General features: G+C 47.6%; 4 protein-coding genes, 1 long non-coding RNA gene and 5 other non-coding genes across 13 annotated transcripts; 4 read left to right on the top strand and 6 right to left on the bottom strand.

The window, feature by feature from the left end:
• Window positions 1–13,751: 13,751 nt before the first annotated feature.
• Window positions 13,752–18,764, top strand: LOC146355865 (uncharacterized). Its single transcript, XM_084830744.1, is given in 4 exon segments — window positions 13,752–13,815; window positions 14,360–14,573; window positions 15,956–18,490; window positions 18,492–18,764. Coding segments are annotated over 2 exon segments (2,259 nt in total). The 5' UTR covers window positions 13,752–13,815; window positions 14,360–14,573; window positions 15,956–16,415; the 3' UTR covers window positions 18,676–18,764.
• A 4,545-nt stretch (window positions 18,765–23,309) lies between these two features.
• On the bottom strand, window positions 23,310–57,300 carry LOC146355864 (uncharacterized). 3 transcript variants are annotated; one of them, XM_084830843.1, is made up of 4 exons: window positions 46,246–47,569; window positions 43,871–45,945; window positions 36,674–36,868; window positions 23,310–31,768 (listed from the first exon to the last, which is right to left on the bottom strand). In XM_084830843.1, the coding sequence occupies exons 1-2, from the start codon at window positions 46,646–46,648 to the stop codon at window positions 44,420–44,422; spliced, it is 1,929 nt and encodes a 642-aa protein (XP_084686969.1). In that variant the 5' UTR covers window positions 46,649–47,569; the 3' UTR covers window positions 23,310–31,768; window positions 36,674–36,868; window positions 43,871–44,419. The 3 variants fall into 3 exon arrangements, with proteins under 3 accessions (XP_084686969.1, XP_084686970.1, XP_084686971.1); XM_084830844.1 differs by lacking the exon at window positions 23,310–31,768 and adding an exon at window positions 57,216–57,300 and having other exon boundaries at window positions 35,818–36,868; window positions 47,483–47,995; XM_084830845.1 differs by lacking the exon at window positions 23,310–31,768 and having other exon boundaries at window positions 35,818–36,868; window positions 45,542–45,945.
• LOC146355860 (uncharacterized) lies at window positions 56,079–107,354 on the bottom strand. Its single transcript, XM_084831149.1, is given in 5 exon segments — window positions 56,079–58,730; window positions 58,732–60,059; window positions 81,363–81,384; window positions 90,126–91,080; window positions 106,980–107,354. Coding segments are annotated over 5 exon segments (2,448 nt in total). The 5' UTR covers window positions 107,002–107,354; the 3' UTR covers window positions 56,079–58,609.
• LOC146355863 (uncharacterized) lies at window positions 70,416–77,247 on the bottom strand. Its single transcript, XR_014787237.1, has 3 exons — window positions 75,302–77,247; window positions 73,539–73,615; window positions 70,416–72,382 (listed from the first exon to the last, which is right to left on the bottom strand). It is a non-coding gene; the product is annotated as an uncharacterized LOC146355863 (long non-coding RNA).
• TRNAF-GAA (transfer RNA phenylalanine (anticodon GAA)) lies at window positions 99,392–99,464 on the bottom strand. Its single transcript has one exon. It is a non-coding gene; the product is annotated as a tRNA-Phe (tRNA).
• Window positions 103,892–103,965, top strand: TRNAN-GUU (transfer RNA asparagine (anticodon GUU)). The gene has a single exon. It is a non-coding gene; the product is annotated as a tRNA-Asn (tRNA).
• A 6,469-nt stretch (window positions 107,355–113,823) lies between the features above and the next one.
• TRNAF-GAA (transfer RNA phenylalanine (anticodon GAA)) lies at window positions 113,824–113,896 on the bottom strand. The gene has a single exon. It is a non-coding gene; the product is annotated as a tRNA-Phe (tRNA).
• Window positions 113,897–114,328: 432 nt separating this feature from the next.
• On the bottom strand, window positions 114,329–114,400 carry TRNAE-CUC (transfer RNA glutamic acid (anticodon CUC)). Its single transcript has one exon. It is a non-coding gene; the product is annotated as a tRNA-Glu (tRNA).
• Window positions 114,401–117,557: 3,157 nt separating this feature from the next.
• On the top strand, window positions 117,558–117,629 carry TRNAE-UUC (transfer RNA glutamic acid (anticodon UUC)). The gene has a single exon. It is a non-coding gene; the product is annotated as a tRNA-Glu (tRNA).
• Window positions 117,630–118,945: 1,316 nt separating this feature from the next.
• On the top strand, window positions 118,946–131,669 carry LOC146355856 (uncharacterized). Of its 2 annotated transcripts, none has more exons than XM_084831035.1 (2): window positions 118,946–119,452; window positions 126,973–131,669. In XM_084831035.1, the coding sequence occupies exon 2, from the start codon at window positions 127,099–127,101 to the stop codon at window positions 128,458–128,460; it is 1,362 nt and encodes a 453-aa protein (XP_084687161.1). In that variant the 5' UTR covers window positions 118,946–119,452; window positions 126,973–127,098; the 3' UTR covers window positions 128,461–131,669. The 2 variants fall into 2 exon arrangements, with proteins under 2 accessions (XP_084687161.1, XP_084687162.1); XM_084831036.1 differs by having other exon boundaries at window positions 118,946–119,021; window positions 126,973–131,663.
• The last annotated feature ends 293 nt before the right edge of the window (window positions 131,670–131,962 follow it).

Genomic DNA, 131,962 nt, shown 5'->3' with positions numbered 1-131,962 from the left:
TTTCAAACAACATTTACTGAAAAAGTATTACTATTTAGAAAATGGTATTAACTTAAAATAACATAAGAACATTAGAATAGCCATGCTGGATTAGACCAGGGGTCCATCTAGTCCAGCATTCTGTTCACACGGGATCCAGCCAGCTGTCAACCAGGAACCCACAAGCTCATAGGGGAGATGCTGCAGCCCCTTGATCATTTCAGGGTGCAATCCTATGCATGTTAGGCAGAAAGAAGACCTACAACTCCCAGCATGCTGGGAGTTGTAGGCTTTTTTTCTGTCTAAACTTGCAAAGGATTGCACCCTTAGTTGTGCTTTTCTGCACTTTTCCCAGCTCTGCAATATCTTTTTTTAGGGGTGGTGGCCAGAACTGTACCCAGTTTTCCACGTGTGGTCGCACTGTAGATTTCTTTAAGGGCAGTATGATATGAGCAGTTTTGTTCTCCAGTCCTTTTCTAATCATGCCTAACATGGAATTTACCTTTTTTACAGCGGCCACACGCTAGGGTGACATTTTTATCGAGCTGTCCATCACAACCCCAAGATCTCTTTCTTGGTCGGTCAATGCTACCTCAGATCCCATCAGGTTATGCTTGAAGTTGGGATTTTTTTGCCCCAACATGCATCACTTTACACTTGCTTACCTTGAACCTCATTTGCCGTTTAGACGCCCATTCTCCAGTTTGGAGAGATCCTTTTGGAGCTCTTCGCAATCTCTTTTTGTTCTAACCACCCTAAATAATTTGGTGCCATCGGCAACCTTGGCCACTTCTCTGCTCACTCCTGATGCCAGATCACTTATGAACAGGTCGAGAAGCACTGGCCTTAATACAGATCCCTGTGGTTCCCCACCATTTTCTTCCCTGCATTGGGAGAATTTACCAATGATTCCTACTCTCTGCTTTCCGTTGTTTAACCAGTTGCTGACCCAAGAGAGGACCTGTCCTCCTATTCCATGACTGCTAAGGTTGCTCAGGAGTCTTTCGTGAGGCGGCAGAGGCAGGAGCAGCTGCCTGCTCCTCCTCCACTTGCCTGCTCCCTCCACGCATTCTTGCCCTTCCTCACTGGGGTCCTCGGTGTTTACCGCTTTGCCTCTGCAAAGAGAGGAGCAGCAGCTGCCCCCTCCAGCCACTGCTTCCTTGCCTGCTTTGTGCCGCGTGCTGCCTACGCTCCGAGTGGGACATAGAGGCAGTGGCGGCAGAAGCACCACCACTACCACCGAAAGCCCTCCACAAGCAGTTATGGCTGCCACCGCTTAGCAGCCACTGGCCAGGGCATCTGGGCCCATGAGGCCTCCCAAGGCACGAGAGCCTCTGCAGCGGCCCGGGGCAGTGGCAGACCCCTGAGGTCAGGGCCGGCCCAAGACAGTTTGCTGCCTGAGGCAAAAAACAAGAGGGCGCCCTCTCCCACCCCTTGTACAAAAGCCACCTGGACCGTTTCTTCAACACTGGCGCTGGGACAGCATCCTCCAGTGCCCCCGACGGCAGCAGGCCAGCTCAGGGCAGAGGGCAGGCTGCCCGGCACACGGCTCCCTCCTTCGACGCCTGGTGGCTGCCTACCAGCATCTGCTGCCTGAAGCGGCCGCTTCGCTCTGCCTCATGGTAGGGCCAGCCCTGCCTGATGCCAGCCCCATTTCTGAGCTTCCACTGCTATCCCCACAATATGAGAACAGATGAGCAACCTCTCCAGCTCAGCCCTATGCATGTTTCCTCAGAAGCACATATTGCTGAGTTAGGGCATTAAAGGGGACGAAAGAGCAACGTGAATGCTGACCTTTCAGCTGTTCAAGGATATCAAGGAACATGTAAACATTTCTTTGAAATGGTCATGGACTAGAAGCCATTCATGTTAATAGACATTTCTGGCAATGCTTAAACCAAAAGAGCCAGGATGCAAAAACTTAACAAAGGCTTCAGGAACGGGGGGTTTTCATATGTGCCCACTAGGGTGGCCTACACATCACCATAAAAGAGGAAATGTATCATCCAAAAAGAGTACAAAAGAGGACATAGATTCATTTCACATGGCTTCATTAAAATGACTGAAACTGGATTTGTTAATGCAGCTACTGGACCTGATAAAAGCAACTGATAGAAATGCCCCATCACATGCTGTCAAATGGCATCGGACCATCTAAACCTGGTGCCATAAAGATGGCAATGTTGATGCCAGGTGGACCTCAGTGGGACAGCATTCCACAATCGGGGCCACTACCGAGAAGGCCCTCTCCCTGGTTGCCTTGTTATAAAAACCCCTCAGAGCAGGCACTTGGAGGAAGGCCTCAGATGTTTATTGTAGTGTCAGGGTCTCTTCACGTCAGGAGAGGCGCTCCGTCAGACATCACAGTTTCCTGTATGGGAGCATCTTTCTTTGCTGGCAATGAAGATTACATAGGAGATTACGTAAGATAAGGGCAGTGAATACAGCAAGGTTTTTATTTTTTTATTTTATTTATTATTAAATTTATTAATCGCCCATCTGGCTGGTCACCCAGCCACTCTGGGCGATGTACAACATACCATAAAACAATTTAAAACAATAAAATTCTACCATAAATTTTTTTAAAATACCCTAACCCACCCCAAATGCCTGCCTGAACAACCACGTTTTTAATGCACGATGGAAGCTCATTAAAGAGGGGGCATGACGGAGTTCCCTAGGGAGAGAGTTCCACAGAGTGGGGGCCACCACAGAAAAGGCCCTCTCCCTCGTCCCCACCAGTCTAGCTGTCCTGGCTGATGGGGCAGAGAGAAGGCCATCCGAGGCTGATCTTGTTAAGCGGCCTGTCTGGTGTTGCTGGAGGCGCTCCTTAAGATAGGCTGGGCCGGAACCATATAGGGTTTTAAAGGTCAAAACCAACACCTTGAATTTGGCCCGGAAAACAACTGGTAACCAGTGCAACTCCTTCAGCACTGGAGTGTTGTGATCTCACCAGCAGCTGCCTTTAATCAGGCGAGCTGCCGCGTTCTGTACCAGCTGAAGCTTCCGAACCGTCTTCAAGGGTAACCCCACGTAGAGCGCATTACAGTAGTCTAAACGAGAGGAGACCAGGGCATGTACTACCAATGGGAGCAGATGGTCGGGAAGGAAGGGGCGCAGCCGCCGTATCAGATGGAGTTGATACAGCGCTGTCCGGCTCACAGCTGACACCTGAGCCTCCATGGGCAGCTGGGAGTCCAAAATGACCCCCAGGCTGCGGACCTGGTCTTTCAAGGGTAGCCGTACCCCATTCAACACCAGGTCAACATCCCCCAGCCTCCTCTTGTCTCCCACCAAAAGTACCTCGGTCTTGTCAGGGTTCAGCTTCAGCCTATTCCTCCCCATCCAGCCACTCACTGTCTCCAGACATTTGGACAGGGATTCTACGGCCAACCTTGGTGAAGATTTAAACAAGAGGTAGAGCTGCGTGTCATCCGCATATTGATGACACCGCACCCCAAACCTCCTGATGATAGTCCCCAGTGGCTTCACATAGATGTTAAATAGCATCGGGGAGAGGATGGAGCCCTGTGGCACCCCACAAGTAAGTGGCCACGGGTCTGAAACCTCCTCTCCCAGTGCTACCCTCTGGTACCTGCTGGAGAGGAAGGACCGGAACCACCGCAATACGGTGTCCCCAATGCCCAACCCCTCCAGGCAGTCCAGGAGGATACCATGGTCAACGGTATCAAAAGCTGCTGAGAGGTCAAGGAGAGCAAGGAAGGAGCTTTCGCCCATATCCAGAGCCCTCCTCATATCATCCACCAAGGCGACCAAGGCCATTTCTGTCCCATGCCCAAGCCTGAAGCCCGACTGAAATGGGTCTAGATAATCAGTTTCTTCCAAGTGTGCCTTCAACTGCACCGCCACCACCCGCTCAATCACCTTGCCCCAAAATGGCAGATTTGAGACTGGGCGAAAGTTGTTTTTTAACAACTTTTTAACAGAAAGGTTAGTATTAGAGCGGGTTTTTATGACTCCAATTCACCCCCCACCCCCAAATCACTCTCTGATGTGGCAGGCCAGCATATGGGGGAAATATTTAATTTGTTTCCTCCTTTTAAAAAAGGAGCGACTGCGTAGAAAAGGGAGGGGGGTGAGCAGTGGCCGGTCAGTGCTCCCAGCCTTTGTCTTTAGCCCTGGAAACAGCTGAGAAAAAGAAAGGAGAAATGTCTTCTTTTTAAAAAATCTATTTTAATTTTATTTTTACAAGTGAAATAATACCAACAACATAGTCAAAATCTTCCGTTTCCAACATTACAGTATTCTGGGGAGGAAAAAAAGGAGGAAAGCAAAAGAAGGGGGGGAGGATTATATCTAAACTTCAATAAAAGCAAACCAAATATCCAAATGTAAGTCCAATTGCAAATTAAAGCTATACAGCACTCTTCCAAACATTGCAGATATTATTAAATCTTCAATCCGCTGCTCTATAAATGGTGAGCCTTGTCTTTCAATGTCATAACCTCAGTCTTATAGCAAATAAACGAGAGCAAACAATCCATTTCCATTAACCCTGTATTACCATTCCATTGACACATATTAGTAAACATTAAGATTAACCAATGAGAAACAATAATAATCGTAATCACATAATAATGATAGTAATAATAATACTAATGATAATTTTAAAAAGAAAGAAATTTAAGAAAAGAAAAAGTAAAAACAAACCATTTATTTATTTTAAGTAATATCACATCTAAAAATATATTTATATGTGTACATAGACATACACACACAAACAGGAATTTATACAATATAACACACACACACACACAAGGAGAGAGAAAACAAATATGCAAACAGCATACTGCCCAGACATCTTATCAGCTAAACCCCAAACAGCACTTCAGAGCAACAGTAAAAATGGTTAAATTCCAACTCAGAAGGCTAAGAAAGCTGGCTCCCTTGTTTTAATTTTAATACCAGTGAGGAATGACTCCGCAGCATCAGGATTTAAAAACTTTGTCATCTGGCCTTCAAAATGAATTCAAAATGTAGCAGGATATTTAATATGATATTGCAGGTTAATTTGCTTTGCCACACTTCTCGCTTTGGTGAATTGCCTTCTTCTGTCAGCAATTTCTTTAGTATAACCAGGAAAGAGCATAATCCTGTCATTGCTGGTCCCCACCAAGGCTCACCTTGTTCTCTTGCCAGACACATAAGATAATTTTTTTTAGAAACTTGTGAAAATTGAACAATAACAGTCTCTAAAGTCCCTTTAGTGCCACGTATTAAGCCAGGAACACGGTATGCATGCTCAATATCCAATAGAAAATCAGATGGCGAAACCAATAACTCATGCAAAAGTTTATCCATAAATTCAGCCAGACACACAGTGCTGTGCAAAAGTCTTAGGCCACCACCAGCTTTGTTGTTTTAGCAAAGTTTTAATGACCATCCATAATTATTTTTTGGTCTCTATATTAAGATACAAACAGAAAATACAGGAAATATGTACAGGCAAAAGTCAGTATTTAGTGTGACCTCCCTTGGCTCTAAGCACATCTTGAACTCTTTTGGGGAGACTGTCCTGAAGTTTTCTGAAGTAATCTTCTGGTATATTATACCAGGCTTCTTTCAGAACTTCCCAGAGTTCTTTAGATGTAGGTTGTCTTTTATTTATTTCTCTGTCCCATACTGCCTCTATAATATTCAGGTCCGGACTCTGTGGAGGCCAGTCCATGACTGTCAGTGTTTTATCAGCTGTTTTTCTCACTAAATATGATTTCACTGCATTAGCAGTGTGCTTGGGATCGTTATCATGCTGAAAAATGAAACCATTCCCAATCAGGCGCTTTCCAGAAGGAATGGCATGATGAATTAAAACCCGTCCGTACTTTTCAGCATTCATGAGCCCATCAATACGGACAAGATCACCAATGCCACTGGCAGAAATGCAGCCCCAAACCAGGACAGACCCTCCACCATGTTTCACTGAAGGTCGCAAGCACTCATTCGTCCATCTCTGTCCAACTCTTCTCATGTTTTGTCGATGATTGGACCCCAAAATTTCAAACTTGGATTCATCGCTCCATAATACTCTTTTCCACTGATTCTCATTCCAATCTTTGTGAGCTTTAGCATTATCTTAGCCTTTTCACCCTGTTCCCCTTCTGCAAAAGTGGTTTCTTGGCATCTACCCTTCCACAAAGACCATTCCTGGCCAGGCGCCTGCTGTTACTCTACTGTTAGAGGAGGTCACACTAAATACTTGCCACTTTAGCCTATGGAAGCTGTTTTTTCTGATTTTTTTTCTATTGTTGAATACTGCATACAAATTTCCTGTATTTTCTGGTTGTATTCTAATGAAGAGACTGAGAAATAATTATATATGGTCATTATACCATTGCTAAAACAACGAATCTAATGGTGGCCTAAGACTTTTGCACAGTACTGTATATCAGTAGCCAAGTCTTTAATACCAAGAATACGAAGGTTCACTCTGCATGTAAAAGCCTCCAATTGGGAAATACGAGCAGACAAAATATTATGAGAAACTTCCATAGCGGTTTCATGAGCAGTAATCTGATCTTTGAGAGCATTAAACTTCAATTTCATCTTTTGAAGAGGGATATTAATTAAGTCCACAGCCCCTTCAAGGGCAGTGATTGAATCCTGAATTGTTTCAAGCTTCTTTGACTGCACTGATAGCTGAGACGACATGGTTTTTATCAAAGCAAGCCTCCATCTCCAGCATTTCTAAAAACCTTTGCCGGGGAAGCAATTGGGGGGGTCAGTGGTGTTCCCAGACCTTTCTTTTTTTCCTTTTGATACTGCCATCCCCCACTTTCAAAAGCACAAGCAAGTATAATTGCAGAAACAGAAAAACAAATGCTTAAGCAGATTTAATTGCCAGTCCCCAGATATTGCTGGTAGTTTAAATTCACAAATACTTTTGGAGCTCTGTACTGTAATTAGGGTTGTCAGAGAATTCCGCATTTATGCAATTTACATAAATATTTACGGCCACCATTTGTGTTCCCTATTTTTCGCTGTTTTATCCTACGTAAATATTTACGTAGGATAAAACAGCCAAAAAAAGGGGGAATGCAAATAGCGCCCACTACGCTATTTGCGTTCACCTTTTTTTTTGCCGTAACAGCCTACGTAAATATGTACGTAGGATAAAATGGCAAATAGGGAACGCAAATGGCGGCCGCCGTAGCCGCTGCCATTTGCGTATACAGTGGTTTTTTTGGCTTGTCATGATAGGCTACGTAAATATTTACGTAGCCTATCACGGCAGCCTCGTAGGACGCAAATGGCGGCCGCTATGGAGGCTGCCATTTGCATCCGCAGCAGCCCATCCGCAGCCGGAACTCCAGCTGCGGAAGGCCCTGGCCGGCTGCTCCGCGGAGCCGCCGCAGAGTGGAGCCAGCCAGGGAGGATTCTGGGGGGAGGGACGGAGCACCTCCCCCCCACCGCAGATCAGATCTGTGAAAAGGTAAGTGACTTTCGTACATCTCTAACTGTAATCTCCTAATTGCTTAGGAGTTTCAAACAGCGTTCAGTAGATGATACTCCGGCAACTGATCTTCGATTCCAGCCCTTCTGCTGCCCCGCAAAAGCAGCTGTTCTTCCAAGATTTCAACTGGATGGTACTGTAAGATTCCCCTTTAATTCCAGGGGAATTTGAAAAGGTTTCTCAACCTTTTCATAGCTGTTTGAGATAAGCAACCTGCGGAACTCTGCAAGTCACTGCCAGGACGACGTGGCTCCAGCCGGAAGCTGAGTTCTTAGGAGAAATGTCTTGAAAGTAAGGCACAACCATGTAACTCAAGTGCAGTGTAACTCAATGGGGTAACTCAAGTGTTGTGGTAAAAATCCAAAACTGGACTTGGAGGTCCATGCCCAGCTGCCCTCCAATTAAGCCCTGGACACGTGCGTAAGATCCAACTCGAGTTTATTCGTGTACAACGAAGCTCTGTCAACACAGAGGCAGCCCAGATCAACACTCACCAGTTACATTTATAATCATAGTGTGGCTAAATAAGTGACATCAGCCAAGTACTGCATGGGGTACCCAGAGTTGCAAAGGGTGACCAAGTACAACGTCTTGGGACTTTTTCCACACTGAGTGTCACGGCTGCAACACTGCGCAACAAGAGGCATAGCCTTTCGCAGCGCTGTCTAATTGCCCAGAGTAATACCCCAATGGCCTCCTATGAGGTCCAAAATTTTGACAGAGAACCCCAGAAGCTACACCACGTTTCTCATGTAGAAATAGAATAAAAGGTTTAGTATAATCTGGGAGACCTAAAGCTGGAGCAGATACAAGGAGAGTCTTTACCCGTTCCCAAGCCTGGGAGTCAAGCTTTGTCCATTCACACTCTTCTGGGGCTGCAGCCTTTGTTTTCTCTAACCATGGCTTCACAATTTCAGAGAAGCTAGGGATCCAAGCTCCGCAATACCCCAGCATGCCCAACAGGGCTCTGACCTGGGTTTTAGTAGACGCATTCATTTTTGTAATGGCATGCACACGTTTACAACATAATTTCCTAGTTCCACAAGACAGAATGTGTTCCAGATATTCAACCTCAGACTTCTACCACTGCAACTTCCCCTTTGCAATTTTATGTCCACTTTCACCTAAGGCATTAACCAATACGACCAAATCAATTTTGCAATCTTCCTCTGAGCGTGCACAGAGTAAAATATCAGGTCTAATACTGTATACACACGTACACTTGCAGGGATGCTGCATATTATGATGGCGGGATTTGGGACAACCTTATGTCTTGGGATCACAAATTTATTGATTAGCCTGAGGTCTTGCACCATGTGGTAACTGGGGGGCTGTCCTGGCTCCATCCTCTTTTTGACAGCCAGAATTGGTGTGTTACATGGCGAAAAACATTGTACTAAGACACCTTGTTTTAAGAGTTTTTCAGTTACTTTTCTAATGCATTCTCTGGCTTCCAATTGCATGGGATATTGCTTCACCTGTGGGCGGAGGGCATGTCAGTATGGACGGTAATTTTTTTACAGGAGCTGCAGATTTTAGCAAGCCAACTTTACCCGAATCTTCCGCCCAGTACTCAGATGGCAGCCCTCTGAGCGCTTCCAGCAGATCTGTGTCTGTCAGGGGACTGGCCTCCTCTAAAAAAGCCATGACATTGGAGGAAGGCAGGGTGACATAAAGCCCATCTTGGCTGCAACTGATAGAAGCATTTAACTTTGCTAGCAGGTCTCTTCCCAAGAGGTTTACTGGGCTTTTTGACATCATCAGGAAGGAATGATCTGCTGCAAAAGGGCCAGTTTTAACCGTAACTGTTTGACTCAAGGGAACAGTGGATAATTTTCTATCAATTCCTATGACACTTTTTCCAGAATCAGAAAGGGGTAAGGTGATTTTATTCAGCATGCCTTTTGCGGCGCCAGTGTCAAGAAGACAGTCATAAGGTTTCCCATTTATGTTAAGGGCCAGAAAAGGTTTTGCCATTTTCAATTTCCAGCTGTTTGGGGTTTGACTCTCGCTCTCCCCACCAACCAACTCTAGACCTCCATCTACCCGTCATTCCGACGTTCCAACACTTCCTGCTCCCTGGTGAGTGGCGGGCCCTTGCCCCTGCCCAGTCCACTGCCCTTCTTGCCTTTGATTCCCCCTCTGGGGACACTCATTTTTCCAATGACCAGGTTGCTTGCAATAATGGCACACATCCCGGTCATAACCACTTCCCTGTCCTCCCTCATTTGCCCCCGCACTTGCTCCTCTACCATGTCCTCCCTGACCACGTCCACGACCAAACTCTCGTCTTCTCCCTCGGCCACGCCCTGGGAACCTTGTTCCCGTAATGGCTGCCACCAACAACTTTGCCTCTAACTCTTTCTCCTTCTTCCGTTCCTTCTGCGCCTTCTCCTCCCTACCATCAAACACATGCTTTGCTATTGCCAACATCTTCACCACACTATTTTCCTGCCACCCTGGCTGGTGCTCCCTGAAATATTTTTGAATATCGGGAGCGGCCTGCTCCACAAACATACCTACTATCAGGGCAGCATGCCTTGCCTCATCAGGGCCAATGCCCTCATGCATGCGCAGAGCGCGAGTCAAACGAACCAGGGAATCAGCGGGGGATTCTGATTTTTCTGGAGTCACAGCCCGCACCTTAGACCAGCTTACAGTTTTCTGACCCATTTGTTGTAGAATGGTGCGCATCCGTTCTTGGTACTGAGTTATGACTGTCCAATCGGCTGCATCATTCAGATTTAACGGGGGGCAGGGGTCGGGGTAGGCGTTTAAAACCCCTATCTGACCCATTTGTGTGCAGACACTTTGAATTTGCTTTATAGCTGGATATATCCCTTGGAATGGTGCCAGATCTTGGCTCTCTGGGTAGGGGGGCGGTGCACAAGGCGGCGGAGGCAGCATGGATGGTACACTCGCGAAGGACACTGCTTTACTTCTTGCCTGCCTTTTCTCAGCCACGTCAGCCCAGAGAAACCAATAATCCATGTTTTCGGGCACCCTGTCCTCTAGAACAAGGGGAGATCTCTTAAGATGTTTTAGTTGAAGGATCCTTCAGGTGGCCATGAGTGACTAAGAACTGGCCAGCGCTTCTTACTCAAACCAGCCATGCTTGGCAGAGTATTCCATTGCTTAAGCATAGTATTGAGAGATGAGCCCGTTGGGACACTCAAACCCCAAACTCCCAGTTTTATTAAAGCTTTCTGTTCATAGGAACATAGGAAGCTGCCCTATACTTAGTCAGACCCAGGGTCCATCTGGCCCAGTACTGTGGACACTGACTGGCAGCAGCGGCCCTCCAGGGCTTCAGGCAGCATTCTTTCCTAGCCCTACCTTCTGCATGCCAAGCGTGTGCTCTGCCACTGAGCTGCAGCCCTTCCTATTGCTGGGTAATGGCAGCTGACAAACAAAACAGCCCCAGATTTGTTTCTCTGCAACCACGTGAACCCACTTTTCTCCAAGGCTTGAGTGAGGAGAAAAACCAACCCTCTTGTCTGTTTGTATGAAGTCAAATACCGTTCAGAACTTCTCTTGCCCACCAAAGAGAATTCTCTTGAATTCCTCCAGATATGCTCTGGATGGACTAAGGAAGAAAAAGAAAGGAGAGGGGAGGGGAGGGGAGGGGAGGGAAGAAGAAAAAAGGAATGGTGATTGGAAATGCGGGGGGGGGGGGGTTAGAGAGAATTCCCTAACCCAAGTGGCTCCTTTCAGAGAGGGGGTACTTCAGGGGAAGGTTCTACTTTGGGGCAGTGAAATCAGATGCTGTGTGAAATACCAGTATTTCACATGGAGCTCTTTCATCCCTTCCTTCTCCCTCTTCAAAATGTCATTGAAAGCAAGCTCCCAACAGTGGGCATGTAAAAGCAGAAAAATGGGGAGAAACAACAATGAGCAGACTGTGGAAGGAAAGGTGGTGGTCTCCCCTCTAGTTCGAAAGGCTGGTGCATTGACACTAGAGTCCCTATCGGTCTGCCAAGAAAGCAAGCCCTAAGGCATCTAGTAACAGCAAGGCTACTGTGCTCAGAGGGAAAAAGCAGGCTTGTATTACGCAATCCAGATCCTGAACTGAAGGAGAGTGTTTCGGGCCAAATCAGTCCAGATCTGAAACGGGTCCAGATTGATCAGATCAGTCCAAATAGCTGTGGCCAAGGTTGCCGATGACACTAAATTATTCAGAGTGGTTAAAACAAAAAGGGATTGTGAAGAGCTCCAAAAGGATCTCTAAAGGCAAACGCCATTCAAGGCAAGCAAGTGTAAAGTGATGCATGTTGGGGCAAAAAAACCCAACTTCAAGCATAACCTGATGGGTTTTGAGCTAGCAGAGACTGCCCAAGAAAGAGATCTTGGGGTTGTCGTGGACAGCTCGATAAAAATGTCACCCTAGTGTGCGGCCGCTGTAAAAAAGGTAAATTCCATGTTAGGCATAATTAGAAAAGGACTGGAGAACAAAACTGCTCATATCATACTGCCCTTAAAGAAATCTACAGTGCGACCACACGTGGAAAACTGGGTACAGTTCTGGCCACCACCCCTAAAAAAAGATATTGCAGAGCTGGGAAAAGTGCAGAAAAGCACAACTAAGGGTGCAATCCTTTGCAAGTTTAGACAGAAAAAAAAGCCTACAACTCCCAGCATGCTGGGAGTTGTAGGACTTCTTTCTGCCTAACATGCACAGGATTGCACCCTGAAATGATGAAGGGGCTGGAGCATCTCCCCTATGAGCTTGTGGGTTCCTGGTTGACAGCTGGTTGGACAGCTGTGTGAAAAGAATGCTGGACTAGATGGACCCTTGGTCTAATCCAGCATGGCTCTTCTTATGTATTTTATTTTAAGTTAATACCATTTTCTTAATAGTAATACATTTTCAGTAAATGTTGTTTGAACTGTTGTTGCTTAAATGGTGTGATCTTTTTTGTTGTTGTGTTACTCACCCTACGCCTAGAAGCCAAACTCCAGACTATCTAGAAGAGTGTTTCCCAGAGACGCAGAAGGTCCCTTGGCTGTCTGGTGGAGGCAGGAGGGGGAAATAAAAAATTCCACCTGGTAAGCTCAGAAAGGTCTTTGGAAGGGAAGGGCAAACAGGACCAGGGAACCTATTTTTCCTGGCCTCCCTGCCAGTCCCATGACACCCCCAGGTCCACGTGTCACTCTTCGCCCCCGCAGCCCACCCACCAGGTCCACGTGTCACCCACCCACATCAAACAGACTGATGTTTTTTCAGACTGCCCCCGTCTTCCCGTTACTAGACATCCCTTCCTGCAGTGAAAAGTGGCACCAGCGTTCCAGTAGCAGGGAGGCACAGAGCTTAGAAGCCAACCACAGCAGCAATGTGGAAGAGAGAACGTGCGCCGTTTTGCAGCTTGGAACACACACAGGCGCACAGAGCAAGAGCTGCGTGTAGGCTGATGGACCCGGGTGGTGCAGGGGCCTTGACTCAGGACCCCACTTGCCAGCGTCTCATAAGACTACAGTGCTCCGGTTGTTTGGGGGCATCTCTCTGGATGCGGGACGAGCCATAGGTGAAACCCAGCACGGTTCTCCCTGTGTTCCGAGCATAACAAACCTGGCAATGGGAACAGGAGGTCTGTCCTTTAGGGTTCTCCTGAACTGGACTGGGGTTCGTGGCACAACAGCCGACTGGGGACTGAAAAAAGGAAGACTCTAGAGCAGAGTTTCCTATGAGATCCTGCTGCTGGGAGCCCTCTCGAAGCACCCCTGAGCTGCCTGTTCACGGCCTGTGAGCCCTGGCTCCTGCCCGCCTGCCCGGAGAGATGTCCGGGCTCCCCATTTCAACCAGCCGCGACCGTTGTGTGCGTTTCTGCTGCCTGTTCATACGTTCGCATGTGAACGGCGTTCATATTAAGCACGGTGCTGTCTTTGCAAGGGGTTCCATCTTGCGCGCGCTGCAGAGAGCCTTCCCTACTGGGGGGGGGGGGGGTTAGAAAGGTAAGAAATGGAACCCCCAACCCAGTGACTGGGGGTCCGTCTTCTTCCGTGCTGCTGATACGGAGTCAGCCATGCACCGTGTCTGGACCTGAAGAGGCAGCTCGGCGCATCTGGCAAGGGGCCGTTGCGTCGCCCGTCCCGCTCCCCAAGGCGGCCTGCAGCGCTGTCCCGGAGAGGGGCCTCGGCTGCCGGCGACCGACAGCGAGACTGTTCCGGGGCACGAAGCGCGCCTCGCAAAGGGCTGCTGGGCGCGCTTCCTCCGCGCGGTCCTCCGCGGGTGGGGGGAAGTGCGCGCTGCTTCCCGGAGAGGCGGGGAGGTTTCGAAAGTGGGCGGGGAGGGCGGTCGCGCCACGCTCCTCTTCCGGGGAGGGAAGAGGCCCAGAGCCCCTGGGCAGGAGGGGGCGACGCGTGGAGAGGTGAGGGGGCGGGGGGCAGGAGGGGGGCGCCGTGGAGGAGCGGGAGGGAGGGAGGGAGGAACCCCCCCCGCGGGACCAGAGCTCTGGGCCGATCCGTGCAATCCGGCTGCCGAACGGGACCCGGAGATCTGCGGGGCTTCCCTGGCACGACCTTGCAGCCTCCCAGGCTCCCTATAACAACCCAGGCCCCGGGATGTGGGGCGGCGGGGCGCAGGGGGGTCGCCTTGCTCTGGGGCGAGGGGGGGAGGAGCGAAGGGCGCCGGATCATCCGCGCAGCTGCAACGCTCCCGCGCGCCAGAAGCGGCTTTGTTCCGACTGCAGGGTCTTTCTGCTGTCCGCCCCAGAGCTGCGTCCAGTTGCCCGGATGCGGAGCCAGCACCCGGGGAGAAGGTGGCTGGGGCGAAGCTGTGCTGCTTTGGGGGGTCAGAGCAGCGGAGGAGTCTTTTTTTTATCGGCTTGACCTGACAAGAGCCTGGTCAGAAGGAGAGTGGGATTATAAAACATGATTAGCCATAATGTTTTGCCCATGTTACATTTTTGCCAGCCGTGTATTTTCATGAGAAGATTTCCCACCACCTAGAGATTTTCCACCTCCCAGCTGAGCAGAGCAAAGCAGAGGACGCTGGTTCAGCTGGTGTTGGGACCATAGAAGCAAGCAAGCTCACAAAGGGAGAGCAATCGGAGCAAGCGAGCAAACAGGGGAGCAAACAGGAGTTGGCCAGGGCAGCTGCAGTGGCAGAGGAGACACAGGCAAAGAGGTAAGTGGGCTGGAGGAAGCCCAGAGGGCTGTCCATGCCCTGCTGCGTGGCCGTGGGCTCACCAGGGGCCCCTGTGGGCTTCCGTTACTTGGGGGCGTGTGGCCTGAGTACTCCCAGCAGCTGTGTGGGCAGGAAGCTTCAGGCTGTTTCCCGCCTCCCCGCTGAGCAGAGCAGAGCAGAGCAGAGCAGGGGAAGCTGCTCCAGCTGGTCTTGCGACTACAGAAACAAGCGAGCTCCCAGAGAGCGAGTGAACAGGGGGGGGCAAACAGGAGGTGGCCAGGGGAGGTCAAGGGGGAGGCCCCTAACATTTTAAGAACATTGTTGGTCTTGCTACACACCCTTCCATACCAGTGGGACTCTGTTTTTAACCCCCAGTGAGCAGAGGACCAGGCACAGGCTACTCTAGAACAACCAGGAAGCTAGACTCAAAAAGGGGAAAGAGGCTATGGAAGGACAAGACTCGGGTGGTGGTGACCTGCAAGGTGCGTGCCATGTTCGTTTCCTTGCCTGAGAACAGCATGGCCTACACCTGCAACAACTGCGAGTTGATCACGCTGCTGGAAGAAAAAGTAAGAGGCCTGGAGCGGGGAGTGTCGACCCTCCGGGGAATAAAAGAATATGAAGAGTTCTTGGACAGAACGGTGGAACTACAGCAGCAAAGTGAAGACCAGAAGCTAGAAGAGCAACAGCAAGCTGAGGCAGAAGAAGAAAGTGCTGAGGCGAGGAAAAATGAAGAGGACACTCCTTGGAAAAGGGTGACAGTTTGGAGCAGAAGAACTAGAAGACACTCTGCACCAGTAGAGGCAGTGGAACTAGGGAACCGTTTCCAGGTTCTTGAGGATGACACTGGAGGACAGCTTGCAGAGGAAGAATTACAGGGGAACCTGCATGAGAGCGAGCAAGAGGCTGTAGGTCAGCCAAGACCACTTCAGGTCTCCCGCAGCAACTGGGAAATATAAGGAGTAGAAGAGCGCTATGATGAAATGGGAAACGAATGGAGAGTAAAGTGTCTTAAGGGGCAATCCTATGTCCCCTAGACAGTGTCTGGGGGACATAGGATTGCTCAATTTCCTGGCCCCGAATTCAGGGACTGGGCTCCAAGAACAGAGCCGGGAGCCTGCGCTTCCCACACCCTCCCCCTCGTAGCTGGTGTGGAGAGAACCGCGCCGGCTGCCCCTCCACACTAGTAAAAAGGAGTGTGGGGATGGGGAGAAAGGGGCGTTCCTGGGGGAGGGAAGGAGACCGGGGCAGCATTCCTATGATCTTCCCTATTGCCGCCCCAGCCTCTTTCCATCCTCAGCCCCGAAGCCTCCGCTTATCTATCATTAGTCTAGAAAATAGGACCCTGTTAACAACTGACCATCCTTTTTCTGTCCAAACAGGTGATGAGCAGGACAGTGGGAATAATAAGAAGCCACCTGTAGGGTCCTTGGAAGCCATCCGGCATGAAGCAGAACAAGGGACCTGCATGAATAAAGGAGGACCAAAGTGGCACAAAGGAAATCCATCAAGCAACGGGAGGAAGAAGTCACCTGCGCCTCAGAGTCCTGATTTCTGTGAAGCCCTGATCCTATGAGATGACGCAGGAAACAGGAGAAAGTGTCAGGTGTGGGGGGAAATATTGAAGATCAATTAAACTTAGAAAGATATTGCAGAACCCAAGCTGGGAAGAAGCCATATCAATGCATGCTGTTTCAAAAAAGGTCACCCCCTAAAGGCACGCTGAAGAACCCAAATAGCGGAGAAAACATATAAATGTATAGAATGTGAAAGAGCTGAAATCAAGGTCAGCACCTTAAGACACATCAAAGAACCCACCCAGGGGAGAAAGAATATACATGTATGGAGTGTGGAAAGAGCTTCGGAAGAAGCAGCGGACTTAGGATGCATCAACGAACCCACACAGGAGAGAAACCATATAAATGCATGGAGTGTGGAAAGAGTTTTAGTTGGAGCAGTGCTCTTCTTGTGCATCAAAGAACCCACACAGGGGAGAAACCATATGAATGCATGGAGTGTGGAAAGAGTTTTAGTCGGAGCAATGCTCTAATTGAGCATCAAAGAATGCACACAGGGGAGAAACCTTATGAATGCATGGCGTGTGGAAAGAGTTTTAGTCAGAGGAGTACTCTTATTGTGCATCAAAGAGTACACACAGGGGAGAAACCTTATGCATGTACGGAGTGTGGAAAGGGCTTCAGCAGAAGCAGCGTACTTAGGATACATCAAAGAACACACACAGGGGAGAAACCTTATGAATGCATGGAATGTGGAAAGAGTTTTAGTGACAACAGTACTCTTACTGCACATCATAGGATGCACACAGGGGAGAAACCTTATGAATGCATGGAGTGTGGAAAGAGTTATAGTTGGCGCAATGCTCTTATTGTGCATCAAAGAACCCACACAGGGGAGAAACCCTATGAATGCATGGAGTGTGGAAAGAGTTTTCGTGTCAGCAGTACACTTACTGCGCATCAAAGAATGCACACAGGGGAGAAACCATATGAATGCATGGAGTGTGGAAAGAGTTTTAGTTGGAGCAGTACACTTGCTGCACATCAAAGAATGCACACAGGGGAGAAACCCTATGAATGCATGGAGTGTGGAAAGAGTTTTAGTGAGAGCAGTACACTTACTGCGCATCAAAGAATGCACACAGGGGAGAAACCATATGAATGCATGGAGTGTGGAAAGAGTTTTAGTCGGAGCAGTACTTTTATTGTGCATCACAGAATGCACAAAGGGGAGAAACCATATGAATGCATGGAGTGTGGAAAGAGTTTTAGTGACAGCAGTGCACTTACTGCACATCAAAGAATGCACACAGGGGAGAAACCATATGAATGCATGGAGTGTGGAAAGAGTTTCAGTTGGAGCAGTGCTCTTACTGCGCATCAAAGAACGCACACAGGGGAGAAACCATATGAATGCATGGAGTGTGGAAAGAGTTTCAGTTGGAGCAGTGCTCTTACTGCGCATCAAAGAATGCACACAGGGGAGAAACCTTATGAATGCATGGAGTGTGGAAAGGGCTTCAGCAGAAACAGCGGACTTAGGATACATCAAAGAACACACACAGGGGAGAAACCTTATGAATGCATGGAGTGTGGAAAGAGTTTTAGTGACAGCAGTACACTTACTGCACATCAAAGAATGCACACAGGGGAGAAACCATATGAATGCATGGAGTGTGGAAAGAGTTTTAGTGACAGCAGTACACTTACTGCACATCAAAGAATGCACACAGGGGAGAAACCATATGAATGCATGGAGTGTGGAAAGAGTTTCAGTTGGAGCAGTGCTCTTACTGCGCATCAAAGAATGCACACAGGGGAGAAACCATATAATTGCATGAAGTGTGGAAACAGTTTCAGTCAGAGGAGTAAGCTTAGGATACATCAAAGAAAACACACACAGGAGAAACCTTATGAATGCATGGAGTGTGGAAAGAGTTTTTGTCAGAGCGGTAATCTTACTGCACATCAAAGAACCCATACAGGGGAGAAACCATATGAGTGCGTGGAGTGTGGAAAGAGTTTTAGTGAGAGCAGTAAACTTACTGCGCATCAAAGAACCCATACAGGGGAGAAACCATATGAATGCATGGAGTGTGGAAAGAGTTTTAGTTGGAGCAGTGCTCTTCTAGTGCATCAAAGGACCCACACAGGGGAGAAACCATATGAGTGCATGGAGTGTGGAAAGAGTTTTAGTCGAAGCAGTGCTCTTATTGTGCATCACAGAATACACACAGGGGAGAAACCATATAATTGCATGAAGTGTGGAAACGGTTTCAGTCAGAGGAGTAAGCTTAGGATACATCAAAGAAAACACACACAGGAGAAACCTTATGAATGCATGGAGTGTGGAAAGAGGTTTAATCGGAGCTGTGCTCTTACTGCACATCAAAAAATGCACATGCGAGAAACCTTATGAATGCATGGAGTGTGGAAAGAGTTTTAGGCACAGATGTGGTCTTAGTACACATCAAAGAACCCACAGAGGGGAGACACCATATAACTGCATGGAGTGTGGAAAGAGTTTCAGTCAGAGCAGTAAGCTTAGGATACATCAAAGAATGCATAAGGGAGAAACTACGTAAATGCATGAAGTGTGGAAAGAGTGTTAGTGAGAGCAGTGAACTTCCTATGCATCAAAAAATGCACACAGGGGAGCAGCCTTATGAATGCATGGAGTGGAAGGAGGTTCAGTTTTAGCAGTAGTATTAGCCAACATCAAAGAAACTGCAGAGGGGAGAAACCATATAAATGTACGGAGTGTAGAAAGAGTTTTAGTCGGAGCAGTCACATCAAAGAATGCACACATCTTCGTTGAAGGACAGATGATAAAAGTTAAATCATTAAATTGATTTAAAAAGCTTGGCTTGTTGGTAAAGCACGGGAGACATATTTTTCAGTCCCATGAGCTGGGAATGCACAAACAATTGTTGCCTGTCGGTTTGTTTGGGTTATAAGATCCGGGCAGTATCCCAGAGATGGTTGTTTACATATATCTGTTTTTTTCTCCTTCCACTTTCTCTTAACTCATGTATGTATGTATATATTAGACGTGATATACAGTATATAAGATTTTAGTTTGTGGGTGTGAGACTGTATTACTTGGGTTTCATCAGTTGCAACTCATGTTGTTGTTGTTCAGTCGTGTCCGACTCTTCGTGACCCCATGGACCATAGCACGCCAGGCCTTCCTGTCCTGCGCTCTCTCCCGGAGTGTGCTCAAGTTCATATTCATTGCATCCGTGATGCTATCTAGCCATCTCATCCTCTGCCGTCCCCTTCTCCTTTTGCCTTCAGTCTTTCCCAGCATCAGGGTCTTTTCCAGGGAGTTTTCTCTTCGCATTAGGTGGCCAAAATATTGGAGCTTCAGCTTCATTATCTGTCCTTCCAATGAGCACTCAGGGTTGATTTCCTTTAGGATGGACTGATTTGACCTCCTTGCAGTCCAGGGGACTCGTAAGAGTCTTCTCCAGCACCACAGTTCGAAAGCATCAATTCTTCGGCGCTCAGCCTTCCTTATAGTCCAGCTCTCACAGCCATACATTACTACTGGGAAAACCATAGCTTTGATTAGACGGACCTTTGTCGGCAAGGTGATGTCTCTGCTTCTTACTATGCTGTCTAGGTTGGCCATAGCTTTCCTCCCAAGGAGCAAGCGTCTTTTAATTTCATGGCTACAGTCACCATCTGCGGTGATCTTGGAGCCCAAGAAAGTAAAATCTGTCACTGCTTCCATTTCTTCCCCTTCTATATGCCAGGAAGTGATAGGGCCAGATGACATGATCTTAGTTTTTTTAATGTTGAGTTTCAAACCAGCTTTTGCACTCTCCTCTTTCACCCTCAACAAGAGGCTCTTTAGATCCTCTTCGCTTTCTGCCATTAGGGTGGTATCGTCTGCATATCGGAGGTTGTGCATTTCTGCAGCCGGGATAGTGATAATAATGCCCCCCCCCCTATAATTCACTGACGCCTACAAAGAGGTGTTTCTATTTCAAGCAATAATAGAAAACATTCCCTGCTTTGTTCAGGCCTCACCTTCTGTTTCCGTGATGGCCATCTGATCTTCTGTGGGAGATGGAGGAGAAACGGGCTTCACGCTGTTGGCGGTTAACTCCGTGTTGGGTTAGGCGCTATTTGCAGCGGTGAGCATTACACGTCCCCGAGAACGGTAGCAATTTAGATGACGTTCGCACCCATGGAAATGCCAGACACGCGCGCCAGAGAAGGTGCGCGCCAAGCGCGATTGCTGGGAACGGGGCAACCTGGCTCCACGCGTCGGGCGCAGGCGCTGCGGGGGCTCGCGCGCCTTCCGCGCGGGCAACAGCTGTCCGGTTGCGCGCGCGTTCGCCCTGGTTTGGGGAGCGAGAGCGAGGAAGCGCCGCCCGCCCGGCGGGACACGGCGCTGCGGGGGCGCCGTGCTCCTCGCCCGCTGGAGGAGGGTGGGGAGGCGGGACTGGTGGGCGCCGCAGTCCCCGGGCGGCTCCCCCGGGCGAGGGCTCGCGGGCCGCCGCCCCACGCCCGCCGCCCTGGGAGCGCGCCTCGGCGGGCTCGCGGGGCGCCTGGGCTGCGCCGGGAGAGCGTCGCCGCGGAGTCCCACCTCCGGGAGGCCCGGAGGCGAGATGCGAGGGCCTTTGCAGAGAGGGGGCCTCGGAGGAGGGCGGGCGGGGCGGCGGGGCGCCGGGGCTGGTCCCCGCCGGGCCGCGGGAGCTCCCTGGGCGACTTGGGCCTGTCACAGGCCCTCGCCAGCCTGCCTCACGGGGGCTGTGCGCGTAGAGCGGAGCGGGAGGAGGAGGCGTCGCCGCCTCGGGTTCCCTAGGAGGGAGATGGCGGGATTTCAACGTAAAACAGCTAAGAGAGCAGAATCCCTCGGGGGCTTCGTACGCGGGGCTCCGCCAACCCCTATTCGCGCCTCGGCTCCAGCACGGCAGCCACTGCTGCTGCCGCCCGAAGTCATCCGGCGGCGCCGGCGGCGCGACGGGCGGCTACGCGCACGGGAACGCGCCTCGGCCGCCCCGGGGGCTGTGCGCGGGTTCAGCGCGGCGAGTCCTTGAGTTCGCCTGCAGCGCGCGCAGAGGGCCCTGCGCCAGCGAAGCGAGGACTGGGGTTCGAGGGAGGGCAGCGGCGCTTCTGGGACTCCCCGGGCACGGCGGGTGGTGCATCTCGTTCTCGGCGGCACCGCGTTTACATCCCGCCCTTGGCTCAAGGCTGGTGCACACGGGGTCAGACTGGAGCGCTTGTGATTGAATTAGTCTTGCTGCTCCATCTTCATGCTCTTCGTGCTGCTCTTACTGCAATTGGAATAATTCTGTACACAGATTTATAGAGAGCTTCATTCATCTAAGAACCTTTACTCAACATCAAAGGACTTACCAGCAGCGAAGCCATGTAAATCTGGATTGTGGAGAAAGTTTCAGTCAGAGCAAAGTTCTGCTTTACATGAAACAGCCCATACAAGAGAGAACTTCCTTAAATTCATGGAGTGCAAAAAGCCCCCACCAATCTGCAAGATTCTGTTCAAGAGTGAAGGGGGACTACTTGTTCCTTGCCAAAACGAAATTTTTGTTCCTTTTATTTCATTGATAATGATTGCTTGGCTTATTCTCTAGGAAATCAAAATGTAACTATGAACAAATATGTACCAAAACATGGGAGACATAGGCAGAGTCTTGCTGCTCTCAGCTGAATTCTACCAATTTTTGATCATCTAAAATCTTATCCAAATCACTCCAGGAGACCAAAAGGGGTGCTCTGGTATGTGCTGAAGATTGCCAAAGTATCGGTTGCAGAAGATGGAAATGGGCCAATAAGGAGAGGTATCTGCAGATGTTTTCATAACAAAGGACGGTATTTTATGACCACAGAAACAACCTTGAGAGATGTTGGGGAGTTGGAAGGATGTGTCAGTCTGTCAGTCACAACCATCAATCTTGGAATTCAGGACATGATGTATTATCAACAAAGAACATGCCAACCCCTCCCCCTTTGATGCCATAGGCCCCAGCGAAGGAAAAGAGGTATAAAACCCCTGAATCTGCCATTGTTCAGGAGGGGTGTGGTTGCATCTGGATCATTGTGTCTGCACATACCAACAGTACCCTTGATCTACAGGATACATATGAAGTGCTCTGGCCAACTGCTTGGCTGTGTGTGGTATGTGTTGGGTAGAATTCAGGGAAAGGATTTTACTGTGCAGGGCATAGATAAGGCGCAATTATCTTTGTCCTGTCATACTGTCTGGAGGTTTGTGGACAAAACAGCAGGATCTGGATAGAGCCTGGCTGACACCATTTACCTATTGCACAGTGGGCTGGCTGTGGCATGGACTGAGCAGGGAGTTGTGTAACAGAGACTAACTGTATGCTTAGTCCTTTAACGCACCACATTTGGGTAACTTAAGTTTGTAACTAGGAGGCGTGCAACCTCTTAAGCCTCAGCATGCAACTCTCCGAGGGAGTTCTACTTTTGCTTATTTCTTTTATTTCAATAAATCTTCTTTTCTTTCATCTACATTGGTCTGTGCGTGCATCCTATTTCCACCTCGTAAGATCCCAAACCTCTCAGCCTGATCAACTGAGTGGTCCTGGGTAAATTAAAATGCATATTTCACAACGTTTCAGTCAAAGCAGCTCAAACAGTTGAAATCGATTCAGGATTCCATCAATACTCTTCAAGGGTCTGTAGATTCGATAGATGTTTGTCTTCAAAAGATGGAGACAAAAGTTGATGCACTTGAAGACTGGATCACTGCTCATGAAACTGCAAAGGATGCCTCTCACAGTGTATTTCAGATTTCTCAATTAGAAGCCCGCACTCAGAGAGCTAATCTGCGTATTCTTGGCCTTAGAGAATTGGCGACAGACTTTTGTCTTGCTGAGTTTATGGATGAATTTCTGCGTGAGTTATTGGCACTGTCTTCTGGTTTTCCACTTGATATTGAGCTTGCTTATCGTGTTCCTGGTTCTATCTGAAGTTCTAGAGCAGGACTGGTTATTGTTCAATTTCTACGGGCCTCCAGGAAAGAATATCTGCTGCGTACAGCGAGACAGAGAGGAGAGCTTCGGTGGGGGCCAGCCAATGATAAGATTATGCTCTTCCCTAATTATACTAAAGAAATCACTCATAGAAGAAGACAGTTTACCAAGGTGAGAAATCTTGCAAAGCAAATCACTTTGCAATATATCAAATATCCTGCCACATTTTGCATTTTTTCCCCAAAGGCCAGATGAAGATGTTTTTAAGTTCTGATGCTGCAGAATCATTTCTCACTGGCATCAAAATTAAAGCCAAGGATCTGTCTTCTTCTTTTTTGCTTTTTCTAGTCTCCCCCCCGCTTTCTCCCCCCCCACATAAGTATAACCACACATATATAATTTGTGTCTCTGTGTGTGAATATCTACATATGTTGATTAAACATAGGTTATATGTAATTATCACATTAAACACAGTTTTGTAAGTTTTATAAAGTTATTTCCAGATAGAATATTACCTTAAATACCCATTTGGTCGTCTTCCTTACTGGTTACATCTGTTTGTAATCTTGCTCTGTGTATGCATTCAATATGTGGGAGGGGCCTAGCTGAGTACTGCGGTTGCACGTCAGTCCAAACCAAGGGCAAAAACTTTTAATTTTTGTTTTTGTTCAGTCCAGCTGCTTTTACTGCCTCAGAGTCTCCTTTGCTATTGGAAACACTTACTGACGCTAACCAGGTATATCGGCCCACAATTGATGTTTATAAATCCTTATTATCAGTGCATAAATACCTTATTGAACCTTTATCGTTCAAAGCCATGGGCCATCACAATTTAAAAACACACTGGATAAAATACAATAAAAACCAATTTAAAAACCATACACAAATAATGGGTAAAATGACATGTTTACACCTCACTTCCCCTCCAAAGTACCAGCCACAGTCCTCCCCACTAGATTTATAAGAGGGTGCAGTATGACAATGTAAATAAGTAATACGTTTATGACTCAATCCAAAGATCATTGCAAAAGAAGCAAGATTAAAATTTAATGATTTTAAATTTTAATCTTTTTGCAGCTATCTATGATAGCTGCAAAAAGCTGTCCACCCTTAATGGAATACTTGCATAAGAGATTGTGTAAAATATAACAGTTATCCATGGCAGATAGTCCTTTCCTAAAACCAGACTGCTCTTCTGCAAAAATTGCATTTTCTTCCGCCTACCACTCTAGTTTGTCTAAGAGGTGCTTAGCATAAATTTTTGCTGGAATATCAATCAGACTAATTGGCCTGTACTTACTAGGGTCCTGTTGGTTACCTTTTTTAAATAGCGGTATAACTATACTAAGATTCTAACCCTTTGGGATACAGCCTGTGCTGTTTATATGAGTGAACAATCTCACCAGTAGTGATGCCCACCAACCTACTTTATTTCTTTATTAATTAAATGTATTAATCGCCCATCTGGCCAGTCACCCAGCCACTCTGGGCGATGTACAACAATAAAAACAGTTTATACAATAAAATTCAACATTAAAAACATCACATTTCTAAAATTACCCTAGCCCACCCCAAATGCCTGCCTGGACAACCACGTTTTTAATGCATTGCAGAAGCTCATTAAAGAGGGGGCATGGCGGAGTTCCCTAGGGAGGGAGTTCCACAGCGTGGGGGCCACCACAGAGAAGGCTCTCTCCCTCGTCCTCACCAGCCTAGCTGTCCTGGCTGATGGGGCAGAGAGAAGGCCATCCGAGGCTGATCTTGTTGAGTGGCCTATCTGGTGTTGCTGGAGGCGCTCCTTGAGATAGGCTGGGCCGGAACCGTATAGGGTTTTAAAGGTCAAAACCAACACCTTGAATTTGGCCTGGAAAACAACTGGTAACCAGTGCAGCTCCTTCAGCACTGGAGTGATGTGATCTCGCTGGCAGCTGCCTTTAATCAGGCGAGCCGCCGCGTTCTGTACCAGCTGCAGCTTCCGAACCGTCTTCAAGGGTAACCCCACGGAGAGCGCATTACAGTAGTCTAAACGAGAGGAGACCAGGGCATGTACTACTGATGGGAGCAGATGGTCGGGAAGGTAGGTGCGCAGCTGCCGTATCAGATGGAGTTGGTACAGCGCTGTCCGGCTCACAGCTGACACCTGAGCCTCCATGGACAACTGGGAGTCTAAGATGAACCCCAAGCTGCGGACCTGGTCTTTCAACGGTAGCCATACTCCATTCAACACCAGGTCAACATCCCCCAACCTCCTCTTGTCTCCCACCAAAAGTACCTCAGTCTTGTCAGGGTTCAGCTTCAGCTTGTCAGGGTTCAGCTTCCGCCCCATCCAGCCACTCACCGTCTCCAGACATTTGGACAGGGATTCTACGGCCAACCTTGGTGAAGATTTGAACGAGAGGTAGCACTGCATGTCATCCACATACTGATGACACCACACCCCAAGCCTCCTGATGATAGCCCCCAGCGGCTTCACATAGATGTTAAATAGCATCGGGGAGAGGATGGAACCCTGTGGCACCCCACAAGTGAGCGGCCACGAAACCCCCTCTCCCAGTGCTACCCTCTGGTACCAGCCAGAGAAGAAGGACCGGAACCACCATAATATGGTGTCTCCAATGCCCCAACCCCTCCAGGCGGTCCAGGAGGATACCGTGGCCAACGGTATCAAAAGCCGCTGAGAGGTCGAGGAGAACAAGGAAGGAGCATTCATCCCTATCCAGAGACCTCCTCATATCATCCACCAAGGCGACCAAGGCAGTTTTTGTCTCATGCCCAGGCCTGAAGCCCGACTGAAATGGATCATTACTCTTGAATAATTCAGGAGGTAAAAAAAATCCTCACCTGGCTGGGGCTGGCCGCAGCCGGATTTCGGGCCGCTGCCGGGCCGCTGCGGCCACAAATGGCGGACATCGTAGCATCCGCCATTTGCATCCTTGCATTAGGCCGTGATAGGCTACGTAAATACTTACACAGCCTATCACAGCAAAGAGCAGGGGCGCAAATGGCGGCCACTACGCCATTTGCGTCCTTGCATTAGGCCGTGATAGGCTACGTAAGTATTTACATAGTTTATCATGGCAAAAGGCAGGGTCGCAAATGGCATAGCGGCCACCATTTGCGTCCCTGCCTTTTAGATAGAAATGAAGTAACATTCTTATCATGCTCTCTAGCCATCCATGACATGAGACCTACGAGCTTATCATCAGGCTCATGGGTTTCAAGTAACCTCTTTAAAGAATTTACAGTTGATACAATTGCTGATTGATCAGACACAACTACCTGCTGTTTATACCTTGGCGTGTGCCAAGGTGCTGCCTCTGGCAGCCCCACCTTAAGTACCTAGTTGGGCAGGGATAATAAATGCCTCAGACATGCCAACGTTGAGGCCTGGCATACTTTGGAGGGGAGCTCGTTCCTCAAGGCGAGCACCACAGCATGGAAGGCCCATCTCTGGGTCATCGCCAAATGGAAAAATGTTCGATAATGAGGCACCACTATCTTGTGGAAGCTGAAAAATTATCAAATGCAGTAGGCAACCTGCAGATTGCTGTCTTGTGGCAACCCAGAAATGGGCCTCCTCTGTGGTGACGCCCTCCTTATGCAATGTCCTCTCCCTTGGTATTTGGGAGGTACCAACTGTGGCATGCTTTAAGCCTGAAGTAAAGAACCATGTCTTCACCCAGGCCTTCGCTGACTGGTTGTATTGTCCAATTTGTTACTCACACACACTCCGCAGTTCTCCCACTCCCACTCACACCCACACAACACACACATACAAGCATCCTAGTCCATCTGTCATTCCCAGTCCATCTTGCCAGCCTGCTGCCAGCCTCTTGCTGGAACCCCGTTTCGCCTCGTCCTCAGCCAGCCAGCCAGAGCTGTGGAAAATTCTCCATGTCTCTCTCACTCTTTTGGCCAGTTCGCACAACTGAGGTCCCCCTCCCCACAAGCCATGCCACCTGGGTTCACAGGACATGCAAGCCGTGCCCAAGCAGGTAATTAGGGAAATGGCAGCAGCATGCAACTGGCATGTACAACGGATTAAACAAGCCACCGTGGCTTGTTTAGCCCCCTGGGATCATCTGAACCCAAGTTTTTGGCTGTGTTTGGATTATCAGTGGGCAAAATAACCCAGTATGGGTTGCTTCCTCTGCCCGTGCCACTTGTGTGACCAGCGTTTCCCTAATTACCCACGCTACATCATGGGTTGCTGTGTCGTCCGAACCCAGTGTGCGTGGCTTTTAACCCACCCCACAGCCCCTACTATGAGCCATGGGTGGTAGGGTGGGTTAGACACACACACCCATGCCACGTGCCAGGTTCAGACAACACAGGAACCTGCAACATGGCGTGGGTAATTAAGGAAACGCGAGGCATGCATGGGGGCAGAGGAAACAACCCATATTCCGCAGCCCCCTCTGATCGTGCAATCCCAAGTCTTTGCTTCAGGCAAGATTTCCAGCAACTGTTTGCTTTTTTTAAAAAAAAAACATGCTCTGAGGCTCATCCATGTCTTGTGCTTTGTATTGGTGCTCTAGAATTTTGTGTTCCCCATTTGCCTTTCTTGCTTTGTAAGGCCCCAGGCCTGAACCAAGCTATTAGTAGTTTTAGAGTGGCTTAGATCCACAATGCTCTCTGCCTTTGGTCAGAGGGCTGCTGTTTTCCCTTAACCAGCCTCCTGATGTAGCCGGATGAGTCAAGAGGGGGAGAAGCAGCTCCAAGAACATTCCTCGCTAATGAGGAGAGTGTCTTATCACTGAGGTGCCTGAGAAGCAGAGTTTGTTTACCGTAAAGCTACAGGTGGCTGTGCTGAGAACTAGTGCTGTTAGCCCATGCTGGGAATGCCCACTAGGGGTGCTTGCTGTGGTTATGCTGCTTGTTGCTAACATGTAGAGTATAAGACCCATTGTACCCAATGGCTTGGGGTTCAGAGAAGCTGTCTGATCCAGCCACTGGGTACGCCTGTGTGCTGTAAGTTAGCCAATAAAGTACTCCTTGTAAGTAAACCTTTGAATCTGATTTATCACTATCCTGGCACCTCTAACCTAAAAGTTCAACGCCCACGGCCAAGGCGATACAGGTACTTAGAACTGGACACAGTACTCAAAATGAAGCCTGGGAGCTGAGAGCTCAAATATCTTCCTAAACAGCCCTCCTCCACTCTCGCTTGTTTCCCATGGAAGATCTCTCTGGCAATAACTCAGAAATAAGCTCAAGTCCGAAATGGAGCCGATTCATAAGGTGTACTTACTCTTTGGATTTGATCCCTCCTTTCGCCATAACTAGCTGAGAAACTGAACAGTGATATGCTGCCATGGCAGTGACCTTCCCAGGCGTACTGGACTCGACATTATGCTTCCTAAAACCTGAAGCAGACTTGGGTTCAGAGGCCACAAGACCTACTGAAACGGGACAAATCCTGACATCAGTCAATAGTTACAAATCCAACAGTTACCAAGTATGGTATTAGGTAAAGCTGGCATAGGACTAAGGGGTATTAAAGGCCGTTTTACCTTGCGGGAGAGGCCCTGCCTTCTATCCTGGCTCCAAGAATACTTCTTCTCAGAGGAAGGGGGGGGTGGATAGAGCTTCTGCTGGCATATTTAATGCAAATCTAACTCTTTTCTTTCTGTTTCTGTAAAGTATGAAAGTATGTGTGTAAATGAAATTTTACCACAAAAGTCCTTCATTTCATTGTGAGCTGTTGTCAGTGTGACTATTGCCTAGCAATGTGTGAAATCAGCACTTTTCAGAGTCAAGGCAGCCACTTCTCCTTGCCTGGCCAAATTTTAGTAGACGGGAAACGGGAGCCTGTCATAAATGTAAGCAGGAGGTTTAAGATAAAACCATTGATACATTCTAATTTTCCAATACGACCCAGAGACTCTTAGCAGAGAACATCCTTTTTGCCTTTAGCCCTGGAAATAGCAGGGAAGGGCTCCTGTCAGGGCTGGTGAAATCGCTCTCCCCACTTGCCCAGGGAAGGTGAACTGTCCTGAAAAGAAAGGGCCATATTGGCATCTCTCAGCAGAGAATAGGCCTATCCTACTGCAGACACATGAGTTACACTGTTCAAGCTGCCCATTACGGTCTAAACATTTCCCCTTCCCTGGGGCGGGGGGCAGGTTTCACCAGCCGGGAGAGACGCCCTTCCCAGCCTTTCCGAGGCCTAAGGATAAAAAGGGCAGGGGCACAGGGCAGCCACTGCTCTCCCTCCCTCGCTGCTCCGTGCAGTCACCCTTTTCTTCACAATGTAAAAAAGATTTCCCCCTATGCTGGCACACCATGTGCGATGGTGACTTCGGGTGTCTGTGTGAGATCTGACGGTCCCCCAAGGGAAGGAGAAATGGTTTGCAAATGAAGTGTCTGAGGTAGATCAGGCCCAGAGACGAGGCCTAGGTGGGGAACAGGCCTAATGTGCCTCAGACACTTGAGTTACCCCACTGAGTTACACCACGCTTGAGTTGCATGGTTGCCCTTTACTTGCAAGACATTTCTCCTTTCTTTTTCTCAGTTGTTTCCAGGGCTAAAGACAAAGGCTGGGAGCACTGACCGGCCACTGCTCACCCCCCTCCCTTTTCTACGCAGTCGCTCCTTTTTTAAAAGGAGGAAACAACTATTTCCCCCATATGCTGGCCTGCCACATCAGAGGGTGATTTGGGGGTGGGGGGTGAATTGGAGTCATAAAAACCCGCTCTAATACTAACCTTGCTGTCTTCACTGCCCTTATCTCCACTCCTATGTAATCTTCATTGCCAGCAAAGAAAGATGCTCCCATACAGGAAACTGCGATGCCTTCACCTTGCTCTTTTGTCCCCTTTAATGCCCTAACTCAGCAATGTGTGCCTCTGAGTAAACATGCATAGGGCTGAGCTGGAGAGGTTGCTCAGCTGTTTTGATATTGTGCAGATAGAACTGGTTGGTTAGAATGGGGCTGGCATCAGGCAGTGGCCAACCAGCTGTTGATGGGAAACCCACAAGCAGGACATGAGTGCAACAGCACCCTCCCACCCAGGTTCCCCAGCAACTGGGGTACATAGGCTTACTGCCTCTGATACTGGAGGAAGCATAGAGACTTACTGCCTCTGATACTGGAGGTAGCAGAGCCGTTAGGACTACTAACCATTGTAGCCCTCTTCTCCAGGAATTTGTCTAACCCCCTTTTAAAGCCATCCAAATTGGAGCCCATCACTACATCCTGCGGTAGCAAACTCCATAGTTGGACTATGTGCTGTGTGAAGACTTCTGTCTTTGATCTATCCTGAGCCTCCCACCCTTCAGCTTTATGAGAAGACCCCTTTGGGTTCTAGCTTGAGGAGAGAGGGAGAAAAATGTCTGCCTATCCACCTTCTCCACACTGGGCATAATTTTGTACACCTCTGATCATGTCTCTCCTTACTTGGCTTTTTCCCAAGCTCAACAATCCCAGCTGTTGTGACCTTCCCTCACAGGGGAGTTGCTCCAGCCCCTTGGTCATTTTAGGTGCCCTTTCCTGAGATGTCTCTAGCCCCCAGGTCAGAGCAGGACCTAGCTACATGGACCGAGTGATCTCAGCTGCATTCTTGTGGGAACCCCTACCCCCCCCCCCCCGATACTTCCTTGAAGTGTCATTTACAAACGTACTCTGGTTGTTGTGTAACCTTTATTCCCCTTCCCCAGTAAACTTGCTGCCTCTTCTGGCTGGCTGGCTGTGTGCGCCACTCTAAATTGCCTCCGTGCTAAATCCAGAGTCTTCCTCTCGGTTAATGCTACTGTTTAAGGTTTCAGGCCTAAGCCTTGGAAACAAGGGTGCTCTTTTGGCCCCCCATTTCATAAGCCTGAGGGGTGTCCTGTAGGATTTGAGCATCCCCTGGCTCAGGCCGACTTGGACGTAAGGGGTGGTGGCAGCCTGCCTTGCTGGGTTGGTGTTCAGCCTGAGCAACGTCCTTCCCCTGCCTACACTGCTGCGAGGTGGGGCAGCCCCCTTCCTCCTTTTGCACACACTATGCTGGCATGTTTGGGATTTTGCCCCACCCCTTTTTCATTTGGACCCACCCAACACTGGGATGTGGCCCACAAAACCTTCTCCAAAATTGAATTTGGCTCTTGGGGCTCAAGAGGTTCAACGCCCCTGCTGCAGCATATGCCACTTTAAAAAGTCCGGTCTCACTAAAGAGTTCTTTGAGAGGGTCAATCAACATGTAGACAGGGGTATCCGGTAGATATTGTTTGCTTGGATTTCCAAAAGGCTTTTCACAAAGTCCCTCACCAAAGAGTCCTGAGCAACTTTAGCAGCCATGGAATAAGAGGTCCTCTCATGGGTCAGCAACTGGTTAAAGAACAGAACACAGAGAGTAGGAAGAATTGGTAAATTCTCCCAGTGGAGGGAAGTAAATAGTGGGGAACCACGGGGGTCTGTATTAAGACCGGTGCTTTTCAACCTGTTCATAAGTGATCTGGAATGAGGAGTGAGAGGCGAAGTGGCCAAGGTTGCTGATGACACCTAATTATTTAGGGTGGTTAAAACAAAAAGGGATTGTGAAGAGAATGGGCATCTAAATGGCAAATGCGGTTCAAGGTAAGCAAGTGTAAAGTGATGCACATTACGGCAAAAAAACCCAACTTCAAGCATAACCTGATGGGATCTGAGCTAGCAGAGACTGCCCAAGAAAGAGATCTTGGGGTTGTGGTGAACAGCTCGATAAAATGTCACCCCAGCATGCAGCCGCTGTAAAAAAAGGTAAATTCCATGTTAGGCATAATTAGAAAAGGACTGGAGAACAAAACTGCTCATATCATACTGCCCTTATACAAATCTACAGTGCGACCACACTTGGAAAACTCTGTACAGTTCTGGCCACCACCCCTAAAAAAAGATATTGCAGAGCTGGAAAAAGTGCAGAAAAGGGCAACTAAGGGTGCAATCCTTTGCAAGTTTAGACAGAAAAAAAGCCTACAAGTCCCAACATGCTGGGAGTTGTAGGACTTTCTTTTGTCTAAACATGCACAGGATTGCATCCTGAAATGATCAAGGGGCTGGAGCATCTCCCCTATGAGCTTGTGGGTTCCTGGTCGACAGCTGGTTGGACGGCTGTGTGAACAGAACGCTGGACTAGATGGACCTTTGGTCTGATCCAGCATGGCTCTTCTTATGTTCTTATGTTATTTTATTTTAAGTTAATACCATTTTCTTAATAATGATACTTTTTCAGTACATGTTGTTTGAAATGTTGTGGCTTAAATGGTGTGATCTCTTTTTCTGTTGTGTTACTCGCCCCACGCCTAGAAGCCAAACTCCAGACTATCTAGAAGAGTGTTTCCCAGAGACGCAGAAGGTTTATCGGCTGTCTGGTGGAGGCAGGAGGGGAAAATAAAAAATTCCACCTGGTAACCTCGGAAAGGTTTTTGGAAGGGAAGGGAAGGGCAAACAGGACCAGGGAGCCCATTTTTCCTGGCCTCCCTGCCAGTCCCATGACACCCCCAGGTCCACGTGTCACTCTTCGCCCCCGCAGCCCACCCACCTTTCAGACTGATGTTTTTTCAGACTGCCCCCGTCTCCCCGTTACCAGACATCCCTTCCTGCAGTGAAAAGTGGCACCAGCATTCCAGTAGCAGGGAGGCACAGAGCTTAGAAGCCAACCACAGAGCACAGCAGCAATGTGGAAGAGAGAACGCGCGCCATTTTGCAGCTTGGAACACACACACAGGCGCACAGAGCAAGAGCTGCGTGTAGGCTGATGGACCCGGGTGGTGCAGGGGCCTTGACTGAGGACCCCACTTGCCAGCGTCTCATAAGACTCCAGTGCTCCGGTTGTTTTGGGACATCTCTCTGGATGCGGGACGAGCCATAGGTGAAACCAAGCACGGTTCTCTCTGTGTTCTGACAACAAATCCGGCAATGGGAACGGGAGGCCTGTCCTTTAAGGTTCTCCTGAACTGGACTGGGGTTCGTGGCACAACAGCCGACTGGGGGCTGAGAAAAGGAAGACTCCAGAGCAGAGTTCCCCGTGACTTTCCTATGAGATCCTGCTGCTAGGAGCCCTCTCAAAGCACCCCTGAGCTGCCTGTTCAAGGCCTGTGAGCCCTGGCTTTTGCCCACCTGCCCGGAGGGATGCCAATGCTCCCCATTTCAACCAGCGGTGACCGTTGTGTGAGTTTTTGCTGCCTGTTCATACGTTTGCATGTAAACAGCGTTCATATTAAGCACGATGCTGTATTTGCAAGGGGTTCCATATTTGTGCGCGCTGCAGAGAGCCTTCCCTGTTGGGTGGTATAGAAAGATAAGAAATGGAACCCCCAACCCAGTGCCTGAGGGCCCCTCTTGTTCCGCTATTTGGGCTCTTCAGTGTGAATTTAGGGGGTGACCTTTTTCGACACAGCATGCATTGATATGGCTTCTTCCCTGTGTGGGTTCTGCAATATCTTTCTAATTTCAATTGATCCTCAATAATTCCCCCTACCCGCTTCATGGATCACTGCCTTGTTGTGGCGAAGGGGCTTGCGTAACTCAGTGAAGCCATAAGCTATGCCGTGCAGGGCCACCCAGGACAGACAGGTCATGGCAGAGAGTTCTGACAAAATGTGGTCCACTGGAGAAGGAAATGGCAACCCACTCCAGGATTCTTGCCAAGAAAACCCCATGGAACGTATCACAAGGCTAAAAGATATGACACTGGAAGATGAGCCCCTCAGGTCAGAAGGTGTCCAATATACTACTGGGGAAGAGCAGAGGGAATTTCCAAGTAGCGCCAGAAAGAGTGAAGCGGCTGGGCCAAACCCGAAAGGACACTCAGCTGTGGATGTGTCTGGTGGTGAAAAGAAAGTCCGATGCTGTAAAGAACAATATTGTTTAGGAACCTGGAATGTCAGATCAATGAATCAAGGTAAGCTGGAGGTGGTCAAACATGAGATGGCAAGATTGAACATCGACATCTTGGGAATCAGCGAACTAAAATGGACAGGCATGGGCGAATTTAATTCAGGTGACCATCATATCTACTACCGTGGGCAAGAATCCCTTAGAAGAAATGGAGTAGCACTCATAGTCATTCAGCATCACAGTAATTCAAGTCTATGCCCCAGCCACTGAGGCTGAAGATACAGAGGTTGATCGGTTCTATGAAGACCTACAACACCTTCTAGAACTAACACCAAAAAAAGATGTCCATCATAGGGGATTGGAATGCTAAAGCAGGCAGTCAAGAAATAACCAGGATAACAGGCAAGCATGGCCTTGGTGTACAAAATGAAGCAGGACAAAGGCTAATAGAGTTTTGCCGAGAGAACACGCTGATCATAGCAAACACGCTTTTCCAACAGCACAAGAGGTGACTCTACACATGGACATCACCAGATGGTCAATATCGAAATCAGATTGATTATGTCCTTTGCAGCCAAAGATGGAGAAGCTCCATACAGTCAGTAAGAACAAGACCTGGAGCTGACTGTGGCTCAGATCATGAGCTTCTTGTTGCAAAATTTCAGCTTAAATTGAAGAACGTAGGGAAAACCACTAAACTATTCAGGTATGACCTAAATCATATCCCTTACAAATATACAGAGGAGGTGAGGAATAGATTTAAGGGATTAGACCTGATATACAGAGTGCCTGAGGAACTATGGACGGAGGTCCGTAACATTGTCCTGGAGGCAGCAACTCAATCCATCCCAAAGAAAAAGAAATGCAGGAAAGCAAAGTGGCTGTCTGATGGGGCTTTACAAGTAGCTGAGGAAAGAAGGGAAGCGAAAAGCAAGGGAGAAAGGGGAAGATATATCCAACTGAATGCAGAGTTCCAGAGAATAGCAAGGAGAGACAAGAAGGCCTTCTTAAATGAACAATGCAAAGAAATCGAGGAAAACAACAGAATGGGAAAGACTAGAGATCTCTTCAAGAAAATTGGAGATCTCAAGGGAACGTTTTGTGCAAAGACGGGCATGATAAAGGACAAAGAAGGCAGGGACCTAACAGAAGCAGATGAGATTAAGAAGAGGTGGAAAGAATACACAGAAGAACTATACAGGAAAGATCTGAATGTCCCTGATAGCCATGATAGTGCGGTCACTAAACTTGAGCCGGACATCCTAGAGAGTGAAGTCAAGTGGGCCTTAGGAAGCATTACTAACAACAAAGCTAGCGGAGATGACAGTATTCCAGCTGAGCTATTTAAAATCCTAAAAGATGTTGCTGTTAAAGTGCTGCACTCAATATGCCAACAAATTTGGAACACTCAACAGTGGCCACAAGACTGGAAAACGTCAGTTTACATTCCAGTTCCAAAGAAGGGCAATGCCAAAGAGTGTTCAAACTACGGTATAATTGTGCTCATTTCACATGCCAGCAAGGTGATGCTCAAAATCCTACAAGCTAGGCTTCAGCAGCATGTGAACAGAGAACTACCGGAAGTACAAGCTGAGTTTCGAAGAGGCAGAGGAACTAGAGATCAAATTGCCAACATTTGCTGGATCATGGAGAAAGCAAGAGAATTCCAGAAGAACGTCTGTTTCTGATTCATTTACTATGCTAAAGCCTTTGATGGTGTGGATCACAACAAACTGTGGCAAATTCTTAAAGAGATGGGAGTACCAGACCACCTTACCTGTCTCCTGAGAAACCTGTACGAGGGACAAGAAGCAACAGTAAGAACCGGACATGGAACAACCGATTGGTTCCAAATTGGGAAAGGAGTATGACAAGGCTGTATATTGTCGCCCTGCTTATTTAACTTATATGCAGAGTACATCATGAGAAACGCCAGGTTGGATGAATCACAGGTCGGAATTAAGATTGCTGGGAGAATGATCAACAACCTCAGATATGCAGACGATACCACCCTAATGGCAGAAAGCAAAGAGGATCTAAAGAGCCTCTTGTTGAGGGTGACACAGGGGAGTGCAAAAGCTGGTTTGAAACTCAACATTAAAAAAACCTAAGATCATGGCATCTGGCCCCATCACTTCCTGGCACATAGAAGGGGAAGAAATGGAAGCAGTGACAGATTTTATTTTCTTGGGCTCCAAGATCACCGCAGACGGTGTCTGTAGCCATGAAATGCAAATACGCTTGCTCCTTGGGAGGAAAGCTATGGCCAACCTAGACAGCATAGTAAGAAGCAGAAACATCACCTTGCCGACAAAGATTCCTATAATCAAAGCTATGCTTTTCCCAGTAGTAATGTATGGCTGTGAGAGCTAGACAATAAGGAAGGCGAGCACCGAAGAATTGATGCCTTCGAACTGTGGTGCTGGTGAAGACTCTTACGAGTCCCCTGGACTGCAAGGACAACAAATCAGTCAATCCTAAAGGAAATCAACCTTGACTGCTCATTGGAAGGACAGATACCGAAGCTGAAGCTCAAATATTTTGGCCACCGAATGCAAAGAGAAAACTCCCTGGAAAAGACCCTGATGCTGGGAAAGATTGAAGGCAAAAGGAGAAGGGGACAGCAGAGGATGAGATGGCTAGATAGCATCACCGATGCAATGAATATGAACTTGAGCATACTCCAGGAGAGAGCGGAAGATAGGAAGGCCTGGCGTGCTATGGTCCATGGGGTCACGAAGAGTCGGACATGACTTAACGACTGAACAACAACAACATTTCCCCCCACACTTGACACTTTCTCCTGCTTCCTACATGATCTCATAGGATCAGGGCTTCATGGAAACCAGGACTCTGAGAAGCAGGTGACTTCTTCCTCCCGTTGCTTGACGGATTTGTGCCACTTTGCTGCGCCTTTATTCATGCAGGTCCCTTGTTCTGCTTCATGCCGGATGGCTTCCAAGGACCCTACGGGTGGCTTCTTATTACTCCCACTGTCCTGCTCATCACCTGTTTGGAAAGAAAAAGAATGGTCAGTTGTTAACAGGGTCCTATTTTCTAGACTTTGGAGTACTTTGCGGTGGAAAGGATCTGTAAATGATCAGCCAAGGAACAGAAAAGCTTTCGTCAAGAAACTCTGGTCCAGAACTGTGGACCTTAATTTAATTCACTGAGCAGACCTGACTGTTTTTCTGGAGTATGAAAAATTCTCTCCGGACCCTGAAAGATCAGAAACGATAGATAAGCAGAGGCTTCAGGGCCAGGGAAGGAGGCTGGGGCGGCAATAGGGAAGATCATAGGAATGCCGCCCCCGTCTCCTTCCCTCCTCCAGCATCACCCCTTTCTCCCCATTCAATAGTTTTAGTAGTTTTATTTACCCTGGAAGACAGAAAAAAAATTCAAAGTGATCTTGATAGGCTGGAGTGCTGGGCAGAGAACAACAGAATGACATGTAATAGGGATAAATGCCAAGTTCCTCCACTAGGAAAAAGAAACCAAAGGCACAGTTACAAGATGGGGGATACTTGGCTTCTATGATTTATATCCCCAATTCCCTCCAAGGTCCTTCTTGCTTGTAGTATTGTTGAACCAAGTATCCCCCGTCTTATTTTATTTATTTTATTTATTTCATTTCTATACCGCCCAATAGCCGAAGCTCTCTGGGCGGTTCACAAAAACTAAAACCAAACAACACACAATAAAACAATTTAAAATATATAGAACATTAAAACCACAATATAACAATACAACCACAATAAAACCTAGCAGCAGTACAGGAGTTTAAAATACAGATTTAAAACAGCAAAGATAAAAATTTAGAAAGCTAAAATGCCTGGGAAAATAAAAAGGTCTTCACCTGGCGCCGAAAGGAGTACAATGTAGGCGCCAGGCGAACCTCACTAGGGAGCTCATTCCAGAGCCGGGGTGCCACAACAGAAAAAGCCCTCCTCCTAGTAGCCACCCGCCTCACTTCCTTTGGCAGGGGCTCACGGAGAAGGGCCGCTGATGATGATCTTAAGGTCCGGGCAGGCACATATGGGAGGAGGCGATTCTTCAGGTAACCTGGCCCCAAGCCGTTAAGGGCTTTGAATGTTAACACCAGCACTTTGAATCGGGCCCGGAAATGGACTGGCAGCCAGTGCAGCTGGAAAAGTACTGGCGTAATATGAGCTCGCAGGCCAGTCCCTGTTAACAATCTTGCTGCCCTATTTTGGACCAGCTGAAGTTTCCGGACCGTTTTCAAAGGCAGCCCCACGTATAACGCATTGCAGTAATCCAGACGAGAAGTTATCAGAGCATGGATAACTGTAGCTAGGCTATCTCTGTCCAGATAAGGGCGTAGTTGGTATACCAGCCTAAGCTGATAAAAAGTGCTCCGTGCCACTGAGTTCACCTGTGCCTCAAGTGACAGTTCTGGATCCAAGAGCACCCCCAAACTACGAACCTGATCCTTTAGGGGGAGTGCAACCCCCTCCAGAACAGGTTGAATATCACCTAGCCGGGCAGACGAACCACCCACTAACAGTACCTCCGTCTTGTCTGGATTGAGTTTCAGTTTATTAGCCCTCATCCAGTCCATTACCGTGCCCAGGCACTGGTTCAGAACAGCCACTGCCTCACCTGGGTTTGATGAGAAAGAGAGGTAGAGCTGGGTGTCATCCGCATATTGATGGCACCTCAGCCCACACCTCCGGATAACATCCCCCAGCGGTTTCATGTAGATGTTAAACAGCATGGGGGATAAAATAGAGCCCTGTGGAACCCCATGGCACAATTGCCATGGCACAGAGCAATAATCCCCCAGCACCACCTTCTGGAATCGGCCAACCAAGTAGGAGCGGAACCACTGTAGTGCAGTGCCTCCAACTCCCAACCCAGACAACCTATCCAGAAGGATACCATGGTCGATGGTATCGAAAGCCGCTGAGAGGTCCAGGAGAATCAACAGGGTCGCACTCCCCCTGTCCCTCTCCCGGCAGAGGTCATCCCACAGGGCGACCAAGGCAGTTTCCGTTCCAAAACCAGGCCTGAAGCCCGATTGAAATGGATCTAGATAATCCGTTTCATTCAAGAGTGCCTGGAGCTGTCCTACAACCACCCGCTCAAGCACCTTGCCCAGGAAGGGGATGTTGGCCACTGGCCTATAATTGTTAACATCCTCTGGGTCCAGGTTAGGCTTTTTCAGGAGTGGTCTAATTACCGCCTCTTTTAAAGCGGCAGGCACCACTCCCTCTCTCAAGGAGGAATTTACAACCTTCTGGACCCAGCCGCACATCCCTTCTTTGTTTGATTTAATAAGCCATGAAGGGCAAGGGTCAAGCACACAAGTGGTCGATCGGACTTGGCCAAGCACCTTGTCCGCATCCTCAGGCCTCAGTAACTGAAACTCATCCAATAAAACTGGACCAGACGGTGCTCTGAACGCCTCTACCAATGGAACTGCATTAATGGTGGTGTCCAATTCATGACGAATCTGAGCGACTTTATCCTCAAAGTTCCGCGCAAACTCGTCACAGCGTGCTACCGAGTGTTCCACCGTCTCTCTCCCTGGCCCAGAATGTAACAGGCCGCGAACCACTCGGAAAAGCTCCGCCGGACGACACTGAGAAGATGCAATGCTGGTGGAAAAGAACTGCCTCTTTGCCACCCTCACCGCCACAGAGTAGGCTTGATAGTGGGCTCTTACCTGTGTTCGGTCAGACTCAGCACAAGTTTTCCTCCACCTGCGTTCTAGCCATCTCCCCTCTTGCTTCATTGCCCTCAGCTCAGGTGTATACCAAGGAGCTGGCCGGGCTCTGCTCAGAGGGAGAGGGCGCTTGGGCGCGATCGTGTCAACCGCCCGAGTCATCTCTGCATTCCACAGAGCGACCTGGGCTTCGACAGGAGCACCAGCCATACCAGCAGGAAAATCCCCCAGAGCCCTCTGGAATCCATCGGAATCCATTAATCTCCGGGGGCGGACCATTTTAATAGGTCCCCCACCCTTGCAGATGGGAAAGGCTGCCAGAAGTCTAAACCTCAGCAGGAAGTGATCTGACCATGACAAAGGGACAGATGTTAAGTCCTCCACTTTCAGATCACCATCCTCCTGCCCAGTTGAGAAAACCAGTTCAAGCGTGTGTCCCTTTATATGCGTTGGGCCGATGACATGTTGGGACAGCCCCATGGTTGTCATGGCGGCCATGAAGTCCTGAGCCGCCCCGGATACAGCGGCCTCGGCATGGAAGTTGAGATCCCCCAGGACCATCATCCTGGGGGTCCTCAACACCAAGTCCGAGACCACCTCCGTCAGCTCAGGCAGGGAGTCCGATGGGCAGCGGGGTGGGCGGTACACCAACAGAATCCCTAATCTGTCCCGGGTACCCAACACAAGGTACAGACACTAAAGATCTGCACTCGAATGAGCAGGAAGCCTGGAGAGGGAGATTGAATTCCTATATACCACGACAACACCAAAACCCCTTCCCCGACCCTCAAGTCGGTGTTGGTGCTGCACCAAGTACCCAGGAGGGCACAGCTGGGAGAGAGTGACCCCTCCCAGTTCCCCCACCCAGGTCTCAGTAATACATGCCAGGTCAGCCCCCTCATCCACAATCAAATCATGGATGAGGGAGGTCTTATTTTGGGCCGACCTGGCATTCAGCAGCAGCACCACCACCCAGTCTTGTAACTGTGCATTTGGTTTCTTTTTCCCAGCTGAGGAACGTGGCATTTATCCCTATTAGATTTCATTCTGTTGTTTTCTGCCCAGCGCTCCAGCCTATCAAGATCACTTTGAATTTTGTTTCTGTCTTCCAAAGTATTAGCTATCCCGCCCAATTTTGTGTCATCTGCAAATTTCATCAGCAGTCCCCGCACCTCCTCCTCCAAGTCATTAATAAAAATGTTGAACAGCACTGGGTCCAGGACTGAGCCCTGCGGTATCCTGCTTGTCACCTCTCCCCAGTTTCAGAAGATCCCATTGATAAGTACTCTTTGAGTCCGATCCTGTAGCCAACTGTGGATCCACCTGATGGTTGTTTCGTCTAGCCCACTTTGACCTAGTTTGCTCATCAGGATATCATGGGGCACTTTGTGGAAAGCTTTGCTGAAGTCGAGGTATATTATATCCACAGCATTCCCACAGTCCACAAGGAAGGCGACCTGATCCAAAAATGAGATCAGATTTGTCTGGCAGGATTTGTTCTTGACAAATCCATGTTGGCTTCGAGTAAGCACTGCATTGATTTCAAGCTGCTTAAAGACTGATCGCATTATAATCTGCTCCATTGATGTCAGACTGACTGGTCTGTAGTTCCCAGGGTCCTCCTTTTTGCCCTTTTTGAAGATAGGGACCACATTAGCCCTCCTCCAGTCATCTGGCACATCCCCCGTCCTCCATGATTTCTCAAAGAGAATAGACAGCAGTTCTGAGAGTTCTTCTGCCAGTTCCTTTATTATTCTAGGATGCAGTTCATCTGGCCCTGGAGATTTGAATTCATTCAAAGGAATTAGGTGTTCCTTGACCATATATGCCTATCGATCTCAAGCTGCAATCCTGCCCCTTCAGCCTGCACTTCACCTTTGCCGGGGGGCGGGGTCATAGACGGGTCTTCTTGGACGGGCGGGACAGGTGTGCTTCAAAACCAAGGCCAACTCCAAGTAGGGTAAGATTCACTGGTAAAAAAAGGTGAGACCCCCTGGTTGGTTTCCTTTGTTTCAGGTGATGTCCATTAAGTATTGAAAGGTATATACAGGACAGCCTTAACTGGTTGAAGGAGAAAAAATGGGTGGGGGTCGGAGTGTCCCGACGGGCTCATCTCTCAATGTTATACTTAAGCAATGGAATACTCTGCCAAGCATGGCTGGTTTGAGTAAGAAGCACTTGGTTCTGTTGTGCACAGAAAAATGGCCACTCTTAGTCACTCATGGCCACCCGAAGGATCCTTCAACCAAAACATCTTAAGAGATCTCCCCTTGTTCTAGAGGACAGGGTGCCTGAAGACATGGATTATTGGTTTCTCTAGGCCGACGTGGCTGAGAAAAGGCAGGCAAGAAGTAAAGCAGTGTCCTTCGCGAGCGTACCATCCACACTGCCTCTGCCGCCTTGTCCACCGTCTCCCTACCCAGAGAACCAAGATCTGGTGCCATCCCAAGGGATATATCCAGCTATAAACCAAATCCAAAGTGTCTGCACACAAATGGGTCAGATAGAGGTCTTAAACGCCTACCCCGACCCCGTTAAATCTGAATGATGCAGCCGATTGGACAGTCGTAACTCAGTACCAAGAACGGATGTGCACCGTTCTACAACAAATGGGTCAGAAAACTGTAAACTGGTCTAAGGTGTGGGCTGTGACTCCAGAAAAATCAGAAACCCCCGCTGATTCCCTGGTTCGTTTGACTCGCACTCTGCACATGCATGAGGGCACTGGCCCTGATGAGGCAAGGCATGCTGCCCTGATAGTAGGTATGTTTGTGGAGCAGGCCGCTCCCGATATTCAAAAAAAGTTAGGGAGCATCCGCCAGGGTGGCAGGAAAATAGTGTGGTGAAGATGTGGGCTCAAGTTACTGGAAGCCAGATTCCGGCTGAACATCAGCTGAAACGTCCTGACTGTTAGAGCAATACGACAATGGAGCCAATGACCTAGGGAGGTGGTGGGCTCTCCCACACTGGAGGCGTTCAAGACGAGGCTGGACAGCCATTTGTCAGGGATGCTTTGACTTGGATTCCTGTGCTGAGCAGGGCGTTGGACTCGATGGTCTTGTAGGCCCCTTCCAACCCTACTATTCTATGATTCTATGATAATGTGTTAAGCGCTTAGTCAGATCCACTTGTCAGAAATAAGTAATTGATAATGGAGCTAAGAAACCACTCCCGTTTATATGCTGGTACACCAGCAGAAAAGCTTTGACAGCCAGTGTGGTGTAGAGGCTAGAGTGTTGGACTGGGAGTTGGGAGATCTGGGACTCTAGTCCCCACTTGGCCATAAAGCTCACTGGGTGACTTTGCGTCAGTCGCAGACTCTCAGCCCAACCTACCTCACAGGGTTGTTGTTGTGAGGAGAAAATGGAGAGGAGGCGGATTATGTACACCACCTTGGGTTCCGTAGGAGGAAAAAAGATGGGATATAAATGTAATAAATAAATAAAAGCTTTGCTGGTACCAACATCTTTCATGGCCTAGAACTCTTCCTCACCTGCACTGCTTTTTCTTGCCAAACACTTTCTGCCTGGTCTTGCATGTGGAACAGGTACCATTTCAGACAAAGCCACCTTGGTGGTCCTGGATTTCAACCTCCTACCTAGCAACCTAATGTGGCTTCCAGGACCTCACAACTACATTTCCCCACGTCACTGGTATCAAAATGGACCACGACCACTGACCTTGTCCCAGCACTAACTACAAAGCTATCTAGATGGCACGTGATCTCTGCAACCAGGCAGGCAATTTTCCATGCAGTCAACACGCCCATCACAGTCCAGCTGTCTATGTGTCTAATGATTGACTCTCCCAGTACCACAAGTCTCCCGCCCCCTGGAGGCACATCTTCAGCCTGAGGGGATATGTTTTTCATTTTCCAAGGAATGGATCTCTTCTAAAGGATCATTTCTCTCCCTCAGAATGACTTGCTCCTTTCCCAAGATCCCAATTCTCTGTGTCAACAGAGGAGCTCTCATTCAGGGATTGGGACACCACTTTCAGGTCCCCAAAAGTCTCATCCAGCAACCTCCCTGCCTCTCTCAGCTTCTCCAGGTCAGCAATCTTGGCTTCAAGGGAACAACCTTGTTCCCTGAGAGCCAGGAGCTATTACACCAAGCACAAACCTACAACATCTATCCAGCTGGCAGAGAACCATACACGTGACACTCAGTGCAACACAGTGGAATGCTCCCACGACCCTACTAGCTTCCTACCATCATAAGTGTTGCTTAACTTCTGGTTGTTGGGTTTGTCTACCTGGAAAACTAAGTTCTTTACCAGGAGAAGGTGGGGGGTTTCTGTAAAGTCCCTTCCTTAAAGTCACTTACTAGCAGGAGGCACCAACAAGTTGATTGGCCTGGCCTCCTCATCCTGTTGCGACACTCACGGGCGCGTCATCGCTCATGTACTGACGCTTCGCCACTGGGGCTGCGAGGCCTTGTCTTCAGCCACTCAAGGATCTTCTCCGTTAAACAGGTCTTTAGACTTTGGAAGTCGCGGTTCTGGCTTTGCAGCACCTCCCTCATTGTGCTATCCTGGAACCGCGGTTCAAGGAACAAGGCAGCCATGTATTTCATGTCCCCCCTCGTCAAAGTCATGTGTTGGTGCCAATCTCCTGCAGAAGGAATTCAGCGAACCTACCTGCAGGACTGGGGGCTTGACTGTTTACAGCACTGGTGCGCTTACGAAGCCCAGCGCAGCATGTTCTCAGCGCCCCCCTATAATCTTCAGCACAGGTAGCACTGGCCCAGTGTAGCACAGTCTGCACTCAGTGTGTTGCGCATCCAATCAAGTACCTTTAATATGTCAACCAGGTCTTGCATCAAGACCCACCGCTGTGGTGTGACCAAAGGTTTGCTCCTCGAGAATGCAGTAATTTATAGCAGCTCTCTGCTCACAGAGTCTCTGCAGCATACGCAGTGTGCTGTTCCAGCGTGTGCGCACATCCAAGATGAATTTGTGCTGTGGAAGACCACGCTACATTGGATGGCGCCTATTGCCTCCACTGCTGAGCAGGACTGCCTGAAGTGGGTGCATATGGATCGGGCCATCGTAAGTAGCTTGCCTATTTTAGGAGATGCGTTGTTCAATCCCGAACACACCCCAAGGTTCAAACAGTGTGCAACGCACTGAATGTGGTTTAGCCCTGCAATGTGGACTGCTGTCAGGAAGTTGGAGGCATCATCTGTTGCTAAACAGCCCGATGCTAGATTTAAGGGGGCGAACCAGGACTTAACAACACCATCGATTTCCATTGTAATGCTTTCTGCAGCGTGTGTCCCCGAGAACGTTGTGAGGGCCAATGTCGCTGTTCTCCGAGTCAGTCTGCAGATCTCACTGACGGATACCCATTGCGCAGCGGCACACAGATAAGACTTTGTTTGACCGTTTGTCCATGTGTCAGTCGTTAGATGAATACTTCCTCCAACTGCACATTTCAAATCCTGTTGGAGCGCCCTTCTGATTTCAGAAGCCAGGGCTGGAATGGCAACGCCACTAATGTAGTGACAAGAAGGGACATCCCAGCGAAGGCATAATTCCTTCATGAAGTCCCAGAAGGCATCCTCCTCCGCTGTGGAGAAGGGCAGCATGCATCGAGCAATGAACTCTGTCAGGGCTCGGTTCAACCTTTCTTCCTGGATGCTGTCAGATGGGAATTTCTGTGTCAGCGTGAGGCATTTTTCCATTGACACCTGTCTCTTAGCTAAGTTGTCTTCTGTGTCCTTCTCACCCGGACCACTTTGCGTTTGGTCTTTGCAAGATGAGGCAAAGAAGGCGGTAATGCTCCTTTTGGGTTGTTGCGAGAGGGACTTGCCTTTACTATCTTTGGGCACATGAAGCGTATGATGCACCTCCATGTGTCGCCTCATGGCAGCCGTGCCCACTCGTCCACAGCCCCCTCCCTTTCCTAGGCGCACATGACTTCTACAAACACCACCAACCACAACGTAACCATCATTTTTCGCATATTTGAAGATGCGCCACACATAGGAACTCACCCTGCCACCATCTTTTCTTTGGGGAATGGGAGTATCAGCTCTGGATGAGGCGGCATCGGGAGCTGCACGTTTCCGCTCGTCTCTGCTTGTGGATGGTGTTGTTGGTGGCATTGTTGATGGTGATGATGAGCGCTTGGCAGGGGATATTTGTTCCTGAGCTTTGGGGTTGCTCCCAAAGAACCCGGCAGGCTGGACCACAGAGTCGGACTCAGTCTCAGCAGGGCCAGAAGGACTCCTCCTCATCATCACTGTCTGGATCACTGCTGAAATTAAGTCCTCCGGGCTTATTTGCCAAATTATGTGAACCGCTGCCCACGAGGTAATTATCAGCAGCCAGCTCTGGACCTGGTTCGTCTTCTGTCCCACTTGCTCTCTCCCATGCAGGGAGGACGGTTGTGGGCATTCTGTAAACATTCCAAATAGAAGTGGAATTTCAGGAGAAATGCAACCTTTTACACATGAATAATAGCAAAGAGAAAAAATCTGCGTCCTTATAGAAATCTATGAAACATAGCTTGGAATTGCAATCAACGTTACCCAAGGTGCAGATGTAAGCTACTACTGCACTAGCACTGAGAAAACAACATTCGCCACAAGGTGCAAAAAAAAAAATCTACAGACTTCAAAGCTGCACAAGAGTTGTCTAAAACTGTCCTCACTGCTAAAAGTCTGGAAAGCATGGTGGAGGGTTGACTAAGTCTTACCAGATTCATCCTTGGGAGTGATGTAAACTTCATGACTTTCATTCCTCCGCTGTGGAATCTCCTTGGGAACAGTTTCATCTGCTTTGGAGACACTGTCCTGCCGCTCACCATCCATGAACTTGCTTCCTGTTCCTCCGGAGATGTGGCTGGCTGTGCCTGTGCCACGTTCTGTGGCAGCATTTGCTGGTGTGTGCTGCTTACACTTGCGGGGAGGGCTGGTGCTGGGGCTGTTGTCGCTGCTGGTCACACCTTGGGCTTCCTCCTGTTCCAGCTCCTCCAAATATCGTTGAACTGCAACCTCCGCACTGAATGTCGCCCATCTGCACATCTTTTGAGTGCTGGATTGACTACAGGTTCTTCTTTTCTCCATGTTCATGTCTCCGTGGTGGGCAGGAGGAGACATAAATGCATGTGGTGGTGGTGAGAGGAACTCAGGAACATATTTCACGATAGCAAAGCTGAAGTCATGCAAACAGCCTACAATCGCAAATGTAGTGCAGTGTAAACGTAGTTTGAGGGTGCTGCTGGAGGATGGAGTCCTTCTCAGGCCTAAACACAGGCTGCTGGAGGATGGAGTCCTTCTCAGGCCTAAACACAGGCTGCTGGAGGATGGAGTCCATGCAGCCTGAAAAACACCGGCTGCTGGAGGATGGAGTCCTTCTAAACACAGGCTGCTGGAGGATAGAGTCCATGCAGCCTGAAAAACGCAGGCTGCTGGAAGATGGAGTCCTTCTCAGGCCTAAACACAGGCTGCTGGAGGATGGAGTCCATGCAGCCTGAAAAACACAGGCTGCTGGAGGATGGAGTCCTTCTCAGCCCAAAACACAGGCTACTGGAGGATGGAGTCCTTCTCAGGCCTAAACACAGGCTGCTGGAGGATGGAGTCCTTCTCACCGCAAAACACAGGCTACTGGAGGATGGAGTCCTTCTCAGGCCTAAACACAGGCTGCTGGAGGATGAAGTCCATGCAGCCTGAAAAACACAGGCTGCTGGAGGATGGAGTCCTTCTCAGCCCAAAACACAGGCTGCTGGCCTTCCCCGCCATGTGCAGCCGCACCAGCACCCCCACCCTAGGCCCAAGCCCACAAATAAAGGCACACATTTTGCATCCCATGGGAAGAAGCTGCCTAACGCAGGCTGATGGAGGATGGAATCCTTTGCTGCTGGCCTTGCCCCAACACCAAAAAAATCACTAAACAGGGGCACATTCATGTAAAGTAAGTATCAAAGAACATACCTTCACTGTAATAAAGGTTGAACTGCAGTGCTGCAGAACAGGGACACGCTCCAGCTGCGGCTGGACACAGACACTCTGTCTGCAGCAGCAGCGGTACCTCTCGCCTCTGGAGCAACTGAAGCGACACACGACGATGACCGTCACTATGAAGGCGGGAAAAATGGTTGGACTCCCTGCTGTTCCTCTCCCTTGAGTTCCTCCCTGCAGCGGTTGTGCAGAGAAAGGCACATCTCTCCCACAGGAGTGCTGAGGTAGGTGGTCGTTTTCCATCTCCCCTGCGGTTCATTCTCTCTTCCACGTACCAAGGCACCAGCAGAATGTTTTCATACTCTCTGTTGGGGGCTGTGTTCCGGTCAGGAGAATCAAAGCCTGATGACGTCTTCATTATGTCAGCAGGCCATCATTTCAGATTTCTGCAGTGGAGGAAGGCTGATACGTCCAACGGCCGTGCTGAGGTGGCTTGTGATGGTCCAGCTCCCCTCCAGCTCCTTCTCTCTGCCATGCCACCAGGCACTAGGAGAAGAAATTTATCCTCTCAGTTGGAGTCTCTTGGGCTCAGAGACGGGCCACTGAGGATGATCTTAAGGTCTGGGCAGGCACATATGGGACGAGGCAATCCTTCAGATAACCTGGCCCCAAGCCGTTAAGGGCTTTGAATGTTAATACCAGCACTTTGAATCGGGCCCGGAAATGGACTGGCAGCCAGTGCAACTGGAAAAGTACTGGCGCAATATGAGCTCGCTGGCCAGTCCCTGTTAACAATCTTGCTGCCCTATTTTGGACCAGCTGAAGTTTCCGGACCTTTTTCAAAGGCAGCCCCACGTATAAGGCATTGCAGTAATCCAGGCAAGAAGTTATCAGAGCATGGATAACTGTAGCTAGGCTGTCTTTGTACAGATAAGGGCATAGTTGGTAGACCAGCCTAAGCTGATAAAAACTGCTTTTTATCCTAAGCTGATAAAAAGATGAACCACCCACTAACAGTACCTCCGTCTTGTCTGGATTGAGCTTCAGTTTCTTGGCCCTCATCCAGCCCATTACCGTACCCAAGCACTGATTTAGAACAGCCACTGCCTCACCTGGGTTTGATGAGAAAGAGGGGTAGAGCTGGGTGTCATCCACATATTGATGGCACCTCAGCCCACACCTCCGGATAACCTCCCCCAGGAGTTTCATGTAGATGCCAAACAGCATGGGGGATAAAATAGAGCTCTGTGGAACCCCGCGGCATAATTGCCATGGCACAGAGCAATAATCCCCCAGCACCACCTTCTGGAATTGGCCCTCCAAGTAGGAGCAGAACCATTACAGTGCAGTGCCTCCAACTCCCAACCCAGACAACCTACCCAGAAGGATACCATGGTCAATAGTATCGAAAGACGGTGAGAGGTCCAGGAGAATCAATAGGGTCGCACACCCCCTGTCCCTCACCCAGCAGAGGTCATCCCACTGGGCAACCAAGGCAGTTTCCATTCCAAAACCAGGCCTGAAGTCCGACTGAAATGGATCTAGATAATCCATCGCATTCAAGAGTGCCTGGAGCTGTCCTGCAACCACCCACTCAAGCACCTTGCCCAGGAAGGGGATGTTGGCTACTGGCCTATAATTGTTAACATCCTCCGGGTCCAGGTTAGGCTTTTTCAGGAGTGGTCTGATTACCGCTTCTTTTAAAGTGCCCGGCTCCACTCCCTCTCTCAAGGAGGAATTTACAACCTCCTGGACCTAGACGGACATCCCCTCCTTATTTGATTTAATAAGCCATGAAGGGCAAGGGTCAAGCACACAAGTGGTCGATCGGACTTGGCCAAGCACCTTGTCCGCATCCTCAGGCCTCAGTAACTGAAACTCATCCAATAAAGCTGGACCAGATGGTGCTCTGAACACCTCTACCAATGGAACTGCATTAATTGTGGTGTTCAATTCATGACGAATCTGAGCAACTTCATCTTCTCTCTTTTTTTTGCCTAAACATGCATAGGATTGCACCCTGAAATGGTCAAGGGGCTGGAGCACCTCCCCTTTGAGCTTGTGGGTTCCTGGTCGACAGCTGGTTTGCCACTGTGTGAACAGAATGCAGGACTACACAAACCTTTCATCTGATCCAGCATGGCTCTTATGTTTATTCATTTATTTGAGCTATTTATATACTGGAGATCGTTACCTTGTCGTGGTGCTGGAGCTTGAGCACCTCAATGACGTCATGAGCTAAACTCTGAAGGGACACCCAAGACGGGAAGGTCATGGCAGAGAGGTCAGACTAAATATGATCCCTGGGGAAGGAAACGGCAACCCACCCCAGTATTCTTGCCATGAAAACTAAATGGATCTGTACAACCAGAGATATGTCGGTATACCATTGGAAGATGGGACTCCCAGGTCGGAAGATGGTCAAAATGCTACTGGGGAGGAACAGAGGATAAGTTCAACTAGCCCCAGATGTGATGACGCAGCTAGCTTAAAGCCGAAAGGACGGCTAGCAGCCGATGGTGCTGGTGGTGAACGACGAATCCGATGTTCTAAAGATCAACACACCATAGGAACCTGGAATGTAAGATCTATGAGCCAGGGCAAATTGGATGTGGTTACTGGGGAGAGGTCAAGATTAAATATAGATATTTTGGGTGTCAGTGAACTGAAATGGACTGGAATGGGCCACTTCACTACTATGGACAAGAGGACGACAGAAGAAATGGAGTAACCTTCACAATTAATAATAAAGTGGCTAAAGCAGTGCTTGGATACAATCCCAAAAATGACAGAAGGCTCTCCATTCGAATTCAGGGTAAGCCATTTAACATCACAGTGATCCAAATATACGCCCCAACCACAGATGCTAAAGAAGCAGAAGTAGATCAGTTCTATGAGGATCTGCAGCACCTACTGGATAGTACGCCAAAAAAAGATGTTATTTTCATTACAGGAGACTGGAACGCTAAGGTGGATAGTCAAACGACACCTGGAATTACAGGCAAGCATGGTCTGGGAGAACAAAATGAAGCAGGACATAGGCTGACAGAATTTTGCCAAGACAACTCACTGTGCATAACAAACACTCTCTTCCAACAACCTAAGAGACGACTTTATACATGGACTTCACCACACGGTCGACACCGAAATCAGATTGACTACATCCTTTGTAGCCAAAGGTGGCGGACATGTATGCAGTCGGTAAAAACAAGACCTGGAGCTGATTGTAGTTCAGATCACGAACTTCTTATTGCACAAGTTAGAATCAGACTCAAGAGAATAGGGAAGACCCACAGATCAGTCAGATATGAGCTCACCAATATTCCTCATGAATATGCAGTGGAGGTGAAGAATAGATTTAAGGGACTAGATTTAGTAGATAGGGTCCCGGAAGAACCATGGACAGAGGTTCGCAACATTGTTCAGGAGGTGGCAACAAAAAACGTCCCAAAGAAAAAGAAAACCAAGAAGGCAAGATGGCTGTCTGCTGAGACACTGGAAGCAGCCCAAGAAAGAAGGAAAGCAAAAGGCAACAGTGATAGGGGGAGATATGCCCAATTAAATGCAAAATTCCAGAGGTTAGCCAGAAGAGACAAGGGATTATTTTTAAACAAGCAATGCGCAGGAGCGGAAGAAGATAATAGAATAGGAAGGACAAGAGACCTCTTCCAGAAAATTAGAAACATCGGAGGTAAATTCCAGGCAAAAATGGGTATGATCAAAAACAAAAATGGCAAGGACCTAACAGAAGCAGAAGAGAGCAAGAAAAGGTGGCAAGAAGATACGGAAGATCTTTATAGGAAGGATAATCATATCGGGGATAGATCTGACGGTGTGGTCAGTGAGCTAGAGGCAGACATCCTGAAGAGTGAGGTTGAATGGGCCTTAAGAAGGATTGCTAATGACAAGGCAGCAGCAGATGACGGTATCCCAGGTGACCTGTTTAAAATCTTGCAAGATGATGCTTTCAAGGTGATGCATGCCATATGCCAGCAAATTTGGAAAACACAAGAATGGCCAATAGATTGGAAAAAATCAACTTGTATCCCCATACCAAAGCACCAAAGAATGTTCAAACTATCGAACAGTGGCACTTATTTCACATGCCAATAAGGTAACGCTCAAGATCTTGCAAGGTAGACTCCAGCAATTCATGGAATGAGAATTGCCAGATGTACAAGCTGGGTTTAGAAAAGGCAGAGGAACTAGAGACCAAATTGCCAATATCCGCTGGATAATGGAGAAAGCCAGGGAGTCTCAGAAAAACATCTATTTCTGTTTTATTGACTCTTCTAAAGCCTTTGACTGTGTGGATCATAACAAATTGTGGCAAGTTCTTGGTGGGATGGGGATACCAAGTCATCTTGTCTGCCTCCTGAGGAATCTGTATAACGACCAAGTAGCAACGGTAAAAACAGACCACAGAACAACTGACTGGTTTAAGACTGGGAAAGGATTACGGCAGGGTTGTATACTCTCCCCCTACCTATTCAACCTGTACGCAGAACACATCATGCGACGTGCTGGGCTTGATGAAGCCAAGGCTGGAGTTAAAATCGCTGGAAGATACATTAACAATCTCAGATATGCAGATGATACCACTTTGACGGCTGAAAGCGAGGAGGAGCTGAGGAACCTCATGATGAAGGTGAAAGAAGAAAGTGCAAAAGTTGGGTTGCAGTTAAACCTCAAAAAAACCAAGATGATGGCAACCAGCTTGATTGAGAACTGGCAAATAGAGGGAGAAAACGTGGAGGCAGTGACAGAATTTGTCTTTCTAGGCACAAAGATTACTGCAGACGCTGACTGCAGCCAAGAAATCAGAAGTCGTTTACTTCTTGGGAGGACAGCAATGACAAATCTTGATAAAATAGTGAACAGCAGAGACATCACACTGACAACAAAGGTCCATAGTAACCTGTGGCTGCGAGAGCTGGACCATAAGGAAGGCTGAGCGAAGGAAGATAGATGCTTTTGAACTGTGGTGCTGGAGGAAAATTCTAAGAGTGCTTTGGAGTGCAAGAAGATCAAACCAGTCCATACTCCAGGAAATAAAGCCAGACTGCTCACTTGAGGGAATGATATTAAAGGCAAAACTGAAGTACTTTGGCCACATCATGAGAAGACAGGATACCCTGGAGAAGGTGCTGATGCTAGGGAAAGTGGAAGGCAAAAGGAAGAGGGGCCAACCAAGGGCAAGATGGATGGATGGTATTCTGGAGGTGATGGACTCAACCTTGGGGGAGCTGGGGGTGGTGATGGCCGACAGGAAGCTCTGGCGTGGGCTGGTCCATGAAGTCACGAAGAGTCGGAAGCGACTGACCAAATAAACAACAAAAAGTCACAGACTCTGGGCACCGTCGAAATTGCCAGTTGGCTAATACACGAGAGTATACCCTATCTCCAATCTGCATTATTTCCTACTTTGACCAATTAATCGAATAGCCAGACAATTCACCAAAAGTATTAATCAATTTCATCAAAGCTGGAACCAACAACTGGGGTTTCAAGATAAACAACAAAAGATCATCAGCATAAAGGCTAATTTTAAATTCTAAATCAAAATGGACAAATCCATGAATACTATTTTGTCCAATAGCACATGCCAGGGGTTCCAAACATAAGTTGAATATCAATGGGGAAAGTGGACAACCTTGCCTGGTGCCCTGCCCAAGTAAAAAAAAAAAGCCAAAAATAAACTGTTAAGTCATTATTCTTGCTCTTGGAGCTGAGTATAAGATTTTGACCCATTTCAAAAATTCTATAGGAAAACCAAAATTAGTCAATGTAGTAAAAATAAATTTCCAATGAATTTTGGCCTTTTCTGCATCCAAGGAAATGATGGCCACCTGGTCAGTTCTTTCAGGGTTTAAAACAACTAGATCAACAACTAATCTTAGATTATCAGCCCCCTGCCTTTTTTTTAATAAATCCCATCTGGTCCGGTCTAACTAATGTGGCCATAACTTGTTGCAATCTATCGGCCAAGATTGCTGTTAATATTTTGATTTCTACATTAATTAATGATATAGGTCGATAGTTAGCAAAGTAAGCATGATCCTTGCCTGGTTTAGGAATCACGGTAATATAAGCGTCATTTAACGATGAAAGGGAGCCCACCTCAAAAATATGGTTTTGGGGCTATACAACTTTGGGCCTAAAAAACTGGAAAATGTTGGGTGATTTCCCAGTATTCATTTTCATTATTGCATTCATAAATTTCTCTAAACACAGAGGAGCTAAGAGGAGCTGTTGTCCTGAAGAATCTAAACATGGAAGATTGATCTGAGGAAAAAAAAAACTTCCGTATCTTGCTCTGGCATCTTGTTACCAAAACTATAAAGTTCAGAATAAAACTTTAAAAATGGTGAGTTTATGTCTGTAGGAAAGATCTATATTTTGCCACTCTCACCTTTGATAGCCGAAATGACATTTTGATGTTGATGCTGTTTAAGACAATGTGCAACAATGTTACTAGGACATTCACCATTTCCTCAATATTTCTGTCATAGACAGGTCAGAGCAAATTCTGTCTGCTGTGAAAGAATATTATTCAGCTCATGCTTAGTATTCTGTAGCTCTTGATAAAGTTGTGCTGTGGGGGAAGTGGCAAACTGAGTTATAGGGGATTTCAGCTTCTTGTTTAGAAACATCTCTTGAGTTTTTAAAAGTTTCTTTTGATAAGAAGCATAAGAAATAATTCGGCACCTTATAAAAGCTTTACTGGCTTGCCACTCAATGGCACACGAACCCACCATACCCTTGTTAGTATTAAAATACTGTTAGTTCAGCTAACATCTGAGTTTTAAACTTCTCATCATTGAGAAGAGAAACATTAAAATGCCAAAGGCACCAAGGAATGGCCCCGTGCTCCGTGCTTGCAAGAGGAGCACAAAGCGACCAAAACAAGGTGTTCTGGGGGGCGCTCCAGAGCGGGGAAGGCGGAAATGCCACTACAACACATCCTACATGTCGTCAGGCGCCTCCCCGCGGCTAGACAGCCGAAATGGGCTGTCTAGCAGAAAAAGCAGGACAGGAGAAGAGTGGAGGGAACGATCCCCTCCGTGCTTCTCCTGCCCTGCATTGGATAGGCGGTCACCTCTGAGTTTGGAGGGGGCCGCCTATCTCCATAGGATCGCACCCTAAATTTATATAACATAAGTGGTATAACAAATATATCCTTAGTTTACATTTAGGACTAACCATTTCAGACATCATTAGAATAGTTCTTCTTGCATAGAAACTGAGAAAAAATAAAATTATTCAAAAATATAAATAATTGAAAATTTTAAAAAAAAATAAAAATCAAATAATCCAATTTGTGTCCCCATCTTTTTGTTGTTCAGTCGTTCAGTCGTGTCCGACTCTTCGTGACCCCATGGACCATAGCACGCCAGGCCTTCCTGTCCTGCGCTCTCTCCCGGAGCGTGCTCAAGTTCATATTCATTGCATCCGTGATGCTATCTAGCCATCTCATCCTCTGCCGTCCCCTTCTCCTTTTGCCTTCAGTCTTGCCCAGCATCAGGGTCTTTTCCAGAGAGTTTTCTCTTCGCATTAGGTGGCCAAAATATTTGAGCTTCAGCTTCAGTATCTGTCCTTCCAATGAGCACTCAGGGTTGATTTCCTTTAGGATGGACTGATTTGACCTCCTTACAGTCCAGGGGACTCGTAAGAGTCTTCTCCAGCACCACAGTTCAAAAGCATCAGTTCTTCAGCGCTCAGCCTCCCTTATAGTCCAGCTCCCACAGCCATACGTTACTACTGGGATAACCATAGCTTTGATTATACGAATCTTTGTCGGCAAGGTGACGTCTCTGCTTCTTACTATGCTGTCTAGGTTTGCCATAGCTTTCCTCCCAAGGAGCAAGCGTCTTTTAATTTCATGGCTACAGTCACCGTCTGCAGTGATCTTGGAGCCCAAGAAAGTAAAATCTGTCACTGCTTCCATTTCTTCCCCTTCTATATGCCAGGAAGTGATGGGGCCAGATGCCATGATCTTCGTTTTTTTAATGTTGAGTTTCAAACCAGCTTTTGCACTCTCCTCTTTCACCCTCAACAAGAGGCTCTTTAGATCCTCTTCACTTTCTGCCATTAGGGTGGTATCGTCTGCATATCGGAGGTTGTTGATAATTCTCCCAGCAATCTTAATTCCGACCTGTGATTCATCCAACCTGGCGTTTCTCATGATGTACTCTGCATATAAGTTAAATAAGCAGGGCGACAATATGCAGCCTTGTCGTACTCCTTTCCCAATTTGGAACCAATCGGTTGTTCCATGTCCGGTTCTTACTGTTGCTTCTTGTCCCTCGTACAGGTTTCTCAGGAGACAGGTAAGGTGGTCTGGTACTCCCATCACTTTAAGAATTTGCCACAGTTTGTTGTGATCCACACCATCAAAGGCTTTAGCCTAGTCAATGAAGCAGAAATAGACGTTTTTCTGGAATTCTCTTGCTTTCTCCATGATCCAACGAATGTTGGCGATTTGATCTCTAGTTCCTCTGCCTCTTCGAAACCCAGCTTGTACTTCCGGTAGTTCTCGGTTCACATACTGCTGAAGCCTAGCTTGTAGGATTTTGAGCATCACCTTGCTGGCATGTGAAATGAGCGCAATTGTGCGGTAGTTTGAACACTCTTTGGCGTTGCCCTTCTTTGGACTTGGAATGTAAACTGACCTTTTCCAGTCTTGTGGCCACTGTTGAGTGTTCCAAATGTGTTGGCATATTGAGTGCAGCACTTTAACAGCATCATCTTTTAGGATTTTAAATAGCTCAGCTGGAATACTGTCATCTCCGCTAGCTTTGTTGTTAGTAATGCTTTCTAAGGCCCACTTGACTTCACTCTCGAGGATGTTCAGTGACTGCACTATCATGGCTATCAGGGACATTAAGATCTTTCCTGTATAGTTCTTCTGTGTATTCTTTCCACCTCTTCTTAATCTCATCTGCTTAGCTGATACCAAAAAGGTGCCACACAACCCCCCCCAAACCAAAACAAATAAACCTTAACACAAATGGAAATGAAAAATAAAAACTTTGGCCTTCCGTTTGGACGGAACTGTAACTGTAGTATTCAGCTAGGCCCCTCCCACTTATTGAATACATAGACAGAGAAAAATTACAAACAAGCAAATTTAACCAGCAAGAAAGAATAACAATAAGAATAAAAAACAAATGGGTATTTTAAGTAATATTTTATCTGGAGATACACACACACACACACACACACACATATACAGACACATACACACATAGCCTTATTAAACTAAGTTTAATGTGATAGTTACATATAACCTGTGTTTCATCAAAATATGTAACAGACACACTCAAGAACGCAAATCATATATACATTTATGGTTATACATATGCAAAAAGAAAAGAGAAAAAAGGAGGGGGGAAGAATAGAAAAAAAGGGAGAAGAGAAAGAAAAAGAAGCAATGGAATGCAATATAATTAGGTCTGGCATGTAGGCCAGACTTGATAGCAGCGGACACCAATGCAAAAAGGAAACAAAACATGAAGATGCTGATAAGCAACTAAGGAAAAAAGAAAGTGGCTGAATTCCAAATTCAGGGAGCTGTTAATGCCAGTGAGAAATAATTCTTCAGCATCAGAACTTAAAAACTTCATCTGGCCTTCAAAAAAATGCAAAATGTGGCAGGATATTTGATGTGGTATTGCAAATTAATTTGCTTTGCCAGATTTCTCGCCTTGGCAAATTGTCTTCTTCTATCAGCAATTTCTTTAGTATAATCAAGAAAGAGCATAACCTTGTCGTTGGCTGGCCCCCACCGGAGCTCTCCTCTCTCTGTCTCGCTGTACGCAGCAGATATTCTTTAGTGGAGGCCTGTAGAAATGGAACAATAACTGGCCTCCCTCTAGAACCTCATGTAGAACCAGGAACACGATAAGCACACTCAGTATCAAGTGGAAAATCAAAAGGCAAAGCCAGTAACTCATGCAGAAATTTATCCATAAACTCAGCAAGGCAGAGATCTGTAGCCAACTCTCCGAGGCCAAGAATACACAGATTAGCTCTCTGAGTGAGAGCTTCTAATTGAGAAATTCGAGCAGATAGAACACTATGAGAGGCATCCATTGCAGTTTTGTAAGCAGTAACCCAGTCTTCAAGTTCATTAACTTTTGACTCCATCTTTTGAAGACAAACATTCATCGAATCTACAGACCCTTGAAGAGTAGTGATGGAGTCCTGGATCGATCCGTTTGGACTGAAAAGCTCTTTGAGTTGCTTTGACTGGAAAGATAACTGCAAAGACACATTTTTTATTCAAACAAGCAGCTCCTCTCCTCTCCTTCTGCTGCTTCTTTAGAACCTTTTGCTGGGAGGACCCATGGGGGGCATAGGCGGTATTCCCAAGCTTTCTTTCCTTTTGGTGTTGACATCCCCCTCTCACCTCCAAAAGCACAACAAGCAAATATAAATGCGGAAAACAAAAACCCAAAAGCTTAAGCAACGTTAATAGCAAATACCCAGATAACGTGACAGTCTCAAAGAGGTATTTTTAAAACTGAAAGTCGGGAGAGACACAGGGAAGAGCTGATCACGATGCCATCTGTAACCGGAAGTTAAGATATCGTATTGAATGTAGACATTCGGAAAAGAGAAGCAAATATATTCTCAATATTACATATATTCCCTAAAATTTAGATAGTACAAAATTGCCATAAGGTATTTTTTCCAACTCGCTCTATCCTTGTACTTGCACTCTGAAAGCCAGTTGCCACAAAAGAGACAATGCTGCCAAAGTAGTTGTAAATGAGGAAGTAGAATTGCCCATATATATACCAAACAGCAGTTCACATATCAATTCTATTGTACAAGTGTGATCTTAACTCCCCAGTCACAAAGAAAGAAAATCTGTTGTAGTGAGAGACTTTTCAGTGGCATGAGACACCAAGGAGCATCCCCATGGCCACCCCCCATAGTAAAAAATAGTAAAAGTATAAAAAGTTTAAAACACCATATTAAAAATATTCTTTTTAAAAACAGAATGCCAATTTAAAAACCCTGTTACAAACCACTTCTGCTACATGGTGATTTAATCCTCCTAGACTGATGTGGATCTTAGATACAATTAAGGAGAATTTAAGAGATTTACTTTAGAAATAATCTTCCAGAAACTTTGTGTGGGTTCTTTGATGTTTAGTAAGGTCCCCACTCACACTGAAGCACTTTCCACATTCCTCTATGGGTTCTTTGATACGAAGCACAAAGCTCACTTTGACTAAATCTCTTTCCATGTTCCATGCATTGATATGGTTTCCCCCGTGTGTATTCTTTGATGTCCATTAAGCTGACTGCCCTTCCTGAAGCTCTTTCCACACTCCATGCATTTATAAGGTTTCTCTCCTGTGTGACTTCTTTGATGTATAGTAAGCTTACTGCTGTTCCTGAAGCTCTTTCCACACTCCATGCATTTATAAGGTTTCTCCCCTGTGTGGATTCTTTGATGTGAAGTAAGGCTACTGCTTACACTAAAGCTCTTTCCACATCTCATGCATTGATAAGGTTTCTCTCCTGTGTGAATTCTTTGATGTGAAGTAAGGTTACTGCTGTTCCTGAAGCTCTTTCCACACTCCATGCATTTACAAGGTTTCTCTCCTGTGTGGATTCTTTGATGTACAGTAAGCTTACTGCTGTTCCTGAAGCTCTTTCCACACTCCATGCATTTATAAGGTTTCTCCCCTGTGTGGATTCTTTGATGTGAAGTAAGGCTACTGCTTACACTAAAGCTCTTTCCACATCTCATGCATTGATAAGGTTTCTCTCCTGTGTGAATTCTTTGATGTGAAGTAAGGTTACTGCTGTTCCTGAAGCTCTTTCCACACTCCATGCATTTATATGGCTTCTCCCCTGTGTGGGTTCTTTGATGTGAAGTAAGGTTACTGCTGTTCCTGAAGCTCTTTCCACAATGCATGCACTGATATGGTTTCTCCCTTGTGTGGATTCTTTGATGTGTATTAATGTGACTGCTCTGGCTGAAGGTCTTTCCACATTGCATGCACTGATATGGTTTCTCCCTTGTGTGGGTTCTATGATGTAAAATAAGGCAATTGCTTAGACGAAAGCTCTTTCCACATTCCATACAAGTATATGGTTTCTCCCCTGTATGAGTTCTTTGATGGACACTAAGCTTACCAATCACACTGAAGCTCTTTCCACATTCCTTACAAGTATATGGTTTCTCTCCTGTGTGGATTGTTTGATGTACAGTAAGGGTACCACGCATACTGAAGCTCTTTCCACACTCTCTGCATTCATATGGTTTCTCCCCTGTGTGGGTTCTCTGATGTAAAGTAAGGGTACCACTTACATGAAACCTCTTCCCACATGTCATGCACTGATATGGTTCCTCCCCTGTGTGAATTCTTTGATGTATAGTAAGCGCACTGCTGTACCTGAAGCTCTTTCCACACTCCATGCATTTATAAGGTTTCTCTCCTGTGTGACTTCTTTGATGTACAGTAAGCTTACTGCTGTACCTGAAGCTCTTTCCACACTCCCAGCATTTATATGGTTTCTCCCCTGTGTGGGTTTGGCAATGTCTTGTTAATTTCAATTGATCTTCAAGTCTTTCCCCCCACACTTGACACTTTCTCCTTCTGATTCCTTTGCGATCCCGTAGGATCAGAGATTCATGGAAATCAGGATTCTGAGATGCAGATGATTTCTTCCTCCCATCCCTGGATGGGTTTCCTTTGTGCCGCTTTGGTTCTCCTTTATTCCCAGAGGTCCCCTGCTCTGCTTCATGCCTGATGGCTTCCAAGGACCCTACAGGTGGATCCTTATTGTTCCCACTGTCCTGCTCATCACCTGCTTGGGAAAGAAAAAGAAAATTCAGTCATTACCTGGGTCCTATTTTCTGGATTGTGGAGGACTGGGGATAAGGGTTAAATAAGTAAACAAGTAGCCCTGGAAAAGAAAAACTTTGGTCAGGAAAATCTGGTCCAGAAGTGTGGACCATCGTTTAATTCACTGAGCAGACCTGACTGTTATTCCGAAGGATGGAGAATTCTGTCTGGATCCCGAAATGCCAAAAAAGGCATTCAAACGGGGGATACGATTAGAGCAGGGTGTTCCCTGTACCCCAATAAGACTCTAGCCTCCACCCCACCCCAGGGCCCAAACAATGGAAAATTCTCCTTGTGAGTTCTTTTTCCTTGGCCTGCCATTTTAGCAATCAGAATTGGGTTTCAGTTTTGGAATAGGTGAGAGCAGAAGCAGAAGACCTTTAGGGGTCCTGGGACCCAAGGAACCACATGTGAAAGCAGGCCTGACTAGGCCTCGTAGTTTGGTTCAGGTGAAGTGCCCGATGGGATTGAGAGTGTGTGTGTGCACGCGCGCGCGCACGTGTGACCATGAGAAGGTAGTTATAATTTGCTCATAAGCAAGAAATTCCTATCCACCTAAGCAACTCATCCCTAAAGATAAGAAGGCCGCTGTGCTGTTAAGACTGTGCTGAGTACCAATTGCTTTCTGAGCATGTGTAGTGTGTTTTTCTTTGTTCTCCAGCTTTCCGTCTGCATAAATACATCTTGTTTTCTTTTGGGGGGAGAGACACAGTTTCGTCTGTCTCTCCCACGACCGTGATGTGCTTTAATAAATTTCTGACTGTTCAACCTAAGCTGCCTCGGATATTTCCTTAACAATTTGGTGCCTTGACTCAGATCCCAAATGCTGAGGAGAATCGAACCAATTTGGACCGCCATTCACGGAATATCCCAGAAGCACACACCAAGGTAAGAGACCTTTTGAAATCTTCAAGTTTGGGACTCAGTGTGAGGCTGCCTGTGGGATGACTCTGCCTTGGCTGACGGGATATCGCCTTTAAAGAGACAGCCAGTAATTTAAGCACTTGGTAAGCTTTTGGTTTTGTTTGTTTTTTTGGGTTACAGAGGTCCGTGGGATATGGCGTCAGGTGAATGAGAGTTGCCTTGTGTGAATTGAGGAAAAAAATAGAATGAGAGTTGCCTGGTATGAACTGATGTAAAAAGGAGCAGGGCAAATTATCGTCACTGGAACCTTGTGTGAGTTTTCTTCCTTCCCTCCATGGTATGAACCAGCCGACAAGGCACGGACCTCCTGAATAAATCATTCCTGAATGAACAGAGATTGGAGTGAGTGACCCGACCTTTCCTTCACTCCCTGCCCTGGTATGAGCTCCCTGGACCATGAGTTACTGATCATACTTCCAATTCAGTGAGAGTCAGTCTCTGACTGTACCTCGGAATTTGGCAGTGCCTTTCGTTTCTCAGAACCTGTGGAGACCTCCTGATTGTTTTCCTGTGTGCTCCTGTGTGAATTAAGGATGGGGTCGGACTCTTCCAAAGAAATTTTGTAGTCCCAAAAGGGATGCCTTCAATGTACATGTACAGGAATTACAGACCTAAGACTTGCAAGTTTTGGACAAATGGCACTTGACCCATCCAAACAATTTCCCTTGGTCGGGACCTTTGATGTGGACAGAACTGTGCATTTAAAGGGAGCCCTGGAATCTCGAGGTCCAAGGTGGCACAGGGTCAATGAGAATTCATCCTTTGATTGGTATGTTGAGACATCAACAACAACAACAACAACAAGTCACCTAAGTCCCAGGGAGTGGAGTCTTAAGGACTCCCAAGAAAAAGTGAAAGACCAGGTCACATTTTGAAACATCAGAAAAGCCACAAAATTCTTCAGAAAAGCCACAAAATTCTTCAGAAAAACAGTGATCACTTGTTAAAATCCTAATTGTGCTAGCATGAACCAACTTATATGAGTTATTTTGCCCCAAGAAGTGTGCACTAGATTAAAAGAACAAGCAAACTGACCAAATCAAGAACCAGCTGGTCTTAGTACTTTAGACCAAGCGTGCATCAGATGCTGCAGAAAACTGATTAGGCTAAAAAAAAAAAAATCGTCAATTGTAAGCAAAACAAAAGTAAGACTACAGCAGACTACATGGATTGTCTAAAGACATTTTTGAAAAAAATATTCTAATATTGCTGCCACTTTTCTGTAGCCAAGTTGAGCATTAGAAAAATAAGTGTCCCCGCCAGTCTGGCCAGCTGATGGAAACACTTCACACACCCCAGCAGCTTCCCCCTCCTCCCCCTCCTTCTCAAAACTTCTAAGACAGCTGAGAGGTTTGTAACTTTTTCTTTCTATTGACCGGAGACTTTGTGTAAACTTGGTTGCATTATCTTTGTTCCCTAACAGGGTATATTCAGATATTCCTGAGCCACTTCCCTAGTCTTCTGAAGCTGAATCTGCTTCCACTGCTCCAAAGCAAGCACTGTTCTAAAACAACTTGGGCTCTTTTGTTATAAAAAAAAGATTATTGTGCTCTTAGTGTGTTTACCTAAAAGCATGGGAATCAGAACTGACCAGTAACATATTACAGTACTTTCCTTGATTCTGCAGCCGCTGCCTTCCTTGTTCAAGCCTCTGAAACTATCGTGCTATGTTCTCCTTTAATTCTTTGCGTACCATGGTGGCAGCTCATCTGCTTAAAGCAAAGGCTCTGCCCCTATCTCAATCACGCCTCTTCAGGTATGACATTTTGCTTCTCTCTAGCATTTATATTACAGTGCAACGTTGTTCCACTCTAAATCCTGCTTCTTTGCTGCCTTGATGCTTCTGAAAGTATCCCTTATGATTGTTTAGAAGTGGCTGAGCACCTAGCAAAGCCACGTCCAGACTTGTCAGATGAGCCACTGACTAATGTAGATCGCGTACATTTTGTGGATGGGTCTTGTCAAAGAAATGCTAAAGAGATATGCTGTCTGTACTCCCCATATTGTAATAGAACAAAATTATTTTGCCTCACTGTACTTCTGCTTAAGTGGCAGAACCGTCTGCCCTCTCTGGAGCTACTGCCTTATTCCTTTCAGCAATAAACCAGTCTCCCATGGCAACTTTTGAAGATGTTGCACAACTCCAAAATCAGGCCCAAATGTTGAAAAAGTAGAGACTGGCTGGTTGTCCTCAGTACACTGACCATTTGTGGCACTCCCCGGATGGCATCCTGGTAGCTCTCATGGTCCTTCTTCCCCACCTTGTAGTAGCAGATAAGAAGGGTAGAGTCGATTGAGTCAACCCCCTAAGAGGTGAAGGTGCCACAATGATTTAGATCAAGCAAGTTGCATAAATGTGAATAATGTGTTTAATGTACTCAGGAACTTTGTTTTTGCTTTTAGAGAAAATGTCTTTATATCTGTATTTGTGGCTATTGTTCTTGCTATGTGAGAGTGTGAGCTTCTTATTCCTTAGTCATCAAATGCCTGTCCTTTGAATCTGCTAGACAGATTGTCCTATATGCCATCTAGTGTCAAGGGCTCCTTGGCGGCCTCTTTCAGTCTAATCCAGTAGCCAAGTCCAGACACAGACAAAGGGATTCTTTTCAAAGCTTTATTCCTCTTTTACAACTTAACAACTCTACTGTTAGCAACTAGCTATTAGCAGCAGAGTACCTATGCCCTAAGTGGGAACAGTTGGTCCCCGTTGGAAGGAGAATCACTGGCAAACCCTGAACTTATGGGCTAGGGAGAGTCCCTCCCCTTTTCCCTTGGATCCTCTGGGCACAACTGTTGTTTGTGCACCAACCGGGCACTATGCCTCCTTTCCGCGCCCTCCATTTGGCGCCGCTCCCTGCGTCGGCGTCGCACGTCCAGCAAATCTTCTTCCCGCACTCTCTCACTCCCGGGACTGCTATCTATGCCAGGAATGCCAGTGGGAGGAATCTCTGCCAGCTGTTGGCCCTGGGAAGGATGAGTGTGCTCCTCTCCCAGGAGCGACTGCTCTTCCTCAGAATCAGAACTACTCTGCGATTCTATGGGCTCAGTGTCCACCCTGACACCTAGAACCTACAAAAGCACCAGCTTCTCCCATGTAAAAAACAAGATGCAATGACTGCGTGTGACTGGCAATAGAGAGTGAGTGTTGGCTGAGGACCATCTGTACGGTCATGTATTAGCTAATGTGTCTGAACATGTATTGCAGCTTCGGCTCAACCTTCTGTGTCTACCAGTAAGTGTTACTTCACAAAGAAGAAAATGCGGGCTAAACTGAATGTTTGTTGAGGGATGCTGCATGTGCTAGAATGATGCTGTCGATGGACTAAGTGTAAACTTTTATTGAAAGTCACTGGTGAGATATATTTGTACACTGAGTTAACAGTGGATTTGAAATCCCATGTGTTGTGCATTGTTCCATTGTTGTGTTAGTTATTGTTATTTTCTTGCTTTGTCTTTTTGCTTTGTATGTAGCCTAACAAGCTTAATGATAAATGATTTAATTGTTTAATAAACAACTGCATATAAAATCTCTGAGAATTCAAGGGAGGAGTGTATTAGATTGTTTCAAAAAAATAGCAAGCAGTCAGGTGTGAATTTGCCCAGAATCCATGCAGTAATAATGCAGTAATCAATAGCACAAGTATGCTGATTTCCCCTTCATGGATCACTGCCTTGTCGTGGCGAAGGGGCTTGCGTAACTCAGTGAAGCCATAAGCTATGCCGTGCAGGGCCACCCAAGACGGACAGGTCATGGCGGAGAGTTCTGACAAAATGTGGTCCACTGGAGAAGGAAATGGCAACCCACTCTAGGATTCTTGCCAAGAAAACCCCATGGAACGTATCACAAGGCTAAAAGATATGACGCCAGACGATGAGCCCCTCAGGTCGGAAGGTATCCAATATACTACTGGGGAAGAGCAGAGGGAATTTCCAAGTAGCGCCAGAAAGAGTGAAGCGGCTGGGCCAAAGCCGAAAGGACACTCAGCTGTGGATGTGTCTGGTGGTGAAAAGAAAGTCCAATGCTGTAAAGAACAATATTGTTTAGGAACCTGGAATGTAAGATCAATGAATCAAGGTAAGCTGGAGGTGGTCAAACCTGAGATGGCAAGACTGAACATCGACATCTTGGGAATCGGCGAACTAAAATGGACAAGCATGGGCAAATTAATTCAGGTGGCCATCATATCTACTACTGTGGGCAAGAATCCCTTAGAAGAAATGGAGAAGCACTCATAGTCAACAAAAGGGTGGGAAAAGCAGTACTGGGATACAATCTCAAAAATGACAGAATGATCTCAGTACGAATCCAAGGCAAACCATTCAACATCACAGTAATTCAAGTCTATGCCCCAACCACTGAGGCCGAAAAAGCTGAGGTTGATCGGTTCTATGAAGCCCTACAACACCTTCTAGAACTAACATGAAAAAAAGATGCCCTTTTCATTATAGGGGATTGGAATGCTAAAGTAGGAAGTCAAGAAATAACCGGAGTAACAAGCAAGCATGTCCTTGATGTACAAAATGAAGCAGGACAAAGGCTAATACAGTTTAATAGAGAGAACACGCTAATAGAGAGAACACGCTGATCATAGCAAACATGCTTTTCCAACAGCACAAGAGGCGGCTCTACACATGGACATCACCAGATGGTCAATATCGAAATCAGATTATGTACTTTGCAGCCAAAGATGGAGAAACTCTATACAGTCAGTAAAAATAAGACCTGGAGCTGACTGTGGCTCAGATCATGAGCTGCTTCTTGCAAAATTTCAGCTTAAATTGAAGAACGTAGGGAAAACCATTAAACCATTCAGGTATGACCTAAATCATATCCCTTATGAATATACAGTGGAGGTGAGGAATAGATTTCAGGGATTAGACCTGATAGACAGAGTGCCTGAGGAGCTATGGACGGAGGTCCGTAACATTGTTCAGGAGGCAGCAACTAAATCCATCCCAAAGAAAAAGAAATGCAAGAAAGCCAAGTGGCTGTCTGATGAGGCTTTACAAGTAGCTCACGAAAGAAGGGAAGCGAAAAGCAAGGGAGAAAGGGGAAGATATACCCAACTGAATGCAGAGTTCCAGAGAATAGCAAGGAGAGACAAGAAGGCCTTCTTAAATGAACAATGCAAAGAAATTGAGGAAAACAACAGAATGGGAAAGACTAGAGATCTTTTCAAGAAAATCGGAGATATCAAGGGAACGTTTTTTGCAAAGACGGGCATGATAAAGGACAAAAAAGGCAGGGACTTAACAGAAGCAGATGAGATTAAGAAGAGGTGGCAAGAATACACAGAAGAACTATACAGGAAAGATCTTAATGTCCCTGATAGCCATGATAGTGCGGTCACTGAACTTGAGCCGGACATCCTCGAGAGTGAAATCAAGTGGGCCTTGGGAAGCATTACTAACAACAAAGCTAGCGGAGATGACAGTATTCCAGCTGAGCTATTTAAAATCCTAAAAGATGTTGCTTTTAAAGTGCTGCACTCAATATGCCAACAAATTTGGAACACTCAACAGTGGCCACAAGACTGGAAAACGTCAGTTTACATTCCAAGTCCAAAGAAGGGCAACGCCAAAGAGTGTTCAAACTACCGTACAATTGCACTCATTTCACATGCCAGCAAGGTGATGCTCAAAATCCTACAAGCTAGGCTTCAGCAGTATGTGAACCGAGAACTACCGGAAGTACAAGCTGGGTTTCGAAGAGGCAGAGGAACTAGAGATCAAATCGCCAACATTCGCTGGAACGTGGAGAAAGCAAGATAATTCCAGAAAAACGTCTATTTCTGCTTCATTGACTACACTAAAGCCTTTGGTTGTGTGGATCACAACAAACTGTGGCAAATTCTTAAAGTGATGGGAATACCAGACCACCTTACCTGTCTCCTGAGAAACCTGTACGAGGGTCAAGAAGCAACAGTAAGAACCAGACATGGAACAACCGATTGGTTCAAAATTGGGAAAGGTGTACGACAAGGCTGCATATTGTCGCCCTGCTTATTTAACTTATATGCAGAGTACATCATGAGAAACGCCGGGTTGGATGAATCACAGGTCGGAATTAAGATTGCTGGGAGAATTAGCAACAACCTCAGATACGCAGATGATACCACCCTAATGGCAGAAAGCAAAGAAGATCTAAAGAGCCTCTTGCTGAGGGTGAAAGTGGAGAGTGCAAAAGCTGGTTTGAAACTCAACATTAAAAAAACGAAGATCATGGCATCTGGCCCCATCACTTCCTGGCACATAGAAGGGGAAGAAATGGAAGCAGTGACAGATTTTATTTTCTAGGGCTCCAAGATCACCGCAGACGGTGACTGTAGCCATGAAATTAAAAGACGCTTGCTCCTTGGGAGGAAAGCTATGGCAAACCTAGACAGCATAGTAAGAAGCAGAGACATCACCTTGCCGACAAAGGTCCGTCTAATCAAAGCTATGGTTTTCCCAGTAGTAATGTATGGCTGTGAGAGCTGGACTATAAGGAAGGCTGAGCGCCGAAGAATTGATGCTTTCGAACTGTGGTGCTGGAGAAGACTCTTACGAGTCCCCTGGACTGCAAGGAGGTCAAACCAGTCCATACTAAAGGAAATCAACCCTGAGTGCTCATTGGAAGGACAGATCCTGAAGCTGAAGCTCAAATATTTTGGCCACCTAATGCAAAGAGAAAACTCACTGGAAAAGCCTCTGATGCTGGGAAAGATTGAAGGCAAAAGGAGAAGGGGATGGCAGAGGATGAGATGGCTAGATAGCATCACCGATGCAATGAATATGAACCTGAGCACACTCCGGGAGACAGCGGAGGACAGGAAGGCCTGGCGTGCTATGGTCCATGGGGTCACGAAGAGTCGGACACGACTTAACGACTGAACAACAGCAATGCTGATTTGCTAAAAAGTTAGCAATTTTCATGATTTTAGAGTTTGGTCTCATAGCTGCATTCACATACGAGTGAAAGCCACGTTTTTCCTACTCACAGAAGCTAAAATAATGCACCGTCCTCGCTCTTCACACTGTGTGCCTTCTAACTGATAAGGAACACTTCTTTCTGTACTGTGAGAAAACTTATTTTGCTGCCAAAAAAGGAAGGCCTTGCTGAAGTGTGCACTTTCTGACAGTGTTCTAACTTAGTGAGACTTGCTGTATAAAATTCTGAGTGAATTAGCCTGTTATCTGTTCTCAGTCTGAGAGAAAAAAGGTGCACCATCTGCTCAGATAACCAGCCCCCACGTATGGCGCTCCATCACTCCCCTGGAAACCAGAGTGACTGAACTGCTGAGGCCGCTGTATCCGGGGCGGCTCAGGACTTCATGGCCGCCATGACAACCATGGGGCTGTCCCAACATGTCATCGGCCCAACGCATATAAAAGGACACACGCTTGATCTGGTTTTCTCAACTGGGCAGGAGGATGGTGATCTGAAAGTGGAGGACTTAACATCTGTCCCTTTGTCATGGTCAGATCACTTCCTGCTGAGGTTTAGACTCCTGGCAGCCTTCCCCCTCTGCAAGGGTGGGGGACCTATTAAAATGGTCCGCCCCCGGAGATTAATGGATTCCGATGGATTCCAGAGGGCTCTGGGGGATTTTCCTGCTGGTATGGCTGGTGCTCCTGTCGAAGCCCAGGTCGCTCTGTGGAATGCAGAGATGACTCGGGCGGTTGACACGATCGCGCCCAAGCGCCCTCTCCCTCTGAGCAGAGCCCGGCCAGCTCCTTGGTATACACCTGAGCTGAGGGCAATGAAGCAAGAGGGGAGACGGCTAGAACGCAGGTGGAGGAAAACTCGTGCTGAGTCTGACCGAACACAGGTAAGAGCCCACTATCGACCCTATTCTGTGGCGGTGAGGGTGGCAAAGAGACAGTTCTTTTCCACCAGCATTGCATCTTCTCAGTGTCATCCAGCGGAGCTTTTCCGAGTGGTTCGCGGCCTGTTACTTTCTGGGCCAGTGAGAGAGACGGTGGAACCCTCGGTAGCACGCTGTGACAAATTTGCGTGGCATTTTGAGGATAAAGTAGCTCAGATTCGTCATGAATTGGACACCACCATTAATGCAGTTCCATTGGTAGAGGCGTTCAGAGCACCGTCTGGTCCAGTTTTATTGGATGAGTTTCAGTTACTGAGGCCTGAGGATGCGGACAAGGTGCTTGGCCAAGTCCGATCGACCACTTGTGTGCTTGACCCTTGCCCTTCATGGCTTATTAAATCAAACAAGGAGGGGTTGTCTGGCTGGGTCCAGGAGATTGTAAATTCCTCCTTGAGAGAGGGAGTGGTGCCTGCTGCTTTAAAAGAGGCGGTAATTAGACCACTCCTGAAAAAGCCTAACCTGGACCCAGAGGATGTTAACCATTATAGGCCAGTGGCCAACATCCCCTTCCTGGGCAAGGTGCTTGAGCGGGTGGTTGTAGGACAGCTCCAGGCACTCTTGAATGAAACGGATTATCTAGATCCATTTCAATCGGGCTTCAGGCCTGGTTTTGGAACGGAAACTGCCTTGGTCGCCCTGTGGGATGACCTCTGCCGGGAGAGGGACAGGGGGAGTGCGACCCTGTTGATTCTCCTGGACCTCTCAGCGGCTTTCGATACCATCGACCATGGTATCCTTCTGGATAGGTTGTCTGGGTTGGGAGTTGGAGGCACTGCACTACAGTGGTTCCGCTCCTACTTGGATGGCCGATTCCAGAAGGTGGTGCTGGGGGATTATTGCTCTGTGCCATGGCAATTGTGCCATGGGGTTCCACAGGGCTCTATTTTATCCCCCATGCTGTTTAACATCTACATGAAACCGCTGGGGGAGGTTATCTGGAGGTGTGGGCTGAGGTGCCATCAATATGCGGATGACACCCAGCTCTACCTCTCTTTCTCATCAAACCCAGGTGAGGCAGTGGCTGTTCTGAACCAGTGCCTGGGCACGGTAATGGACTGGATGAGGGCCAATAAACTGAAACTCAATCCAGACAAGACGGAGGTAGTGTTAGTGGGTGGTTCGTCTGCCCGGCTAGGTGATATTCAACCTGTTCTGGAGGGGGTTGCACTCCCCCTAAAGGATCAGGTTCGTAGTTTGGGGGTGCTCTTGGATCCAGAACTGTCACTTGAGGCACAGGTGAACTCAGTGGCATGGAGCACTTTTTATCAGCTTAGGCTGGTATACCAACTACGCCCTTATCTGGACAGAGATAGCCTAGCTACAGTTATCCATGCTCTGATAACTTCTCGTCTGGATTACTGCAATGCATTATACGTGGGGCTGCCTTTGAAAACGGTCCGGAAACTTCAGCTGGTCCAAAATAGATTGTTAACAGGGACTGGCCTGCGAGCTCATATTACGCCAGTACTTTTCCAGCTGCACTGGCTGCCAGTCCATTTCCGGGCCCGATTCAAAGTGCTGGTGTTAACATTCAAAGCCCTTAACAGCTTGGGGCCAGGTTACCTGAAGAATCGCCTCCTCCCATATGTGCCTGCCCGGACCTTAAGATCATCATCAGCGGCCCTTCTCCGTGAGCCCCTGCCAAAGGAAGTGAGGCAGGTAGCTACTAGGAGGAGGGCTTTTTCTGTTGTGGCACCCCGGCTCTGGAATGAGCTCCCTAGTGAGGTTCGCCTGGTGCCTACATTGTACTCCTTTCAGCGCCAGGTGAAGACCTTGTTATTTTCCCAGGCATTTTAGCATTTTAGCTTTCTAAATTTTTATCTTTGCTGTTTTAAATCTGTATTTTAAACTCTTGCACTGCTGCTAGGTTTTATTGTGGTTATATTGTTATATTATGGTTTTAATGTTCTATATATTTTAAATTGTTTTATTGTGTGTTGTTTGGTTTTAATTTTTGTGAACCGCCCAGAGAGCTTCGGCTATTGGGCGGTATAGAAATGAAATAAATAAATAAATAAATAAATAAATAAATAATAAAATAAACTGGGAGTTAAGAGATGTGTAAGCTTTCTTCTGATGTGGAGCAGTATATAAATATTGTAAATAAATAAAGAGCAGGATAAAAAATAAATAACCCTAGTTTGTTTTTATATTATTTCTATTTATCACATATTTCCTTGTGAGTTTTTAGACTTCAGTGTTTAATTTTCAACCATTCTGCATTACTTCTTAACTGGATTAGTTTCTCCTGGACGCTGGACTTATGCTTACTCTCATCTGGAACCTCTTGAGGCTGTCTTCTCCTCTGCTACAGATGCATAGGAATAAGTTTTCTCTGTGACTTGATCTTTACCCCACCCTGCATACAAGTAGGACAGCTGGAAGCCTAGAACCTGCATTTCACTAACCCTTCTGGTGGGAGCCCAGGTGCGGCCAATATAGTGTGAAATTTCAGCTAGCTTTGCATGCTGCAAACCTTGCATGCAATAGCCACTACACGTTCTTCTTTCTATTCCTTTTTTAAAAAATTGTTTTTAGGCCACCTTTGAGGGTAAAACCCTCTCAAGGCAGCTTTGTGCTTTAAGACACTTTACTCTCCATTCATTTCCCATTTAATCACTGTACTCTACTATTCCTCCTGTTTCCCAGTCAGTGGGGGAAACCTGAAGTGGGGACACCCGGGGCACCAGGACTCTGACTTTGCTGCCTCATCTACTCTCTGAACAAACTGGATTCAAGAAGGAGAACAATGAGATATCACACCAGGGGTGGGCAACTTGTGGCCCTCCAGATGTTCTGGCCTACAGCTCCCATCATCCCTCGCCAGTGCTTGTGATGGCTACGGCTGATGGGAGTTGTAGGCCAAAACATCTGGACGGCCACAAGTCGCCCACCCCTGCATCACAGCCACGGAGATACAAGTGACGGACTGCATGAAATCACATCCCCCAAAGTCCAATTTGGCACCCTTCAAACTGGCAGCAGCCAAGCTCTGGTTCAGCTCAGGGTGGCAGAAAAGGCACCTGGCAGGGCACACGGCCCGGCCATCCGTTTCCTCCCCGGCATCCTTGCAGTGCAGCGACAATGAACAAAAATGGAAATTCTCCCCTTCGACACTTATCAACCCAGGAAAAAGCATCCTTACCCAGAGCAGCCGTGTTCCCAGGATTCTCTAGCATGACTTCCTTACACAGAGCTCTTTGGCCTGGATCCAGGAGGCCTTACTCTGCTCGGTGAAATACTTTCAGCCACCTCCTCAGAGGCTCCAGTGGCTGAAAGAAAAGGAGGATTCTCTGCTCAGGAAGACACTCCCCTACAGACATTCCACACGGACAGAACTAATTTTGCTACAGGCACTATTGCTCCCGGTTTGGAAAGGGAAGGGATAACTAGGTAGCCCTTTGTGCACATTTTCTTATTTTTGCCAGGATTCGAAACTTTGTGCGAGAGAAACGGTAGAATTCTCAGACCTTGTACTTGGCCAAAAGGCAAGGAAAACAGCCTGTTCTTTCTGGCTCCCCCCACCCCCAGCACAAAGCGAGGCCCCAGGCTGTCTGCTGCATCTCTCCCCGATGACAGTGCTCTCGCATACCTTACAGCATAGTTGTTTAGATTAGTGAGGTGATCCATTTATTCCTTTATTTACTTTTAAATACACTTTCCTCTGAGAAGCTGATGGTGGAAAATTAGGCTTGCCACCCACTTGCATCTTTATAACAGTGCTGTGAGGTGGGCTAGGCCCGGAGAGAGGGCCAGGGACAAGGTCACCTGCTGAGCTTCTGAGCCGAGCAGGGATTTGAACCCAGGTCTCTCCAGTCATTGTTATAAACACCGAACAGCAGATGATTGAACAATTATGTGTCACTCTCCCCCTCTCCCACACGTAAACGTGCATGTGGACACATACAGTAAATGTCTAAAAGTCTGGAAACAAGTATTAGGAGAGGGAAAGAAAGGGACAAAATGCATTGTGTGTGTGGGGGGGTGTTAGGGAGGTAACAAGGGGTAGTTGCTTTTCCTTTAAGTAACCACAGAAGTTGGGTGCGGGGAGGTGCAAGGACAAGCTACTTGTCTGGGGAACACTGGCCAATCTTTCCCCAGAGCCACATATGCCAACATTTCGTGAAAAAAAGCCAAACAAAAAAACACTGCAGGCTCATCCAGGAACTGGTGCTTAAAACTGAATGCATTTATTAGATTTCATGTACCCAAAAAGTGTTTCCCAATATTCAGTCTCAATCAGAGGTGCTTGTAGCTATCTGAAAAGGATACATAGGACTGACTACACCTCTCTGTAGCCACAGTTACACATTTGAGGAATCAAGAACTAATTTTGTGAGTGTCCAAAAATGGAGAAATACACAAGTGAAACATTGGCCAGTCACTTAATATGCAAAAAGTCAACTGAGGCCAAATTGTGAGTATTACCTAGTGGTTGGAGGAGACGGATCCTCAGTGTAAAATCTCTCTCTAGGTAGTAGAAATCTTCTCATAGATACACACTGCTGGAAAAATGAAAAACAATCCTTAGCTGTAATATTGGCAAAGGATTATAAGGAATTAAGTTTTTAAAATCCCAATTCTCCTTCAAGGAATTCAGGGTGGCACACATGGTTGTACACCCCCCCCCCGCCTGTATCTTCACAACTGCCTGGTGAGGTAGATCAGGCTGAGAGAGTAACTGCTGGAATGAGCTCTATACTGAAGTGCGGATGTCAGCCTGGCTCTCTGGTCTATGCCCACTACATCATACTGGCATATCAGCCCACCTTACAGGGTTGGCGTATGGGGGCCTTTGAACCCCCTACAGCAAATCCCCCCCTCAGATGCCTCCAGGGCTTTTCTCTTCCCCTCCCCAGGAGAGAGTCCAGCCAAACTCTCCACTACATCATACTGGCATATCAGCCCACCTTACAGTGTTGGCGTATGGGGGCCTTTGAACCCCCTACAGCAAATCCCCCCCTCAGATGCCTCCAGGGCTTTTCTCTTCCCCTCCCCAGGAGAGAGTCCAGCCAAACTCTCCAGAGGACATCTGGAGAAGTCCCTTGTCTTGCCTCCGAGCAACACCACGTCCAGCTGGGGAGCATTTCATTTTCTCCAGTCTCTGCCTTGAGAGACTTCGGCTTGAGAAGGCAAATAAGGGCTTGATCCGTTTCAGCCTCCCACTCCCGGCCCAGCAGGGGGGAAACGGGCCACCTCTTTTCAGGTCAGGGAGATCCAGAGAAGTCTCTCCTCCAGCTCTGACCCACAAAAGCAGCACGGCCTCCTCTCCGCAGTGCCCCCCCCCCCGCCATGTTGTTTCCTCTGCATCTGGGGAACTGGACAGAGCTCTGAGGGAGGGCGGAAGGAAGATCCTGCAATGGAAACCAGGCCGTTTAGAGCGGGGGGGTGTATAGCTTATTTGGGGGCCCTCCGCGCTTCGCTTGAGAACGCCTTTCTCCTCCTCCTCGCCCCCGGTCCTCTGCAGCCCGCCTCCCACGGGCGTCTGCTGCACATCTCACGGGCTCGGGGAGGGTGGCGAGGCTGCAGGGCCGTGCGACAGAAGCCATGCAGATGCTCGGGGCCCAGTTTGCCCCTGGACTGCGCGGATCAGGCCCCAGACCGCCGGTTCCCGGGCCCCCAAAGTCTTGGCCCTCCCCCGATAATCTTACCCCCTCCCAGCACCACTTCGCCCTTTACCTCTCCGCCCTGCCCTCTCCACGCGCCCGGCCAAGGAATCCCACGAGGCCCCTGCCCCGTCCCGGAGGAGGAATGTGGATGTCCTCAGTGATGTCTCCCCCGCACAGTTTAAAAACATTTCTCGCCTCGCTGGGGACCCGGGCTCAGCCCACTTGACCCTCGGGGGCCTGAGCGGACGAAGCGCGCTCCCCTCTCCCTCCCCCGGGCCGCAACCCTTGTTCTTCCCCTGCGCGCTTTGCGCCATCGCAATACTCCTGGCGACTGGTTCCTCCCTGCAGGATAAAGCGGGAGGGAGCCCCCGACCCCGGCGGGGATGGAAGAGCCAGCTGCTCTTTGGTCTCCCCGCTCGGGAGAAAAGAGAAGCATCCTTGGACAGGCATCCCCTGACTTCTGGATAGAATCAGAGAACAGTAGGGTCGGAAGGGGCCTACAAGGCCATCGAGCCCAACCCCCTGCTCAGTGCAGGAATCCAAGGCAGAGCATCCCTGGCAGTGGGTGGATGTGCAACTCACTGTCCTTCCTTGAAGCTCCCTCGGCTTGCAGCTGGTCTCCGGCTCCTGACTTGCTGGACTCCACCCGGCAGGGCTGCTTGGCCGTTTTAGGCCCCGGGTCTGAGGGCCTGGCGGGGGGGCTTCTCGATGGCCACCCTGGATCACTTCGGCCGTGCGCTACTCACGCCTCTCCCTCCCCTGGCCACGCTGTTCCGTGATGCAGAACCGCTTCGACACTGGAAGCAGCTGCAAAGAAGGACAAGGAAAGAACACTACCAGCGACAGCAAGTTTGCCAGCCCAGCTTTCAAGACGGGAGACTCTGCACGTGCGCTGCTCCGCATCTTAACTGCACCTCGTTCATAGCACCTTGATGAGCGCAGGAATAGAAGGGAATTCGCTTCGGATGCGAAAGAACATTTCCGGCCTCTCTAGGAACCAGAGCTCAGCTCATCTAACCCCTGGGGGACTGAGTGGACGAAGCGAAGTCCCCCCGCCAAACCTTTCTCTTCCCCCCGCGCGCTTTGCACCGGCAGACTTCTCTCTGCAGCATAAAGCAGCAGGAAGCCGGGAGAGGGAACCCCTTGGCTGCACGGGACATGGAAGAGCCCACGGTTCTTTTCTCCCCGCTCAGAAGAAGGCGGAAGCATGTTTTGCCAGACATCCCATAACGTACCGGTGCGCATCTCACCGTCCTACCTTGAAACTCCATGAGGGCCCCAGCTGGAGTCAGGATCCTGGCCTGCTTAAATTCAGCCGGCCGGGCAGGGATTTGACGGTGGGGGCTTTTGGGGGGCCATGCTGTATCACTCCAGCTGATACTGGGATAATTAATTTATGGTCCATGGGGTCACGAAGAGTCGGACACGACTGAACAACCGAACAACGAAAACAGGAATTGCATTAACTCATCAAGGCATAATAGATGGCAAATGGAATATAAGACAGAAACTATATCAAATATTAAACCCTATATCGAATATTGAACCCAGTGCTGGCTGGGGAATGCCGGGAGTTGTACAACTTTTTTCTAAGATTGCACCCCTAAAAGTCCCAGCAGTAAGAAAAATGCGTATCTACCACTCCCGAGGAGAGTTCAGGATTTTTCGATGGTTTCCAGGTCAAAAGTTCCAAAAAGTCCAAAGAAGTGTTTACAAAGAATTGCCAGGCAAGTGTTTAAAAATCCTTAGGTACAATCCACAGAGGTTGGGTGAAAGCAAGGAAATAAAATTATCATCATAATGAAGCCTTTTCAAAAACTGATCCCTGAAATCACTGCTCAAGGGAAGCAACTACCTGGGCAAGCAGATTTATCCTATAGTTTAGCAGCAAAGATGAAAAGGGGATTTTTTTTTTCTTCTAAGGAGATAAACCTGAGGAAAGAAGTCTACTGTTGAAAGAGAAAAAGAAGTTCTGGCTAAGCATATCCAGAGTGTGAAATTGCCTCTCCATTTTGGAGGCACATAACTAAAAACATCAGAAGCAGAAAGAGATGACCAACACTCAACAATCATCCTTTGTTTAAAGCAAAGATATATAAATCCCCTTTTCTTCTGGTAACACCCAAAACTTCTCTGTGTTCTGACCGGTTGTTGCTTACCATTTTCACCCCAGTTAAAAGTGGCTCTGCATTAATTACTGGACCAAAAGCATTGCTAACATGTCTTTGTTCTCCCCTTTTAACTGCTGCATCTCTTCCAAACTTCCTTATCAGAGGCCAAGAGACAGCAATATTTATACCTAAAAGTCCCAGCTGGTATCAAGAGAAGAAACAGACCTTATCAATCACCATAAACCTGTCTTCCAAATGTTGAAAGAGGGAACAAGAGAAGTTGAAACAGGGAACACGAGAAGCCTTCAGCTTGAAAAAATGAAATTAAAATAAATGATTTTCTTGTGTAACAACATTTTCAGTTAAACAAATAATAGGACCAATGCCAGTTCACGGGAATTCAAAAATAAAAAATAATTTTTAAAAAAGGATGAAGTAGACTAAAGACCTTTGATTTTTTGCAAGACAGTGAGAAAGTTAAAACCCTATAAGGAACTAGGCCACAAGATCAGAAGGAAAACTTGCCCTTGCTACTAAAATAAAAAAGCAAAATCATACTATTAACTATTAGTAAAAACATAAGGAAATCAGTGCTAATTTTCAAAGGTTCATAATTAAGATATAATCATACATCCCGCTCAATTCCTCCCAAAGGAAAACCTTCTGCAGCAGAGTTTTAAATTTCAGCATGGTTGTGTGAGGAAAGCCGTAAATCTATAAACGATAAAGAAAAACTGGAAGATGTTAATTTAAATGTATTTTAACTTAAAGGCCATCTGATCTCCTGCTCCTGCAAAGCCCTGATCACCACAGATTCCCCCTGCCCACCCCTCTTTCTTGAGTGCTGGATCAGACTTTACAATTAGGCCCTTTTCCTCAGGCTTTGTGCCTAAGAATTAAAATCCTACCAGCAGGAACATCAGTCCAATCTCATCTCCGTGACTGTTGCACTAAACTGGGTTTATAAATCTTCTAAATAAAGGGTGGGAGAGGAGGAAGTCAGAGGACTCCACTGGGAATGAGAAAAGCCTATTTTGTCACCCTCCACCACTGAGTCTGCTTCAGTTCATTAGGGGGAAAGGGTTTTTTTTAAAAACTGCGGGACACAAAGCACACAATATAAGATGACTTAATACGGATCATCAAAGTGCCAGGCCCCCACTTGAACCATCATTTGACCACTCTAAACAGACGGAATGTATCACAATCAGAATTTATTTAAAGAAAAAAATAAATGTCTTGATATCACTCACTCCCCTAATCTGAATAAATGGACCTCCAAGTATTTTCTTCCTTGGGAGGTCGTGTTGCACTTTAACCTTACCGCTGAAACGAAAGTATAACTTGGCCGCTTTCTTTGAAGACATCATGTGAGGGAAATAGGAGAATTACAGCTTTCCTACCTGGCTGCCTTGCCATATTGGCGTCAAAGGAAAGAGGCAGGATCTTTCAGAAGGGCCCCCAACACCCTCAGCAGAAAGCAAGGCTGTCACAAGTATCTTGTTAATTCCTCCAAAGATGTATTACGTAAATCACTTTCTGAACACTCTGAAATAGGATCTCAGATTAGCACAAAACTGACCCTTGCTCTAAGCTGAGCAGATGCAGTACAAGGAGAAAGGGGATACTTAACAGTGCTCTTAACTGCCTTACGGAGTTGCAGTTTTGAAGACTGGAATAATTAATTTATCCACTTACTACATTTTTATTAAGACCTTCCTCCATCGATCAGGGTGGCAAACATGGTTTTGCATGCCCCCAATCCAACCCAACCCAGGATAGGCTGAGAAATTATACTCCAAATTATTTGGGTATTCCCAAATATGGTGAATAAAAGCTGAACACACAGCAAAATCTCAAACTAATGCTTAAAAATGTGTGTCAGTTAATGTATCTGGATGCTTCCCAACATATAGTCTTCACCAGAGTTATGTGTAGGCTTTTGTGTGAGCCAGTGCATGTAGTGGTGTTGGACTGGGGAGATCCGGATTCTAGTCTCCATTTGGCCATGAAGCTCACTGGGTGACTTTGGGCCAGTCGCTGACTCTCAGCCTAACCTACCTCACAGGGTTATTGTGAGGATAAAATGGAGAGGACAACCATGGGCTCCAAGGAGGAAAAAAGGTGGGATCTAAATGTAATCATAAATAAATCTCTCTGTAGCCACATTGCAAATTTGGTGAATCCCAAACTAATTTCCTCCAGCAAAGGAGATCGTTACCTTGTCGTGGTGCTGGAGCTTGAGCACTTCAATGACACCATGAGCTAAATCGTGAAGGGACACCCAAGATGGGAAGGTCATGGCAAAGAGGTCAGACTAAATATGATCCCTGGGGAAGGTAATGGGAACCCACCCCAGTATTCTTGCCGTGAAAACTAAACGGATCAGTACAACCAGAGATATGTCGGTATATCATCAGAAGATGGGACTCCCAGGTCGGAAGATGGTCAAAATGCTACTGGGGAGGAACAGAGGATAAGTTCAACTAGCCCCAGATGTGATGACGCAGCTAGCTCAAAGGCGAAAGGATGGCTAGCGGCTGACAGTGCTGGTGGTGAACGACGAATCCGATGTTCTAAAGATCAACACATCATAGGAACCTGGAATGTAAGATCTATGAGCCAGGGCAAATTGGATGAGGTTACTGGGGAGAGGTCAAGATTAAATATAGACATTTTGGGTGTCAGTGAACTGAAATGGACTGGAATGGGCCACTTCACATCAGATGACCACCAGATCTACTACTGTGGACAAGAGGACCACAGAAGAAATGGAGTAGCCTTCATAATTAATAATAAAGTGGCTAAAGCAGTGCTTGGATACAATCCAAAAAATGACAGAATGATCTCAATTCAAATTCAGGGTAAGCCATTTAACATCACAGTGATCCAAATATATGCCCCAAACACAGATGCTGAAGAAGCAGAAGTAGATCAGTTCTATGAGGATCTGCAGCACCTACTGGATAATACGCCAAAAGGAGATGTTATTTTCATTACAGGAGACTGGAACGCTAAGGTGGGTAGTCAAACGACACCTGGAATTACAGGCAAGCATGGTCTGGGAGAACAAAATGAAGCAGGACATAGGCTGATAGAATTTTGTCAAGACAACTCACTGTGCATAACAAACACTCTCTTCCAACAACCTAAGAGACGACTTTATACATGGACTTCACCACACGGTCGACACCGAAATCAGATTGACTACATCCTTTGTAGCCAAAGGTGGCGGACATGTATGCAGTCGGTAAAAACAAGACCTGGAGCTGACTGTAGTTCAGATCACAAACTTCTTATTGCACAATTTAGAATCAGACTAAAGAGAATAGGGAAGATCCACAGATCAGTTGGATATGAGCTCACTAATATTCCTCATGAATATGCAGTGGAGGTGAAGAATAGATTTAAGGGACTAGATTTAGTAGATAGGATCCCGGAATAACTATGGACAGAAGTTCGCAACATTGTTCAGGAGGAGGCAACAAAAAACGTCCCAAAGAAAAAGAAAACCAAGAAGGCAAGATGGCTGTCTGCTGAGACGCTGGAAGTAGCCCAAGAAAGAAGGAAAGCAAAAGGCAACTGTGAAAGGGGGAGATATGCCCAATTAAATGCAAAATTCCAGAGGTTAGCCAGAAGAAATAAGGAATTGTTTTTAAACAAGCAATGTGCAGAAGTGGAAGAAGATAACAGAATAGGAAGGACAAGAGACCTCTTCCAGAAAATTAGGAACATCGGAGGTAAATTCCAGGCAAAGATGGGTATGATCAAAAACAAAGATGGCAAGGACCTAACAGAAGCAGAAGAGAGCAAGAAAAGGTGACAAGAAGATACGGAAGATCTGTATAGGAAGGATAATAAAATCGGGGATAGATTTGACGGTGTAGTCACTGAGTTAAAGCAAGACATCCTGAAGAATAAGGTTGAATGGGCCTTAAGAAGCATTGCTAATAAGGCAGCAGGAGACGACGGTATCCCAGCTGAACTGTTTAAAATCTTGCAAGATGATGCTGTCAAAGTGATGCATGCCATATGCCAGCAAATTTGGAAAACACAAGAATGGCCATCAGATTGGAAAAAATCAATTTATATCCCCATACCAAAAAAGGGAAACACTAAAGAATGTTCAAACTATCGAACAGTGGCACTTATTTCCAATGCCAGTAAGGTAATGCTCAAGATCTTGCAAGGTAGACTCCAGCAATTCATGGAACGGGAATTGCCAGATGTAAAAGATGATCACAAAGATGATCAGGGGACTGGAAACAAAGCCCTATGAACAGAGACTGAAAGAACTGGCCATGTTTAGCCTTGAGAAGAGAAGACTGAGCTATAGGATAGCGCTCTTCAAGTACTTGAAAGGCTGTCACAGAGAGGAAGGCCAGGATCTCTTCTTGATCATCCCAGAGTGCAGGACACGGAATAATGGGCTCAAGTTACAGGAAGCCAGATTCCGGCTGAACATCAGGAAAACCTTCCTGACTGTTAGAGCAATATGACAATGGAACCAATGACCTAGGGAGGTGGTGGGCTCTCCCACACTGGAGGCATTCAAGACGAGGCTGGACAGCCATCTGTTAGGGATGCTCTGACTTGGATTCCTGCATTGAGCGGGGGGTTGGACTCAGTGGCTATGTGGGCCCCTTCCAACCCTACTATTCTATGATAATGCAATGTGCTGGGCTTGATGAATCCAATGCTGGAGTTAAAATCGCTGGAAGAAACATTAACATCTCAGATATGCAGATGATACCACTTTGATGGCTGAAAGGGAGGAGGAACTGAGGAACCTTATAACGAAGGTGAAAGAAGAAAGTGCAAAAGCTGGGCTGCAGTTAAACCTCAAAAAAACCAAGATGATGGCAACCAGCTTGATTGAGAACTGGCAAATAGAGGGAGAAAACGTGGAGGCAGTGACAGACTTTGTCTTTCTAGGTGCAAAGATTACTGCAGATGCTGACTGCAGCCAGGGAATCAGAAGACGTTTACTTCTTGCGAGGACAGCAATGACACATCTTGATAAAATAGTGAAGAGCAGAGACATCACACTGACAACAAAGGTCCATGTAGTTCAAGCAATGGTATTCCCTGTAGTAACCTCTGGCTGCGAGAGCTGGACCATAAGGAAGTCTGAGCGAAGGATGATAGATGCTTTTGAACTGTGGTGTTGGAAGAAAATTCTGAGAGTGCCTTGGACTGCAAGAAGATCAAACCAGTCCATACTCCAGGAAATAAAGCCAGACTGCTCACTTGAGGGAATGATATTAAAGGCAAAACTGAAGTACTTTGGCCACATCATGAGAAGACAGGATACCCTGGAGAAGATGCTGATGCTAGGGAAAGTGGAAGGCAAAAGGAAGAGGGGCCGGCCAAGGGCAAGGTGGACGGATGATATTCTGGAGGTGACGGACTCGACCTTGGGGGAGCTGGGGGTGGTGACGGCCGACAGGGAGCTCTGGCGTGGGCTGCTTCATGAAGTCACGAAGAGTCAGAAGCGACTGAATGAATAAACAACAAAACTAATTTCATGGACAGTGAGAAAAGTAGTATACCTCTGAACACTTACATCAGATCAAAGTAGTGGGGAAAATAAATCTAATTTCAGATATTTATCAAATTTACCTGTGAAGCAGCAAAGGCTAAGAGAGTAACTGCTTGAAGATCACTCAGTAAACTCTTTAACTGAGTGGGGATTCAGGCTGGGATCTCTCTGGTCTACATCCAGCACTTGAATCACTATTCCATACAAGCTCTCTCTGATTCCCACACTGGCCTACCTTACAGGGTTGCTGTGAGGACTGCTGGTTGTTAGCTGGTTAGCCTAATGTCTGTTCCGAGTAAATTGGTTGAAGGCATTATTAAAGATAAAATTAGTAAGCCCATAGAAAGACAAGCCCGGCTGAAAAAGAATCAACATGGCTTACACAAAGGTAGGTCCTGTCTCATTAACCTTTTAGAGTTCTCTGACAGTGTCAATAAACATGTAGACAGGAGTGATCCAGCAGACACTGTTTACTTGGACTTTGACAAAGTCCCTCACCAAAGACTCCTGAGCAAACTCAGAATAAGAATCACGGAATCAGAGGACAGGTCCTCTTATGGATCAGTCACTGGTTAAAGAGCAGAAAGAAGTGAGTAGAAATAAATGGTAAATTCTCCGAAAGGAGGGAAGTAAATAGTGGGGTCCCACAGGGATTTGTATTCTGTATTAGGAGCAAGGCATTTCAACCTGTTCATAAATAATCTGGAATTAGCAGTGAATAGTAAAGTGGCCAGGTTTGTGGATGACACCAAATTATTTAGGGGGGTTAAAACAAAAAGGGATTGTGAAGAGCTCCAAAAGGATCTCTCCAAACTGGGAGACTGGGCATCTAAGTGGAAATGCAGTTCAATGTAAGCAAGGGTAAAACGATGCACGTTGGGGCAAAAAAATCCCAATTTCAAGTATAATCTGATGAGATCTGAGCTAGCAGTGACAGACCAGGAAAGAGATCTTGGGGTTGTGGTGGACAGCTCAATGAAGATGTCAACCCAGTGTGCAGCTGCTGTAAAAAAGGCAAACTCCATGTTAGGCATAATTAGAAAAGGAATTCAGAATAAAACTGCCAATATCATACTGCCCTTATACAAATCTATGGTGCAACCACACTTGAAATACTGTGTACAGTTCTGGTCACGATACCTAAAAAATGATATTGTATTGCTGGAAAAAGTGCAGAAAAGGGCAACTAAAATGATCGGGGGCTGGAGCATCTCCCCTGTGAAGGTTACAACAGCTGGGATTGTTTAGCTTGGAAAAAAGGCGGGTGAGGGGAGACATGATAGAGGTCTACAAAATGGTGCATGGTGTGGAGAATATGGAGAGGGATACATTTCTCTCCCTCTCTCAAAATACTAGCACCTGGGGTCATCCTATGATGCTGATTGGTGGGAGATTCAGGACAGATAAAAGGACTTCTTCACACAGCGCAGAGTTAAACTATGGAATTCACTACCACAGGATGTAGCGGTGTCCACCAATTTGGATGGCTTTAAAAGGGGGTTGGACAAATTCCTGGATGAAAAAGCTGTCAAGGGCTACTAGTCTGGATGGCTATGTGCCACCTCCAGTACCAGAAGCAATGAGCCTATGTTCACCAGTTGCTGGGGAACATGGGTGGGAGGGTGCTGTTGCACTCATGCCCTGCTTGAGGGTTCCTGGTCGACAGCTGGTTGGACACTGTGTGAACAGAATGCTGGACTTAGATGGACCCTTGGTCTGATCCAGCAGGGCTGCTCTTATATTCTTAAAAATCATGATGATCCCTAAGGATCCGTGCCTCTAATTCATGTTTTTGCACCATGGCTGTGCCCATGAGTGGTGAATCCATGATTTTTCTGGTTCAGTCCATGAAGGAATATGGCCTCTGTGATTTGATTATGGTTTGGGCTATCTTTCTTTCTTGTAAAAATCATGAGGAGCCCTAAGGATCCCTGCCTCAGATCAACGTTTTTGTGCCGTAGCTGGCCTGTGAGGAGCAGATCTGTGATTTTTCTGGTTCAGGCCATGGAAGCAGATGTGCTCTGTGATATGATGGTGTTTGGGGGTATCTTTCTTGTTAAAATCATGAGGATCCCTGCCTCGGATCCAAGTTTTTGCTCTGTGGCTGCACCCACGAGTGGCAGATCCGCGATTTTTCTGGTTTGGTCTGTCGTCTGTGGAGGCAGATGTGCTCTGACTGGATGGTGGTTTTGTGGGTCTTCCCTTTAAAAATCATATGAAATCATGAGGATCCCTTTTTGATTTCAAGGATCCTCATTTTACTTTCTTTCAATTCTCCACACAGTTGGAAAAGTAAGGAAAAATCCTCCGGTTCTGGTGCACAAAAGCCCTACCTGTGCCCCTGCCCCAAGCAAGGCCCTTTCCTCTTTATCAGGGCAATGCCACCCCCACTCCCCCATGGAGGCCGGGCACAGCTCCAGGAGGGGCTAGCAGCAAGAAGCAAGAGTGCTGGGAGGCCCCTCCTTTGCCCCCCTGACAAACTTGGATTCATCTGTGGGGGGGAAGTGTCCTTTCCCTCTCTTTTGTTAAAGCGTCTCCCCACTCCCCTGCTTGACCCGCAGCAAGGCTGTTTCCTCTGCACCAAGGGACCTGCCCCCTTTCATTCTTCTTGATGCACCCCTCCCCAATTCCTTTGCATGCCACACACAGCTCCATACCTGATGGGGTGATCTGGGGGGGGGTCATTCCAAGAGGGTCACGCAACAGAAAGTGTGCAGTTGTTTGGGCCCTACTTTGCAGCTGGATTGCCTGGATCAGCCCCTGACCCATGTTTCCAAGGGGGAATTGTATGTGGGGGGGGACTTCCCTCTTTTTCTGCAGCCCCCCAAGGGCCCTCAACTTTGCCTGGTCCTCCTCTCCACGCTAAGGGATCCTGCAAGGCCTCTTTCCCCTCCTGGAGGGGGAGGGTGGGTATGTTCACTATGCCCCCCCATTTCCAGGCCTCTAGGAAGCAAGCACATTTAATGCTTGGGGGGCTGTGTGGAAGCAGCCCTCCCCTCCCTGTCTAGACCTTTCAGCTGTCCTTACTGCACCTTAACAATGTTTCTCTTGGTTCCTGTCAGCTAATTTTCCTCTCCAGAGTAAGCTGGGAAAGGGAACCCTCTGGCTGCAAGGGAGAGAGATGAAAGAGCCAACTCTTAGACAGTGTGGTGTCATGGTTAGAGCAACCTCCCCCAACCTGGTACTCTCTGGATGTGTTGGATTGGAGATTATGGGAGTTGTAGTCTGACACATCTCAAGGGCCCCAGAGGGGGAGGCTGGCTTAAGAGAGTAGGGCTAGGATTGGGAAGATCCGGGTTCACATCCCTGTTCAGCCATGATGCAAAGGGAATTTGAGCCAGTCACCACCTCTCAGCCTGATGTCCCTCACAGGGTTGTTGTGACAATGAAGACTGGGGAGGACAGTGTAAGAACAGAAGAAGAGCCCTGGCTATCTAATCCAGCATCCTCTTTCCCACAGTGGCCAACCAGACGCCCCAATGAGAAAGCCACATCCAGAACGTGAGTACAACAGCACCCTTCTGTGCATGTTCCCCTACATACCGCATACCGCCTCAGATACTGGAGATAATACATCGCCATCATGAGTAGCACTTCAACTTGAGCTCCTTGGAGAAAAGGTGGAATATAAAATGGGGACAGACGGACACCTCTTTGTTATCTCCTTGGTCAGAAGTGTTAGAAAAAGACTGTCCTCTTATTCTTTGGCTGTCAGCTCTTTGCTAGACCTTTGAGCTATTAGTCATAATTATGAGCCCACCGGACACATGTCCAGTGGCAGTGTACATCTGTTAAAAAGGGGAAGTCTGGTGAGACAGTCACATAAGCATAATCAGAAATAAACATGTTGACACAGTCGTGCTCTAAGGAGTCAGCTAACGGCTCAGTCAGTTGACATGTCTTGTGGCTAACAGAAAATTGTAAAGGGGAGGGGGTATAAAAAGACTTATGCTTGCTTAGCTCAGGGTCCAGACTGCTGACTGCTCTGCACCCGTTTTGCAAAACGTTCAATAAAATAGTGTTGGATCCACTGCTGCCTGTCTGGCATCCTTTCTTTCAACCAGAAGCAAGAACTTTTTATCTAACAGAAGCAATACAAGGGAATTATGTGGGTTGCCAGAAACCCCATTAGTTGTGTCCTACCTTTCTTGGAACACCATAGGATTCCCAGCTGGATTTATACACAGGCCCTGATGGGAGGTCACCATGTGTCCTGCTTTGTAGAGGACAGTCCTCTGTTTGAAGACATCCTCTGTCTGAAGGGCCATCAAGCCCAAGTCTACTCGGGCACAACAGAGGGGGGGAACGTTGCCTCAATGGCTCGTTTGTGACCTTCACAGAAGCGTTTTGCAGGCTGCTGTGGGGAACAGGATGGCTTGCCGAATCCTGCAAGATTCTTCTATTATTGTTCCAGAGATGGCTCAAATTATGTGTAGCTGACTCAGCGGCATAAGTTGGGAAAAAAGATATAGCCTCAGCCACTTTGTCATTCGTTGAAGTGCCTGTGTGTGTGTGTGGGGGGGGGGGGGACTGGCTTCTCTCCAATCAGGTATTCAGGAGCCAGGATTCTGAGAGCCAGGATTCATAGTTCTCATAGAAAAGTTACAAGGAACTCTACATTGGGCTCTTCCTTTTTTCAGCACCCAGTCAGCTGTAGGACCATGGCCCCCTTGCTCCAGTTCAGGAGAAACCTGGAAGGCAGCCCGCCTCTTCCAACTGCACGATTTGCAAGGGTTCTCAGGGCTGGCAGCAGAGACATTTCTTGGGTGCGGGGGGGGGGGGGAACAGGGCAGTCGCCTTGGTTGCCAAGTTCTGGGGACACCAAAATGAACCCCCAAAGGTGGCAGTGGCACTTTGGTTTCTCCTGTGCCAGCCACCCACCCATCTGTCAACCCAGAGAGCCCACCTGCCTGCCCTGTGTTGCTTTCTATGTGAAGAAACAGGCCTTCTGATTCTTTAAAGAAACAGCTTTATGTATTAACTAGTGAGGAGTTCAGTTACTGTCCTTCGAAAGAGAAGAGGGATGGGGGGGGTGGCGGCTGTTGGCAGGACAAAGGCCATAAATCACTTAACCTGAACTTGAAGGGTGAATACGTACCTGAGTGAGCTGGGAGGGGCCTGCCAAGATGCCTGTTCTATCCCTTTCCTGTCTCCTCCCTCTCCTTCCTTCTTCTTCCTCCTGTAAGTGATGCAGACCATGAGGGATGCCAGCACCTCTTCCCACTGCAGGCTGGCAAGATTTAACTGGGCTGTGTGTCTGTCTGTGAACTGGTGGGTGTATGTTTGATAATGTGTGCACGCAGGGAGGTGAGATAGAGAAAGGGTAGCCCCACCCGCTGGTGGTATGCAGCCCGGACCATTTTCTCCCAGCCATCCCAAAATAGTTACCCCACGTCTGCAACAGACACACAGGCCCTGAAACGAGTCCAGATACCAGCTCTGTCCCGATGCCTACCGAGGCAACACGATCGCAGGACTTAGTAATGTCAGCCTCAACACCAAAGGATCTTTCACCTGTTCATCTTCCAATGTAATATATGCTATTATCTTCCAGCAATGCTTTTCTACATCAGGTCAAACAGGTCAGTCTCTATGCGTAAGGATACATGAATGCCACTTTCACATCACAAAGTGCAACATTCAGAAACCTCTCAGGATGATCTGCTGCTGACCTGAATGTGGCCAATCGTCAAGGAAGGAACTTCAGATGGAGGCTTTGGAATGAAACAGAGGAATTAGAACTTATCAGGAAATTCAACTTACTCACCTCTGGCTTGAATCACCAAGTCCGAGACCACCTCCGTCAGCTCAGGCAGGGAGTCTGATGGGCAGCGGGGTGGGCGGTACACCAACAGAATCCCTAATCTGTCCCGGGTACCCAACACAAGGTACAAGCACTCAAGATCTGCACTTGAATGAGCAGGAAGCCTGGAGAGAGGGATTGAATTCCTATAGACCACAGCTGCACTGAGTACCCAGGAGGGCACAGCTGGGAGAGAGTGACCCCTCCCAGTCCCCCCACCCAGGTCTCAGTAATACATACCAGGTCAGCCCCCTCATCCACAAATCATGGATGAGGGAGATTTTATTTTGGGCCGGCCTGGCATTCAGCAGCAGCACCACCAGACCCGAGGGCAAGCTGGTAAGGCCGCCAGGAACCATCAGGTTGGGGGAAGAACCAGAAGAGGGGACAGCTGTAAGGTGTCTAGCCCCTCTTCTCCTCAGCTGGCCTGTTAATCCCCCAACGCCATACCTCCCTGCCCGTGACCACAGTTAAGGTAGCATCTCCCCGACCCCCTGAGTTGCTCAAAGGACTTCCCAGGCACATATTAAAATGTTAAGATGTAAAATATAAAACAATATAAAATATATAAAAGAGAGCAGCAGTTAAGAAGGAGCAGGTAAAATATACGTTTGCCCCTTTCTTCCTGGTCTTTGATGCTGCTGCCCTCTGCTGCTGCTATTTGCTACTGGTATCTCTGGCTGCTGATGCCTCTGGAGAGGCGGTGGGTAGATCTTCATGTGCTCCTCCATGTGTCTCCAAGTGCCTCTGGCAGCCCCGCCTAAGTACCTGTTCCTTTGGCGGAGCAGAAACAGGCTCAGGGTCCACCTGGTGCAGCTGATCACTATTTAATTTGCATACTTGAAGCTTTAATGTAATTGTCACAGCCAGTATTTTTCCATTTCTCATTGGACATCACTGTTCACCTTTCTTTTCTCTTGACACCAACATGTAAAAGATAACACTTCAAGCAATTGATGAAGTGGACTCTAGGCCAGAAAATACTATAGATTTGGTAGTCTTTCAGTTTCCACAAGGCTCCTGTGCCTCATTGTCACTGTCGTTTTAAAGATTCACACGTGCAAATGGATATTTCCATAAACATGCGAATATGAAAAAAAGGAAGAAGAGTTAGTAGTGATTTTTTCAGCTGCAACTGAACCCAGAGCATTTATCATGCCTTACTAGTTATGCTAAAAAATAGATATTTTTCAAATATACAAGAACTTCTCCTCTATATCTCAACTATACAATAACAACATCTGCAAAATGCAGGAAGGCAGAATTAGACTTGCATACTAAAGAGATTAAGGCAGCAACCTATTATTTCCACCATCGATCATCCAATACAGAGAGGGAGGCATGGTGGAAGCGATCTTCACCTCCCCGTCCTTCCACTCTGCATTTAGCACTAGACGGGCTTCTCTGCCCATCTAGCTGGGGTGCCTTGGAGGGGGAGGGAAGGAGGCCGGAGAGGCCTCAGGGTAACTAGTATCTGGCCTCTCCGGTCCCCTCTCCTCCCTGCCCACCAAACCACCACCTTTTCTCCCTCTCCGAGGATGTGTATCTGACCTTGGAGAGGCAGCCGATGTCGTTCCTTCCATGCTGGCTGCAAGGGGGAGGGGGGTGGAGTGCTGATTCCCCCGCCAAGGTCAGACTGCTGTCTCTGACCTCACATCCGGGAATCCAAACTATTCTATGGCCCGCCAGACACTGCCTAAGAACTGGGCATAGGACTGCATGTCAGAAACCTGGCATCAAGTATGAAAAAGTCAGGAAATATTGGAAAGCACGGGCCAGAAACACGCTGAATATTTCCAAAATGTCTAATGCAAATATCGGTACCTAAAGTAACATCTCCTTCCGTATATATATGCTCAGACCCAGGTAACAGGCAACAAGGTGCCAAGGCAACACAGCAGACAAAGAGCAGGCTGAAGGAGAGTCAAGAGTCCAGTCCAGAAGAATTTCTATGGTTTCTCCCCTGTGTGGCTTCTCTGATGTTCAGTAAAGCTACTGCTCACACCAAAGCTCTTTCCACGCTCCATGCATTTATAAGGTTTCTCCCGTTCATGGGTTCTTTGATGTCGAGTAAGGTTACTGCTCACACTGAAGCACTTTCCACACTCCATGCATTTATATGGTTTCTCCCCTGTGTGGCTTCTTTGATGGTGCGGACTGTGACTACAGTTCTTTCCACACTCCATGCATTTGTGTGGTTTCTCCATTGTGTGGGTACCTTGATGCCTAGTGAGGGTACTGCTGTCACTGAAGCAGTTTCCACACTCCATGCATTTATATGGTTCCTCCCCTATGTCGGTTCTTTGATGTGCAGTAAAGCTACTGATCACACTGAAGGTCTTTCCACACACAATGCATTCATGAGTTTTCTCTCCTGTGTGGGTTCTCTCACGTGCAGTAAGATTTCCACTACTGGTGGAGCTATTTTCATATTCCATGCATTTAAATAGTTTCTCTCCTGTGTGGCTTCTTTGATGTATAGTAAGACTACTGCTCAGGCTGAACTGCTTTCCACAATCCATGCAGTTATCTGGTTTCTCCCCTGTGTGGTCTCTTCGATGTTTAGGAAGGCTAGAACTCACACTGAGATTCTTTCCACATTCTCTGCCTTGATATAGTTTCTCTGCTATAAGGGTTCTAGAATGTCTATTTAATGTTGACTGACATTTCATTATTTTTCCATACATTATCCTACCATTTTCTTTGTGATCTTGTGGGATCAGTAGTTCTTGGACATGAGCACAGTGGGAAGGAGAGGATTTCTTTCTCCTGTTCTTTGTTTGGTTTCTCTCAGGCCTTTGTGGTCGCCCTTGATTGCAAAAGGTCTCTTTTTCTGCTTCATGCTTGCTGGTCTCTGATGACCTCACAGATGGCTTCTTAAAATTCCAAGTGTCTTCCCCATCACCTGCTTTGGAGGTGGGCGAGGGAGGAGAAAGAAAAAAAGGAAACCGCAGTGTTATTCATGTCTCGTTTTATGAGTCCTGAAGGTTTTTCCTGAAGATAGAGAGTTCCTAGAAGGTAGAGAAGAATAGCATGTCCAGGATACAGTGATGCTAGAACATTTTGTCCTAACATTTAATTTTCTGTATCCAATTATTTTTTTCCTGCTGTAGATTAAATGCCATAATCTCCCACCAGGACTCTGAGGTCTGCTACCTCATCTGTTCTTTGAGGTAACTGTGTTTCAAGGGGAGGAGAACAAGGAGACATTACAATCACATCAGTAACAAGTGACTAACTCTGCAACCATCACATCTCCAAAAAATTGAATTTTACACTTTTCGAAATGGTCTCAGCTGAGCTCAGGTCCGGCACAGCGTGGCAATGAAGACATGTCTGGGGCCCATGGGTGTCTGCAGAAACGAGCAAGGGGGTAAAGTTGCCCCCCACCCAATTAGCCATACTCTCCAGATTCCCAGTTTTCCTTGTTTTAGAAAGCAAGTCTCTAGCCCTTGTGGAACCTGAGATTTGAGACAAAATGTGCAAAATTCTACGCAGTTGACAAAATTCTACCCCGTTGTTTTGTGAGACGTTAGCCCCCTCCTTCTTTACAGTGCTTTAAGCCAATGAATGAAGTCATAGCAATGGTTAACACATGCACTATCTGGGTGTGTTAACCCTTCAGGCTAGAGGGGTTCTCTTGTGTGGTGATAGGTTTAAGAGGACCTGCCATTTTTAGCTCTTGCAGGTGGCCCAAGTGGAGCCTCTCCCCATCTCTCTCTTAGTGGGGGCCCTGCAGGGGAGACGGTGTGCCACGCAGCTCCTCAGAAATGAGCGTTTTCTCATATGCTGTAGTAATAAATAACCTGTTGTGAAGATACCTGAATCTATTGTGCGTTGCTTGCAGAGCTGAGCCTTGAAGTGGCCTGCAAGGCCCTCCTCCCCAACTAGAGAGTAGGCCCTCCTCCCCAACTAGAGAGTAGGCCCTCCTCCCCAATATTAAACACACCCGTCACCCCTGTAATGGGCTTTGCCCAAGGGCCATAACAGAGGATGAAGGGAGTCAGGGAAAAAATCAGGGTTTCAGTTGTGTCAGGGGTGTTTCTGAGTGCAGGGAGTGGGACAGCAGTTCAGATTCTGAAGGTGAACCATCAGACATGGGGCAGGTGTTTTCCCAGGCTAGTCCAGATTGGAGTAGGCCTGCTTCTCAGGTTACAAACGTCCGGATGGCTGAGCTTGAGGGTCCCTCCTCAACCCCCCCCCCCCCGTGAGAGGCAGTGAACAGGAGGATGACCTAATAGATGCCAGGTGCAGGCGCAGAGCAAAGAGAGAGAAGGCAGGGATGGAACTTAGACGGTCTACCCGATTGGCCTTGCATGAAAAACTGCACTTACCGAGGCCTCGTGACAAGACCTCCCACCCTTAAGTTAGGCTGGCCAGACCGCCTCCCTCTTCAAAAGGCAGGCAACTCTCGTAAATTCCATTTAAATCCCCTGGAAGCATTCCTTGTAGATGGAGAGCCTCTGGGAATTTGCATCTGTATGACCCTATGAAGTAATGGATTAAAAGCTGTAGACTGAAGCCTCTCGTCTGTGTATGTTTGGGCGTGAAGTGGGGGCTAAGGGAATCCTGACAAGCTGTGGGTGGAACAACGCTGACCCTGTCTGGATGTAATGGTGGCATTCCGTGTTAATCCGTGGGTTAATTAACCAAAGAGGAGGGCGTGTGTGCAGTGCATACACACCACTTCCGGTTTCCAGCAACAACCTATGAACATGGCTTTCATACATTGTTTTCGTGACATCTGAACTTTGGCACTTGTGGTTGTTTGTGGATTAAACAACCCCAAGTTAACCCCAGAACAAACCATGGGTCAACTTGAGGGTGTTTGAGGCACAACCTGAAGTGCCTGGGCTCAGACCTCACGAAAACAACCTATGAATTCCACATTTGTAGCTTGTTGCTGGAAACTGGAAGCAGCTTGTCCGCAACACGCATCCCCACAATTCGTGGATCCAAAACATTTGGAGGGCACCCGACTGGAGAAGACTATTGTAGAGAGTATTCGCCAGTGTTTCCAACGTGGCCGAAAACATTCCAGGCATATCATGTGAACTTGTCATTGTTATGGTAAGGGCAGTGATGCCATTAAATATCCAATATAATATCCTTAAGACAGCTGTTCTGTGTTTGTGCATTTTCTCTTGTTCCTAGGTGTGTGTTTTCATCCCTCATTCTGAATAAAGTTTTGCTGGAGTTCATAATGCTTCTTGAATAGAACATTCTCCTGCATTAGTGCTGTTCAGTTCCCAGAATCTTCTGCTACTCTGCCTAGGCTGCTAAATGTCACCAAATGTGATGCTAAGCAACAAACAGCACACAGAAGGAAAGTGCACATATATGTTGTAGCGGTGTGCATTATGTGTGCGAATTGCAACTACAAACTGCTGTGCAATGCAGCTCCCCCCCCCCCAAAATTCCTGCAGATGCCCATGGGCCCAACCATCCATTTCCACACTGACACTCTACTATGCAGTGATGAATATCAAGAATAGGAATTCACCTTTGTGCCATCTATCAACCAAGGAAAAAGTACCGTTACCCAGAGAAACCACATTCCCACAGGCCTCCAGCATGTCCTCCTTATACAGAGCTCTTCGGCCTGGATCCAGAAGAGGCTGAAACATATATTGTCTACTTAAAAACAGTGTCCTCTACATACATTCCCCTACAAACAGAACTAATCTCCTGCATTTTGAAAGGGGAAGCAATACCTGCGTAGTTCTGTGAGTGCATCTTATTTATTTATTTGTCTAAGATTCAAGATGAAAAGAAATACTTCTTCACATAGTGCATAGTCAAGCTATGGAATTCACTACCACAACACATAGTGATGGCCACCAATTTGGATGGCTTTAAAAGAGGGTTAGACAAATTCCTGGAGAAGGCTCGCAATGGCTTCTAGTCCTCATGCCTCTATGCTACCTCCAGTACTTAGAGGCAGTATACCTATGTACACCAGTTGCTGGGGAACATGGGTGGGAGGGTGCTGCTGCACTCATGTCCTGTTTGTGGGTTTCCCGAGGGCAGTTGGTTGACCACTGTGTGAACAGAACGCTGGACCCTTGCTCTGATCCAGCACAGCTCTTCTTAGTTCTTATGTAAGGCTACATGGGAGAGATACAGTAGAGTTCACAGCCTTCTGACTTGGTCACCATGACGTCTTGCTACACCAGAAGTAAAGGAGAGAGGGGTATTCTTTCAGACCCTGACCCCCACTGCGCTGGCATCCTCAACAGAAAGCAAGGCACCCAGGCTGCCTCATGCACCTCTTCCCATTGAGCCCCCCCGCCACCTGAATGGCTGCACAGCACCCACCATGGGCTTGTACTGAAACTGTCAGGCCATGAATGCCGTATGTAGGAATGGCATTTTCCACCTTGACCAGTTCCCCAAGTTAGTATCGAATCCAAAACCTCTTCACGAGGCTTTATGTAAATGCAGCTGGTTATTAATATCACTGATCACACTCTTGAATCCCTTGAAACACCTCACAGGTATACCACTTTCAAACCTTTTTGTTCATTTTCAATAGTTATTTAAAAAGGAAACCCTAAAATATAATATCCTATTGCTGCAAAACCGATCGCTGCTCTAAGGCAAGCAGCCAGTGAACAAGGTGGAAAGCGCAGCAGTGCTCTCCCCTGCCTTACTGGACAGTTGTTAAGAATGCTGAAATACTGCATTTATTTACTTCCTATATTTTTATTCAGACCGCCTCCAAGGAGCTCAGGCTGGCAAACAAGGTTCCCCCTTTTTATTTTCACAATGGCTCTGTGAAGTAGATTGGGCTGAGAGGGCGAAATCTGTGACAGCCTTTCAAGTACTTGAAGAGCGCTATCCTATCTCCCCTCAGTCTTCTCTTCTCAAGGCTAAACATGCCCAGTTCTTTCAGTCTCTCCTCATAGGGCTTTGTTTCCAGTCCCCTGATCATCTTTGTTGCCCTCCTCTGAACCTCTCCAGCTTGTCTGCATCCTTCTTCAAGTGTGGTGCCCAGAACTGGACACAGTACTCAAGATGAGGTCTAACCGGTGCTGAGTAGAGGGCAATTAGTACTTCATGTGATTTGGAAGCTATACTTCCATTAATGCAGCTCAAAATAGCATTTGCCTTTTTTTGCAGCCACATCACATTGTTGGCTCATATTCAGCTTGTGATCTACAAAAATTCCAAGATCCTTCTCGCTTGTAGTATTTTTGAGCCAAGTATTCGCCATCTTGTAACTGTGCATTGGGTTTCTTTTTCCTAGGTGCAGAACTATCCTTTTTGTCCACACTATACATAATATTGTACACCTTTATCATGGCTCCCCTCCCCACCTCCTTCTGAGTGACAGTTAGAGCACTGACACAGTGTGATTTTATTTTCCCTATTTTTTCATGTTGTCTTCCCTATTGGGGTCACAAAGAGTCGGACACGACTGAACGACTGAACAACAACTTCCCTATATTTCCTATATCCACATACATTTCCCTTAAATAGTTATGTTTAATCTCTCATTGTTTAAATCCACCTTTACTTGATTTTTGTCAATAAAGGTTGCTTCCCTCTATGACCTCTCCCTACTCCTAGTAGATAACCTTGTTGACTTCAGATGGCACAATGAACTCTTGATCTCATGCTGAAATGTAACAAATACAATGTGAAACAAAAAGGATGTATGCAAAGCTTGATCCTGAATGCAACTTGAATTGTAAATATGCTGAGTGACTCCTTTTAGACAAAACATGTGAGTGTCAATGGAAACATTCTAGCCCAGGTCAGGAAAGGCGGGGAGAGTGTGAGAGTGGATGGTTTTACTGCAGGAAGGCCTAATGGGGGTGCCTCAGTAAGTGCTGAAGATTGCCAAAGCATCAGTTACAAAAGATGGAGATGGACCAATTAAGAGGGGCATCAGCAGATGTTTTAATAAGAAAGGACAGTACTTTATAACCAAGGAAACAACCTTGAGAGGTGTTGGGGAATCAGAAGAAAGTGTCAGTAAACAACGATCAATCTTGGAATTTGGGAAATGATCAACAAAGAACATCTGGAACACCTCTTTGATGCCATAGGCCCCAATGAAGGAAAAAAAGTATAAAACCCCTAAGCCTGCCACTGTTCAGGAGGGACGTGGTTGTGTCAAGTGCTCTGGCCAAGTGCTTGGCTGCATGTGGTATGTGTTGGGTAGAATTCAGGGAACAGGATTTTACTGTCCAGGGCTTAGATAAGGCGCAGTTATCTTTGCGCTGTCATACTCACTGTTTTGGAGGTTTTCATACAGACAGCAGGTTCTGGCTTGAACCTGGCTGCAACTGTGACCGTTGCACAGTTAGCAAGCTCTGGCGTGAGCTTGGCTGCAGGGAAGCTGTGTAACAAACTGGGACTAGCTGTATATTTAGTCATTTAAGGCACCACATTTGGGTAACTACTTTGTGACCAAGGAGTGTATAGTTCCTTGAGATACTTGCTAGGTTGTGACTGAGTTGCGTGTAGTTCCTTGAGGTATCTGTAATCAAGTTTGTAACGAAGAAGCGTGCAACCTCTTATGGCTCAGATAGTTTGCAACTCTCTGAGGAGGCTCAGCTGTTGTTTGTTTCTTTATTGTCAATAAATCTCCTTTTTCTTTCGCCTGCATTGGTTGTGTGTGTCCTATCTCCACTTTAAAAGTTCCCAGACTCCTCAGCCTGATCAACTGCGGGGTCCTGGGTACAAATTAAAATTCAAACCTCACAGCATCTGAGTACTGTTACAGCGGGTGGGAGGGAGACATATACATCTTTGCTTCCCCAGTGCCTCTTGTGTTGCATCTGACATTAAAGCAGGGGTCTCCAGCCTTTTTGGTCCCATAGGCACATTTGGATGTTTGAGCACCTTCACAAAATGGCTGCCATGAGATGGGGTGGGGGCTCACAAAATGGCTGCCATGGGGTGTAGGCGATCACAACATTTACTCCTGCAACAGAACATCCATTTCATAGAAAGGCGAACTCGTAAAGCCAGAAGTCAAATGACATACACCTTTGAACCCACAAACAAAACACCTCTTTCACTGAACGGTAAACCATCTCCCCAAATCATCTCTAAATAAATTCTTATACAATTCGTTCTCCCAACTTTATGGGAGATAACACATTATGAGGTGTCAACATAGTCTAGAAAACCCCTTTTTCCCCAGGAGGAGATTGTGGGACTTGTGCCTTCAGAGTCCTCACAAGAAAGAAGGAAGGATTTCTGTGTTCTTCCTACATGGATAAGATAATCCACATAGACAGATTCCTCTTCCAGGGTACCAATAGTAAGTAGCATGGACAGTTTCTCCCTGTTCAAATTTCAACAGTCAAGCCCCAGCCCTTCTCTCAGTATCAGTCCTCCTCCTAAAGCAAAGGTGATCGCAATACTAACATATTTTACCACTCAGTTCCATTTCCAGGCCTACTTTCAACATCAAAACATTAAAAAAGAGCACAGGTGAAAGCAAAATATAAGTTGTTAACAACAAACCCCAGTCCAGATAATTGAAGTGACAACCACCACGTGAACCTCCATGTATGTATTGATTGATTGATTGATATCGATTAAAAGTATTTAGAACTCGCTTTTTTGCCCTCAAAGTTATGTTCTTCCCCAGCTTTTCATCACGGTCTATTACGGTCCTTTTATCATGTGGGTTAAATCCTCCCCTGATATCTTTGCTGCTGCTGTGCACTCCCCCACTCTACTGCCTGGCATGCTACAGCTGCTTTAGGCCGGACTCCTCCACATTAAGAAAAATCCCTCTCTCCTAGGAATCAAGCTGAATATGAGCCAACAATGTGATGTGGCTGCAAAAAAGGCAAATGCTCTTTTGGGCTGCACTACTTTCTTGGGCTCCAAGATCACTGCAGACGGTGACTGTAGCCATGAAATTAAAAGACGCTTGCTCCTTGGGAGGAAAGCTATGGCAAACCTAGACAGCATAGTAAGAAGCAGAGACATCACCTTGCCGACAAAGGTCCATCTAATCAAAGCTATGGTTTTCCCAGTAGTAATGTATGGCTGTGAGAGCTGGACTATAAGGAAGGCTGAGCGCCGAAGAATTGATGCTTTCGAACTGTGGTGCTGGAGAAGACTCTTACGAGTCCCCTGGACTGCAAGGAGGTCAAATCAGTAAATCCTAAAGGAAATCAACCCTGAGTGCTCATTGGAAGGACAGATAATGAAGCTGAAACTCAAATATTTTGGCCACCTAATGCGAAGAGAAAACTCTCTGGAAAAGACCCTGATGCTGGGCAAGACTGAAGGCAAAAGGAGAAGGGGACGGCAGAGGATGAGATGGCTAGATAGCATCACCGATGCAACGAATATGAATTTGAGCACGCTCCGGAAGAGAGCACAGGACAGGAGGGCCTGGCGTGCTATGGTCCATGGGGTCACAAAGAGTCGGACACGACTGAATGACTGAACAACAACAATAGAAGCATAGCTTCCAAATCCCAGGAGGTACTAGTTCCCCTCTACTCAGCACTGGTTAGGCCTCATCTGGAGTACTGTGTCCAGTTTTGGGCACCGCACTTTAAGAAGGATGAGACAAAAGACAGGACAAAATTTCAGCAGTCAGAGCCTCGGGATGTTTTTAGCCAAAGTGGTCTCAATGGGTTTGCCCACTCTTTTCCTCCAGCCGCAGGCCCAGGACAGGGAGAGTTCCTAGGCGGATGGATTTGAAACGTCCCCTCTGCTAGGATGCTGCTGCCTTTGGGGTTTGCCTCGGACACCCCGCAAAAGAAAAGGGGTCCCTGCTGCTGGCTGAGAGGCAGACTTTCCCAGGCTCCGTCCTGGTTCTGGCTGCAGAGTAAAACCAGTGCTTCTGCCAGCTTTCGATCCAGGGACCTTTTCCATGTGAGGCGAGTGTACTGGCCGCGACACAACAGGAAGGCCAGTACAGAGGACAGTGAGTTCCTAGACTATGGCCAGGCACAAGAAGCCGGAGGAACAGGAGGCTGAGGAGCTGCCCTGCAGATCAGAGAAGCTGGTGCTAAACCTGGCATGCCGTTGGATAGCTCAGCCAGTAGAGCAGAGGACTGTAGTGCGTGATTCAAGGCATCCTTAGGTCGCTGGTTCAACTCCAGCTCAAAGGAGAGCTCCCCTTTTGCCGGAGCTTCCAACAGGAAGAGTTCCACACACCAAGGGGAGCATTCTTTTGGGCAGCACCCATCAGAGGGAGCCAACTTAGCAAAAGGAGCACCACATGGAAGCTTTGCCGAAGCCCGGGCTTGAACCAGGGACCTTTAGATCTTCAGTCTAACGCTCTCCCAGCTGAGCTACTTCGGCTGCAGACAGGGAACAGCACGCTGATGCGTTCTTGAAGCGAGACTCAAAAGTGGATGTCAGCTCCTCAGCTCGCAAGAAAAGGATGCTGCTGCTGCTGCTGCCTGGTTTTGAATTGGGGACGTTGTTTGTCAGGCAAATATGGGTGTTGTGTGTCAGGCTACTACATCACTCACTCAGGGTATAAATAACCCATGCAGGGTGTCAAGAATGGGTTAATAGAGTAAGGATTTTGCTGGCCATTGGGGCAGTCACCTATCCAGCAGCACCTGGAGGTTGATGGGTTTGGGCTGCTCAAGACCTGGAGTTGCTCTGCCTAATTGGGAAAGTGATAACAGCCTGGTGGGAAGATGCATCCTCCTTGGGAGGGTGTGAACTGAGGCTGGGTTTGGATTGGGTGCTGGGACTAGACAATAAAAGGAGAGCAAAGGAAGGGGCAGGTGTCTCTTCTTGCCCTGACGGTACTAGGGTGTGCCGCTGGTTGATGGCTATTCTGCGAGGCCCATACTTTGGTATGTATAGGATAGACTAGCTAGCTTTATTGTTTTACTCTTGGGAGTGTGCGCCTTGAGGTTTGGTGTTTCTGGTTTTGCTTAGTTTTGTATCCAGTTGACTTGCTTGTAATTTCCTGTATAGCCTACCACCTCTCTCCTATTCCTTTTCCCTTTTTAAATAAACTTTTACCCAACCTTCAGTTGGTGTGGGCTACCTGAATGACTTCAGTGCTAAATACAGTGCCTGTTGGCCTGGGTGGGAGCTCCTGGATTATTTTGGGGAAAATTGTGGCCAAGTTAGGCCTCTCCTACCTTGCAGGGTTGTTGGGGTAAAACCAAGAATCCTTCACACAGGGGTTCTTCTTTCAGCTTAGCGTGGCATGCAAGAGGAAACTCAACAGTGCATAATGCCAGGTAGGGTGTCTATCTTGGGTAGTGATTTGTCAGGAAGTCGGGCCTCTGAGCCACCTGCCCTGCCATTCTCCCTGGGGGTCTAGTGGTCAGGATTTGGTGCTCTCACCGCTGTGGCCCGGGTTCAATTCCTGGCCCGGGAAGCTTTGTGCTTCCCCCTGCCTTCCAGGAGGTGAAGCCCCAATTGAGGCATGATCTTTGGCCATGCTTCAATTGGACTTCCACAGGAAAAGCACCCAGTCTGCTTTTCCCTACAGGCTCCTCGGCACAGTTGGCAGCCTGGCAGCCTCATAATCCGAAGGTCTTTAGCTGGTGCCTCAGAGAAGGCATCCTATTTTGATATGGATGTGAGAGAGAAGATAATTTGCTTACACCTGTGGTTTCTCAGAAGGATTAGGAGGTTTGTTGGTCTATGGCTGGGGTAGGCAATTTGTGACTTTCCAGACATTTTGGTCCACACTTCCCATCACAGAATCATGCCACCTAGGGCTGATAGCTGTCAGCCAAACATTTGGAGGAGAGCATCCAAAATATACCCATGCATGGAAGAGAAACATCTCAAGATGCTGAAACAGGTTTTGGCTGGGTTTGCATGACACGCTAACCCATGGTGGGTAGTTTCCGGGAGCAGCCCACGAGGGATTAATGTGTTGTTGGGGGAGGGGGGTCCTCCCTGCCCACAAGGGGTTAATCGCCCACCCTCGCAACCCACGCTCTGCAGTAGGGGTAAAAGGCCCCGCAGTGGCTTATACTGTGTCGAGTGGGGAGCATGCGGAGGTAACAGGGACTGAGCACAGAGACGGGAGCTTAGTGTGGCTGGAAACGCCGCCACCGCTCTGCTCCTCTTGGCCAATCTCTATGGCTGACATCGCCTAGCAACAGCTGGCGCAGCCGCCGGGAGCACTTTTCCAGCACGGTGGCCACTGGGATGTGTGGCTGCCAGGCCAGGCCAACTCTGGGTGTGACTCGGAGAGGGTATGTAAACTGCGCTGCCCAGCGTGGTTCTGCAGTCATGTGCGTGTGTGGGTGTTGTTTCCCTAGCCCTCTCTGCAGCGTGACTCCGCGCTGCCATTGGCCCCCGTGATTATCCAAATGTGCCCTTTATCTGTAAAAAAAAAAAAAAAGGAAGAAGAAGAAGAAGCCCAACGTGTTTCGGCCTGTTTTTATTTTAAGGCCTTCTTCAGGGGGTTATAAAAAACGTCTGCAGAAATTCCTGCAATAATGTCTCCTACTAAAATTCACTGGTGACTCAAGTTGCCCGCCCCAGATCCAGGGTCGTGGTCCTCACTTTATGTGCGGGGGGAGTCAGATTCAAGTTCCAGGCATGGTGAACAAGGAGAGCATGCCTAGATATTTTAAACAGCCCCTCCTCACATCCTCTACAGTAGGATACATGAAGTGAAGGAACAGAGGAGTTGGGAACCTCTGTTCCTAATAGCTTCCAAATCCCGGGAAGTACTAGTTCCCCTCTACTCAGCACTGGTTAGGCTGCATCTGGAGTACTGTGTCCAGTTCTGGGCACCACATTTTAAGAAGGATGCAGACAAGCTGGAGAGGATTTAGAGGAGGGCAACAAAGATGATCAGGGGACTGGGAACAGCCCCATGAACAGAGACTGAAAGAACTGGGCATGTTTAGCCTTGAGAAGAGAAGACTGAGGGGAGATAGGATAGCGCTCTTCAAGTACTTGAAAAGTTGTCACAGAGAGGAAGGCCAGGATCTCTTCTCGATCCTCCCAGAGGGCAGGACACGGAATAATGGGCTCAAGTGACAGGAAGCCAGATTCCGGCTGAACATCAGGAAAAACATCCTGACTGTTAGAGCAATATGACAATGGAACCAATGGCCTAGGGAGGTGGTGGGCTTTCCCATGCTGCAGGCATCTGAGACAAGGCTGGGCAGCCATCTGTCGGGGATGCTCTGACTTGGATTCCTGAATTGAGCAGGGGGTTGGACTCGATGGCCTTGTAGGCCCCTTCCAACCCTACTATTCTATGATTCTAACCCTCTTATCTGTCCCTGGTGGTCAGGATTTGGCATTTTCACTACCATGGCCCAGGTTCAATTTCCGGCCAGGTAAGGCTTTTACTCCCTTCCTGCTGTTGAACATCTTGCTGAAGTCTGGAATGAGAACTTGGGGGGAGGTTACCAGCCCAAATGTAATAGTGTTCAAATGAATTGATGGGGGTGGGTGGGTTGTGGGTTGTGCTTTTTTAAAGGGCTACAACACTGTCTCATGTATAATAAGTCCTACCATGTTACTTCCTGGTAAGACAGAGCACAGTGATCATCAGGTTGCCCCTGTGGGAACTGGGTGGGCTTCCCGTTAGGGCATCTGGTTGGCCATTGTGGGAACAGGATGTTGGACTGGACAGGCCTTTGGTCTGATTCAGCAGAGCTCTTCTTCTGTTTCCCAAAGCCATCTTTACTCAAAAAGATCATAGGGACAGCTAAGGAAGGTTTCTGTTCCATCCCCACCTCCAAGGAGGTGAATGCTGAGGCACTGTCTTCTGACCACACTGGGCAGTTTTTTCTTGTAGCCGCCTTAGCACAGTAGGCAGCTTATCAGTCTCATAATCTGAAGGTCCTGAGTTCGAGCCTCAGAGAAGGCAATTTTGGCAATGGGCATGGAGGGGAGGTGGGTTCATAGGATGCCCCCCATTGGGTTCTAGTATTATGAGGGAGAAAAATTGAGTTATCCCTGGCTGTGAAAACTCAGACCAAGAGAAGGTGAACTTAGACATTGCCCAGTTTGCAGCTGGTTAGAGCGTCTGGCAGGAAGATGGTCGTTTGGGCCCACCCAGGGACGGCTTGTGGGCACAAGGCCTCAGTGATGGGGTTGAGTGGTAAAGGTGATGGGCTCTAATCAACTGTGCTCTGTGCTAGTGGGTCCAAACTCTACCCTTATTGCTGCTTTTCCCCATTGGATGGAGGTTCTGGGGCAAAGGTTTTGACTGGCTGGCCTGTCTTCACCTCTCAGAAAGGCAAAAAGCAATGGAAGGCATGCGCCAGCAGGGACTCGAACCTGGGTCACAAGACTAAGAACCTCACACGATGCCCCTACACCACGGGCGCAGCTGACGAGCGCCTTGCAGAAGATGGCAAGAGGCATTCCAGATTCCTTCAGGAGTTTGGGACTTTACAGTGGCCAAGGATGCAGGCTGCCAAAGGACAGCCAGTCACAGGACTGCTTGGCCTGGAGATGTTCAGTGCAGAGCAGATAACTGGTTCTGGGCTTCTTGCCAGAGAAAAGGAGGGGGCGGCCTGCTTATAAATTTGGAGCACAGAGCATACCAACGAGTAGTACAATGGGAATGATTTTGTGTTGTGTGAGTCAGAAGCAAAAGAAAAAGGCTGCAGCCACCTAGCAGAGGCCTGTTCCGATCCATCAACCTCTGGGTTATGGGCCCAGCATGCTCCCGCTGCGCCACTCTGTTAGACAGGCTTTGTCAGCATGTTTCTCTCCAAACCATCCCCGGCCATGAAATCTCAGGCCAAGGGAGGCTGAGAGGCAGCACTGCCCGGGTCTCTGTGGCGCAATGGGTCAGCGCGTCTGGCTGTTAACCAGAAGGATGGTGGTTCAAGCCCACCCAGGGACGGCTGTGGGAGCCCTGCCCTCGACGAGGTGGCCGAGTGGTGAAGATGACTGAGAGCTATCCTGCTGCGCTCCGAACATGGAGGCATTAGGACATAAACCTTTGGCTTTGCCTCTTGGGAAGGCTGATGGCAGAGGAAGGTGTGTGCCAGCTGGGACTTTAACCCGGGTTGTGAGATTGGAAACTCTGCATGATGACTTCGATACCCTTCAAAAGGAAGGAGGTCTCTTTCTGCTGCTGTCCAAGATGATTCTAGCTGAAAATATCTAATTAGGATCGCCCCTCTTCTCCTCCAAATGTCCACAGTTGCTGGATTGCTTCTGCTAGGTGGCGGCTGCCTTTTCAGTTTCCCTCAGATACCATGCAAAAAAAAAAGCAACAGGTGGTCCCTTCTCACTGCTGGCTGGGGTGCAGATTTCCCCAGGCTTTTCTTTGGGTGTAACATCCACACTGCCTCCACCGCCTTGTCCACTGCCCCCCTACCCGGAGAACCAAGATCTGGCACCATTCCAAGGGATATATCCAGCTATAAAGCAAATTCAAAGTGTCTGCACACAAATGGGTCAGATAGGGGTTTTAAACGCCTACCCCGACCCCTGCCCCCCGTTAAATCTGAATGATGCAGCCGATTGGACAGTCATAACTCAGTACCAAGAACGGATGCGCACCGTTCTACAACAAATGGGTCAGAAAACTGTAAACTGGTCTAAGGTGTGGGCTGTGACTCCACAAAAATCAGAAACCACCGCTGATTCCCTGGTTTGTTTGACTCGCACTCTGCACATGTATGGGGGCATCGACCCTGATGAGGCAAGGCATGCTGCCCTGATAGTAGGTATGTTTGTGGAGCAAGCCGCTCCGGATATTCAAAAATATTTCAGGGAACACCAGCCAGGGTGGCAGGAAAATAGTGTGGTGAAGATGTTGGCAGTAGCAAAGCATGTGTTTGATGGTAGGGAGGAGAAGGCGCAGAAGGAACGGAAGAAGGAGAAAGAGTTAGAGGCAAAGTTGTTGGTGGCAGCCATTACGGGAACAAGGTTCCCAGGGTGTGGCTGAGGGAGAAGACGAGAGTTTGGTTGTGGACGTGGTCAGGGAGGACGTGGTAGAGGAGCAAGTGCGGGGGCAAATGAGGGAGGACAGGGAAGTGGTTATGACCGGGATGTGTGCCATTATTGCAAGCAACCTGGTCATTGGAAAAATGAGTGTCCCCAGAGGGGGAATCAAAGGCAAGAAGGGCAGTGGACTGGGCAGGGGCAGGGGCAAGGGCCCGCCACTCACCAGGGAGCAGGAAGTGTTGGAATGTCGGAATGACGGGTAGAAGGAGGTCTAGAGTTGGTTGGTGGGGAGAGCGAGAGTCAAACGCCAAACAGCTGGAAATTGAAACTCGCAAAACGTTTTCTGGCCCTTAACATAAATGGGAAACCTTATGACTGTCTTCTTGACACTGGCGCTGCAAAAAAAGCATGCTGAATAAAATCACCTTACCCCTTTCTGATTCCGGAAAAAGTGTCATAGGAATTGATAGAAAATTATCCACTGTTCCCTTGAGTCAAACAGTTATGGTTAAAACTGGCCCTTTTGCAGCAGATCATTCCTTCTTGATGTCAAAAAGCCCAGTAAACCTCTTGGGAAGAGACCTGCTAGCAAATTTAAATGCTTCTATCAATTGCCAAGATGGGCTGTATGTCACCCTGCCTACCTCCAATGTTACAGCTTTTTTAGAGGAGGCCAGTCCCCCAACAGACACAAATCTGCTGGAAGAGCTCAGAGGGCTGCCATCTGAGTACTGGGCGGAAGATTCGGGTGAAATTGGGCTGCTAAAATCTGCAGCTCCTATAAAAATTACCATCCGTACTGACATCCCCCCCCCCCCCCACGGGTGAAGCAATATCCCATGTCTTGAAAGCCAGAGAATGCATTGGGAAACTAATTGAAAAACTCTTAAAACAAGGTGTCTTAGTACAATGTTTTTCGCCATGTAACACCCCAATTCTGGCTGTCAAAAATGGAGCCAGGACAGCCCCCCAGTTACCACATGGTGCAAGACCTCAGGCTAATCAATAAATTTGTGATCCCAAGACATAAGGTTGTCCCAAATCCCGCCACCATAATATGCAGCATCCCTGCAAGTGTACGTGTGTATACAGTATTAGACCTGATATTTTACTCTGTGCATGCTCAGAGGAAGATTGCAAAATTGATTTGGTCATATTGGTTAACGCCTCATGTGAAAGTGGACATAAAATTGCAAAGAGGAAGTTGCAGTGGTAGACGTCTGAGGTTGAATATCTGGGACACATTCTGTCTTGTGGAACTAGGAAATTATCTTGTAAACGTGTGCGTGCCATTACAAAAATGAATGCATCTATTACAACCCAGGTCAGAGCCCTGTTGGGCATGCTGGGGTATTGCGGAGCTTGGATCCCTAGCTTCTCTAAAATTGTGAAGCCATGGTTAGAGAAGACAAAGGCTGCAGCCCCAGAACAGTGTGAATGGACGAAGCTTGACTCCCAGGCTTGGGAACGAGTAAAGACTCTCCTTGTATCTGCTCCAGCTTTAGGTCTCCCAGATTATACTAAACCTTTTATTCTATTTCTACATGAGAAACGTGGTGTAGCTTCTGGGGTTCTCTGTCAAAATTTTGGACCTCATAGGAGGCCATTGGGGTATTACTCTGGGCAATTAGACAGCGCTGCGAAAGGCTATGCCTCTTGTTTGCGCAGTGTTGCAGCCGCAGCACTCAGTGTGGAAAAAGTCCAAAACATTGTACTTGGTCACCCTTTGCAACTCTGGGTACCCCATGCGGTATCTGCCTTGTTAACCCAGCATTTTTCCAATGCCCGTTATACCAAATACGAGACTTTGTTGCTCCAAACTCCAGAATTAACTATTTCACGGTGTAACGTGTTAAACTCCGCAACTCTTATGCCTGAGCAAGATCCAGATCTCCCACATGACTGACTGTAAAGCAGTTATCCGTGAAGTGCAAATGCCTAGAGATGATATGAAGGACACACCTTTGCAAAGTTCTGAATTCATTTGGTTTGTTGATGGGTCTTCCAGGCTTGTGGATGGAACCCGTAAGACAGGCTATGCAGTAGTGTCAAACACAGAAGTAATTGACTCTGGACCCCTGCCAGGAAACAAAAGTGCACAAGCTGCGGAACTGACTGCTTTAGCCAGAGCTTGTGAAAAAGCAGGAGAGAGATCTCTGACTGTCTACACTGATTCTAAATATGCCTTTGGAGTTTGTCATGCTACAGGTGCCCTATGGAAAGAGCGAGGATTCATCACAGCAGCAGGGAAACCAATTTCCAATGGTCCTGAAATCGACAGGCTGCTGAACGCAATCCATTTGCCTCAAAAATTAGCAGTAATACATTGCAAAGCTCATGGGACTGGTAATGACCCTGTCACCCAAGGGAATGCCAGGGCAGATAAGGAGGCAAAATCAGCCGCCCTTCGTCCGCTGCCTCCTGAACACCGCCTGTGCACTGTGATACCAGCCCCACCCTTATTAACATGGTGGGAACTTGCCAGTGCAGAGGAAAAGAAAGTGTGGCAAACGGCTACAGCTACACAAGATAGCACTGGAGCCTGGGCTGTCCCAGATGGCAGGCTTGTTTTGCCAAAAGCAGTAAAGGCCAGTATTACAACAGCGCCTCAGCCAGGGACATGGGGGTAGTGCTGGGTTGGCAGAGGGAATTTGTAGAGAATGGTTTGCCTCAGGTATACATCAGATGGCGAAGCGGGTGGTTTCTGCCTGCCCTCGGTGTGTGAAGGAGAATGCAAAAGCCATGCCGCCTGGGCCCCAAGGCGGAAGACCTTGGGGGCAACTGCCATTTGAGTCCATTCAGATTGATTTAGCTCATTTGCCCAGAACACAGGGATTCCAGTAGCTGTTAGTCATTGCAGATAAATTATCGGGATGGGTGGAGGCTTTCCCCTGCAGGAAAGCCACAGCCCTATTGGTGGGGAAACATTTGATGAAGGACATTGTCCCGAGATTCAGCCTGCCTCGGTGTGTGTTCTCAGCTTTAGTATCACATTTCACTGCTGCACTAACACAGGCCCTAACACACTCCTTTTGAGAGTGGCTTAGGGGTCACCTGGCATCTCCACACCCCCTACCACCCCTAAAGCGCTGGGCAAGTAAAAAGAATGCCACTCTCAAAAGGAAGCTGGCTAAGACTTCCCACCTCACCTGGCCTACTGCACTTCTTCTAGCCTTACTGTCAATAAGAACCACCCCACGACAGCCCATGGGTCTGTCTCCTTATAAGATTTCGTTTGGAAGGCCTCCACCAATTGGCCAAGGATGGGCTGTTCCTCATGTTACACTGCTAGGAGGGGATGAAGACTTAACTACTTATATTATTCAGCTCCAGGGCCAGTTCCAGCGTATCCGCAGACACGTGGGCCAGGCGCAACCACTGCCCCTTGATGTGCCAGCTCATCCATTCCTACCCGGAGACGAGGTCTACATTTGTGCATGGACAGCCGAAGGCCTCCAAGAACGTTAGACTGGTCCCCATCTTATGTTGCTGACCACTCACACAGCAGTAAAGGTGAAAGGAACGTCCACTTGGATCCACTACACCCATTGCTCAAAGGGTCTGTCAAAAGGCTCTTCTGATCCTGCTCTTGCAGGAGGGAGCGAAGGTGAGGACCACGCGCAGCAGGGGAACAGCGCCGCTAGCTTTTCTCCGGACCCTGTGGACAAAGCAAGGCCAGAAGTGGAAGCAGAGGAGGAACAGGCTCGTCACGCAAGTACTGACCTGTCTGACTTTTCACAACTCACACATGCAGTGAACCATTGGGAATCTGCACATCCCCATCGTTTGATGGAGCTTGGTCAGCTCTGCCAGACTGTCTGAGGATCCACCCACAATCTCAGTGGGTGACTGAACGTTACAACCAGCAGGATCAGCCTTTAAAATTTAAAATTGAAAGAAAGTAATAAAAATTGACCCTGTGTGATGATACTAGGTAGTAATTGAATTTGGGTTGCTAGCAGGATTAAGCTTTGTAGCGTGCATGTTAGAGAAGAGCTTGTATTGGCAGAATTGGACGTGTTGTTTTAATCCACCTTCTATCTTCTTGTATAGGTAGTCCTCATGAGCCAGAATTACAGACTGATCCTTCCCCAAGTAGCGTTCTGACTATAACTCAGAGCATCCAACAAACCTTTGCACTTTCAGACTGTTGGATCTGTTTGGCGGCCTCCAAGGCTACCTCGGCTCCAATGCCCTGGGAGGCCAAACCTTGAAGTGCAGCTAACTTGGCAAGCCCCCTGGTTCCTTTAAAGTCAGATAACAGCACTTGAAAGGATTTGGGGTTTCCAAATGCTCACACATGGTGGTCTGTCATTCCTACATTGGGAACACTCTGTTTTAAAAGCACCTGTAAAGATGGACCGTTTTGGGATAAGTCCAGCTGTCTTTGAACTCAATATAGTAGCATGAGATTTGACATATCTCACCAGTAGACTTATCAGGCTACATGCAGTAGTTGAAGTATTTGCCAATCATACTGCAGATGCCTTAGGCCTGGCTGCTACTCAGGTGACTCAAATGCAGGAAGCCATCATCCAAAACAGAATGGGTTTAGACCAGAGCTTTCCAAAGTGTGTGTCATGACACATTCGTGTGTCGCCAGCAGTGTGTAGGTGTGTCGCGTGAAAATTGTGTGGAAGGGCACCGCGGAGTTCCCTTACTCACGTTTGCTTCGCTTGGTCCCTCCCCCGGAACTTCCTAAAGCAGCTAATGTTAAAGCAGCTTAGCTGCTTTAACGTTAGCTGCTTTAGGATCACGTGGCGTCTTGATGCAGGACGCACGTGATTGGCGGTGTTGGAGCGGTAGGGCGAGGAGTGTGGTAATGCTGGCTGCACGAGGAGTGTGGAGAATTCGAAGTTAGCAGAGCAATTAGTCGAGCAATTTGCAATCAGCTCGGGTGAGAGGCTTCCCCGCGTCCTCGGTGTGGCTGCAAGGCAGCGGGGGAGAACAACAGCCCGCTGGACGCCCCCAGAGCAGGGAGGGCTGCGCCGGGCAGGCGAGGAGCTTCGAGCCTGCGCTCCCCAGAAAGGTAGAGGCGCAGGGCAAAAAGAGGGGAAGGGAGGCACTGCCCTGGGAGCAGAGCTTGGCCAACACCAGCATGGAGAAGTGGCAGCGGCCACCAGCCCTGCGTGGTTTCGGGTGTGCCCTTCGCGGACTTCTGCACCGCGCTGCCGCGCGGCCAGGCCAAAGTAACACACAGGTGGAAACGCCACCTGGGACTGCACCGAGTGGGCCGTCCGCCATCTTGGCCAGTCGGAATGGAGCTCAGTTGATTTCTGCCATTTATTTTTATTTTTACTCTGCTGTAATTGTGGATTAACCACCCACTGGCAGTGTACCATCGGAGAGTGCTGGAACTGGACTCTGGACATAGGCATTGCAAATATTTATAGCAGTATAGCCTTGTAGTGAGACATATATATTTACACCATTTTTGTTGGACTTTTGCTTCTCTACTTCATGTGTTTTTGCAGCTGAGCTCCTACCTGGACCTGGAAATGGTAAGCAGTTATTGGTGTTGTTCAACTTTTAAAAATTCTTGCACATATTTACATACTGTTACTCATAAATGACAACAATGTATGTTATCTTACAAATCATATATTTTTAAAAATATAAATGAAAGGTTTTCATGAGATACGTTGTATCCCCATACATTTCGTTATTACAATTTATGTATGTGTCTGTATCTCTTATAACGGGTTAGTTAAACCTCCGGTTTGCTAGTAAAACCGAGTTACCGTGTCACGAAATGATGCATGTCTAAAAAGTGTGTCACCAACATGAAAAGTTTGGAAAGCTCTGGTTTAGACTATCAGCTGGCAGCTGAAGGCAGCCTGTGTGGAAAATTTAATTGGTCTGATTGTTGTCTAAAGATTGATGACAATGGGAAAATGGTAAAACAATTGGCAGCAGACATTAGGGAAGTAGTGCATGTACCTGTACAAACCTGGAAAGGATGGAATCCTATAGATTGGCTAACCGGATGGCTCCCAAACCTTGCCTGGTTGAGGCAAGGCTTTCTCGTTGTGCTGGGTATTCTATTTGTGGTATTGTTCTTACCCTGTATCTTTGCATGCTTTACATCGTGTATAAAAAGACAAGTTAGCCAGCAATTTCTTGCTATGTATCAAGGCTTGCCACAGGAAGAGGTAGAAAATCGGAAAGAACTGCTGAAGCAGTGGGCTGACAGCACTCTCTAGGTGATCCGGGATGAAGAATTCAGCTCCTATTGGATCAAATGAGGGAATGTGGAAAATAACTAAGGCAAGGCTATGTCGTCTCAGCCTCTTTTTTTGTGCCAATGTGGCAGATTCCTCAAAAGCCCATGTCTGTTGTCTTTGTTTCTTTCGTATAAAAGAAGAAACTTTTTTTCTTTTAAGTAGAGATAAGTTATCTTGTCTCCACAGCAACTCACCCCAGACCTAAGAATGATCCTCCTTGCAAAAGTTGCAGGGCTCTGAGAAGATGCTGAGGGTGGTGGTTCACTAAAAGCTCAGTTGATGAGCAGACACGCGCGCTAGGCTTGGCTGATGTCACTTATTTAGCCACATGATGATTATAAAAGTAACTGGTGAGTGTTGATCTGTGCTGCCTCTAGGTTGACAGAGCTGCCTTCGTTGTACATGAATAAACTCGAGTTGAATCTTACCCGTGTGTCCACAGCTTAACTGGAGGGCAGCTGGGCACAGACCTCCAAGTCCAGTTTGGACTTTTACCATAATCGCCACCCCACAAGTTGGAGGGATCAGTGCCAAAACTGAAAGCTTTCATAGCTCAGCTGGTAGAGTGGAGGACTGCACTGTGCAATTCAAGACATCATTAGGCCACTGATTCAAATACGGCTTGAAGGACAGCTCCCCTTTTGCCGGCGCTTCCAGCAGCAAGAGTTCTGGGTGGCCAGCGGAAAATGTTGCTATGGGACTTGTTTTCACCCACCCTGGGCTGAGAGTGCTCTGCCCGGTTCTTGATCACTCCTCCATGCCTTCTGGATCCTGCTGCAAGCCGTGGCCCAAATGTCCCTCCAGCCACCAAAGCCCTTGCGTGGACCATCCTTGATGACTACAAAAAAGGGACCTAGGTGCTCTTTTTGTGGAAATCCAACCAAAGCATTCCCAGACGATCACACCTCAGCTCCTAGAATGTGGGGAGGGAGGAGAAACTTTCCCTGGCCAGAAATCAAATCCAGGCTGTGGTGGTCAGAGTGCCAAATCCTGACCACTAGACCACCTGGGATGGATAGGGGTGGTCCCCGGCTTTCTGTTCTTGGGGACCGCTGCAGGTTCTGTTGCACACCTCTCTAGATGGTGGTGTTCATAGAGGTCACTTTAGGAAAGGGGTCTAGATAAGGGGTGGGGAACCTGGACAAATTCATGGAGGAAAAGTCTATGAATGGCTACTAGTCCTCATAGCTATATGCTACCTCCAGGATCAGAGGCCATATGCCTATGTACACCCAGCTGGGAGGGTGATATTGCACTCATGTCCTACTGATGGGCTTCCCATTGGGGCTCTGGTTGGCCACTGTGGGAACAGAATGCTGGACTAGATAGACCTTGGTCTAATCTAGCATGGCTCTTATGTTCTTAACATTTTTCAGCCTGAGGGCTGCATTCTCTCATGGCTAACGTTCTGGGACTGTGGGCCAGTGGTGGGCGGAGCCATAGGAAAAAAAACACAGAGATGCCTTATACAAACTTCACCAGGCTGTTTTCCCCTATCCAGCACAGTGGCATGGTGGGAGCGTGCAAATGAAGAGGAGTCCCTCCCTTTCCTGTGTTGGCTGGGATGCAGAGTTTACCCAAGCTTTGTTTGGCTTGGGGTCCATCTAGCTGTTGAGAAAAAGTTTTGTTTCTGCCTGTTTCAATCCAGCAACCTTTTGTGTGTTGGGCAAATGTAGTAGCCACTATGCTACCGAACGGCAAATAGGGAGACTCTTTAACACCAGTTTGCCCATGGCCAGACACGAGTCCAGTGGAGCAAGGTTGTGAAGTCATCTCACAGGCAAGAGGTGCCAGTGTTAAACCTGGCGGGCCCTTTGATAGCTCAGCTGGTAGAGCGGAGGACTGCAGTGTGTGATTCAAGGTGTCCTCAGAATGCTGGACTGGATGGATCCTTGGTCTGATCCAGCAAGGCTCTTATGCATAACATCAGCCAGCGGCCGCATCATGGGCCTTCAGGTCTCTTCCCTGACATTCTGCTCCCCTGGCGTAGGTCCTTCTATCTACACCTGGAGTTCAGTAATGCTCAACACAGATGAAATGTTTCGAGTACAATCCCCTTCATTCTTCTCCTGTAACTTTCTCCCTGTTCATGGCTGCCCAGTTCCACCAGTGTCCAGAAGCCTTCATTATATGATGCATGCACAGATTCTTTGGTTTCAGCCTGAGAGCCATTCAATCACTACCACTTTATTTATTGGCCAACTGTCTGTATCCATGTGTCTGTGTGTTTAGTTGGGTGTGACAGAGAGAGAAAGATGCGGGGGATGCACAGCAATTCACAATATCCATCATCCACACAGAGCAAGTCACACAGACGTCAATACTGCAGAGAGAAACAGAGTGGCAAGAGGTGTCGGTATTAAACCTGGTGTGCCCTTCAATAGCTCAGCCGGTAGAGCAGAGGATTGTAGTGCAGGATTCAAGGCATCCTCAGGCCGCCGGTTCAATTCCATCTCAAAGGAGAGCTCCCCTTTTGTCGGAGTGTCCAGCAGCAAAAGTCCCGCATGCCAAGGGGAGCGGTCCCTTGGGTATTGCCCATCAAAGGGAGCCAACCTGGCAAAAGGAACATGACAGGAACGCTTTGCCAAAGCCCGGGATTGAACCAGGGACCTTTAGATCTTCAGTCTAATGCTCTCCCAGCTGAGCTACTTTGGCTGCCCAGAAGAAATTGCACCATCCTGTGTATCCCCCAAACAGCTCTCAAATGGGCCAAGAGGTTGCCAGCTCCCCACTCAAAAATAAAAGATGTTTCTGTCACTGGTATCAAACCAGAGACCTTTTGCATGTCAGGCAAATGTGACAACCACTACAGTACAGAAAATTTGCATTGGCTAGGGGCTTGCTCTTATCCCCTGGGCCAAAAGTGCTCATTCAGGTATGTAATCACACCTCCTGGAAGCTGTTGCAAGCAGCCCCACAAGTGTTACCCACAAAAAAACCTTGTGTGGATGACACAAATCTCTAGTGGCAGGTTGTAGAAAGAAGGGACCTGGGTGCCTTTACTGTGGAGATCCCAGTGAAGCATTCCTAGAAGATCACAGTTCTGCATGAGCCTCAGTGACTGGAAGGTGCGGAGTGAGAAAAGGCTTCCCTGGCAGGGAATCGAACCCGGGCCGCAGCAGTGAGAGCGCTGAATCCTAACCACTAGACCACCAGGGATGGACAAGAAGGTTTCCTAGCCAGCCATTACTCAATACTCACTCCAGGAAAGAAGTCTATATCAAGGAGGAGGTGGCCAGGTGTCCTTTTTATAAAAGACAGTCCTCTACTTGAAGGGCTACCAGAGGGCTGTCCTCTAGTTTAATGATGTCCTCTGTTTGAAGGGCTGTCCAGTCCATGTCCAGGATAAAGAGAAGGAAGGAAAGAAGCCTTGAAATTGTCCATCAGCGTACCTGGACAGCAGACTGAGCAGGGCACACAGGTCACCTGGGCCCTGTTCCCATGACAATGGAAGGAGAAGGAAATTTTTCTAGGACCCGTTTTTGGTCCAGGCAGGGCTCCACGGGGGTGTACATCCCCCCATTTTAAGTCGCTTCTGCTATCGTACTTCCGGGCAGGGTGAGGGGTTGGAGTGAACATCATCTGAGTGGCAGGGGCTGCTCAACCAATAAGAGAGGCTCCCCCCCCCCCGGCTCTCCCCCCTTTCTCCCTAATGAAGGTGCAATTTAGAAGTAATTACTTCGGAGGTGTGCAAGAGAAGCCTAATGAGCCCCAATCTTTCTGAACTTAATAACCATGTTGCTGCACTTGATCGTTGGGGGGGGGGAGGGAGGAATTCCGATGTGCACAACTGAGAGAAGCCTCATTGAGCACAATGTTACATCTGAGTAGACACTAATTGGTTTGTGCTGGGAATCACAGGGACGGGAGACAGGAAGCACCCCTTGACTGGGGTCACGGTGAAAGGCACACCCCTGGCCAGGGCCAGCGTACCCGAGGCCAATGTGGGGGTTGGGGCACACAGCAACTATACCGAGGAGAACCTTGACTTGAGGAAAAGAATCAGACTTGAAGCAGCTTCAGGAAATCCCGTTTTTCCCTGATAAGCTCCGGGGTGGCTGCTGGGTGGCCACGTCATCTATCCCTAATGACCTCCAAATGCAGCCAGCTCGGAGTAAATTGCTGGTGGAATCAAACCCCCTGGTCACAGAGCTTTTCTACATGAGGCTAGGGATGGCAGAGAAATCCACTGCAGATTCAAATCAGGCCGGATTCTCAAGAATCTGACCTATGAAGTCTGCAGTGGACTGACCCCACTCACCTCGGGGTCCGTCGGATTTCCCGCAGGGTGGTTCTCCTCCATTCTAAATGGCTGGGTGCCGCCAAGACCCTTCCTCCCTGCACCAGCTGCCAAGGGCTTTCTTAACAGCTGGTGCGGGGGAAAAGGGTCCTGGTGCGGCCAGCCCCCATGGAGGAGAGCCCCCCCCAATCCAATGGATGTGGTAAGGCTCCAGGGAAACCCATGGGGTCCCAAGAGGCCCAGATTTCATAGAATCATAGAATAGTAGGGTTGGAAGGGGCCTACAAGGCCATCGAGTCCAACCCCCTGCTCAATGCAGGAATCCAAGTCAGAGCATCCCTGACAGATGGCTGTCCAGCCTCGTCTTGAATGACTCCAGTGTGGGAGAGCCCACCACCTCCCTAGGTTTCCCTGCTGCCCCCCCGACTGGAAGTCACAGGGTTTGTGCATGAGGCTTTTAACCCACCACTTTACCAAGGATTATTTCTGGGATTAAGGTCAGATCCTTTGCACATTTTTTTCCAGGCTTTTTTCCTTTGCTGTCTTTCTATACATTCAATTACAAAACCTCTAGGTGGCGTTGTGGTATAACAAAATTGCGCTACTACACTAGGGTTTCATTCCACCATTCCCCGATATACCAGACTTTCCCCAATCTAAAAAAACCCACAAAAATGATTGCAAAGCGTGGGAGAGGTCCTGGAGGATAATGACATTGTGTAAAGCACCTGCAGGCTACCATGAGTGAGGAATCACAAGTGCACAATAAATATCCTGTGCAGAAAGGCTCTGTCTCCCACATTATGGTTAGATGTACTGTACTTCTATTTAAATTAATTATTTAAAGTGCATCTATACATGTAAATAGGCATATGCAAATTTTATGTAAATTGGTGTCCTCTTTTTTGAGGATGCATATCATTTTTGGGAGGCAATTCACAAGTGGCCACCCTAAGTGGGGAACCTTCTTCCACATGCTGTCATGGCTAATGTTTCAGGGCTGTCTACCAGCGATGGTTGGAGCTAAAGGAAAACAGCACCAATGCATTCATCCAAACCGCACCAGGCCATGCCAGAGTGGTACAGTGGGAGCAAGCTAGGCCCATAACGCCGAGGCTGACAGATGAACCCATCTTCTGAGCAGCAGCTGCCTTTTGCTTTTGCCTTAGACCACCTGCAAGAAAACAGGCTGGGCTGGGATGCAACAGTGGACAATGGGTGGGGGGCTCTTTGTTTTGTCTGGCGGCTGGGATAGAGCCCTGTTTGCGCCCCATTTCCTGGCCCAATGACAGTGGAGGCTGGTGGCTTCGATGTCGGTGGGGCTGTGAATCCACTCTGGATTTCAGTCAGAACCTATTTTGGGGATTGGGCTCAGTACCTTGGATAGTTCCTTTAGAGTCCTGGCTGAAACCCAGAACGGATTCACAGTCCCACTGATGTCAGAACCACCAGTCTCCACTGCCCAATGAGCATGTGGGTATCTTCCTTTCAGGTTGGAGGAAACTCAGGCCCAGGCAAGGTTCAAGGGGGCTGGCCCTTGTAATAAATATCCTTTTCATGTGGACTGAGGGATGCCCCTTTCCTGGACTGCCCATTGAACAGGTTAAATTAGAATCATGTGCAACAGAACCTCCAACTGTGATCCCCCTGGAAATCCTCCCCACCCACCCCCGGCATGGTAATTACGTTTAGAAAAAATACTCCCACTGACACTAACGGAAGGGGTTTTTTTCCTGAAGGTAATAACCATGTGTGTGTGTGTGTGGGGGAGAGAACTGGGTGTTTAACCCTTCCCTCCCCAGCTCCAATCACCCTTTAAAATAGCCCCCCCCCCCGCATGATAATTAAGCTGAGTGTGGAGGGGAATTTCCACTGGAACCAAAGGACAATCGAGGCTCTGAAGAACAGATCCAGGGCAATCTTCTTCAGGGCTCTGAAGAACAGATCCTGGGGAAAAGATGCAGGACTGAGGACCCACAGGCCCAGGCCAAGCAACACCCCTAGGTAGTAATTTGCTATTGATTTGTTCATGAATTGCTAGGAGGTCAGGGCGTGGAGTCTCCTGCAATGCCAGTCTCCCTGGTAGTCTAGTGGTCAGGATCCAGCGCTTTCACCGCTGTGGCCCGGGTTCAATTCCCGGCCAGGGAAGGTTTTTGCTCCCTCTCTGCCATCTGGGAGCTGAAGCTCTTGCCAAAGCAAGATATTTCTGTTGGAGTTCTGCAGGAAAGGCACCCAAGAAGCCACGTTTTCCCACTGCTTCCTCAGGAAAGCAGGCAGTGCATCAGCGTCATAATCTGAAGGTCTATCCAGGTCCTGGTGTAGATTGTCCCATAACCAGGCCTGAAGCCAGACTGAAATGGATCTAGATAATCTGTCTCATCCATTAATCCCTAGAGCTGGGAAGCCACCACACGCACCTTGCCCAAGAATGGAATACTGAAGACCAGCCAGAAATTATCCAATACAATGGAGTAGAGGGAAGGTTTTTAAAAACAAAGGCCATAGGGTGGCAGCATCAAATCTACAGAAGATTTTCTTTTAAGCTTAATTGCATGGGGTGGGATTTTTCCTACAGGAGAAAGAGAGAGAAGTGGATAGGGGGAGAGAGAAATGAGGATGGGATAGCAAGAGACAGCAATTAATTGTAATTGAAGAACAACTCTTGATTTGGGATAATCCAGTGTTGTGCACAAATTAAAGAATTTGTTTTACTTGAAGTGATTTGGATGTGAAATTAACTGGACAGCTCTGCCTTCTGTGAAATTCAAATAAATCCTAGTAATTAGTTCTAAATTTGCACATATAGGAAGGTTAGTTGTTGTTGTTCAGTCGTTCAGTCGTGTCCAACTCTTCGTGACCCCATGGACCATAGCACGGCAGGCCTTCCTGTCCTAGGAAGGATAGTATTGTGGAGGAATTTTAAGACATGACTCCGATACTCTCACGGTTTGGCTTATTCCCAAAACAACACAGCTGTGTGGTGGTCTCAAGCCTGGGCAAGAGAAGACACCCCACTGCCATATTCATAGAATCATACAATAGTAGGGTTGGAAGGGGCCTACAAGGCCATCGAGTCCAGCCCCCTGCTCAATGCAGGAATCCAAGTCAGAGCATCCCTGACAGATGGCTGTCCAGCCTCGTCTGGAACGCCTCCAGCGTGGGAGAGCCCACCACCTCCCTAGGTCATTGGTTCCATTGTCGTATTCCAGGAGGTTACATACTTTTTTTTATACATTAGTACATCTGTGCATGCTCAGAGACAATGGTACCCCTACACAGAGTAGACCCATTGAAGTGAATGGGCCTAGTTTATGTAGGCCTACCATTGGATAATGCCCATGGATGTAAATTAGCACGTGCAGATTTAATGCATACTCGTGCCCTATGGGCCTGGGCCCCAAATCCTTTCAGCGCCTAGCAACGCCGCTCCCCACCGCCACCCTCAGGCCACCTCGTCCATCCTTGATCTGGGAGGCATGTGCCGAAAACACACGCACGAGGCACGAGGGCGCAGCGGCTACCCAGCGAAGGCGACGGCCTGTACGTCCCTTTTGCTCCGTGCGCGGTCGCGGGTTCGCATCCCGCCCGTGTCAGCCTTTCCCCCCACTGATTCCGAGGCTCTGGGGCGGCTGCGTGCTGCCTTCGCTTCTCCCGCGGGCGAAAGGCAGCGGGCGGCGCGCTCCAGCCCGGGTCCGCGCGTGGCGCCGCTGGGACGCGGCCGACGGCGCCCCGCGCCCCCGGCAGCAGGCCCGCGGGGAAGCGGCGGAGGGGCCCGGGCTCTCCCTGAGCCTCGCCGGGAGTTAACATGACAGAGCTGCGGTGCTAGAGAGGCCGCGGAGGAGTGCGGGGAGCAGGCCCTCTTCCTGCCCCGCCTCCCCCGGGGAAGCTGCCGTTCTGGATTTCTCAGGGCTGGACCCCTGGCTGCAGGCGGAGCATGCCCCGGGGGCGCAGTGCCGAGCCATGCGGCGCAGGTGAGCTGAATGGAAGAAGGGCCTGGGCGCAGGGGCGAGGAAGGCGCAGCGAGCCGGGGCGAGGAAGGCGCAGCGAGCCGGGCGCCAGTCCTGGAAGAGGAGGCGCGCTCGGCGGCCGCAGCCCCGTGCAAGACAAAGAGCCTTGCGGAGCCTTACGGGCTCACGCATGCTGGCGCTACGAGAGGCTTCTTAGGATGCCGGCGAGGCGCTGCCAGGATTTGGCAGCTACACTGTGCTGTTTGAGCGGCCAAGGCGCTTTTGCACACTGTGGGCCTTTTGGCTGTGTTGTTGTTCGGTCGTTCAGTCGTGTCCGACTCTTCGTGACCCCGTGGCCCGTAGCACGCCAGGCCTTCCTGTCCTCCGCGCTCTCTCCCGGAGCGTGCGCTTGTGATTTTTGTGAACCGCGCGGAGAAATGGAATGAATGAATGAATAAAATAAAATAAAATAAAATAAAAATTCACAGCCATCCTTACAACAGCCCTGCGAGGTAGGCCGCTATGATTATGATGCTTCCCTTATTGCAGATGGGAGAGAGAGTTGAGGAGAGAGAGCAGGGGTGGGGAACCTGTGCCCCTCCAGAGGTGGATGGCCTCCACTCCCATCACCCCCAACCAGCTGATGGGAGTTGTAGTCCATCAGCATCTGGCAGGCCACAGGTTCTCCACCCCTGCGGTGGAGTGAGAAAAGTGGCTTGGATAAGACCATCATGCCATCATGGGGGTTTGTAGCCCAAATGAGATTTCAGCCAAGTGCTTAAGGATGGCAGGGTTTTTTCTTTACCCCACTATTCCTCTGTGTGTGTGTGCGGGGGAGCCATCTAGTAGAGAGACACAAATAGGATAGGCACAGAAAATCATTGGGGTGGGGTGAAACACCTCAAAGGTCACTTCAGGTAAAGGGGGGTCTGTGCAGCCAATTCTAATACAGTGTCCAGCAGTTCTGCATTTATCAAGACACCTCTGCATTTGCTGAATGAAGGCCCCTCTGCATGGCAAAAGTTTCGCCACCCTGTGAGATTTAAGGCAGCCATGATGTCTCAGCTGTTCTCAAATTCAGGAACATCAAATGCACTGCTTACAATCCAATCCAATGCGTATTGATTTTTTCAAAAATCTGCTCTTACTTGATTTTTATACGGTTTCACTGAGTTATTGTTTATCCTGTATGTGTATTATTTTCAGTTGTGGATTTTCTTGTTGTTAGGCACCTTGGGGAGGTTTTATGGAAAGGGGAGATATAAATGTAAACGAATTGTTGACTCGGCAGTAAATCCCACTAAACACAATGGGGCTTCTTCCAAGGTAAGTGTGTATACGATTACAGCAGTGCACTCCTATGTATGTTTACTCAGAAGTAAGTCCCACTGAGTTTAATGGGGCTTACACACACTTGGAATACTGTATACAGTTCTGGTCACCACGCCTAAAAAAGATATTGTAGAGCTGGAAAAAAGTACAGAAAAGGCAACTAAAATGATCAAGGGGCTGGAGCATCTCCCTATGAGAGAAGGTTGCAACAGCTGGGTTTGTTCAGCTTGGAAAAAGGGAGCGTGAGGGGAGACATGACAGAGGTGTGCAAAATTATGCATGCTATGGAGAATGTGGATAGGGAGAGTTTTTTCTCCTTCTCTCAAAACACTAGAACCCAATGGGGTCATCCCATGAAGCTGATTGGTGGGAGATCCAGGACAGACAAAAGAAAGGGCTTCTTCACACAGCACAGAGTTGATCCGTGGAATTTGCTACCACAGGATGTAGGGATGTCCACCAATTTGGATGGCTTTAAAAGGGGGTTGGACAAATTACTGGATGAAAAAGCTATCAAGGGCTACTAGTCCGGATGGCTATGTGCTATTTCCAGTACCCAAAGCAATGAGCCTATGTACACCAGTTGCTGGGGAACATGGGTGGGAGGGTGCTGTTGCACTCATGCTCTGCTTGTGGGTTCCTGGTCGACAGCTGGCTGGCCACTGTGTGAACAGAATGCTGGACTAGATGGACCCTAGATGGACTAGATCCAACAGGGCTCTTCTTATGCTTTCATATTCTTAAGATTTCAGCCGAAATGTAATGATACGTGGGCGTAGATATTGGATGTATAATGATCTTTTCCTTACAGCAGTTATATATATTAACCCTAAAGAGTCCTATGAAATTTGCATTTCAAATGTCATTTCTTGCAGCCTGATCTTATGCACATTTAGTGGAGTTTACATTCATATAAGTGTGGATTGTCTTAGGAAATAGCAAGGTTTTGATCAAGATGTCCCTTTGTTCTTGATCATAGAATCATAGAATCATCATTGTTCTTGTTTCTGATCTGGCTACAGATACTGTTCCTTCCTTTTTAAAAAACGAAATCAGATATTTATCCACTCTGAGAAAGAATCCTGTGTGATGCAAAGGTTCATACCTACATTTAAGAGACTAGTTGGTCTAAACTAAAGGCCATCATTCAACACTCTGTGTTTCTTGTTTTCAGCACCTTTTATGCTAGCAATTGTATGTTGTTTCAGTGAGCTGATTCACACATTTCCCACCCTCTGTGGATTCAGATGAACGGCATGTGCAGGGCAGAAAAATAAGGTGTGGTGGCTTATTTTCTTTCCCTGATTGTGCAAACCTGCTCACTGTCATGGATTTGAGGAAGGAAAAGGGTGTACAGGATAGTACCTACTAACTAGCAAAGGTTGGGCCTTTCAGATGTTAATGGCCTACAGATCAGCTTTAAAATCTGTGTTTTTAATTTTAGGGTTGCTGTTTTTTATGTTATTTTTTATTAATGGTTTTATGTTCTGTTTTGTATCTAAATGGTTTTTATTTGTTTATTTCAAATTGCCCAGAGAACTTTATGTTATGGAGTGGCATTTAAATATCGTAAATAAAAAAAAAAACTCCCATCAGCCCCAGTCAGCGTGGTCAGAGATAGAATCATAGAATAGTAGGGTTGGAAGGGGCCTACAAGGCCCTCGAGTCCAACCCCCTGCTCAGTGCAGGAAGCCTGATTCCTAGGCAGTTCCCCATCCAAGTAGTAACCAGGGCTGACCCTGCTTAGCTTCTGAGATCAGACGAGATCAGGCACATCCAGCAGCAATCAGTTTTATTCTGTTATTCTTAGGGCACAATCCTGCTCAATGCAGGAATCCAAGTCAGAGCATCCCTGACAGATGGCTGTCCAGCCTCGTCTTGAATGCCTCCAGCCTGAGAGGGCCCACGACCTCCCTAGGGAATTGGTTCCATTCTCGTATTGCTCTAACAGTCAGGACGTTTTTCCTGATGTTCAGCCGGAATCTGGCTTCCTGTAACTTGAGCCCATTATTCCATGTCCTGCACTCTGGGATGATTGAGAAGAGATCCTGGCCTTCCTCTCTGTGACAACCTTTCAAGTACTTGAAGAGTGCTATCATATCTCCCCTCAGTCTTCTCAAGGCCAAACATGCCCAGTTCTTTCAGTCTCTCTTCATAGGGCTTTGTTTCGAGTCCCCTGATCACGTTGTTGGCTCATATTCAGCTTGTGATCTACAACAAATCCAAGATCCTTCTTGCTTGTAGTGTTGTTGAGCCACGTATCCTCCGTCTTGAAACTGTGCATTTGGTTTCTTTTTCCTAGGTGCAGAACTTGGCATTTATCCCTGTTAAATGTAATTCTGTTGTTTTCTGCCCAGCGCTCCAGTCTATCAAGATCCCTTTGAATTTTGTTTCTGTCTTCCAAAGTATTAGCTATCCTGCCCAATTTTGTGTCATCTGCAAATTTTATCAGCATTCCCTGCACCTCCTCCTCCAAGTCATTAATAAAAATGTTGAAGAGCACTGGGCCCAGGACTGAGCCCTGTGGTACCCCACTCGTTACCTCTCCCCAATTTGAGAAGATCCCATTGATAAGCACTCTTTGAGTCCGATTCTGTAGCCAACTGTAGATCCACCGGATCATTGTTTCATCTAGCCCACTTTGAGCTAGTTTGCTCATCGGGATATCATGGGGCACTTTGTCGAAAGTTTTGCTGAAGTCAAGGTATATTATGTCTACAGCATTCCCACAGTCCACAAGGGAGGTTACTTGATCAAAAAATGAGATCAGATTCGTCTGGCAGGATTTGTTCTTGAGAAATCCATGTTGGCTTCGAGTAATCACGGCATTGTTTTCAAGGTGCTTACAGATGGAATGCTTTATCATCTGCTCCAGAATTTTCCCAGGGATTGATGTCAGTCTGACTGGTCTGTAGTTCCCAGGTTCTTCCTTTTTACCCTTTTTGAAGATAGGGACAACATTAGCCCTCCTCCAATCATCTAGCACTTCACCCGTCCTCCATGATTTCTCAAAGAGAATAGACAGCGGTTCTGAGAGTTCTTCTGCCAGTTCCTTTATTACTCTAGGATGCAGTTCATCTGGCCCTAGAGGTTTGAACTCATTCAAATAAATGAGGTGTTCCTTGACCATATGCCTATCGATCTCAAGCTGCAATCCTGCCCCTTCAGCCTGTACTTCGCCTTTGCCAGGGGGATCATAGACTCTCTTTTGGGAGAAGACTGAGCCAAAGTAGGAATTGAGCACTTCTGCCTTTTCTTTGTCATCTCTTACCATTTTGCCATCTTTATTTAATAGCTGAACCATCATTTCTTTCCTCTGTCTTTTACTATGCGCATAGCTGAAGAAAGCCTTTTTGTTGCTTTTAACATCCCTTGCTAACCTCAGCTTTAGCCTTCCTGACGCCATCCCTGCAATTCTGTGCTACCTGCCTGTACTCTTCCTTTGTTGCTTGTCCTTCTTTCCACTTCCTATATATGTGTCCTTTTTGTTTTCAGGTCATCTCTAAGCCTTTTGTGAAGCCACATTGGCTTGTTCTGTTGTCTTCTTCTTGTTGGAATTGTTTGTAACTGTGCCTTGAGAATTTCCTTTTTTAAAAGCTCCCACCCATCTTGGACTCCTTTTCTCGTTAGAGTCGCTTGCCATAGGACCTTACTGATCGTTGTTCTGAGTTTATTAAAATCAGCTTTCCTAAAATCCAGGGTATGTGTTTGACTACACTCAGCTTTTGCTTCCCTTAGAACCAAGAACTCAAGTACAACATGGTCGCTTTCCCTCAGAGTTCCTGTAACTGCTACTTTATCCACTAAGACATCTCTGTTGGTTAGGATCAATTCAAGGATAGCCAATCCTCTAGTTCCTTCCTCTACTTTCTGTAGGAGGAAGTTATCCGCCACACAAGTCAGGAATTTCCTGGAGGGGCCATGTTTTGCAGAAGTTGTCTCCCAAGAAATATTGGGGAAATTGAGGTCCCCCATTACTACTACATCATGCTTCCTAGAAACATTGGCTATTTGCTTTTTAAAAGTTTCATCCTCGGCTTCTCCTTGATTGGGTGGCCCGTAGTAGACTCCAACCACCAGGTTCCTTTTATTCTTTGCTCCATTTATTTTGATCCAGATGCTCTGGATGAGGCTACCAAGTTCATCCTCCTGTATTTCTGTGCAGAGATGATAGGAGTTATAGCCTGGCAAAGGGACAAAAAGAAGGGCCTTTGAGCAGGAGCAAAGATTGTAAGCAGGTTCATAGGGGAGGAATTTCCAGAGGGCAGTCATGTTAGTTTATTGCAGCAAAACCACCAAGAGCCTTGTGGCACCTTAACAACTAAAACTTTTTAAATCGGAGGAAGTGATTCCCAAGATAGGCTGGCCTGAGATCATTTAGGGCAGGGATGGGCAACTTTCCAAGGTCCAGGGGCCAGTTTTGCCCTCCTGCAGAATCCAAATTTGGCAGCAGGAAAAAAAAATTAGTGGCTTGCTGCCCAAATTTGATAGCACAGCGGCAAAAAAGGGCACATTTACCTTTTTTTAAAAGCTAAATAAAACCCCTTTGCTGGCATGCCACCAAAGCAAATTGGGGGGGGGCACTGGAGGCTGCATGGAAGGGCATGCGGACTCATGCTGCCCACCCATGATTTAAGTCTCTAAAGGCCAAAGCCAACACCTTCAATTGAACCCGGAAATAAATACATAGACAATGGAACTGTTGCAAACCCAACTTAATTATGGTCCATCCACTGACTCCAGAAAAAAGTTTGGGTGCAGCTTTCTGAACCAACTGAAGTTTCTGGGAAGCACATTACAGTAACCCAACCTAGAAGAGACTAGACCATGAACAACTGAATCGAGATCTAATTTCGCCAGTTCTGTTTTGGCCATAAACCAACTCTATATTTAACAACTCCTCTGGTCGCCATAGGTGACCAGAAATTCCCTGCAAGGAAATGCATAGAATTCCACAAGTGGACTGGAGAGGACAGACACATCTCTCCAAAGCTCCTCTAACAGTCTGCTTGGATTTTTCATGATGGCTGCTAAGGAAGGAAAGCATTGACACTAGTTATTGGGTGGATTAGAAATGTAATAAATAATATTTGTCAGTTCTGTCCGACTTCCACAAGCCTGTTTGGTAGGTAGCAGGTTGGGGTTGTTTTTGCTAGCCTGCAAAGATTCTCGTAGTGTCGGTTTCCATGCTCGCTTCCCCCCACCTGTGGCCAGCATGGAAACACAGGCCATTAGAATCTTAGCCTTCTTATGGCAGCCTTATAAATAAGCCCACAAAACTTACTTGCCTACAATTTTTTTTTTGCTGACCTGCTTATGGCAGCCTTGTAAATGAGCCCGTGAAAGTTACTAGCCTGTTAAGATGATAGTAGCCTGTGTTTCCATGCTGGCCACAGGTGAGGGGAAGCCAGCATGGAAATGCAGATTAACTAGCCCCTTTGCAGGCTAGTAAAAAAGATAATAAAATTGCAGGCTAGTAACTTTTGTGGGCTTATTTACAAGGGTGTCATAAGGCAAACAGTAGAAACCGCTGTTTTATTTACAGGAATATATTCAGAAAAGATGATAAAGTAATCTGAGATTATGAACACAAACCTGATCAACACAAATTAGAGTTTCTCCTGACCAGTAGAAATGAGGTTTCTCATGCAATAGCTGTCTTTGTCCTGGCACTTGAAAAGCAACAGCAAAGATGTGTCGAGGTGTGCGTTATAATCATGAGATCTTGCGTGTCATTTTGATTTGCTATGCTGTGGAGCCTTATTTGTGTAGATTTCTTTGCCTGTTGCCTAATCATAGAATCATGGAATCATAGGGTTGGAAGGGGCCTACAAGACCATCAAGTCCAACCCCCTGCTCAGTGCAGGAAGCCTGATTTCCAGGCAGTCTCCCATCCAAATAGTAACCAGGGCTGACCCTGCTTAGCTTCTGAGATCAGACGAGATCAGGCACATCCAGCAGCAATCAGTTTTATTCTCTTATTCTTAGGGCACAATTCTATGCATGTTTAGATGGGAAAAAAAAGGTCCTGCAACTCCCAGCATTCCCCAGCCAGCCATACTGTTGTAGGACTTTTTTCTGCCTAACATGCATAGGATTGTGCCCTGGAGATGTTTTGGCCTACAAGTTGCTGATGCCCTGGTCTGGTGACTAGATACAAATGAACAAATGAGAATCTGACTTATGTTCAATTCTTTTTTTTCCCCCCTCAGAAAGTGATGACTGCATATAGAACGAGGAAGACGATATTCATCTCAGAAGGCATGAGCTGGTAAGCCTTTGCGTCATTTTTCAGAGGCAAAAAGGGACTGTTCTCCCTGAGTCCTGAGGTGGAAGAGATGCCTGGAAGTCAGCAGGGACAAGAAGGACATCCCGAGAGGGCAACAGAAGAAACATTTCTTTTTGAAGAAGGAGACAGTGGTTTAAATGAAAGCACGCTCCAAGAAGGAATCCTCAGAAGTAAGAGAGACAACTTGGGCACAGACTGTGGGAAAGGCCTCCATCCAAGCTTTGAACTCCTTGAGAATCAGAGTGCACAAACTGGGGGGGATCCATATAAATGTTCATATTGCTGTGAAACTTTTCATGAGAGAACGCACTTGGTTACCCATGAGAGAATCCACACTGGAGATAAATCATACGAGTGCACAGATTGCGGGGAAGGCTTTAGCACGAGTTATGAATTTATTAATCATATAAGAGTACACACAGGGGAGAAACCATATACCTGTTCAGACTGTGATCAAAGCTTCCATTTGAAAGCAAACCTCACTGCACACCAGAGAACCCACACAGCAGAGACTCCCTATGAGTGCTCCAAGTGCAGGCAAAGCTTTGGTAAGAAATCGCACCTCATCACACATGAGAGGACCCACACCGGAGAGAAACCATTTCAGTGCCCAGATTGTGGGAAGAGCTTTAGTCAGAAAGGAAACCTCGTTTCCCACATGAGGATCCACACAGGCGAGAAGCCGTATAAATGCTCTCAGTGTGCCAAATGCTTTTCTCATTGTACTTCTCTGATGATGCATGTGAGAACCCACACAGGGGAAAAACCGTACAAATGCTCCATCTGTGACAAAAGCTTTGTTAATAAGGGAAACCTTGTCTCACATGTGAGGATCCACACGGGGGAAAAGCCATATGAATGCACAGATTGTGGGAAAAATTTTAGCACTAGCTTTCAATTTATAGAACATAAAAGGCTACACACAGGGGAGAAGCCATATACATGCTCAGACTGTGGGCAAAGCTTCAATTCAAAATCCAACCTTATCACACACAAAAGAACCCACACAGGGGAGAAACCCTATCAATGCACCATGTGCGGGAAGGGATTTCGGGTGAAATCGTCCTTGACTAAACACATAAGAATTCATACAGGGGAGAAGCCTTACAACTGTTCAGAGTGTGGGAAAAGCTTCAATACGAGTTCACTGCTTGTAAATCATAAAAGGGTTCACACAGGAGAGAAACCATATAAATGCTCAGGTTGCGGGAAAAGCTTCCGTCAGAAAGGAAACCTTGTTTCACATATGAGAATCCACACAGGGGAGAAACCATATCAGTGTTGCGACTGTGACAAAAGCTTCATTGATAAAAAGTCCCTTATTAAACACAAGAGAACCCATGCGGGAGAGAAAGCTTATGAATGTTCAGATGGTGAGCAAAGCTTCAGGTACAGCTCAGTGCTTACCTAGCACAGTAGAATTCACATAGAAGAGAATCTTTTGGCTGTGAGGAAAGGCACTGTAGCCTCATTGTTCTTTGTAGACGTCAGAGAATCTACACAAGAATGAAAAGGGTAGCCAGATTGTAGAGAAGGCTGAAACCCCTGGCCTTTACAAGTTTAGACAGCTGAAAGTCTGCAGCATTTCTGTTGGATCATAAACAGTTGAGAATGGCATGTTCATTTCTGGATAAAATTCACACCCTAGGTAGGTTCTCAAAATAGCTTGATGGGGGACCAAATGTTCCCACTGATGCTATCAGCTGGAGGATTTTGTGCAGCACAGCAGTAGTGGTGGTAAAAATGGGACTTTACTTGAAGAAGTGCAGCTGCTGCCAAAGACGGAAACCATGCTTCCAGTCCCTCTGCCCTGGTAGTAGAACTTGCCCGTATCGTGTTCTGTGCTCCTTCGATGCCATTTGCCACGTTGATGGCTTCCAGTAACAAGAGGTAAGGAAGTCTGGAAGAGTGGGCTAGATCAGACAATGCCACTCCTTGTTCCAGCCCATATTCTGGGGTTGGGAAAGAGACTGCACACACTGTACTTCTCTTTCTGTTGACTTGACATGGCTTCCATAATTTTGATGCCACTGGATGCATCGTGTTCGGGTCGGCAGCAAAACAGCACTCAAGAGAGCTCAAGGGGCAGTATCCAACAGCGTTGTTCTGCAAGCTCAAATAGCACTAGTGGAGCTCCTCTGCATCTTTCTGTTGTGCCAGCGGTTGCCCATTATGCTTGTGCAACCAGCTGTACAAGCAGTTGCACAAGCAGAATGTGCAATGACGTGCACAACGGGTTGGACAACTGCTTGTGCAACCATGTTTGTGCAAACAAAACTTTTGTTGGATTCTTCTCTTGTGCCTAGTTCTGAGCTTAGTTTCCACTAGCACAACATTATTTGTGCTAATGGAATGACAGAGTTGGATACTGCCCCTAGTGAGCAACTTGCTTTGACAATGTCTGAGACCAGACTGAAACCTTTTATGCTGCAGTCCAAAGGCCTTCTGTCAGACTCTACCCCTTCCTACAAAGTTTAAAGCCTTTAAAGGGGCAGGACTCCAGCCTGGAATGTGGCAGTCCTTTGTCTCTCCCAAAACTCATCTGGGCACACTGCCTCCATTGGCGCATTGACTCCATGGATTGTAGAACCCTTGGAGATGGGTGTGCTGTCCCAGTGCTGGAGCTAGGCTCGGGGTGCAGTTGTTGGTCCGAGCGCAAGGGTCTCTGGCATCTTGGGCTCAGGAGACTTTGGCATCTCAGCCTTGGAGTCTCAGGTTCCGCTGTGATGCTCTGGCCCAGATTCTTCTCGGAGGCTTGTTCCTCAGCCTTCAAGTCCCTGTCCAGATTATGACTGGACTCCGGGATCATGACAGGATGTCCATGCAGGAGTGTAATGTTCAAATATGGGTGTGCATACACTTAAAATCCAGTGCACAGAGGCCAAATGTGTGTGGTCATTTCCTAGAGATTGCACAATCCATTCCTGACCTGCACAGGTTGGGCCCCCTCTGGAGTGCTGTGTCCAGTTTTAAGAAGGACACTGACAAACTGGAGTATGTCCAAAGGACGAAGATCAGGATGAGGAGGAGGACAGCAAAGCAAGCCCTATCAGGAGCAGTGGAAAGAGCTGTGTGTGTTCATCCTGGAGAAAAGAAGATTAAGGGGAGACACAAGAGCAGTCTTCAGATATCTGAAAGGCTGCCATGCAGATAATGGAGCAAAGTTGATTTCTGTTGGTCTGGAGCGCAGGACTAGAACCGAATGTGGGAAGTTGTAGGGAAGCAGATGTAGGCTAAATATTAGGAGAGCCTTCCCTGACCTGGGGCCTGCCAGATGTATTGGACTACAACTCCCAGCCAGTGTGGGAGTTGTAGTCTGACACATTTGAAGGGCGCCAGGTTGGGGGAAGGGTAGGAGACACCTGAGCAGCGCTTGGAGCAGGCAACCTGAAAGGTTCCTACTAAGTCTAGGTTTCTATGGATATTATCTCGAATCAGCTATGCAGTCCGGGCCTGTGCACCTTGGATTTAATGCGTGGAGGCTACATGTCCAGAAGCAGCAGGCAAGAAGGGAAGGCACCTGGTTAACCATGCACGTGGGCGAGATCTGAGAGAAGCATCGTCCGATCTGGCTGACTGTGATGTTGCAACACAGGATACGTCCCATTACAGGCTACAGAAGGGAAGGGGGGAGAGAGATGCGCAGCTGCTGTCTTTGGTAGCATTTTTTAGGGTAACATCCAGCTTGTCCCTGGAAATGGCTACAGTTTCCTCACCTTCATGTTTTATGACAGCTTTTCCCCAACCCAGCACCCTCCAGATGTCTTTTGACTACAACTCCCATCATAGCTGGGGATTATGGGAGTTCAACATATCTGGAGGGTGCTGGGTCAGGGGAGGCTGTTTTAAAGCCAAGTTGGAAACATCTGGTGATCCGTCTAGTACAGGGGGGCGGAACTTCTTTCAACCCCAGGGCCAAATTCCATTTTGGGGAAGCTCTGGGGGGAGGGGGCACATTCCACTGGTAGGTGGAGTCAAAGGCAAAAGGGGCGGCCCCCAAATAAAAAAGGTATATTTTAGTTTAAACCTCTTACTGCCAATAACAGCCTTAGAAGAGGCATTTCAGTCTTTCAGAATGGGGAAAAGACTGCACAAAAGCTGGGAGGCCACCCAACGATCCGTGGTTGAGGAAAAGGAGGCGGGGGAGGGGCCTTCTGGGGACCCAGATTCGGCCTCTGAGTCTGAGGTTCTGCACCCCTGATCTAGCCTGAGGACACTCCGACATTATGGTGGGAGGAATGTGAAACGTTTAGTCCCCTTTTATGAACAGCAGTTTGAGGCTGTCTTCAGGGCAGTGACATTGCTAGCACTTAGGAACACAAAATAGCTTTCTAACTTTTTTGATCAAAAAGTGCAGCTCCCGGGGTGGGGAATAGGTTGCATTGCATTGGAGTGACATAGTTTAGATTTTAGCATGTTTTTAACTGTTTTTAATCAAAACCACTTTTCTCAGTACGCTTCACCCTCTTCCACCACCATTACTAGCCCAGAGAAGGTGAGATTGGCTAGAAAATGAAATGCACTGGTACATAGAACTTAAATTTTGCCTATTGTGTATGGATTAAATTGTAGGTATGATGTTAACACCATTGTTTCCCTCATTAAATTCTACCTTGCACGATGTCGTGTTCCGTCTATCTTCAGAAGAGGTGGGTAGGCAAAGGGGATTCTTTTCCTGCACATCACAGTTCTGCAGACAGACACCTCTCTTGAAGCCCACCAGGCTCTCTGCCCCTCTTGATTTTCATTTTATTATTTTAGATTATTTATTTATTTAAATTGGGAGCTTGACATGCTGCAAAGTGAAGCACCACCCTCCAGACAGTGGGGGCTGGTGGCTCTGATGTCGGTGGGGTAGTGCATCCGCTCCCGGTTTCAGTCAGGACTCTAAAGGAGCTATCCAAGGCGCAAAG

This window comes from Heloderma suspectum, chromosome 2 (assembly GCF_057233095.1).
Source record: "Heloderma suspectum isolate Gila_16-S chromosome 2, 16-S_ref, whole genome shotgun sequence".
Taxonomy (NCBI): Eukaryota; Metazoa; Chordata; class Lepidosauria; order Squamata; family Helodermatidae; genus Heloderma; species Heloderma suspectum.
Note: the sequence above shows the minus strand (reverse complement) of the source record. Positions and strands in the feature narration are given on the sequence as shown.

Coding starts and splice junctions, on each gene's coding strand:
- LOC146355864 (XM_084830843.1), bottom strand. CDS start 46,648: ATGTCTCCTCCTGCCCACCACGGAGACATGAACATGGAGAAAAGAAGA. Junction 45,946..46,245: donor CACTCCCAAGGATGAATCTG/GTAAGACTTAGT, acceptor GAATGTTTACAG/AATGCCCACAACCGTCCTCC.
- LOC146355856 (XM_084831035.1), top strand. CDS start 127,099: ATGCCTGGAAGTCAGCAGGGACAAGAAGGACATCCCGAGAGGGCAACA.